This window comes from Carcharodon carcharias, chromosome 31 (genome assembly GCF_017639515.1).
Source record: "Carcharodon carcharias isolate sCarCar2 chromosome 31, sCarCar2.pri, whole genome shotgun sequence".
Taxonomy (NCBI): Eukaryota; Metazoa; Chordata; class Chondrichthyes; order Lamniformes; family Lamnidae; genus Carcharodon; species Carcharodon carcharias.
This window is the reverse complement of record NC_054497.1, coordinates 332,274-444,428: the sequence shown is the minus strand read 5'-3', so window position 1 is coordinate 444,428 and position 112,155 is coordinate 332,274. Positions and strand designations below refer to the sequence as shown.

The following is a 112,155-nucleotide window of genomic DNA, read 5'->3' as shown; positions in this document are numbered from 1 at the left end:
TGAAAGGTTATGGGGAGAGGGCAGGAAATTGGAGTTGAGGCTGAAATGAGATCAGCCATGATTGTATTGAATGGCGGGGCGGGCTTGAGGAGCTGAATTGCCTACTCCTGCTCATAGTTCTTATGTTCAATCCCACCCTCCAGCTCTTGGTCCATAGTCCTGTATAGCATATCCCAAGTATTTTCATAATGGGATGAGGGCTACCGGCTGTACTACTGAAGTGAGTTCCAGACCCCACCCTAGCAATATAAAATTACTCCTGTACTCCCCACTAATCCTTTGGCCAATTACTTTAAATGTATGCCTCTGGTTATTGATGTCTCAGCTGAGGGAAATGGATCCTTCCCATCCCCTCTGTCTAGACTGCTCATAAAATTATACACCTCAATTAAATCTCCCTCAGCCTCCTCTGTTCCAAAGAAAACAACCCCAGCTTATCCAATCTGTCCTCAGGACTAAAATTCCCCATTTCTGGCAAAATCCTCACATATCCCCTTGGTACCCTCTCTAGTGTGGTCACATCCTCCCTATAATCCATCAGGCTTATGGATTCAAGGCTTTACAGCAACTCAACCTTAATGTTCTCATTGGTATTCCTAAATACTTTCATGGAATTGCTCATCTGTATCTCTATAGCCACCTACAATCCCACACGCCCCAACTTCATTTTTCCTACTCTTGCCTTTCTCCAATGTTTGCCCCACTATTGATGACCCCCAACTCAATCCTAGAGCTACCTCATAGCCTTTAAGGCCCTGTTTAAGGCCCATCTCATTGACCACTTTTCCAGTCATCCCTCCTAATGTTTCCTTCTCAATGCCCAGTTGCTTTGCTAACATTCCAGAAAAAGTGTTCAGACAATCTTCTTATGATAAAGTTGCTATAGTAACACAAATTGCTGTTGTGCAACCAACCTAGTTAGGTTGCCAAATACTATCACTGCAATACATAATTAGGCACAGGCGGTCAAAGCCTAGGCTAAACATTAGCATCTGCTGTATAGTTTTTTTTAATTCATTCATGGGAAGTGGGTATCTGGCTAGGCCAGAATTTATTGTCCATCCCTAATGGCTCTTTAAGGAATTTAAGTGAACCAGATGGGTTTTTACAACAACCGACAATGGTCTCAGTCATATTTTCATTCCAGATTTTTTATCAAATACAAATTTCACCATCTGCTGTGGTGGGATTTGAACTCGGGTCACCAAAGCATTACCCTGGGTGGCTGGAATACTAGACAGTAATAATAACACCATGCCGCCGCCAGCCCAGGCGTTACACTAACATTCAACAACAACAACTTGCATTTATATGGAGCTTTAACTTCATTAAACATCTAAAGTCACCTTGCAGGAGTGTAATGAAACAAAATGTTGACATTGAGGGCATAAGGAGGTGTTAAGATGTGCAATCAAAAGCTTGGTCAAAGAGATAAGTTTTAAGGAGGGTCTTAAAAGGAGAGGAAAGAGGTGGAGAGATAGGGGGAAGAGGGAAGAGAGGTTTAGGACCGGAATTTCAGACTTACTGACTAGGGAGCTGCAGGCACAGATGTCAGGGCTCAGAGTTTAGCAGGAGGCTAGCCGTAACCAGAATAGATGAAGTCACAAGCGCTTATCCTAGAGTTGGCATCGGTCTCCCGAGTTCACTGCGTGGCTTTTGAATGGAACCAGCTTGGGCCAGAAGTAGCCAAATACATTCTGAAATATCAATGAGGTCCGAAAGAGAGGCTGCAGGCTGGGAACTCTGCCAGAGTCCATTGGCCGATGATGCAAACCCTTCTGCAACTTGAAACCATTGTGAACAAGAACACCTCCCCTGCTCTGCTTGCGGAGATTTGGCAGCCGCTCCTTCCTGAAGACTCGGGCAAGCTGAGAAACTTGACTCTGAAGCCCTGGTTACAGGAAGTGCGCTTGGTGGGGGGAAGAAAAATCAAATCGGCCGCTGCTTTTTGAAGGGAAATTCACGTTGCAGAGTTGGTAACCAGTCACCTGGCGAAGCCCGAGCGCAGCAGCGCCAGGTGCTGGACACCTCTGGCAGGTCGAAGATGAAGACCGTGGAATTATTGCTGGAGGTGTCACCTCTTCAGTGGCTCCGACACTTCACTCCGCAAACCTTCCTGCTTTTCTTGGCGGTGTTTTTAACGGTGTGGTTTGCGATGAGAGCGAGGAGACCGAGGGGACTGCCCCCAGGGCCATCCAGCTGGTCATTTCTTCAGAACATTGTTGTCAGGACCCGGGCGCCCCAAGTTTCGCTAACTCAGGTAATGGCTGCGTCGGCCCCAAACTTTTTCCGCCGTTAATGGAACAAAACCTGAGGATTGGAAATTCGTCTGGGAGGGCGGCACAGAACGGCCGATATGGAACTTACCGCCCGTTATTCGCAACGCCAGATATTTAGCTCAGCTGACTGCAATGGAACCGAATAAGCAACTGATCCTGTATCGCCTGTTCTGTGCTGTCGTCCCAGGCAAATTTTTAGCTCAAGCCTTGATTTGTGATTGTTTTGTTTGACTTCTATTTTTAAGTATTGAGCAGAAACTGAACGGGACCAGCCATATGAATACTGTGGCAATGAGAGCAGGTCAGAGGCTAGGAGCTCTGAGCTGAATCTCCCACTTCACGCCCACCGTCTACAAGGCACAAGTGTGATGGAATACTCCCCAATTGTCTGGCTGAGTACCGCTCCAACAAACCCCAAGAAGCTCCACACCATCCAGGACAAAGCAGCCCACTTGATTGGCAGCCCATCCACAAACATTCATCCCCACCCCCTACACACAGGGGTAGCAGGGTGCACCATCTACAAGATGCACTGCAGAAACTCCCCAAGGCTCATTCAACCATCCAAACCTGCAACTTCTATCATCTAGAAGGACAAGTACAGCAGATGCATGGGAACATCACAGCCTGCGAGTTCCCTTCTGTAGCAATTATGGTTTTATTTAGTGTGTAACATACCTTCAGGAATAATACATGGTAAGGAAGCTTACATGATCTGTAGTAACTAATAGGAGAGTAGGGCAGACTATCTCCCCGGTGAGTGTAGAGATGGAGTTGAAAGCACACGTATAGTTGCTGCTGAGTATATTGTACATAAACTTAACGTTTTCACCCAAGAAGTGTCTGCAGATCAACTCTCATTAATAGAACAACTCAGCCACCCTACACCACCCTCCAAGCCACTCACCATCCAGACTTGGAAATATATCACTGTTCCTTCACTGTCACTGGGTCAAAATCCTGGAACTCCCTCCCTAACAGCACAGTGGATGTACCTACACCGTATGGACTGCAGCAGTTCAAGAAGGCAGCTCACCACCACTTTCTCAAGGGCAATAGAGAATGGGTGATAAATTCTGGCTTAGCCAGTTTCTTTTAAATTCATTTGTGAGATTGGGTGTCGCTTATGGTAAATTATGGACAGTCAGACAGAAGTGTACATCATCTCTTTGTTTTTCTTTCCTCCCTTCCCAAAAAAAAGCTTTCTAAGAAGTACGGGAATATTTTTACTAGCTACTACTTTGGGGTGAACATGATTGTCATCAATGGGCTTCAAGTCATTCAAGAGGCCCTTGTCCAACAGAGTCGAGAATTTGCTGGAAGGCCACAGATCCCTCTAATTGATGACATGACGAAAGGTCAAGGTATTAAGGCTTTTAATCAGTTTATTTCATTAATAATGACACTCAAAATGAAAGCGGAAGCTTTACTCAAACGTGGCTTCCTTCGGACTCGAGTGACGCTGGGGCAGGGTTTTGTTCCTCTGTTGAGTGGGTGCCCGTGAGAGTTGGCAGTGCGCCTGCCATAAATTAAGGCCCTTAATCAATCAATTGAAATGAATTTTTCGCAGCCCATCCAACCTTACAGGTTGGCAGGCGGGTAAATGGACCGAGTGGCCTCTGCATTTGTTTAGCGAAACCTCATCCATGGGCGGGACGAGGTTTCAACCATTGTTTAAAAAATAGTTAAAACTTTTAAAACTCATTTTTAACATGTCCCTGCTTGTGGTCTCCTTAATTTTAGCATGCTTATTCATAAAGTTTAAAAATCTTCAGCTTCCTGAGGCAGCTCTGTGCCTTCAGGGAACTTTTAGTGAGCGCACGTGCTGACTTCCATGCTTGTCCTCCACCACCCCCCCCCCACCCCCCAACCACCCCCCCACCCCACACACACCCCCCCACCCCACACACACCCCCCCCACCCCAGGCCCAGGCAGCACCGAGCGTTCCAGCACCGATTCACACAGGCTGTCCGTTAATTGGTCAGCCAGCTGGAAACCGCGGTCAGGGTCCAATCACGGGTGGCGGGTGGTTTCACGGCCACTGCCAGGCCCACCCAACGAGGTAAAAATCCTGCCCTAGGATCCTGTCGGTGCCGAGGAGGCCAGATTGGGTTAGGCTCTCATTGGCTATCGGAGCCTCCGTGCCCTGGAGTGAATGCTGTCCCAGAATGAAACCTGAACTCCAAGGATAAAGCTGCCAGGAGATATTAAACAAATGAGGGCGCTTATTCCTTGAACAGAGGCCCAAATAATCCTCATCCACCACCTTTCTCATCTGCTGAACTTGTTCCCTCACCGAACAGTTTCTCCTTTGACTTGTCTCACTTCCCCCAAGTAAAAGGTGCGGCTATGGGTACCTGCATGGGTCCCAGTTATGCCAGGCTTTTTTGGGCGTATGTGGAACATTCCTTGCTCCAGTCCTACCCAGGCCCTCTCCCACAACTCTTCTTCCAGTGTATCGATGACTGTATCAGTGCCACTTCACGTTCTTACCTGAATCTAGAAAAATTTATCAGCCTTGCTTCCAGTTTCCACCCCTCTCTCACCACATGGTCCGTCTCCAACATTTCCCTCCCTTGACTTCTCTCTTTCCATTTCTGGGACTAGACTGTCTACCAATAGTTATTACTAGCCTGCCAACTCCTACACCTACCGCAACTACAGCTCTTCACACCCTGCTTCCCATAGGGACTCCATCCCATTCTCCAAGTTTTTCCATCTCCATCACATCTGTTTCAAAGATGCCACTTTCCAAAATGGTGATTCTGACATGTCTTCCTGTTTCCTGAATTGAAATGACAAGCAACAGGATCAACATCTTGAAAAGTTCAATCAAGTTCTGAACCAAGAATCACCCCCCACTCCCCCACTGTGATTGACAAGGCCCTCAACTGTATCCAACCCATCTCCCACACTTCCACCCTCACCCCTTCCAGAACCATGACAGAGTTCCCCTTGTCTTCGCTTTTCACCCCGCCAGTCTCCGCATTCAAAGGATCATCCACCACCATTTCTGCCAACTCCAGCATGATGTCACCATCAAACACATTTTGCCCTCACCTCCTCGGTCAGTATTCCATAGGGACTGTTTCCTCTGGGACACCGTGGTCCACTCCTCTACCACCCCAACACCTCACCCCCTCCCCACGGCACCTTCCCATGGCAATCCCAGGAAATGCAACACCTGCCCCTTTACCTTCTCCCTCCTCACCATCCAAGGCCCCAAACACTCCTTCCAGGTGAAGCAGCGATTCACTTGCACCTCCTTCAATTTAGTCCACTGCATTCGCTGCGCACAATGTGGTCTTCTCTTCACTGGGGAGACTAAATGCAGGCTCAGTGACTGCTTTATGGAACACCACCACTTAGTCTGCGAGCATGACCCCCAACCTCCTGTTGCTTTTTCAGTTCACCATCTCTTCTCATGCCCACATCTCTGTCCTTGGCCTGCTGCAATGTCCCAATGAAGCCCAATGCAAGTTGGAGGAACAGCACCTCACCTTCCAATTAGGCAATTTACAACCTCCTGGGCTTAACATTGAGTTCAACAACTTCAGACAATGAATGCTGTCTTCCATTTTGATATTTTCTTTTCCAAACCCCCTCCCCCGACAGGGCTGTCTGCCACTTGTTCTTATGTTTTGCTTTCAGAGAGCACTGACCCTTGTTCTGCTATTAACATGTCCTGCTAGCCGACCTTTATGCTACTATTAACACCTGCCTTAGTCTTTAACACTACCATTACCACTCCCTTTGTCTTGTGTCCATGACACCTATGTCAAATCTCCCCGGAGCTTACACCTGTCCCTGACCTTCTGTTTTGCTCCACCTGCTCCAGACCCTGTTGAACAGTATAAAATCCATCACATTTCTACTTCACTTCAACTCTGGAGAAGAATCATACAGACTCGAAACGTTAACTCTGTTCTCTCTCCACAGATATGCTGCCAGACCTGCTGAGTTTTTCCAGCATTTTCTATTCCTATTTCAGATTTCCAGCATCCACAGTGTTTTGCCTTGGTTTAAACAAATTAGGGTCGTATTTCCTGGAATTTAAATGGGTTACAGGTTGGTTTGATCGAAGATGTTGATGGAATACATCAGGTAGATTGGGAGAAACAATCTCGCTGGTTGGGGAGTCAAGGTAAACGGAGTAAAATCTAAATATTGGAGCCGGACCTTTCAAGAGTGAAATTAAAAACATTTTTACACATGAAGGATTTTAGAAGTTTGGAACTCTCTTCCGCAAATGGCAGTCAGTGCTGAATCAATTGATAATTTTAAATCTGAGATTGATAGACAGTTTTTAACCCAAGGATATTAAGTGACATAGGGCAAAGGCAGGTATATGGAGTTAAATCAGGCAAAGAAGTGTATACGGAGTTAAATCAGGCAAAGATGTGTATATGAAGTTAGATCAGGCAAAGGCAGGTATATGGAGTTAGATCAGGCAAAGATGTGTATATGGAGTTAGATCAGGCAAAGATGTGTATATGGAGTTAGATCAGGCAAAGACGTGTATATGGAGTTAGATCAGGCAAAGATGTGTATATGAAGTTAGATCAGGCAAAGGCAGGTATATGGAGTTAGATCAGGCAAAGATGTGTATATGGAGTTAGATCAGGCAAAGATGTGTATATGGAGTTAGATCAGGCAAAGACGTGTATATGGAGTTAGATCAGGCAAAGACGTGTATATGGAGTTAGATCAGGCAAAGACGTGTATATGGAGTTAGATTGGGCAAAGAAGTGTATATGGAGTTAAATCAGGCAAAGACGTGTATATGGAGTTAAATCAGGCAAAGACGTGTATATGGAGTTAAATCAGGCAAAGACGTGTATATGGAGTTAAATCAGTCAAAGGCAGGGAAATGGAGTTAAATCAGGCACAGATGTGTATATGGAGTTAGATCAGGCAAAGACGTGTAAATGGAGTTAGATCAGGCAAAGACGTGTAAATGGAGTTAGATCAGGCAAAGATGTGTATATGGAGTTAGATCAGGCAAAGACGTGTATATGGAGCTAGATCAGGCAAAGACTTGTATATGGAGTTAGATTAGGGAAAGATGTGTATATGCAATTAGATCAGGCAAAGAAGTGTGTATGGAGTTGGATCAGGCAAAGACATGTAGATGGAGTTAGATCAGGCAAAAGCGGGTATATGAAGTTAGATCACGGATCAGACATTGTACCCCTTACTGTGTATTGCCTCTCCATATTGTTCCTACCAAAATGCATCACCTCACACCTCTCCGGCAGATGAAGTTCACTGCGGAGAAATGTGAGGTGATGTATGAGGTGAGGTGGTAGGAACAACATGGAGAGGCATCATAAAGTAAGGAGTACAATTCTTAGCATGTTAGGAGCAGTGGGACCTGGGTATGTATGTGCATAGATCATTGAGGGTGGCAGAACAGGTGGAGAGAGCAGTTAATAAAACATATGGTATCCTGGGCTTTATTAATAGGGCATAGAGTACAAGAACAGGGCTGTTATGATGAGCTTATGGAAGACACTAGGTAGACCTCAGCTAGACTATTGGATATAGTTCTGGGCGCCACACTATAGGAAGGATGTGAGCACATTGGGGAGAGTGCAGAAGAGGTTTACAAGAATGGTTTTAGGAATGAGAAACTTGAGTTACGAAGATAGATTGGAGAGGTTGGATCTGTGCTCCTTAGAGAGGAGCAGGCTAACAAGAGATTTGATAGAGATGTTCAAAATCATGAGGGGGCTGGATGGAGTAGATAGGGAGAAACTGTTCCCGTTCGTAAAAGGATTGAGAATGAGAAGCACTGACTTAAAGTGATTTGCAACTGAAGCAAATGTGATGTGAGAAAAAACTTTTCACACAGTGAGTAACTCGGGTCTGGAATGCACTGCCTGGAAGTGTGGTGGAGTTCAATCAAGGCATTCAAGAGGGCATTAGATGATTATTTAAATGGAAACAATGTGTAAGGACACAGGGAAAAAGGCAGGGGAATGGCACTAAGTCATAATGCTCGTTTGGAGAGCTGGTGCAGACATGATGGGCTGAATGGCCTCCTCCCCTGTGTCATAACAATTCTGTCATCTGTGATTCTGCCATGATTGCCTGTGGGGGGCAGGCTCGAGGGGGCCTTCTCCTGTTCCTTGTTCATTGACCAACTTCATTATTGGGTCAAAAAAGTGCTTTGAATTTTCTCAGAGATAAAAGCAAAAAACTGCGGATGCTGGAAATCCAAAACAGAAACAGAAATACCTGGAAAAACTCAGCAGGTCTGGCAGCATCGGCGGAGAGGAACACAGTTAACGTTTCGAGTCCTCATGACCCTTCAACAGAACTAAGGAAAAATAGGAAAGGGGTGAAATATAAGTTGGTTTAAGGGGGTGGGGGTTTGTTGGGACAAGAAGCCAGTAATAGGTGGCGATAACCAAAAGATGTCACAGACAAAAGGACAAAGAGATGTTGAAGGTGGTGATATTATCTAAGGAATGTGCTAATTAAAGGTACAAAGCAGGACAAACAAGTTACAGATTGCTCTCGTGGGGTTGGGGGGAAGGAATACTAAAAAGGCTAAAAGGTAGAGATAAAACAATGGATGGAAATACATCTAAAAATAATGGAAATAGGTGAGAAAAGAAAAATCTATATAAATTATTGGAAAAAACAAAAAGGAGGGGGAAGAAATGGAAAGGGGGTGGGGATGGAGGGGAGAGTTCATGATCTAAAATTGTTGAACTCAATATTCAGTCCGGAAAGCTGTAAAGTGCCTAGTCGGAAGATGAGGTGCTGTTCCTCCAGTTTGCGTTGAGCTTCACTGGAACAATGCAGCAGGCCAAGGACAGATATGTGGGCAAGAGAGCAGGGTGGAGTGTTAAAATGGCAAGTGACAGGGAGGTCTGGGTAATGCTTGCGGACAGACCGAAGGTGTTCCGCAAAGCGGTCACCCAGTCTGCGTTTGGTCTCTCCAATGTAGAGGAGACCACATTTGGGAGCAACGAATGCAGTAGACTAAGTTGGGGGAAATGCAAGTGAAATGCTGCTTCACCTGAAAGGAGTGTTTAGGCCCTTGGACGGTGAGGAGAGAGGAAGTAAAGGGGCAGGTGTTGCATCTTCTGCGGTTGCATGGGGAGGTGCCGTAGGTGGGGGTTGAGGAGTAGGGGGTGATGGAGGAGTGGACCAGGGTGTCCCGGAGGGAATGATCCCTACGGAATGCCGCCGGGGGTGTGAAGGGAAGATGTGTTTGGTGGTGGCATCATGCTGGAGTTGGCGGAAATGGCGGAGGATGATCCTTTGAATGCGGAGGCTGGTGGGGTGATAAGTGAGGACAAGGGGGACCCTATCATGTTTCTGGGAGGGAGAGGAAGGTGTGAAGGCGGATGCGCGGGAGATGGGTCGGACACGGTTGAGGGCCCTGTCAACCACCGTGGGTGGAAAACCTCGATTAAGGAAGAAGGAGGACATGTCAGAGGAACTGTTTTTGAAGGTAGCATCATCGGAACAGATGCGACGGAGGCGAAGGAACTGAGAGAATGGGATGGAGTCCTTACAGGAAGCGGGGTGTGAGGAGCTGTAGTCGAGGTAGCTGTGGGAGTCGGTAGGTTTGTAATAGATATTGGTGGACAGTCTATCACCAGAGATTGAGACAGAGAGGTCAAGGAAGGGAAGGGAAGTATCAGAGATGGACCAAGTGAAAATGATGGAGGGGTGGAGATTGGAAGCAAAATTAACAAATTTTTCCAGGTCCTAACGAGAGCATGAAGCAGCACCGAAGTAATCATCGATGTACCGGAGAAAGAGTTGTGGGAGGGGGCCGGAGTAGGACTGGAACAAGGAATGTTCCACGTACCCCATAAAGAGGCAGGCATAGCTGGGGCCCATGCGGGTACCCATAGCCACACCTTTTATTTGGAGGAAGTGAGAGGAGTTAAAGGAGAAATTGTTCAGTGTGAGAACAAGTTCAGCCAGACGGAGGAGAGTAGTGGTGGATGGGGATTGTTCGGGCCTATGTTCGAGGAAGAAGCTAAGGGCCATCAGACCATCCTGGTGGGGGATGGAGGTGTAGAGGGATTGGACATCCATGGTGAAGAGGAAGTGGTTGGGGCCAAGGAACTGGAAATTGTTGATGTGAGATAAGGTGTCAGAGGAATCACGGATGTAGGTGGGAAGGGATTGGACAATGAGAGAGAGAAGGGAGTCAAGATATCGAGAAATGAGTTCCATGGGGCAGGAACAGGCTGACCCGATCGGTCTGCAGGTACAGTCCTGTTTGTGGATTTTGGGTAGGAGGTAGAAGTGGGCCGTCTGAGGTTGGGCGACTATCAGGTTGGAAACTGGAAGGAAGATCCCCAGAGGAGATGAGGTCAGTGACAGTCCTGGAAACAATGGCTTGATGTTCAGTGGTGGGGTCATGGTCCAGGGAGAGGTAGGAGGAAGTGTCTGCGAGTTGACGCTCAGCCTCCGCGAGGTAGAGGTCAGTGCGCCAGACAACAACAGCACCACCCTTGTCAGCGGGTTTGATGACAATGTTAGGGTTGGACCTGAGAGAACGGAGTGCAGTAAGTTCAGAGAGAGACAGGTTAGAATGGGTGAGAGGAGCAGAGAAATTAGACGACTAATGTCACACCGACAGTTCTCAATGTAAAGATCAAGAGAAGGTAAGAATCCAGAGGGAGGGGTCCAGGTGGAGGGAGAACATTGGAGATGGGTAAAAGGATCCGTTGAACGGGGAGAAGACTCCTGCCCAAAGAAGTGAGCCCGGAGACGAAGACGGCGGAAGAAGATTTCAGTATCGTGCCGAGCCCGAAATTCATTGAGATGAGGGCGTAAGGGTATGAAACTAAGTCCTTTGCTGAGCACTGAACGTTCAGCATCGGAGAGGGGAAGGTCAGGGGGTATAGTGAATACACGGCTGGGGTTGGGATTGGAAGATGGGGTGGGGACGGAGGGACAGGCAGGGGTGGAGGGTCCTAGATGGGTGTTGGTGTCGATGAGTTGTTGGAGCTTGCGTTCCTTAGCACTTGAGAGAAAGAGAAAAAGTTTCTTGTTGAGGCGTCGGATGAGACGAAGAAGAAAATGAAACTGGGGGCACGCGCAGCTTTGAAAAAGGGTGCAGCGGTGCTGCTGGAGGGAGAGGTTGAGTGTGTTCATATGGCAGCGCATGGCACTGAGTGTGGATTTCAGAATGTGACGGGAACAGCAGTCCGAGAAACGTTTTATGTCCGGGAGATACCTGTAATCCTGGGTGGGTTCGAAACACGAGGGATGGAATTTCAGTTGAAATCCACGTGGGGTAAGTCAAAGACGGAGACAGTCACTGAGAAAGGAGATATGGCTGTGAAAGCGGGTTTTAGTAAACACCTTGTCAAACACTAGGAGGGAAATGGAAAGCAATGAAGGTGAACAAGGCAAAAAAGCCTTTTCTATACCTGGTTTGTCCTGCTTTCTACTCTTAATTATCACATTCCTTTAGATAATATCACCACCTTCAACACCTCTTTGTCCTTTTGCCTGTGACATCTTTTGGTTATTTCCACCTATCGCTGGCTTCTTGTCCCAACAACTACCCCCTTAAACCAGCTTATATTTCACCCTTTTCCTATTTTTCCTTAGTTCTGTTGAAGGGTCATGAGGACTGGAAACGTCAACTTTGTTCTTCTCTGCCGTTGCTGCCAGACCTGCTGAGTTTTTCCAGGTATTGCTGTTTCTGTTTTTGCTTTGAATTTTTTCATTGTCCTCAAAATAAGAATTTGTTATTGTTACTTGTGCACTTGTTATTATTGTTATAACTTGAGGTTAGTATTATGTTTCCCCTTTTCTGATAGGCATTATCATGGCACCCTATGGAAAGTCTTGGAAGCAGCAACGGAGATTTACACTGACTGTTCTCAGGAACTTCGGTTTAGGCAAAATTGCATTTGAGGAGAAAATTCTGGAAGAAGCCCAGTGTTTGACTGAAATCTTTAAAGCATCAATTGGTAAGTTCTGTGTTTTTTTTAAGACAGAGATTTGTGATAGGGCTAAACTTCAAAGTTTACCCTCGAGTCTCCAGGATTTAAAGATTAATAACGAAGACACTGTCGCAAGAAACTCATGAAGCAAAGAAGTTATATTTGTAGTTAAAAAAAAATTGTGTTTCTTCTTCCATTTCCTTCAAACTCTTGTCATTTCGTAATTACTAATGTTTCACTAACAGTCAAGATTAATCCAATTGGGCAACAAAGGTTGGAATTTCGTCAGAGTGGTGGGAGCCTTGATGACAGGCCTGAACGCCAGGGGCAACGCCACCTCAGCCAATCACGGGTCCCTTGGCCGCATTTTCCCTTTGTTCAGTAACAGATTAGTTGCCATCGGGTCTCCTGTTGCCATTAAAAGACACGGGTCCACCCGAAGTGCCTATGGAAAATTGGAGGGCCAATATCAGTATCAGCAGCACCACTGGGATCAGCAACTGAACTGGACCAGCCATATAAATGCTGTGGCTACAAGAGTAGATTAGAGGCTGGGAATCCTGCGATGTGTAACTCACCTCCTGACTCCCCAAAGCCTGTCCACCATCTACAAGTCACAAGTCAGGAGTGTGATGGAATACTCCCCAACTGCTTGGATGGGTGCAGCTCCCACAAGTTTCAAGAAGCTTGACACTGTCCAGGACAAAGCAGCCACTTGATTGGCATCACATCCACAAACATTCACTCCCTCCACCACCGACGCACAGTGGCAGCATGTGTAACATCTACAAGATGCACTGCTGGAACTCACCAAGGCTCCTTAGTCAGCATCTTCCAAACCCACGACCACTACCATCTAAAAGGACAAGGCCAGCAGATGGAAACACCACCACCTGGAAGCTCTCCTCCAAGTCACTCACTATCCTGACTTGGAAATATATCGCCGTTCCTTCGCTGTCACTTGGTTAAAATCCTGGACCTCCCTCCCTAACAGCACTCTGGGTGTACCTACACCACATGGACTGCAGCGGTTCAAGAAGAAAGCTCACCCCCACCTTCTCAAGGGCAATTAGGGATGGGCAACAAATGCTGGCCCAGCCAGTGAAGCCCACATCCTGTGAATGAATTTTTTAAAAAGCTGTGTGGGAAGGTAAGCTGTGAAGAGGAAACAAAGAGGCTGCAAAGAGATGTAGACGCGTTGGGCAGAATTTTGCTGTCGGCGAGCGGGGGGACGGGGCCTGCTCGCCAATGCGTAAAATGACACGGGATGACATCAGGCGGAACCCCCGACTTCACCCCGCCCCATTTACATTTTCAGGAAGGCGGGGTCGCAGCAAAATCAGCTGTCCGCCCGCCAACCTGTCAATGGCCCAATTGAGGCAATGACAGGATCATTAACTAATTAAAGGACCTGCCCATCCAACCTTAAGGCTGGCAGGTTGTTCAGGAGCTCCAGCGGCAACTAGAGAAAACATGAAACCTCATCCACGGGCAGGATGAGGTTTCATGTAGGGTTTTAAAAATTGTAATAAAGTTATTCTGTAACTTAAGAACTTGTCCCAACTCACTTAGCCCCAGGGAGATGTGCGTTCCATCATGCACATGCGCAGAAGAGCGCACTCTTGCTTTTAAGGAATCCCCCACCCACATAGGGAGAGCTTGGCGCTTCCCGCCGGACATCACGCCAATTAAGGTCCGCCCACATAAAATGGCGGTGGGACCCGCTTCTCCGTCGGGGATCATCTCCCCATCCGCCCGCCAGGCAGAACATTCTGCCCATTGAGTGAGTGGTCAACAAGATGGCAGTTGGAGTATAACGTGGGGAAGTGTGTGGTTGTTCACTTTGGTCATACGAATAGAAGGGCAGATTAGTTTTTCGAGGCATGAAACTTGTAAATGTTGATGTTCAGAGAGCCTTGCGCGTACTCGTACAAGGAACCTGAAAATTAGCATGCGGGTACAGCAAGCAAACAGAAAAGCAAATGGCATGTTGGTCTTCATTGCAAGAGATTGGAGTACATGAATAAAGAAGTCTTGCTACGATTTCACACGGATTTGGTGAGACCACACCTGGGTTGGATTTAATGGTGGCAATGGGGGGGCGGGGTGGGGTGGGGGGGTGAGTCTCGCTTGCCGGCTAAAAATACAGCGTCACCCCTGCATCGCCTCTTTACAGGAAGGCCTGCTACACCATGTGCCACTCAGGCACTTAACTGGGGAGTGACAGGCCTTCTCTGGGACCACACCAGGGCATAAGTCCCGCCGTTCGAGAGCTATTGACCAATCAGAGGCCAGCAGGTCTACTTAACAGCAATACCCCCGGGCAGGCAGTGGACGGTGCCAGTACGACACCCATCTGAGGTCACAGGTGAGTGATGGCAGGATGGGGGGCTGGGGTCGCAGGGTGGGAATCAAGCGGATGGAAGGGGGTTCCACCAGAAGGGCTGTGGGGATGGCTCTCACTGGGCCTCACTACCAACCCTTAACTCCTGATGTCGGGTCCCTTGATCGAGCACTTGGGAGCCCCCTGGAAGCCAGCAAGCGAGCCTGTACAAGTTTGCTTGCTGTGTTCCCCACACGGCAACTGCCCTGGGTGCAGAACACTAGCAGTGGCAGGATGTGGCCCTTAAGTAGGCATTGGTTGCCCAGTAATGGACCTCAATTTATGGCTGATGGGGTGAAAAGTCATCCGAAAGCCTTGCCACCATGGACTTAATCGGGATGGAGGTGGGAAGATAGCAGGGTCCAATTAAATCCCCCATCAACAAACTCACCACAGAGGAGGACATTAGATTTTCCCCAGAAACCTGTGTGAAATCTTGGTCTCAATATTTAAACAAGGATAAACTGGATGAGGGGATTGTCCTTTGCTGAGTCAATTGGATCTGGATTCTCTGGAGTTTAGAAGGATGAGAGATGATCTCATTGAAACATTCAAGACTTTGACATGATAGATACTGAGAGCTTGTTCCCCCTGGCGAGGGAATCCAGAACAAGAGAGCACACTTGCAGGATAAGGAGCCGACCATTGAAGGACTGAGACAAGGAATAATCCCTTCACTCAAAGGGTTGTGAATCTTTGGAATTCTGGACCCTGGAGGTTGTGTCGAATATTTTTAACGCTGGGATTGACAGATTTTTGGTGTCTCAGGAACTTGAGGGATATGGAGAGTGGGCAGGAGGGTGGAGTTGAAGCCCAAGATGATATCATATTGAATGACGGAGCAGGCTCGACAGCTGAGCTGTATGGTCTTCTCCTGCTCTTATTTCTTACATTCTTAAGTGGATGCTTTGCTGCAGTCACAGTCTTCAGAGGCAAGCTCTTCAGGACAGGACTGAATGCCATTTTGACTGCCATTTTCTCAGCAATAAGCAAGGAGGTGAAGATCAATGACCATGTCCAAAGAGAACAAAGTTTCCTCCAACAGCATCCTATACCTGGGTTCAATCCCAATGAATTGTTCCATTAGCACAATGTGATGTTACTCACTCACTTATTATTTAAGGCTACATTCCCCACTAATGATTTGCTTAAGGACCACACTGGGGATTACTGCAGCATGTTCCAGCATAAATCACGAGGCAGAGAATCTGGGATAGCCTCCCTGTGATGAAGTTTGGATATTTCCTCAATGCACTAAATACCAAGAGTAGCCTCTCAAAGGAGGAGAAAAATCAATGAGATCAATCTTGTTGGGAACCTCACACTTCCTGTGTGAAAAATGGGATAACTTATGTTCCTAATAGCTCTTCCTCGCCTCTCCGTTTTTTACTGGGATGAAGAGTTAGGGGAGGAGGCAGCAATTAGCCCTAATTCAATTAACATCAAAGAGCTAAACAAGCTGTAGCTGAGGAAGGAGAGGAAAAACATTTATATAGTGCCTTTTGCAATCTCAAGCAGCTTTACAACCAATTAAGTATTTTTGGAGTGTCACTGTTGTAATGTGGGAAAAACGGCAATCAATTTGTTCACAGTGAGCTCCCAGAAACAGCAGTGACAAGATCATCTCTTTTGGTGATGTTAGTTAAAGACCAACTCCCTGCTCCCGAACCATTGAACTCTTTTTCAAAGTGTGTGCCACTCCGAACATCACCTGGTTATCGTGAGTTGGAAAGTGCTCTTGAGTGATTATGTGAGGGAGGTGACAAGTGTCACTGTCCTAATTCACTTGGGACACCTCTTCAGAATAATGGGGCCTGATTTTCAAAGTGGGGTCAGGAACCCAACACCGGGATGAGCCCTGGGTCCTGACCTCGTGCCTCAACTATGCCGTTCACGCGACACTGTTTTCAAATCAATATGCCCTTGTTGGGCAGGAGGCAGGAGGTGGGAGTTGGGAGTTGGGAGGTGGGTGTTGTCTGCCTGGCACCAGCAGCAAAGACAGGCCACAGCCATGATGGAATCTGCTGCTGGTTTGCCAAGTGAAGCGGCCGACTCCTCCGAGGGCCGGAAGCATTAGCGCGGAGGACACTGGCCATGAAGACAAAATAATGGCATTGCGCTGGACCCGGTGCAAGATGCTCCATGTGACGACAGTTTTCAATCACCAAAAAGAAGCTTTCAGGTGTCTCCACAAAGAACGCAATAGCCGGGCACTACCGTGTGTCAGACTGTTTGGGTTCGCCAATTTGCCCTTTGAAAATTCTGTCATCACGCTCCCCGCCTGGTGCCCAAGCTCCAACAGGAGCTCAAAGGGCCAACAGTTTGTGGCAAGCGGATCCCCATTGCCTCTCCCACCAGCAGAACTTTGAAAAGTGTACGCAGTGCCGGGGGCGACGGTATCCAGGGACACCAGGTGCAGACTCGCCGCCATTAAAAATCCAGCCCACGGGCTACTGTGTTGCTCCTTCACATTCACAAGACTCCTTTTCCTTTTGTACAGGTCAACCCTTTAATCCCAATTCTAGAATCACCAGCGCCGTGTCCAATGTGATTTGCTCAGTTGTCCTTGGGAAGCGTTTCCATTATGAAGACACGATATTCACACGACTGGTAGGACTCATTGACGAGAACATGAAAATTCAGGCAACAATATGGCCGCTGGTAAATTTAAAAAAAAAATCTTCCTTCCCTTGGGGACAAGAGAACATCCTTATTAAAATAGAGAAACTGATATCAAAAATTTGTTTCATAGGTTCTGGAACACAGAAAGACAATTAGACCATTCAGCCCCTCTGCCCCCTGGGCCTGTTCAGCCAATCAAATAGAATCATAAAATCAGAGGAAGGCTGCAACACAGAAAGGGGCCATTCAGCCCATCGTGTCCGTTCTGGCCCTCTGCAAGAGCAACTCAGCTGGTCCCACTCACCTGCCTTTTCCCTGCAGCCCTTTCTGTTCAGATAATTATCCAATTCCCTTTTGAAAGCCACGACTGAATCTGCGTCTACCACACTCTCAGGCAGTGCATCCCAGATCACAAGCACTCACTGTGTAAAAACAAAAAGTGTTGCTTCATGTCGCCTTTAGTTTTTTTGCCAATCGCCTTAAATCAATATCCTCTGGTCCCTGACCCTTATGCCAATGGGAACAATTTCTCGCTGTCCACTCCATCTGGACCCTCATGATTTTGGATGATCCATCAAATCTCCGCTCATATCTTCTCTTTAAGGAAAACAGCCCCAGCTTCTCCAATCTATCCTCATAACTGAAGTCAATCGTCCCTGTAACCATTCTCTCAAATCATTTCTATAGCCTCTCCAAAGCCTTCATACCCATCCTAAGTGTGAATGGTATGTTAATTATATTGTTAAGATACTCAGGTGAAGGGCATTGTTTAATTAAATACTTTGAGCACATATAGATAGGGGATACCAGTGGGCACCATGGGGGCTGGAGTGCATCACTGACCCCAAAACAACATTCTAGTTTAGGTTGCTAAGTTTCCTTTAAATCCTTATCCCTTTGTTACAGTACCCCCTTTACCGCTCTAATTGGATTTATTAATTTGTTAATTTGCCCACCTGTTTATAGTTTAAGCTCAAAAGAGTAACTAGGGGATAACTGGGACACTGGACGTTGGGAGGAGAGCTGTGAGACTGAACAAAGTCAATAAACTCTCTCAATAAAGAAAGACTCTGTGTCTTCCCCAACCGGCTTATATTAACACTAAAGTCTGGTGCGCAGGATTGGAAATAAAACTTCAGTTGAGGCCAAACTAATGTTTTGTAAAAGGTTTATCATCACTTCCTTCCTTTTGCACTCCATGTCTATATTTATAAAGCTCAGGATCCCATATGACTTATTAACTTTGGATTATGGCTGATCTGGATCTTAACTCCATCAGGCTACCTTTCTGCTACCCGTAGTGTTCTTTGCCAATAACGAAATCCATCAACTTAACTTTTGAAATTTTTCAATTGAGCTAGCCGGGCACAGTGCTCAGGTGCCTTTGGCAGAATGTTATGGGTGAAGGGATTTTCTGCCCTGCCACCCAAAGAGTCAACAGGCAGTGAATTCCCACTGATGTTGGCTGTAGCACAGCCATTTAACACTCCGTTGGAATTCTTATCCTTACTTGGGAATAAGTCCCGCCTCAGAGAGTTGCTGGCAGGTCTGACTGTGCAGCTGCTCTGTAGCCACTAGAAGTGGTGACCCCTGCCGGGAGTGACTAGATTTAGAGTGACTAGGGTGGAGGTAAGCGTGGGGGTCTCGTGGCGAGAATTGGGGGGGTGGGAGGTTCTGGGCAGGGCGGAGAGAAGTTGGTGAGGCTTGTGATGGCAAGGTCAGACGAGGTGGCAACAGCAAGAGATGGCAGACCATGGGGGAGGGCCCACAATCTGGAAAGGGGGCTAGTGAGGGAGGTGCCCCCCCTCCCACCCCCCCCACTTCCCCCACCTTTTGGGGCCAGGGTGCCCTAGGCAACGTCCATCCCTGGAAAAGGTTGAGGACAAGTCGGGAATGGGAGGGCAGCAGGAAGGCTATCTGGGGAATTTTATTGGCCCCTGCAACCTGCATCCAGCCAGTGCAGTACCAAAAAATCCTGCCCCCTATTAGCTGCCTGCAATTGGAAAGGGGAGGAGGCAAGAGTATGAAGTAAAAGGTTTTTAAAGACCTGAGGGCAATTCTTTTCCTGCTGTCAGCGTCCAGGAAATCAATGACCTAAACATTCCCATGTGCCTGTACATTTGAAATATACAGATCTTTTTTTGAAAGTCAGTTATGAGTGAACTTAAAAAAAAATAATTTACTAAAGCTCCCAACAGTCCAATTTCTGAGCTAAACATGTTTGCCAATGTGCAGTGTTATTTGCAAACACACAGGAGTTCAAGGACATGATGTTCCTTATCAAGAAGGGTAATGGAGCCTCCACTGGCAAGGACAGACTCATTAACCTGACCAAAGTAACAAGAAATAAAGACTATGGGTAGAGGAAGAACTTAACGAATGTCATGGTCCCAGCAAGGATGAATCTTAACTGGCCAAATGCAGCTTTTCCTTGGTGTGAAAGAAAGATTTGCATTGGTAAACCATCTTTACCCTTTTCAGGGATGTCCCAAAGCTTTTATAGACAATTGGGGTTCTGAAGATGAGATATACGGACCCGAAATGTTAACTCTGTCTTTCTTTCCTCAGAGGCTGTCAGACCTGCTGAGTTTTTGCAGCAATTTTTGTCTTTGTTTCAGATTTCCAGCATCTGCAGTATTTTGCTTTTATTTTATTACAGACAATTAAGTGTTTTTAGAATGTAGTCACTGTTGTGGAGGTCTTGTGCAGCAATGGGTAGCATCCCTACCTCTAGGCTAGAAGCTATGGGGTCAAATCCTACTTCAGCACTTGATGGCCATGGAAGGTGTGTTCATAAAGTGGCCAGACAGGTTGATTAACAGCCTATAAATCCTTCCAATATAACTGATGACAGGTGATAAGAGTGGGGGAGTTTCCTGGCCAGCCATACTGCAGAAGGCAATGGCAAACCACTGCAGTACAGGGCCAAGCATCATCATGGACTGATTGAATGGTAGTCCATGGTCACCTACGCCCTCTTAGGACATTGTATCTGGAAGACAGGGGTCACTGTTGCAAAGTAGGAATCACAGCAGTAAATTTTCACGCAGCAAATAGCAACGGTATAATGACCAAGTAATCTGTTTTAGTAATAGATATTGATCTGGGCACCAGGAACAAGTCCCTTAATCTTCTTCAAATCACACCACAGAATGTTTTACATTAACCTGATAAATGGGCCCTCAGTTCAACAGCTCATCTGTAAGGAGGTGCCTCTGACAATGCAGCAGTCTCTCAATGTTGCACTGAAATGTCAACTGAGATCATATGCTCAAGTTCCTGCAGTGGAACCTGAACACACAATGTTCTGACTTAGATACCAAGGGAGAGTGCCATCAACTGAACAATAGCTGACACCGAGCAAGCAATCATATACTTAGACTTTGGTAATGTACCACATGAGAGACCACTTTAGAAAGCAAGGTTAGTGGCCATCAAGGAAAAATCAAGATCAGTGATTGATTAAAGCAGAGGACAGTAATTTTTGTCATTGTGATATGGTGTTGAGTGGAACTCCCCAAGGCTGTGCTGGAACCAATCTGAATGTAAATTTGAGCATCTCAGGGAAACTGTGGGGCTAAAGATGACAGCCAATATTTTACAAAGAGAGCTTGCCCAGGGGACTTGTACTTGTGCTGATCAATGCTGAATAAAGATGGATACAGAAATTAGAAAGAACTGTATGTTGTCACAACCAGGTGAGGATGAGTAACCAGTCCTGAGTTGATCATAACAGGTTTTGAAATGTAAACAATGAATGTGCCAACTCAGTGTATGTACTGAGATGTTCATGTGCTGATTGTAAAGAACTCAGTCAGACAGGTTTCCTGTGTTTAAATAATTGAGGGGTTAGCTTTTCTTGTGCTAAAAAATCACCCAGGTAAAGATATTTTAAAAGTATATTAAAAAGGTAAATACATGTTGCAACACACGCGCACACACAAAGAATGCAAAAATATGAATTATTAAGTGGAGGAGGTTAACTTTTGGCCAAATTAAAGTTCAATCGCTAAAGACAAAGGTTGGGATTTGGCCCCACCCACCACCGGGATAGTCCAGTCCTGCCGAAAGGCAATGGACTTTTGGCTGGGCCACCAAATCTCCTCCGGCGGATCCCGTCAAGTCGGCGCCAGAAAATCATGGCCAAAGATATAAAGAGTTCACTGGTTTTAAGTTCACTGACTGGCTGGTCTGGCAGTATCGATCCAAAAGCTTTGGTTCTCAGCGGAGGCAAAGTTTAAAGATGTGTCTGTTATTTCTTCCTTCCTGGAATGCTGCTGTGAAGATTGAAGTCTGCTTTAGAATTTCTCTGTCTGCTGCTCACAGTCTGATATAAGCAAACAGGGTCCACACTTAGTTGAAAGACAGAGAGAGAGAGAGAGAGAAAGGGGAAAGTAGCTTTCTGCCCTGCTGCCAGTGTCTTCTGCTAGAAAACAAACAGCGTCCTTGTATTAAGAAGGATTTTCAAAAGATGGTGAACAGTTTTGGTCAAATGATGAGGGTCCATTGATACAACATAGAAGACTATTAACAGTGTGCTCATGGTAACAATGTAGATTCAGATAACCAAACCGATTGAAAGGCAATAGAGGATAATAGTTGTTTTTAGCACTTTGCTGTGCATTACCAGTTTTGGTAGCTCACTTTGGTTACTGGACCAGGCTCAGAGTCAAGAAAACCAGGCTTCTTGCTCTTGGCATAATTCTTGGTGTGAAATTCCACAGGAGGGGATTTGTCTAGGTCTGTCTATTTGTAATCCCCTTTGGAAGCTTCCAGAAGCTTGACCAACTCGCAGCTGCAGAGATGCCATGTGACCTCTGGCAGCCATATTAAATTCAGTGGTTTGGTTTTGACAGTTGAAACTGACTTTGGAAAATGTCCTATAAGTGTGAGCCCAGCCAACAAAATTAAACTTAAATATTTGGACACCAGCGCACCTCCATGACGGCACTGGAAGTAAAATTGGAAGGTGTGTGAAACCTAAATGGGTGGGAAAGGACCAGCCAAGAAAGAAGTCGAAAGAAACCTGGTTTTGTTGTGTTTTATTGGGCCTTTGTTTGTTACATGAAGAAAAAATTGAGAAAACAATAAACACAACATTGGACTGTCATGAGCTCAAATCTGTTCAAGTCATGTTGAAGCTATTGGGGCTGCATGTAAAGTATTGCTTTGAACTCTTTAGAATAGACTAGAGGAGAACAAAGCTGGCTCTAGTATCAGCGAGAGAGCTATAAGGGACCACTTCTTAATATGTGTTTCAGCCTCAAGAAAGGGATCAGCAAAGAGATCTACAAGGTATTTAAAGTCTAGAGTAAGTGCATCTAAGATAATACAAAAAGGCACACCACAATAACAGTGACTACACTTCATAAGTACTTCATTCCAATACCAAAAGTATATGGAGTTAGGTCACAGATCAGCCATGTTTTCATTGAATGGCAAAACAGACTCAAGGGGCTAAATGGCATATTCCTGTTCCTATGTTCTGACTGGTTGTCATTTACTTTGGGAAATCATTAGTGGCACTGTATAAATGCAGGGTCTTTCCTCCATTCAATCGGTATCTTAAGATGATATTTCAATGCCTTGTGAATGACTGTGTATTGGAGAATCAAAATCACGTGCTAATTCCATTGTGTTTTCTGCTAGGTGTGTTTCATAGTTCCCTTCATTCGTTACTTACCAGGGCCTCTTCAGAGGATGTTTAAAAACCAGGCCCAAGTCGAAGCCATACTTCAGGATTTCATCAACCAGCACAAAGACACACTGAATGGTGAAGAGATCCGGGATTTTATTGATGCCTATTTACTGGAAATGGAAAGGGTGAGCACAATTGCAGCTGTTTGTGACTACTCCAGCCAGGAGATCTGCTGTCATGCTATGTCACACTCGTCGGTCTTGCACCACCCTCACGTCCAAAGTATCTCAAATGTAACTGCTCTATGATGTCGATCATCCAAGTACACCTAGGTGAATCCCTCTTCCTTCTTCCCTCCACTTTACCCTTATTATGGCAGATAGATAGTAAATGCCAAGCTGTCCAAATCCCAGAGGGAAACTTGAAGCAGCTGCCACAATTATTTGCAATTTATACTTATTTCAAGATGTGGGCTTTGAATTCAGTAAAAGAAGGCCACCAAGTCTTTTACATTCCTTACAAAACTAAAGTAAATCTTTATTAATAGAATAAATGATTTTTAGCACTTACATAGATCTACAAATTAATATCATGATAACTTCTAAATCCCTTAATTAGTTCTAAACCCCAGTTACACCTCCATTAAGGCAACTGTGAGACACAGAGGGAACAATTGGCCCCCGTCAAGGGGAAGTGTGGGAGTGGGTGCACCTCTGATCAGTGCCCCCGATTAAGGCCCGCCCAGTGTGACGCTCGCCCAGAAGCTCTGAGCGCTGGCTCTGCAGGCGGGTGGAGGGGATTCCCCGAGAGGTTCCCTGCGTAAGCGTGCTAAAGAGCGCAGCGATCTCCCAGAGACACAGAGGTGCCTCAGGGAGATTCGTTTCTGTGCTGAAGTTTTAAATAAAGGTTTTTAACACTTTTAAAACATGAACTGCGACATGTCAATGAATAAATGTATAAATTTTTATTAGATTTTAAAACACTTCATGGAACCTGGTCCTGCCCATGGATGAGGTTTTCATGAAAAACACACAGGCCGCCTGGGCTCTTCACCTGGCCCCCACCAACCCTTAAGGCTGGACGGGCAGCTCATTAAATTGAATTAATTCGGTTTTAAATGGCCTTAATGGGCCTTTGACAGTTCGGCGGGTGCGCAGCCAAGTCGAACTGAAAATCTAAATGACGCGCGGTGACATCGGAACGTCCGCCTGAAGTCACCGCGCGTCATTTTACGTGTTGGCGGGCAGGCCCCGCCTCCACCCGTCAACGGGAAAATTCTTCCCATGGATTTTAAACAACCCAGGCAAAGTAACACCCAATACCCTGAACAGTCAAACTCAAAGACCCAGGCGAAGTAACACCCCAATACCCTGAACAGTCAAACTCAAAGACCCAGGCGAAGTAACACCCCAATACCCTGAACAGTCAAACTCAAAGACCCAGGCAAAGTAACACCCAATACTCTGAACAGTCAAACTCAAAGACCCAGGCAAAGTAACACCCAATACTCTGAACAGTCAAGCTCAAAGTGAGTTTTTCTCAGCTTCAGTTCCTTGTGGATAGCAGCTTGAAGCTTAGATGCTGAAGGTTTTTCACACTTGTATTAGATCTTAGAATGCCTGCCCTTCACTCCTTTATACATATTTTCCCCTTTGAATACAAATTCCGATTGTTTCACAATGTCTTTGGACTTTTACCTCTCTAATAATAAAATCTATCAAAGCACCAATTTTACCAGTAATCTTTGGGAAAAATAAATACTCTGGGCAGAATCTTCTGCCTGTCGGGCAGGCAGGCCCGACCCAATCTCCAGCAGGCGCAGAGCCAATCACCGCCAGATAAGCAGGCCCCGCCGCCATTTTACGTGGGCGGGCCAACTAAGCATGATGTCCAGTGGGAAGCGCTATGCTCTCCCTGTGCAGGCCGGGGGCAATCCCTAAAAGCAAGAGTGTGCCCTTTCGCGCATGCACACAAAAGAGCGTACATCTCCCTGAAGCTGCACTTAGCCTCAGGGAAATCGCCTGGAGTTTGAAAAATGTTAAAAATAGAAAAAAAATTCCTTCCATGTCCCCTCATGTGACAATGCCATATGAGTTGGGACATGTTAATAATTCACAGAACAAGTTTATTACAATTTTTAAACCCTGCATGAAACCTTATCCCGCGGTGGATGAGGTTTTATGTTTTCTCTATTTGCCACCGGTGCTCCTGAATGACCTGCCAACCTTTAATTGGTTAAATGATTCTGTCAATGGCCTCCTTGGCTAGAGCTTGGATAGATTTTAACTACAAATGCCAGAAAATGATTCAAACTGACACTCTTCCTTCTACCTCAGCAACAGCCTTACAGACACAATACCCCCAGTGAAGATTTACCAAGGCTTGGGCTGAATCAATTCTTCTGGCGGAATTCTGAACATTCACTAGATGTTCTTCCTCAGCTGTTATCTCTCCCCAGTGCATACAAAAACCACACCCTAGCCACACTATTACTTTAACTTCAAAGCAAACACATGAGTTCCCTAAACTTAGGCCCCCAGCAATCTGCAAGATTTCTTTCTAGATTGTTTTAGACTTTCTGCCTGACCACTGTAGTATCCACACACTAACCAACTGCCCTTCTGTGTTTTCCTATCTCTGTCTCTCTGGCCACCTGTTGCTAAGCAACAGCACAGTTTCTTTCCTACTTCATGTTTTTTTTTCCTTTACTAAATTACTAACCCCTTGTTAACCCATCTTTTTATCTCAAGGGTTGTAAAACCTCATTAAAAATGCACCTAAACAAACAGGGCCCCATTCTTGCCGACACCCATCTTCCAAAAAAAACACTCTAAATGAAAATAGACCAAGAATTCACCTTTCTTAACATACAAATGCAAAGTATAACTTAAACTTAAAGCTACACATTGTCCCCAATACAATTTCAAACACCTCTTCATTTGTCTAATGGTCTGTATATGGAATTTTTAGCATACATCTTAGAATCCATGTTTCAAAGGCCTCTATTTTCTTCCACTGATCTTTACTACTGTCCAGTTTCTTTGACATATAGAAAAGTGGATAGAACGTAACTTCTTATGTTACTTTCTTGTTACAAGCTTGAGTTTTCTTGTGGTTAACACATCCTTCATTTTGGAAAAATTATTTCTGGCTATCTCTATCCTTCTAACTTCTGCATCACATTTTCCATCTTCTATTATTGTTAAATACATAAATTTATGTACGTTGACACCATCCACCTCAATCTTCACTCTATTTTCTAACTGCCATTGTATTTCTAGTGTTCATACCCAATCCACATTCTAAACTTCTAGACTTCACTTGATCCTCTGTTTCTGCGAGTAGCAATGTCTCATCAGTGTACCATAAGTTTTTTGTGTTCTTCCCTCCAATTTTTACCCCTGGAGGTACATCTAGTTCCCTGAATGTATGCTCTATGCATGGACTGAATAGTTTTGTGACAGTACACAGCCTAACCATACTCCTCTCTTCACTTGAAGCATATCTGATCATCCATCTTTTAGCCTAATGTGGTGCTGGATAAATCTCACATCTTTACTGTCAATGTCACATTTCAGCAACACAACTTTAACTTTTGATGATAAACACAGCCGAGCACTTTTTCATAATCTATGAAGCATATGTAAATGTTCTTTTTGCTTCTGGATATTTATCGAAGCTTGTTCTTGGGTTAAATATTCCCTCTCTTGTTCCTGTTCCAGGTCTAAACCCAGGCTGCATTTCTGCTTCAAATTTGTTATTACTTATTTCTATTATGATTATCAAGGTCACTTGAATGAGAGGACTCGTTAAGTTTGTCATTCTAAAATGATTGCTCTCCATAGCTTTAGGTTTCTTAAGTAAGTTTATTCATTAAGAAGCACAGTGCTGAATAAAAAAAATACTCCATTCTGTCACTCGGTCTATAGGTTGCAATAGGCTGGAAGCACTGTTATTTGACCTTTCACCTTTGAAATCTGGCTTGAGCTCTGATCAGACCAGTAGCTGAAACTGCTTATCTTCTTTCAGTAAGGCAGTCTTAGCTGATTTACAAGCAGGTGAGAAACAAAGTATGAAATGCCTGCGCTGAAGCAGGATAGCAGTGGGCAATGAGGGAAATGCTTCGCCCTGGAACCATGTTTAGCTCCCTCGCCATCTGCTGCTGAGATGGCTGAAGTTAACGGTGCTGGGGGAAGGGCACCATTTTTAATTTTTTTTTTAATTTGTTCGGTGGATGTGGGTGTTGCTGGCTGGGCCAGCATTTATTGCCCATCCCTAATTGCCCTTGAGAAGGTGGTGGTGAGCTGCCTTCTTGAACCGCTGCAGATTGTGGTTAAGTATAATTCTGCTGCTGCCGATGGCCCACAGTCTAGAGTTGCTAGATCTGTTCGAAATCTATCCAACTTAGCACGATGGTAGTGACACACAACACAATGGAGGGCATCCTCAATGTGAAGACTGGACTTTGTCTCCACAAGGACTGTGCGGTGGTCACTCCTTCCAATACTGTCATGGGCAGATGCATCGTTGGCAAGCAGTTTGGTGAGGATGAGGTCAAGAATGTTTTTCCCTTCTTGTTGGTTCCCTCACCACCTGCCACAGATCCAGTCTAGCAGCTATGTTATTTTTGACTCAACCAGCTTGGTCAGTAGTGGTACTACAGAGCCACTCTTGGTGATGGACAGTGAAGTCCCCCACCCAAAGTACATTCTGCACCCTTGCCACTCTCAAGTGGTGTTCAACATGCAGGAGCACTGATTCACCAGCTGAGGGAGGGCAGTATGTGGTAATCAGCAGGAGGTTTCCTTGCCCACGTTTGACCTGATGCCATGAAACTTCATGGGGCCCTGAGTCAATGTTGAGGACTCCCAGGGAAATTCCCTCCCAATTGTATACCACTGTGCCACCACCTTTGCCGGTGGGACAGGACATACCCAGAGATGATGATGGCAATGTCTGAGACATATTACCTGTAAGGTGTGATTCCATGAGGATGTCTATGTCAGGCTGTTGCTTGACTAGTCTGTGGGACAACTCTCCCAATTTTGGCACTAGCCCCCAGATGTTAGTAAGGAGGAATTTGCAGGGTCGACAGGGCTGAGTTTTTTGTCGTCGTTTCGGGTGCCTAAGTCAATGCTGAGTGGTCCATCCGATTCCATTCCTTATAGACATTCCAACAGATTTCCAACCGTCTGCCTGGGCTTCTCATGGGGAAGGCGGTGATACGCCCCAGAATGAAAGCAAGATCCCTGAGACGCATCCATGTGGTGGGAGATGGCTTTGCAGTGGTATTCATTCTCCTCCTTAACATTACCTGTTTTGAGGGCTTTAGTAGGAGGGGTCACCTCTGACCTTCAGGACGCTCATCCCCCTTTATGATCTTCTGCCAACTTTTCTGGTAGCTGTAGTACGTCGATATTTTGCTCTTCACGTTGGTCTCTACCTTCCGGCACTGTGAACACAATTGGGAGCCCACCCATGAGTTTCTGACGAGCTTCACTTCAGTGGATTTCCCTTAGAAAGACTTTCAGTCCCCCTCTCCTCCACCCATAGTGGACATGAAGGGTTCAGCAGGATTATTTCCACTGCACAAGTTGGATGCAGCGATCAAGAAATTTGAAGAGACTCTTGTGATGTAGCCTATGTGAAAAGTATCAGGGCAAGGATTGAATCATAGAAAATTTACAGCACAGAAACATGCCATTCAGCCTATCATGTCTGCGCTGACCAAAGGGCCACCCATTTTAATCCCACCTTCCAGCACCCGGTCTGTAGCCTTGCGGGTTACAGCACTTTAGATGCAGATCCAGGTGCCTTTTAAATGAGTTGAGGGGTTTCTGCCTCCACCACCAAACCAGGCAGTGAATTCCAGATGTCCACCACCCTCTGGGTGAAGACGTTTTCCTCATGTCCCCTCTAATCCTTCCACCAATCACCTTAAATCTGTGCCCCCTGGTAATTGACCTCTCTGCTAGGGGAAACAGGGTATCCCTGTCTATGTTATCTAGGCCTCACTAGGATTCATGTCATATTTAGGCAAACTGGTGTGACACCCAGCTCTGGGCAAGAGATAACCTCAAACCATTTCAAGTTCACACCAGCTACAATGGGACAGCAACTATTATAAAACCAATTCTATTAGGGAAACATACTTCAAGGCCTTGGACAATGAATCTAGTGGGCAATACAGAACGGGGGAAACAAGAGGTTGGCATTCATCCTCAACATCACCCAACCCCGCTCCCTCTACAACACTTAAGGGGATAAACAGGCAAACAAGTTGCTCTGACAAGAGTTCTATTGGAGCCAGGGATAGAGCGATGGGGGAGGGGGTTGGGGAGGGGGTGGGGGTGGTGACAGCAGTGGGCTTGCTGCATACAGGGTGTTCCTATTACTGAGCGTGACTTACATTTTTTTAATTCATTCATAAGATGTGGGTGTCGCTGGCTAGGCCAGCATGTATTGCCCATCCCTAATTGCCCTTGTTCAAGGACCATTTAAGAGTCAATCACATTGCTGTGGGGTCTGGAGTCACGTGTAGGCCAGACTAGGTAAGGAAGGCAGATTTCCTTCCCTAAAGGACATCAGTGAACCAGATGGTTTTTTGTAAAAATCGACAATGGTTTCATGGTCATCATCAGACTTTTAATTCCAGATTTTTTTTTTAATTAATCGAAATTCCATCATATGCCAGGGTGGGATTCAAACCTGGGTCCCCAGAGCATTACCCTGGGTCTCTGGAATGCTAGTTCAGCAACAATACCACTATGCCTGTCATGAATCTATAAATATATATAATATTATTGGAAAATATTTTTCTTTTAAAATAGAGGTTTAGTCTGTGGGTGTTTAATTGGATTAAAGCCAGCTAGGCTGGGTGCCTCGATATGTGCTAGTTTTGATATGGAAGAGAGAGTGCATTTGCATTTTTTGAATAGAGCATTCAAGAAGTGGGGTGAAATTTGGCACCTAGCTAGCAGAGACCAAGCAATATGTTTATATTATTAATAAAATTGGTACTATGAAAAGAGCTTTATTGTTAAAGGGTGGAGTTCAAAGAAGCTGGTGATACAATGAGAATTAACTTGAAGATGCTTTGCTTGGTGTCTGGTCAAGTCTATGAGTTGCTGTTGCCCTAATGGAGATTAGTTTGGGAATTTGTTAAAAGTTGTCATAGTAGTAATTTGTAGCTATGTGTATATATATTTTAACCTGTGTAAATTAATAAAATGTTTCATTTAGTTTAATGAACTGGTGTTCTGATTCCTGAATTTAGAGTCATGGCTCAAACATAACGCTTACAATTATAGGTAATGACAGTTGTTTAAAGTTTCCCTCTGGGATTTTTAAGTAACTCTGCTTTACCAACTGCATTGGTCAAACCATACCATCGCCTCGCCCCAAAATAGACCCCAGAATTTACCCATAATTTTGTACATAAACCAGATAATTTACCAGTAGATAAGACAGTGGAGTCAAAGATATTAGTGGCAGAATGGTCTGCATTAAAGTTGGATTTTAAATCATTGGCAAAGGTATCTAAGGCAACCGGAGGAAGAGAGATTTACACAGCAAGTTGTTATGAGCTAGAATGCACTGACTAAAAGGGTGGCAGAGGAAGATTGAGTAATACCTTTCAAAAGGGAAAGTTAAAAAGGAAATATTTGTGGGGTGATGTTGGAAAAGTAGCGGCGAGAGGGACTAACTGGATAGATTTTTCAGGGAGTGGGTACAGATGAGCTGCGTGGCTTCCTTCTGGGCTGTCCCAGGCTATGGTTAAGGGGGATTTTAACTCCCCATGCTGGGTGGGCACTCTTCAATGGGCTGAATTGTCCTGGATATAGTCTTATGTTCTAAGCAACTGCATCGCCATCTGCCTTTCATGTGCAGTCACTTCACCTGGATACGAGGAATGGTGAGGTTAAATATTTGACAGAAGAATGATCTTTATTTTGCAGGAACAGAACTCTCCTGACTCTTGCTTGACTGAGGGAAACCTGCTGCAAAACATTAACGACCTGTTCATCGCTGGCACTGAAACTACAGCAACTACTTTGCAATGGGCCATTCTATACATGATGGCTTATCCAAATATACAAGGTAAAACCAGGCCCCTGGCTTCCAAGTGGGTGGCCGTACTACTAAATTTCCCATGGTAAAAGTGTAATAATTGAAGGTATTTCTGAATTCTCAGTGGTTTTATGCTGTTCTGTTAAATTCTCTACATCTTTCAAAGAGCCAGCCTGAGCATAATGGACCTAGTGGCCTCTTTCTGTGTTTGCATGATTACAACTCTTGAAAAATTAAGATCCAAAATCTGCTTCCTATGCATTTTTAAAATTCTTTTGTGGGATGTGGGTGTCATTGGCCAGGCCAGCATTCATTGCCCATCCCTAATTGCCTTTGAACTGAGTGGCTTGCCAGAGCGTTGCAGAGGGCAGTCAGGAGACAATCACATTGCTGTGGGTCTGGAGTCATGTGTAGGCCACACCAGGGTAAGGACGGCAGATTCCCTCCCCCTAAAGGGCATCAGTGAACCAGATGGGTTTTTATGACAATTGGTGATAGATGATGGCCACCATTCCTGAGACTGGCTTTCAATTGCCGATTTTGTGAATTGAATTTAAAATTCCTCTGGCTGATGTGGATTTGAACCCATGTCCCTAGAGCATTAACCTGGGCCTCCAGGCCACCATCTCTGGCTGTAGAAATCTTAAAGCGAAATAAGCATTCCAACAGTCTCAATCACATTTCAAGGAATATGAATTACAGCATTAGAACTACCTTAATTCAACACAGGTCACCATCAAATAGGTAATCTTAATGAGAAATATCCAGCTTCCCCACTTTGGAATATGGAAATTTACGGCACTGTATATTCTCAACTAGTTTGATGTCATCTAAATGGATAAGAACCTTATAGGCAATATGCTTCTTATTAAAAAAAATGAACATTTAAACAAGCCCAGAAGCATTAGGCTTGATTTTAACTTGGAACAGTAACCTTAATTTTCAAATTCTCACTCTTATTTTCAAATCCCTCCCCGGCCTCCCAATTCCCACTTTGTGTTATCTTCTCCAACCCTACGAGTCTTCAAGATCTCTGCACCTCTCAACTCTGGCCTCTTGTGCAGTCCCGATTTTGATCGATCCACCATTGGTGCCTTCAGCTGTTTAGATCCTCGGCTTGGTTGGAAGGCTTTGTCTGGTGTCTCACTGAGAGGTCTGGAAGCTTGTGTGGTTGAACATTAAGGCTTGAATCTTAACAAAAACAGAATTACCTGGAAAAACTCAGCAGGTCTGGCAGCATCGGCGGAGAAGAAAAGAGTTGACGTTTCGAGTCCTCATGACCCTTCGACAGAATCTTAACGTTGGTCGGGCGGGCCCAGAAGCGGATGCGCAATGCCATCGACCCCCCCCCCACCCCCTCACCAACCACGATTTCACGCTGACTGGCCAATTAACAGGCAGCCGGCAAGAAACGCACCAGGAGAAAGGCTCAGCATTGCCAGCAGGGGGCGGGAGAGGGGCAGGCGCAACATCACTGTGGGTGCCGGTGAGCTCCCCGAAGGCGGACGGCTTCCAAATAATAAAAGAGAGCACAAAAATGCTGCCGACAATGCTCATGCAGCACAATAAATCACCTGAACAGCATACCTCCTTAAAGAAACAGTCCCCAGGTATCTCTTTTCATTTTACATCCTAATGGACATTTCATCCCACCCTTGGATGAGACTTCATCCAGAATGTGAAGCCCACCTGGCCGATTGGTCCATCTGCCAACCGTAAGGTTGGATGGGCCACGAGAAATCACTGACAATTGGGCCGTTAATGAGCTTAATTTCCCACGTCATTGTCGGCCGGCACCCCCCCGCCGAGCGAAATATTGTGTGATGATGCCGGGACTCTCACCCAACATTACCTCCTGCAATTTCATGCCCATTCGGGTCAGGTGCACACCCACTATGTGGGACATGTAATTCTGGCCTAAGTGTTTATTGATAACACATAACAATATACATCTTCAAGATACTAACTCCGTGCTGGCTTCTGTTAGACAACCACTGTACTGAGTCCACGAGTGACTGTCTATCCTACTGTTGGTGGTACTGCTCTCCAGTCCCACATTAAACCTTGCTATGCCAAACACCCTTATACTACAGGCTCTGGAATTCCCTCGCTAAACGGCTCAGCCTCTCTTTTATCTTTTAAGACTCACCTTAAAACCTCCCTCTATGACCAAGCTTTTGGACATCTGCCCTAATATCTCCTTATGTGTTAGATTTTTATCTGATGATTGCTGCTGTGAAGGCTTGTTAGATGGGCAGAATGCATGCAAGTTCTCAATGATGTTACCTGGTCAGTGGCTTTACCGCTAAGATATGCTGAATGAGGAAAGTCATCTTTCTCTTGCTGGCTGTTAAGGGTCCTCATCAGTTTGGGTGCCATCCGTCAAATTGCTGGTAAACCTGAGTTCACAATCCATACGAGCAGTAAACTGGTAAACCCGCTTGGGTGTTGGGGGCAGGGGGTGGGTCCAAAAACGCCTGGCTTTGGGACTGAGAATGCCGAGGTTGCCGTTTTGGAAAATGACCGTTGTGACTTTGTTGGGTCAGGATAAAGGGAGTACCTGCCTCTGAACAAACTATTACCAGGGAATCTATAAAGTTGATTCTTGAGGAATATAGTAATAGGAGGAGACCATTTAGCCCCTCGCCTCTGTTTTTCCATTCATACACTCAAAAAGCCATTACAGCATAGAACAAGGCCATTCGGCCTGAGTCCATGATGGATGCTTCATTGAGGTCATGGCTGACCTGTGACCTAACTCGCCCCATCTCCCTTAATACCCTGGGTGAACAAAAATCTATTAATCTCACATTTGCCATAGTTTTGGCCATTCACCGAATTTATCAAGATCTCTTTATAATTTGGCGTTTCCTTTTGCACTGTTTGTGTCGCCTATCTTTGTGTCACCGGCAAATTTCGATATGTGGCTTTCTATCCCATGTCATGAAAATGTAATAATTTTTATATTATTGTGATTTATTATAAAAGCAGGTTAATAGTGGGATTTGGATTAGTTTCTCTGTGTGTAGGTTTTAATTGAATTGCAGATGGCTAGTGTGGAGCTTTTGGGTTATAAAAAGAGAAGCTAAATTTGAAATACTAAATACGTAAACATGGTTGAAGTATTAGAATGTGAGGTGTAAAGAAAATTTGCATTTTCTGATAAATTAGGTTAGTGAATTTCAAAGAGATAATGAAATGTGACACCTAGCCATATGAAGCTAAGCCAAACAGTGTGTTTATTTTTCCCAATGGTTACTGATAATATGAGTGCCATGAAAGATTTATATTATGGAAAAAGTAAAGTTGCAAAGACATATTGGAACAATGGAATTTACATTAAAAAGGGAGAAACCTGTATAGCACAGATGAAGTTATGTGTAAGGGGAAGGCATTCTAAGATCTAACAAGTGTGAAAAGCCTCCAGCCTCAAGGTATCAAATTGCTGTCTACAGGAACCGAAGCTATGAAAACTCACTCTGAATATCACTGTCCAGGGTATTGTGTGCTTTGCCTGGGTCTGTCAAAATCCATCTTGTTTCACTGTTGCCTAAATGGAGGTGAAATGGGAGTCAGATTAAATAGGGGACTTAGAAGTTATTATAGTAGTAATTTGTAAACTTATGTATGTGCTTAAAATCATTTCTTTTATTAATAAATGTTTAACTTAATTTTGTGAAAAAAACCTCTAAGACTTGGTGGGCTTATTACTACTGAATTCAAGACATACAATTCAAAATAAAAACACAAATTATAAAACAGTTGTGGCAGTTGTTTCAAGTTGCCCCCTGGGATTTGAGCAGCTCAGCTTTTACCATCAGCTGTGTCATAACACCCATCACCTCGGTCATTCACAAATATCATCAGCTGTGTCATAACACCCATCACCTCGGTCATTCACAAATATCATCAGCTGTGTCATAACACCCATCACCTCGGTCATTCACAAATATATTGAACAGTTAAGACCTCAACACAGATGCTCATGTCTCCCGTAACCTTCTCTGCTCTAGCAATCCCAACTTTCCTGAGGATCTGGCCTTAACAAAACCATGAAGGTATTCCTGGAGAATTTCAATTTTGTTAAATAACTTGCCAGAACACGTAATGATCAATTTTAAAAGCAGGTTGTGGACCAGACTTCAGCTGTCTTTCATTTATATTTTTCTCCTTTGCTTTACAGAAAGGTGTCAGAAGGAGATCGACAAGGTGATTGGCTGGTCTCGTGCCCCATCCATGGGAGATGCACCCAACATGCCATATGTCAACGCTGTTATTCATGAGACTCAAAGATACGCAAATGTAGTACCGCTTGCAGCAGGCCATGCAACAACACAGGACACAAGCTTCAGGGGATACACAATTAAAAAGGTAACTCAATTTTTGGCTCAATTTTTCACTCAATTTGGGATTGCACAGTACTGACCATACTCAACCAGTCTGTTATTACAAAACATAGAACATAATTTCAAATGTTAAATGTGATTCCGTGATTAGACAGCACTTGCTGAGCAATCCAGAGTGTTACCAAGAATTACACCAGCAACCAATTTAAGATTATCAGCCAAGCTCTCAATATAGCTCACTTACGCTTGCTGGAAGCTACATATATTCATACATAGGACCTGTCCTCTGCAGGCAAAAGGAACATGTCCAGGCAATGTGCCTTTTTTTAATTAAACCATAGCGCAGAAAACAGTAGGTCCCTGGTGCATCCTCCATGACACCGCCTCGACCAATCAGAGTCAACTTGCCAACGAATCAGCACCCTTTTCTCATGCATTCTTTTTCCCTTTGAAATTTGGCATTCTTGCACCTGTCCTGATGAATGCAAGGTGAAAGGCTTTGACAGCATGTCGCTTTCTTTTTTTCAGCGATACTAAAGTTCTATACTACCAAAAACCTAGGATTTCTTGACTCCATTCCTACTAAACTGCTGACCACCTAACCTCCCTCCCTGGTCCTATACAATCAATATTGTAAATATTCCCTTTTCTCAGGTACAGTATCCCACCTTGTCATTCAAAGAGATTATGAGCATAACCCTTAATTCAGATATTTTGTTCTGTTTTCTCTAGGGAACCTTTATCTTAATAAACATGCAATCCATTTTGTCTGAGGAGACGCAGTGGAAGGACCCAGAACAATTTAATCCAGAGAACTTCCTGAATGAAAATGGGGAATTCTTTAAGCCAGATGCATTTATTCCATTTTCAGTGGGTGAGTAGATTATTTAGGTTGCCAGCATCCTTATTTGCAATCAACTAATTTAATGTTACCCCTATCAAGAAACAGGAACAGAATCCTTTTACATTGTATTCTTTCTTACGATAGAGGTGGAGTGTGTGGACCTCTGCTAACCATGAGTCCCTGAGTTTCCTTCTCCTTTCTTTGTGGAAATCTCAGAAATTATCCAAAACTCTACTGCCATTTCCTGACTTGCACCAAGCCCCACTCACCCATCACCCTCTCTGATAAGCGATTGACTTTGGCTCCCAGTCCAACAATTTTAACATTCTCATCCTTGTTTTCAAATCCCTCCATTGGCTCACCCTTGCCTATCCCTGTGACCTCCACCAAACCTACATCCCTCTGAGATCTCCTTGTTCTCCCAATCTGATCTCTCACGCATTTCCACTTCCTTCACCCCATTGCTGGAAGCTGGGCATCCAGATGCCTAGACCCGTAAACTCTGGAATTCTCTCCCTGACCACCTCCACCTCTCCACATCTTTCTCCTCCTTTTAGAGGATCCTGAAAACCGACATCTTTGAACACACTTTTGGTCAGTCGCCCAACTATCATCTTATGTAATTCCCATCAAATTCTGTCTGACAACAATCCTGTGAAGTAATTTGGGGCATTTTAACCTTTTTAAAGACATGATACAAATACAAGTTTTTGTTGTTGCTGGAGGCCAACCACTGTAATATGCCTTTAAGGGGTTGCAGCATGACATCACTAGAAAGGAAGTGTGTCATGCGATTCATATCTAGCTTCACCCTTCTTTCAGCAGAGCGTGCACACACCACTCTGCAGCCCTAATGTCTTTAAGCTTTGTATCCATGTATATCTGTGCACAAATGCCTAGACTTAATAAATGAACTCACAACATGTTTACAAAATCCCTTATGAGCGATTGGTGCCTTTTTATTATTATCACCACATGACATGGCTTGCAGCAGTGGTTCCTTCTAAACAACAAGGTGCTCAGCCTGGCAGCAAGATTCAAAACGTCCACAAGATTCCCCCGGTTCAAATTGGGATTTAAAAGACCGACTAACCAAATTCAAAATTTTTAAACAACATATAGAGCCGTGGTTTCTTGAATCTGGTGTGTCTGAACCAGACAAGCAAGCCATAAAAATTTACCTAGCAATTGGGAATGAAGGTCTACATAGGCTGAACATGTGAGGATTAACAGAAGAGGAGCTAAAGGGTCCCCAAAAGATACAGACTACACTGGAAGACCGGTTCAGAATCAGGTTAAACTTCCGTATTCATTGACTAGAGTCATCAACAGTCTACAGAATCCATTACTACTTCATCAGCAGACACAGTGAAAAGGGTACGTGCTGTGATTTTTCAGATACAGAACTAGCAGACAGAATTGTTGAGTTGGTGATCGCATCCAGAAAGATCTGCTGGACAAGCCCAAAATGTATAGCACCAAAGAGCTACTCAAGGATGGAAATAAGTATGAAGCAGCCCTCGCAGGTCAATGAAGCTTGTATGTCCTAAGTACAGCCCCCATTGTTAATGTACTAACTAAAACACCAAACCTGGCAAGACCTGTGGAAGGTGTGGCCTTCTGCATGCACCCTGGAAATGCCCAGCTTTCCAGCAATTCTGCCAGGCATGTGGCAGAAAGAATCATTGGCAGCGGCAGGGCACTAGAACAAAGGTTGATGCAGCTACAAAGAGCAGTGCACTGATCCAAACAGACCATACACAATGACTACCTTCAAATAATGAGAATGACCATCCGGTGTCCCCTCAGAAGCATTTATACGAGGTGACTGATAAACCAGAAAATGACGATGATGTGAACGATGAGACAAAAAGCAGTGATGCAGGTTTCACATCACATCAATCTTGTGCAAAATATAAACACTGTCTCACCATCCAAAGTGTTTTCTAAGATTCAAATTATCTACCCTTAGAAAATTAGGAACTATACATTATTGGCCAAGATTTGACACAGGGGCAAGTGCCAACATCCTACCTCTGCAGATTCTAAAAGACATGGAAGTCCATGGTGAAACCTACTGCTGCGGAACTCTCAGCATACAACAGTTCACTAATTCTGTGCACAGGATCCATAGTACTGGAGCACGAGTACAATCAATCAATCCTCTTGGGTTTCACAGGTATTCTACATCCGTGAAGACTAAAAGCCCAGCGATCGCAGGTCTATGGCATTGCCTTGACCTCACAGTAGTGACAATCAATGGAATTAATCAAGCTTCATGGCAGATCAACCCCAGAAACTTTTCCTATCACCTCAGTTCATGACTTAACATCAAAATATCCAGAATGTTTCGAGAAAATTGGCAGTTTCAAGGGAGCTGCAGGAGAAAACAGCTCCGTCCATTGACCAGCGCACAACCAAAATTAGAACATCTCTTGATAAAGATTCAAATTATGACTGTGAGGTTGGGTACAAGCCAGGTAACTTGATAATCACATCGGATACACTTAGCAGATTGCCTGACCCAGTGAAAAGAGAAGATGGTTAAATCCTCAGATCTGCAAGTTAACTTCATTGACATTGAACTGGAAGATCTTCTCCAAATTAATCTGACTTATTTTGCACAACACGAATGCCAGCAGCTACAAGAAGAAATGGCGAAAGATTCTACACCACAGAAACTGTGGAAAACTATCATTGGAGGAAGGTCTGATTCAATTCAGCGTGCCCACAAAACATTAAGGCCTTACTGGGATTAGCTAGGCATCTCCCGGGGAGTCATGTTTAAAGGTGGGCTGGTCATCATAAGGCTTGATATTCTTTGACAACTTCATCACTCACATTTGGGCATAGATTGAATGTGAAGACTTGCAAGAGAGACAAGTCTATTGGCTGGGTATGAACAATGGCATTGAAATCGTCATCAAAAAGTGCAAGGCATCTCAAGAGCATATGCCAAGTTAACACAAAGAACCATTGATTCCACATGAAGTTCCCACCCAACCTTGGTTCAAAATCGCATCCAACCTCTTCCATGTCCATGGCACTGACTTCATTGTCATTGTCGACTACTTTAACAAGAACCCCATTATTCAGCGTAACTCTCGCACACACACTAAATGCTATTTTCAGTTTATTTGGTGTGCCTAGAAAGATCGTTACAGATAATGGTCCGCAATTTACTGGTAAGACATTTCAGGATATGTGTGAGAAGTAGAATATTGATCATACTACTTCTTCTCATTACCCTAGATCTAATAGCCTAGCTAAACAGATAATTGAAATACCTAATTCTCAAACGTAGACAGTCCAAGCAAGATCTACACATTGCAATGTTACACTGAGAGCGACACCTTTAAGTGCAACTATTCCACCACCAGCAGAGTTCATGTTTGGCAGATCAGTGTGTACCAATTTACCTACTCTTACCCATCTACTCTCTGAAACTAGAGAGCATCTTTTAAAACTGCAAGAGAAGATGACCAATCTGCATGATAAAAAAGCGGGTGAAGAATTGCCAGGCTTATAGTTGGGACAAGTCTGCATCCAGGATCCCACAGAAGGTACATGGCAACTGAAGTAGCAAGGATTTGTTCAGAACCAAGTCATTACACAAAGGTGCAATTGTGAGGCGTAACCAAGGACAGATCAGATGTCCTCAGCCACTGTACAATTCTATTGCATCGAGGACAAGAACCAAAATGCAATCAGAAACAATATCCTAAAATGACAATCCCACAGATCACTGAGAGCAATTAAAGACACCCCCGGACAAGGTTACCATTACAAGATCTGAGTGTACCAGCAGATTACATCTACGCTTTAGAGACTCATAGATTCATCTGTTCTGTGCACTTAATTAATGAACTAAACATGAACTTGTATTGTAAATAGTTATCCTTCTTTGGAAGGGGGGAAATATCTTTAAAAAGAAAGAGGGATGCTGTAATATGCCTTTAAGGGATTGCAGCATGGTATCACTAGAAAGGAAGTGTGTCATGCCATCCAGTTTTAGCTTCGCTTTTGCTTTCAGCAGAACACACACACACACAGCTCTGCAGCTCTGATGTCTTCAAGCTTTATATTCATATATATCTGTGTATTTGTGCCTAGGCTTAATAAATGAATCCAAAGCATGTTTATCCAATCCCTTTTGAGTGATTGGTGCCTTTATATCATTATCACAACATGACAGCGATCATGAGAGCATTGGGATAGTCAAGGGGTAGCAAAGGCATGAATGAGGTTTCAGTTGTGGGTGAGCTGAGACAGGGCTGGAGACGGCTGTCGCTACAAAGGTGGAGGTAGGTGGGTTTAGTGATGTAGAGGATATAGGGTATGAAGCTTAACTCCAAATCAAACAGGATGCCGAGGTTGTGACTATGAATGGATTAATGCCTAAGGTATATACTGCATTGTGTTTTATTATCTGCTGACAACCTGATTGGCCATGTAGTCTTAACACTTAAACCATTCCAAATTGATTCAAGCTAGACTTATTTTTCATCATAAATCATTAATGTGTGACATTGAATTTTCTAGGTCTGCGAGCATGCCCGGGAGAAAAACTGGCCAGAATGGAGCTCTTTCTGTTTTTCACTTCTCTCCTTCAGAATTTTGAGTTTTACTGGCCCGACAAAAAGTCTTCTCCAAACCTGCAAGGTGAATACAAATTGACACTCGCACCACATCCATACAAGATGGGAATAAGATATAGAAGGGCGACAGATGGTGAATTGTGATTCCAGAGGCCAACCACTTGATGGTGTCGGATGGTGGAGTTAGCATTAGATTAATATAGTTGTGCATTGTGAATTGTGGGGTATTAGAGTGCCGTTGTTATCCATGTGCCTGTGATGGTGATTACTCAGGCACAGCAAGGAGTGTTTGAATTCCTGGTGGTTCTTGGAAACTTGACGATTTTGCCCTAGAAATTGAAACAGGCTGAAATCCTGGCATGTGCCAGGATCCTAACCAACGTGCCCACTGACCCCACCGGAGGGTCAGGAAAAGGGTATCTAATTAACATGATGTCAGGGGTTTCCCTCACATCTCTAGAGCCTGTCAGCCATAAACCGCCAAGAAACCTAATCTTGGTTCCACCTCTAGTGCGAATCAGGATCCCCTCTCAAGAATTATCATGATTATGATCCCTTTGTAAACAGTTTCACAAGTAAAAAACAAAATTCCATCTTTGGGGTCCACACCATGATCTCAGTCCAACATCTCCCTCCCTTCACCATTACCACCACCACAGTGGGATCCACCTCCACCTCCACCTCCACCTTTCTGTTAGGGTCATCAACCCTCCAGAATTGGCTTGGGAGTCTCAAGGAATTGAAGATCAATCTCCAGGACACCGCTGTGTGCAACCCTGGAGAAAAATCAACAGGACATTAAAAAACAGTTTTGTTTTTGTCATTTTCTTTGAACATTTCTCTTTACCAAGTATAAAAATGTTGAAAATCATGGGGGGAGACTGTTTAGCTGACAGTCAAGCATCATCCAATTGAGTACTGAGTCTTTTTGCTTTCCAATTGGCATAGGAAGGCAGTGCGTCACAAGGGTGGATGTGTTGGCTGATTAATGCTGGAACGCGGGGGCAAGTCATGTGATGAAACTTCCAGGAATATACTTAACACAGTTGGCAACCCTACCTTCTGTAATCTAATGCTGGCCTTCAATCTTACACATGATCTTTATGCTGCCATGGTTGTAGGGCAGGGGTCAAAATAATTATTTTCTCAATGGCTCTTCTTGAGGTTTATTCGAGGGCTACTTTTGGTTTTTAGCGACTCCTTCATTCTCACTAACTCCTTTATTAGGTAATACCATCACATCACATAGCAACATTACCTTCTGTATTTGTGTTGGCATATGGGGTCTTTGGATTCAAACAGAAGCAGAATTAGAAGAATTCATCAATATCCTCACTAATCAATACCCCCCATTAAACCTAAAGCCACATCACACAAGGAAAATGTTAATTTCCTAGAAACCACAGTATTTAAATCGGCACGAGAAAACAACAGGCATAAGCTAGCAACAAAAGTTGTTTTTCCCCTCCCTAAATAACTGACGTGCATTCTACACACTAAAAACCATCGCTCTAAATGAGCTGTCTGTGGTCTGGCGAGGTTACAGCTAATGTGTTTTCATTACATATGCACAAAGCTAAAAGATTTTAACCAGGCAGTTACAACCCATATTTTGGCCTCTCAGATTGAATTTTAACAATTGACCTAGCATTGATATTAATCGAGCATCAATTTCTGTTTGTGCAGCAAGTTTCCAAATTTCTACCATCTTTTCTGATAATTTTTTTTTTCAGTCCTGAAAGATCTGGTCTTAATTTTTAGATTATGCTCCCTAGTCCTAGACTCCCCTAAATTAACTGATCATTTCCCTCATTGCATTTTCTCATTACAACAGTGAATACATTTCCAAAATATTTCATTGACTATAAAGCACTTTGGGGTGCCCTAGGGTCATAAAAAAGCACTATAAAAATGCAAGTCATTCATTACTATTTGGGATCTCAGTATATGCAACATTTGTCTCTTACACAGTCACTGCACCTGAAGCAATTCACAGTATGTGAAACATTTTGAGATGTGGTAACACATAAACACAAATCTTTCTGGTTAAATGCTCAGTATGAAAATACCCAATTAACACTGATTCCATTAGATAGCATCCACTACATTTTTTTCCCACACACTAACTCCTGAACGTATGCAGCCTTAAGCTAAAGACTCCACACATTCATTTGTAAGGAATCCATTACCTCAGAGGCTTCAAATTTTCCTGGTTCCCAGGTAACTGAATAATCCTTTGTTTAAAACTATTATTTTGAGATTAGTTTATATGGAAAAGTTATTGGTTACAACCAAGTTTCTTATTAACCAACAATTACTTGCTTTTTCCAAATATTTGTGTTTTTTCAAAGCAATAAATGGAAGCCTCCAGTTCTGTGGTATGGCTCTTCTTTTGTTGAATTAGAAAATAAAGTTATTATAACTGGAAATAAAGCCTAGAAATCCACGCCATTATTCTACTTAAAGTTGTGCAGTGTTATCAATGGATAAAAGAGCAAATACTACATGTACCGAGCAAGTTCATAGAGAAAAGGGCACATGGAACAGTTTAGGATAGATTACATCCCATTATGGATGAGGGTCACTCTTTTTAAGATACCTGACACGTGCTGAAGATAACTCGTTTCTATCAAAAGAAGCAGAAGGAAGAATTTCGGATGAACACATTAGCCATTTTGTATTAAAATGAAAAGTAGAAAGTGCTGGAAAAACTCAGCAGGTCCGTCAGCATCTGTGGAGAGAGAAACAGAGTTAAGGTTTCGAGTCCAATCGAGTAAAATGATGTTTTACCCGCTGACGGCGATGGTGGGTTTTCACACCGTATCATCCCGAACCCACTGCATTACTTACGCATTCCCAGGAATCACACCATTTCCCGGGGCAGGCAGGTGCTCATTCGTCCACCATCACCTCGCCACTTCATCACGCCGGGCGCCATGTTTAATGTCCACCCGCGTGCACACATCCCTCAGCGCTTCCAGCCCATGACTGCTGCACTGAAGACATGTCCCTGAAAGGCAAAAAGACTGCAGGCCCCAGGTTCAATGATGCTCTTTGGGCACATTGGAGATCCACCATGATGTCCTCTACCCCTGCTCTGGCCGTAGGATGGGCAGAAACATCATCAACTCAGCTTAGGAGGCAGTGGCAGCACCAACGCCCTCCAGAAGAGGACAGCCACCTAGTGCCGGAAGAGGATGAATGATCTCTGTTCCGCCAGGGTAACTCACTCTTCCCCTCACTCTCAACTCACACACTCACAAACCCACAGGGCCCTCGCTCACTGCCAGTTCAAGGGATGTCACCATTCACTCTCCCACACACACCTTCATTGTCCTCATCTCGTCCATGGGACCACTCACCACCCACACAGGCCAGGCACATCTATCGTCCAGCCCAGCAGGCATCCATCTTTCTCCAGCTTTCTCCATCTCTATCCACGCAGGACAAACTGGCTCACAACAAGCGAGAGAGGTCATAGACCAGTGGTGGAATACCCGAAATCATGGTCCTCACGGACTTTGAAAACAGAGCCATCCAGCTGGCCGGCGATGACCGGGATCATTCCTGTGCTGACAGTGAGGCCGGCGCTGGTCTACCAAGTGAGGATCCAGCAGTGCAACATCCATCTGACAACCATACAGTGAGTGATGTGTTCTGTTTCACAGGCCACTGCCCTGCACTAATTATCTCCCTTTGCTTCCGCAGGCACATCCACAACCCAGGGCCTCCAATCAAGTCCCGAAGAAACCTCTGAAGAGAAATCTGGAGGCACCCTCCCTGAAATCCCATCACAGCCTCACCCACACCCTCCACCAGCACAGAGGCATGCTTCAGTGGAACCTAGCTTTACAGTAGCCTCAGGATCACAATCTGGTGAGCACATCGCACTGTCTGATCCACAGCAGGTGGCAGCAGTGACTCCCCAGATGTCTGGCACTCGGGGGACTGCTGGAAGCCAGACATTTGCTGAGTCCAAGTTAGGTGATGAGCCTCTGGACTCGGTCATACCTCAGTTGCTGGGGCTGCAAAGGCCAAACTTGGGAACATCAGGAAGGGATGTCCACTGCACTCCTCAGATTGCACGGCACGATGGGGGAGTCACCGCTTGTCATTCTGATCTTCCATTCAGTGGGCGAGCACCAGAGTCGGCTGCGCACCCTCCGAACTGTTAAAGGCCTATTAAGGCCATTAATGAAGTAATTAAAGTAATTGTTAGGGCTGCCCTTCGAACCTTAAGATTGGTGGAGGGACAGGTGAAGAGCTCAGGCCTTCGCATTTATCATGGAACCTCATCCCCGGGCAGGATGAGATTTCATGACGGTTTTGTTAATTAAATAAAACTTTTTATGAAAATTCATAAATATGTCTCAGCTATGCCACATGAGGGGACATGTCTGAATAATTTTATTTTTTTATTTTTCCCATCTTTGTGACTGAACTCAGTCTCCCTGAGGGAGCTTCGTTCCTCGGGGAAATTTCTGTGCTCTTTCACAGGCCTGCGCTAAAGCCCCAATTCTCCCTCCTCCTTCTCATTGCTCTCGTGCTGGCCGTCGACAATGTTCCCAGAATCGAGGATCCCAGTTCCAGTGCTCACAGATCCTTTCAAAATACTGCTAGACTATAAGGCCCATAACATATGGCTTAGAGAACCAATACTTGCTTATTTAAAACAAAAACAGAATTACCTGGAAAAACTCAGCAGGTCTGGCAGCATCTGCGGAGAAGAAAAGAGTTGACGTTTCGAGTCTTCATGACCCTTCAACAGAACTAGGTGAATCCAAGGAGAGGGTTGAAATATAAGCTGGTTTAAGGTGGAGGGAGGGGGGTGGGGGGCGGTCGGGGGTGGGGGGGGGGTTGGCCTACAGGTGGTTCCAGCTTCACAGCAATGTGGTTGACTCTTAAATGGCAACTAGGGATGGGCAATAAACGCTGGCCTAGCCAGCGACACCCACACCCTGCGAATCAGGTTTTAAAAAAGGACAGACGAGTGGGTTGTAAATTAAAGGGTAATTAGATCTAACCAGCAATCAATCTCCCACTCCAGCAGGGTTGAAAAAAATGCAAATGAGATAAGGCAGAATATCAGACAATACAAGAAATTCCCCATTAAGAAGGCTGAGAAAAAAGAGAGTCCCGACAACGATATTCCTCCCTGTGAAACCTGGCATTAGCATTGTGTCTGCTGTATTAATCACTGCGATTTGTGTCTTGCTAGGGGGTTAGCTCATCAACTCTGTGATTGACTCTATTGCTTCATTCTCCAATGGAACCTTCAACAAACCCTATTCCATTATTGCCTGACTCAAGTACACCCCACAATGTGCACCAATCAATCTTCCTTATCATATTACTTGGTATAAGATCACTGTTCTTATAGTTATATCAAACTCAATGAGCAAGGTCATGGGGAAATTTGTTAGTGTTGATCAGGTGAGTGCCCCTTCACACAGCAAACTGCCTTTTTTGTGTGAATTGGTGCTCTGAAACAGATTCTGCTGTTAGTTTCCATCCTTCTTAAATTGAAACTGTCCAAGCTGGAGCTGATGGCCCAAACCCCAGTTTACTGAGCTCCTCAACTCTTGAAGTACTCTGGGTTCAAGGCTGTCTGATGAAGGCTGTCTGCAGCCCATTTGGAGTCCAGCCACAAGAATGAATTTGCTTCCCTTCAGATGAAAACAACACTCAGTTTGCATGTAGATTCCCGAGTACCCTAACTGAATATTAAAAACAGCATTCATTATCGTAAATATATTTACAGGAACAAGGGTCTGTTCTATCCAACACACATCCACTTTACCAGATAATATGCATGTAAGATCATAAGGAATGATGGCTCCCTATTGGACTGATTCCTGGTCCTGAGCTGGACCACTGAGACCTCATGGAGCTAGATCAACGATAGCTCATCCATTACACGTCTCTATCACAACAACTGCACTCAGGTAGCACTCCCCACAGAAAAATATCTCTGAGCATTTTACAGGGATGCTTATGAAGGATCAATGGTGGAACAGAAGACATGAATGAAAATCTAAATTTTTATAGGGCTTTTGAGGAGGCTGAGCAGTGCTCAGCTGTCTGAGGAGCAGAGGATTAGACCAGGAGAAGACAGTTCACAGACAGCACAATAACCAGAATTAAATGCCAAATGCTTTATGGCTAGACTTTGCCAAATGTTAAGAGTTTCTAATTCTACAGTGTATTCGTACCACTGGAGTAGCCAAACACGGGCCAAGAGCCAACGTTTTATTTTTTTAACTTTGATACACATCAAACATCACACATGCGGTAATCATACTGGAATCAACTTTAACTGCAGACGTCACTCATTTATAAGCACTTTCTTGTTCTTTTCACACATCCTATGCTGTTGGCTTTTCTCTGTCCTGTGTGCTGTTATTCAAGCCTGGGTGTGATTGCAGTGAGAAAGAGAAGCTAAATTGAAAGCAACAAGCAGCAACCTGGAAGCATGCAAGATCAGGCATTTTAAAAAGCATGAATAAAGCTCCTGTTCAGACAGGTAAATGGTGTCATCTCTGCACCAGAGACATAAAACAATAATTGGCAATGAGGATGGAAAATAGTTTAAATTTACAGGTTCCACACCTCTCCTTTCTTCACTGTTGGACCTACCCATGCCATGGGATTGATGGATTTCAAGGTTCAAGACCTATTTGCTCACTTTGGTGACGAACAGTTCAGATGTAGCAAGGTGACAATATTCATAGAATGTCTCAGAGCAGAAGGCCGGTGAATATTCAAGCAGCTCACAGAAGACAAGTCAATGTTTGATATGGTGGTAAATGCTCTCAAAAAATACCTCAGGCCAAAGAAAGGTGTGATGATCAAAAGAGGGATGCACTCCGCCAGAGATGCCAGAATGGTCAGACACCTTCAAAACTGTGCCCAAATTGTGCAGGTACTCACCAATTCCCATCACCATGTCCAGTTCAAGGGAAAAAGTGTAACTCATGCTTAAGATGGAATCACTTTGCAAAACATGTTCAGCTTGTTGAAGAGGACTTCATTGGTTTAACACATGGAGCAAGTCTCTCCCTGGGAGTGAGGTATGGCATATCATCACTGGCAGTAAAGTGAGGTATGGCATATCATCACTGGCAGTAAAGCACCGGGTCATCTTAAGAATTGCTCAAATTGCAGGCATTTCATTGTCATTTCAGTTCTTGCTTATCGATATTGGAGCAAAAGCATCTATACTGTGCGACAAACTCTGCCATTGTTATTTTCTGTAACACCCACTCACTCCTGCCTCAGGCATTCTTCAAGCTTACCATGACTTTATTATTCCAGTTTCGGGAACAATCAGAGTTCCAGTGAGCTACAAAAACAGCATCGTAGACAGGTTCATGTTCTACAAAGCTAAAGGCTGAAAGTCTTTATGATAAGCTTGACTTCAAACTTGCAGACTCCACCGGAGCACACATTTTCGTGACTGTTGACATTGACTATGTTCAATGCTAGCATTCATTATTTACGGGGTTTAGGGAGATTAAGGGACATTGTCATATTCCTTGTGTCAATGTGTCAATTTTACCAGTTTTGCAAAATTTGAGATAGTTGCCATTTGTAGTCAATGCTGAAGTATCACAGAGCTGAAATGACTTCAGATAGATGATCCAATTGAGTGAATTGTCTTTTCGCCATGGATATCAAACCTAGTCAGTGCGTGACACAAAAATGGTGAATTATGTGCCGACCTTAAGGTAGTGAACAAAGCAATCATTCCAGACAAGTATTCACTTCCTATAATCTAAAAATTATTGGCATCATTCCTTGACCCCACAGCCTTCATAAAGCTCAATATGCAACAGAGCTATCTTCAGGTACCACTAACAGGACAAAGCTGATTTCTTACAGAGTTTGTTACACATAAAGGTATGTTTCAGTACCGCAGAATGTCCTGTGGACTAAAGTCCAGCACCTGGAGCATTCCAGAAAATAGTTTCTTCAATCTTGTCAGATGTTGAGGGAACACTCAACCTACTTGATGACATTGTTGTCCTTGGAAGGGATCAGGTGAAGATGGTTATCAATGGCGCTCACTTGACTTGAACTTGCTGCTCAACAAGGACAAATGCACACTTTAACAAGATTGACAGGCGACAGCAGTTAGAGTAAAGCCCCTACACACAATGTCAAAGATATTTATACGCCTCCAACCCCCTTCTAATGTGAAAGAGTTGGCATCATTCCTCAGCACTACCAACTTTGATCACAAATGCATTCCTAAATGTGCAGAGATTGCAGACTCTCTTTGCAAGCTACTTCATAAGGATGTGCAACAGGAATGGACAAACACACAGCAAACAGAGTTTGACATGTTAAAGGTAAAGATAACACCTTGGCCAGTCCTTCTGCATTTTAACCCACATGTGGAAACATATGTCGCATCATATGTGTCAGTAAATGTGATTGGAGCTGTACTCTCACAGTCCACTGGAGGAAGCAAACAACCAATCACACACATGTCACACTGGCTGTCCGGAGCTGAATGTAAATACTCTACTGGAGAGCGGAAAGCGCTAGACTACATCAACGCCTGTGAACATTGGCATATGTATCCCCCTGATAGAAAGTTCACTCTCCGCACTGCTCACCAAGCTCTGACTATATTGTTAGCTGTGTCAGGATCTGACCATTGATTTCAACACAACTACAGTTGGTCAGACTGTCTCCATCAATACAGTTTCGAGATCGAGTATATGGCAGGTTCATGCAATTGTTAACTGGCATGCATCGTTGCACTACTATCGCAGACTCCCTCTGCATAACTATTCCTGAGGCACTTCACATCCTCTATACGTCGTTTTATCATCATAAACCTCCTTGAAGTGACAGCGGAACTTTTGTGACAGTGATGGTGCTCCCTCTGCATAAGACCCTTCCTGATGACTCTCCTTCCTTTGGTCTCTTTAATCCTTGTCAGAGAAGAATTTTATTTATAATTGGCTGTTCTATCAATCATAATCAATAAGGTTCTTGAAACATTAGAGTCAGATGTACACTGAATTATTCAGCATTATGTAGAGTTACACAGAATGTGTGGCACAGAGTCAGGCACAACTGCCCCCCACTCCACACAAGCCCTCTCCTCCTCTACTTCATTTTACCTAATGATCATATTGTAGGAGATTTTATTCTTTCATTCTGATTCAGCCACGAGAATTTCAGGAATAATGGAATACACGCAAAGCAATAAGTTAAATGTCAAATTTCATTGAATTAATCCAGATATTCAAAAATCATACAATCAAATCCTCTACTCTGCCATGAGCGGACAAATGAGTGGGTGGTCGAGAAAGCTGGGTTAAGGGGAGCTTGTTTAAGGTAGTGATATCTAGGAAGATCACATATTTTGGACACGTGATGTGAATAGGATGGGTGTGCTTAGAAAAAAGAGGAAGTGCAAGGCAAACACCTTGGGAAAATATGCACAAGGAAGACCTAAGATGACATGAATGGATAATATCAGAACGTGGGCTGGCCTCTCAATGGGAAAGGAAGCGAGGGCAGCTGAGAATACAGATCAGTGGAGAAAGATTGTATATAGTGTGGCCAACCCTCAGAACAGAATGGATGAAAGGCAAGACTCTGTTCTGAACTACTTACAATTATTTTTCCTGAAATATGATCAAGCAAAATACATACAGTCACCCGAGGGTGGTCAACTGCACATTGATTGTAGTTTCTTTCTGACAGTCCCTCTCTTCAGTACGTCACACATGTTTGTCTGGGTTCACATACACAAAGGCACAAATATAGCTGCTAGAGTAAAAGGATAGGCTTATAGGCTTTTACTTAAAGTTCATGAAAGATAAAACAAAGAGGTATATGGTTAGCTGTCCCTTGACTGGTCTCGATGCAGTGATTCAGTGTTGTGGCCATTTTGTTCAGCTGTCTTCCTCGGTGTAGTTGTATGGAGAAGATTTCCACCTTTTTGGTTTTCCTTCTCAGGATAGTCACTTTGCAAACCAGGCACAATACTTCCGAGAGAGAAAGCGAGAGAGAGCACACAGCTTCAATCAACCTGAGCTCAGTACAACATTTGCCTTTTTTCCTCCCCCTCCTGTTTGCGATGGGGCCTTTGAAGTGCCTCACTGGTTGTATTTTCCAGCGAAATTCTATTAGGTCATGTGCGCTGCAGTTATTGTTTCAGAACAGGCAATCACATTTTGTTGTCTCACAACAGAAACATTTAAAAAGTGTTGGGGTGGTGCACATCAACAGGGGGTGGGTTCTTTCATGTTTCCCAGGGGGTTGAGTGCCTGTCTTCATCCCACTTGGTGGATTGTGAAATTGTCTGTTTTGCGGCAGCCGGGGAAGTTTTCCCAGTTTTTAAAATGCAGCCAGAGAAAGAAAATGTGGAAATGATACCTTTGAAAGCACATCCTCATAACTATATATGTATTGCTGAAAAAAGAGACATGTTGAAGCATTTTGTCTTGCAATCATCAGGACGCTTTGCAAGATTACCAACATAAGGAAAAAAACAACAATTTATACTATATGAAAAGAGACTGGTGATTGATTCACAAGTGGATTCTGACTGGCAGAGAATTTGCCATGCATAATGCACCAGTGATGGTGACTGACAGTTAACTTCTAAACATTGTTTGAGATTTAAACCAGGCAGTTTGCCAACCAATCAGCACTCTTTTCTCATTCAGTACAAATTGTTGCTCTCTTTACTACTGGTATTCTTGCAAAGTGTCCTGATGAGTACAAGATGAAAAGTTTCGACTTGCCTCTTTTTTCAGCCATACTACCTAACAACTACATGTACAAAAGAGCATTGGTCCAAATTGCACACATATAGGGAATGTCACTGTATACTTCCCTTGAGTCTAAAAAAGCAGCTGTTTCCCTATGACTCTCTCTTTCTGTCTGTTAGCCACTCCAAGAAGAGAGTTCTATATAAATGTGCTGTCTCCATTTGTGACACTATAAAGGGATGAGAGCCAGCAGCAAGTTCATGATTATATCTGTTTTAAATCAATTAGCATCAAAGCTGCCCTTTTCTTACTGAATTACTCCTTATTTTATGAAGCCATGGTATGTTTAATTACATTACACTTTCAAGAAGATCACATTCACGCACTGAAGTATTTTGGCATCAATTATTCCTGCGTTGCGAGCAAAGTAAGTTTATGACTGAAGATATTTATCCTTGATGTCTGGTTTAATTTGAATCATTGGCTGGTTGAAGTACCACTGCGATCCTGATAGTGGTGATGTTGAGCTGTAAAAACTCAATTGTTTCAACAGCCCCGGGAACATTATGGATCCTGCATCTGGCTTCACTGAAAGATCGTTATCGACCTAAAACACCCAAATATTGCAGAAAGATAACTGGATACTTGGAATTGATGCTCCTTTGTATGGAATTTCTTTGCTGGAGAATTGCAAGCTCATTATTTTCAGTTCAACAACTTGCATTTATATAGCACCTTTAAAGTAGTAAAGATATCCTGAGGCCCTTCCCAGGAGCACTGACAAACAACATTTGACAAAGAGCCACACAAAGAGAGGTTGGGGAAGCGATGGCGTAGTGATAATGTCACTGCTAATCTAGATGTCTAGGTTAATGCTCTGGGGGCACAGGTTCAAATGGCACCACGGCAGCTGGTGGAATTTAAATTCAATTAATTAATAAATCTGGAATTAAGAAGAAAGCTAGTCCTAGTAATGGTGACTTTGACAATGAGTCATCCTTTTCTTACTGAATTCCTCCTTATTTTAAGAAACCATGGTACATTTATTTACATTACAGTTACAGGAAGATCACATTCATGCACTGAAGTGTTTTGGCTTCAGTTTATTCCTGTGTTGGGAAAATTAAACAGTCTGCCCACAGTCAACACAGACGCTCTTGCCATTGTCTATCTTCTTCTGAGTAAAACAAACTGGATCCCTTTAATCTTTAAGAACAAAGTTACCCAGGCTTGTCATCAAACAGAATTCACAACAGCCACATGACCCCTTCAGTCCTCCATATTACTGTCTCTAACCTAAAGCGACAGTACCAAAACACAACAATCCTTCAAACGTCATATTTGTAACAGCTCCCTCCAAAGATGAAAAATAATCACTGAGGTGAGTTTTCTACAAACTATACAAAATTCAACAACTTATAGCTTCCTACACATTTTAATAGCTAACCTACAACACACAGCACGAGTGATATTCTCTCCCTTTTTGTCACATTTCACCATTACACAATCCACATCCATACTCTAACAGCCATAACGGCAGCTTCTCTTATTTAGAAACTTTACAGTCTTTCAGGTAGGACCTTACTCCTAGGAACATAAACATAACAACTTAAGAAATAGGAGCAGGAGTAGGCCATTCAGTTCCTCAAGCCTGCCCTGCCATTCAATAAGATCATGTCCCAGGCCTCAACTCCTCTTTCATGCCAGCTCCTCATAGCCCCCAAATCCCCGATATTTCAAAAATCTATCTACCTCCTCTTTAAATAATTTCAGTGATCTAGCTTCCACAACTCTCTGGGGTAGAGAATTCCAGACATTCACTACCCTCGCATTCTTCACCTCTCAGTTTTAAATGAGTGTCCCCTTATTCTGTAACAATGAGATTCCCCCATTAGTGGAAACATCTTCTCAACATCTACCCTGTCAAGCCCCCTCAGAACCTTGTGCGTTTCAATAAGATCACCCCTCATTCTTCTAAACTCTAATGAATAAAGGCCTAATCTGTTTAGCCGCTCTTGATAAGTCAACCCCTTCACCCCAGGAATCAGCCTAATGAATCTCTTTGGAAATGCCTCCAATGCCAGTATATTCTTTCTTAAATACAGGGACCAAAACTGTACACAGTTCTCCAGGTGCAGCCTCACCAACACCCTGTACAGTTGTAACAAGATTTCTCTATTTTTAAACTCCAACCCCCTAGCAATACAGGCCAAAATTCCATTTGTCTTCTGAATTACTTGCTGCACCTGCACACTAACTTTTTTTTGTGTTTCATGCACAAGAACACCCAGATCCCTCTGTGCTGCAATTTTTTTGGAGTCTCTCTCCATTTAAATAATAGTCTGCCTTTTGATTCTTCCTACCAAAGTGCATGACCTCACACTTTCCTATATTAAACTCCAAGGGCGGGATTATCTGGTCCCGCCGTGAGTCAATGGGCTTCTGGCTGGGACTCTGCCTCGCCCGCAGTGAGTCCCACTCCCTATGGGGCAGGAAAATCCTGGCCCAGCTACAAAGCTTTTGCCCACTCACTCAACCTATCTATATCCCTTTGCAGATTCCTTATGTCCCCAACACAACATGCCCTCCCACCTATTTTTGTATCATCAGTAAATCTGGATACATTACACTCTGCCCCTCCTCCCCCACCCCCCCCCCCAAAAGTCATTAATATAGATAGTAAATAATTGAGGCCCTGGGACTGATCCCTGTGGCACTCCACTGGTTAGGTCTTTCCAGCTTGAAAAAGACCCATTAATCCTAAATCTCTGTCTTCTGTATGTTAACCAATCCTCAATCCATGCTAATACATTACCCCCAATACCATGATCTCATTTCTTGTGCAGTAACCTTTTATATGGCACTTTATCGAATTCCTTCTGGAAATCCAAATATGCTACATCTACCGGTTCCCCTTTATCAACTCTGCTTGTTATATCCTCAAAGAACTCTAGCAAATTTCCCTTTCACAAAACAATGTTGACTGTTTGATTGTGTTAAGCTTTTCTAAATGTCCTGCTATTTCTTCCTCAATAATGGACTCTAGCGTTTTCCCAATGACAGATGTTAGGCTGACTGGCTTTTTTGTCTCCCTCCCTTCTTGAACAGGGGCATCACAATAGTAGTTTTCCAATCTGCTGGGACCCTCCTGGAATCCAGTGAGTTCTGGAATATTTCGACCAATGCCTCCACTATCTCTGCAGCCACTTCCTTTAAAACCCTTGGGCATAGGCCATCAGGTCCTGGTGACTTGTCTGCCTTTAGTCCCATTAGTTTGTCAAATACTTCGTCCCCCGTATAACAAGACCATTCCTCCCATTAGGTCCTTGCTTATCTGATATCTTTGGAATGCTTATAGTGTCCTCCACCATGAAGACCAATGCAAAATATTGGTTTAAATTATCTGCCATTTCCTGTTCCCCATTATTAATTCTCCAGTCGCATCCTCCAAAGGTCCCACACTTGCTTTAGTCCATAGAAGCTCTTGCTATTTGTTTTTATATTTCTTGCCAATTTACTTTCATAATCAATTTTCTCCCTCTTCATTAGCTTTTTAGTCATTCGCTGTGGTTCCTAAAAAATTCCCAATCTCCTGGCCTACTTCTACATTTTGCTGCTTTGTGTGCCTTAGTTTTTGATTGGATACTCTCCTTGACCACCTTTGTAAACCACGGGTGGTTCATCCTTCTCATTGAATCCTTTTTTTTTGACCGGGATGAAGTTTTGCTGAGGGTTATGAAATATTTGCTTAAATGTCTGCCACTGCTCATCCACTGACCTTCCCCTTAGTCTGTTTTCCCAGCCAGCTTTAGACAACTCTTTCTTCATACCTCTGTAATTGTCCTTATTTAAGTTGAGGACACTGGTTTGAGACCTGAGTTGCTCGCCCTCAAACTGAATTTGAAATCCTACCATGTTGTGATCGCTAACCCCTAGAGGATCCTTAACTACGATATCTCTTATTAATCCAACCTCATTACACATGACTAAAATAGCCTGTTCCCAGGTAGATTCTGCAAAGTATTGCTCAAAGAAACAATCCCTGATGCACTCTACAAATTCATCTTCCGTGTTACCCCTGCCAATCTGATTTGTCCAGTCAATATGCAGATTAATATCACCCATGACAATTGTAGTGCCCTTCTTACATGCCACCATTATTTCCCGATTTATATTTTATCTTATGGTGAGACAACTCCTCGGGGGATTATAGATGAATTCCACCCATGTCTTCTTCTCCTTGCTATTCCTTATTTCTACCCAAACAGATTCCACATCAGGATCTATTGCATCTATATCAATACTCATCACTGTGCTGATACCTTTCTTTGTTAACAAAGCTACCCCACCTTCTTTTCCTTTTTGCCTATTTTTCCGGAACATTGAATGCCCTTGAATATTGAGTTCCCAGTCTTGGTCACCCTGCAACCACATCTCTGTAATACCTACCAAGTCACGTTCATTTATTTCTATTTGTGCCGTCAACTGATCTATCTTGTTACAAATGCTGCGTGCATTCAGATAAAGAGCCTTTAGCTTTGACTTTTGACCATTATTACTCATTCTAGTTCTGATTTCTGCTGCACTCGTCTGCTTATATCTTCTGCCCTTTTCTGTCACACTTTGATTTTCATTCGCCTCTTCACTAACCTGCACCTCTGCTCCTTCATTTCTTTTTGATCTTTTAAACTTCCCATCAATTGAACCTCCCCTCCATGTTGAACACCACTTGGAAGGAGCACTGAGGGTATCAAGGACACAGAATGTACTTTGGGTCAATGTCCATCACCAGGGGGGTAGCTCGGTAGCACTGGTACTGACCGAGCTGGCCGAGTCCTAAAGGACAAAGCTGCCACAATGAGCCTGAGGGCAGGTAGTGATAGAACCAACAAGAGGGAAGAAACTAATCTATAGGATAGGAGTGACCACCACACAATCCCTGTGGGGATGGAAACCTATCTTCATATTGAGGATACCCTCGATCGTGCTGTGTGGCACTACCACAGTGCTGAATGGGGTAGATTCATCACAGATTTTTAAAATGGTCATGTGTAAGGCACTGTGGACAGCAGAAGAGTCACTTATCACTGCAATCTGTAATCTCATGACTTGGCACATTCCTCGCCATGACCCTCAAGCCAGGGGGCTAACACTGGGTCAATGAGGGGTGTAGAAGATCCTGCCAGGAGCAGCACCAGGCTAAAATTGTGATGCCAATCTTTAGAAGCTACAGCATAGGATATGGTGCAAGCTAAACAGCAGAAGCCGCATGTTATTAGCATAAATAAGCAATCCCACAGCTAATTGATCAGATCTAAGCTCTGCAGTCCTGCCACATCCAGTCGTGAATGGTAGTGGACAATTAAACAACTCACTGGAGGAGGAGATGCCAAATATATCCCCATCCTCAAGGATCAGTGCAAAAGACCAGGCTGAAGCAGCTTTAGCCAGAGGTGCCAAGTGGACAATCCATCTCAGCCTCCTTTCGAGTCGTCCAGCATCACGGATGCCAGTCTTCAGCCAATTCGATTTGCTCCATGTGATATCAAGAAACAGCTGAAGGCACTGAATATCGGCTGTAGCGCTGAAGACTTGCGTTCCAGAAATAATCGCAGCCCTAGCCAAGCTGCTCCAGTGCCGCTGCGATGCTGGCATTCTCCAGACAATGTGAAAAAGTATCCAGGTATGTCCTGTCCACAAAAAAGAGGACAAGTCCAATCTGGCTAATTAAGGCCCCATCGGTCTTCAATCACCAGCAAAGTGATGGAAGGTGTCATCGACAATGCTACTAAGGCACTTGCTCAACAATAACCTGTTCACTGACGCTCAGTTTCGCCAAAGTCATTTGACTCCTGACCTCACAATGGCCTTGGCCCAAACATCAGGTGAAAATCTCCCCCTGGTTTGAGTCATACCAAGCATATAATGATGATGGTCTTGGTTGTCCAAGCTCAATCAGCTCAGCCCCAGGACATTGCTGCCAGAGTTCCTCCCCCAGCATCCACAGCTACTTCAACAATGACCTTCCCTCCATCATAAGATTAGAAGTGAGGATGCTCCTCTGATGATTGCACAATGTCCAGTTAAATTCACAGCTCCTCAGTTGCTGAAGCAATCCATAGCCACATGCAGCAAGCGCTGGACAACATTCAGGCATGGGCTGATAAGTGGCAAGTAGCATTTGTGCCAAATAAGTGCCAGGTAATGACCATTCCAACAGGTGAGACCTAAACATCTCCCTTTGATGCTCAAAGTCATTACCATCATTGAATCCCACACCATCAAGATTCCTGAGGGTTACAATTGACCAGAAATTTAACTGGACCAGCCATATAAATAGTGTGACTAAAAGAAAAGGTCAAAGGCTTGGAACTCTCCGGCGAATAACTTGCCTCCCCAAAGCCTATCCATCATCTACAAAGCACAATGGAGTGTGACCTCTACTTGGCTGGTTAAGTGCAACTCCAACAACGCTCAAGAAACTCGACACTATCCAGGACAAAGTAGCCCCCTTGACTGATGCCCCATCCACTACTTTAAGCAGTGACTCTTTCCACTGCCAACGCACAGTGGCAGCAGCGTGTGCCACCTATAAGATGCACAGCAGCAAATTGCCAAGCCTCCTTCAACAGCACCTTCCAAAGCTACAACCTCGACCACTTAGAACAGCAAGCGCAGCAGACACATGGGATTAGTAACGGGTTGAAAGGTTATGGGGAGAGGGCGGGAAATTGGAATTGAGGCCAAAATGAGATCAGCAATGATCGTAATGAATGGCAGGGCAGGCTCGAGGGGCTGAATTGCCCACTCCTGCTCCTAGTTCTTATGTTCTTAACAACACCACCTGCAGGTTCCCCTCCAAAACCACACACCATTCTGACTTTGAAGTGTATCGCTATGACTGCCATTATATCCTGTCTCTAATACATCTGCTAGCATCAGGATGATGTGGAGATCAGAAGGACCAGAATAAAGAATTTCTTCCACTGTTTTTACTAGAAAAGGTATGTTCTTTTGAAATATAACTCGTGTCTAAATGATTACTGGGTCACAATTTGTTACTATGTGGGACACGGACTGAGAAAAGGGCTTGCATTTATATAGCACTTCTCATGACACACCAAAGTATTTTACAGTCAATGAAAGTACTTTTTTGTATTGTAAAGTTGGAGAACAAGACAGTCATTTTCTGCTCCATAAGCTTCCACATCCAGCGGTGTGATTAATGGCCAGATCATTTGTTTTTTAGTCATGTTAGTTGAGGGATAACTTTTTGCCTGGATACCAGAGAGAACTCACCTGTTCCCCTTCAAAATAACACAATGGGATCTTTTCTATCCCCCCAAGGGGGCAAATGGGCCCTTGGTTTTACAATCTCATCTGAAAGATGGCACCTTCAACAGTGCAGCACTCCCTCAGAACCGCACTGGAAGTGTCAGCCTGGATTCTATGCTCAAGCCTCAGTAAGTGAGACTTGAACCCACAATCTTCTGACTCAGAGCTGAGAAGTGCTACCTGCAACCGCCACCTATTGATGGTGTAGAAGTGTTATTCGAGAAAGGCAATGGACATGATGTGCCAAATTGCTCCTTTATGTGCATCTCATTATGATGTCCTGTGGTTCAAGTGTGCATAATGTCTATAAAATCTTAGACAGATATGTATGAAGTTTTGCCTCAATTACCTTTGGTGATTCTTTTCTAATATTTTATATAATAACATTTTATAGAGGGTTTCCTCAGAAGATGATGAAAGAGGGACACAGACGACTGTACATGGAAGGAGTGGAGTGGATGAGGCAATTTTTAAAAAATATTCATTCACAGGATGTGGGCTTCGCTGGCGGTGCCAGCATGTATTACCCATCCCTAATGGCCTTTGAGAAGGTGGTGGTGAGGCGACTTCTTGAACCACTGCAGACCATGTGGTGTAGGTACACCACAGTGCAGTTAGGAAGGGGGTTCCAGGGTTTTGACCCAGCGACAGTGAAGGAACGGCGATATATTCCCAAGTCAGGATGGTGAGTGACTTGGAGAGGAATATCCAGGTGGTGGTGTTCCCATCTATCTGCTGCCCTTGTCCTTCTAGATGGTAGTGATCATGGGTTTAGAAGGTGCTGTCGAATGAGCCTTGGTGAATTCCTGCAGTGCATCTTGTAGATGGTACACACTGCTGCCACTGTGCGCTTGGTGGTGGAGGGAGTGAATGTTTGTGGATGTGGTGCCAATCAAGTGGGCTGCTTTGTCCTGGATGGTGTTGAGCTTCTTGAGTGTTGTGGGAGCCGCACTCATCCAGGCAAGTGGGGAGTATCCATCACACTCCTGAATAATTAACTTCTCATCCCACACATCCTTATTATATCAAATGAGATGAGGCAATTAAAGGAGATTTATCTCATTGCAAATTATGAATGACGTGTCATTGAAGTTCTACTTGGGGAAAAAAAAACTATGCTTAGAAGAATGAGTGATGATCTCCTTGAAACCTACAAGATTCTGAGGGGGTTTGATAGGGTAGACACTGAGAGATTGTTTCTGCTGGTCTGGGAATCTAGAACATGGGGACACAGTCTCTGGATAAGGGGCTGATCATTTAGGACTGAGATGAGGTGAAATTACTTCACTCAAAGGGTTGCAAAGATTTTAAATTCTCTACCCCAGAGGGTTGTGGATGCTCCAGCATTGAACACATTTAAGGCTGGGATTGACAGATTTTTACTCTTACAGCAAATTAAAGGATGGAGAACTGGCAGGAAATTGGAGTTGATCCCCAAGATCATCCATGGTCATACTGACTGGCAGAGCAGACTGATGGCCCATGTGGCCTACTCCTGCTCCTATTTCTTATGTTCTTTTAGTTTTGTTGATCTGGTTCCTCCAGGCTCTGAAAATTAAACTACCCTGACAGAGACTACACGAAGGCCCCAAAAATGAAGGTTAAGGAGGGCGCACATGTTCAGCTGGAAATGTGCCAAATATCATATGGGATAAAAACAAACAAAAGGCGTTTTATACCTACACCTGAAGTAGTAATTGGGCTCTTTTTAGCTGCAGATAATATAGCCCAATGACTTCTTCATGACTCCTTCTCCAGCCATTCCTTTCATGGACTAAACTTAGTCCATTTTTATTTTATTCCTTCATGGGATGTGGGCATCGCTGGCTGGGCCAACATTTGTTACCCATCCCTAATTGCCCTTGAGAAGGTGGTAGTGAGCTGCCCCCTTGAACCGCTGCAGTCCATGTGGTGTAGGTACACCCACAGTGCTGTTAGGGAGGGAGTTCCAGGATTTTGACCCAGTGACCGTGAAGGAACGGCGATATATTCCCAAGACAGGATGGGGGGTGCCTTGGAGGGGAACTTCCAGGTGGTGGTGTTCCCATGTTTCTGCTGCTCTTGTCCTTCCAGACGGTCGTGGTTGTGAGTTTGGAAGGTGCTGTCTAAGGAGTCTTGGTGAATACCTGCAGTGCATCATGTAGATGGTGCACATGCTGCTACTGTGCATCGGTGGAGGAGGGAGTGAATGTTTGTGGATGGGGTGCCAATCAAGCGGGCTGCTTTGTCCTGGATGGTGTTAAGCTTCATTTTCTGATGGATTCAGGATATACCCAACATCAGGACAGATGGGAGTGTCTGCCTATTGCCACTTCCCTGATAGGACAGTGTCACCTTAAAAAAAAAGCTTTTCTGCTGCTGAAACTCAGGCACTTTGATCTACCTTAATTTCCATTTCCTTTTTGACCAACCGCCTCAGAACGTATCATTATCAGAAACAAAAGCCGCAGAGCTACCGACCTCAACTCAGAACCCATATGATGAGATCCTGTGCAGCACATATCACCCTATCGGCCCATTAGATCAGGCTTTGTCATGTCAGTCTCGAATGCCAGTGACTCATACCAGACGTCCTCTGTTTTACGCTCCTCAGAGAAGCTCTTTTGGATCCAGCTGCCAGATATCAAAAGGTGACTATACATTTGCTGTTTCTCTCTTTCTCTATTTCACTCTTATCGTTGAAACCCAGTCACAATATTTTAAAAATGAAGACTGCTTTTCACTCTTACAGAGGTAAATGTACACTGTCTGCACTTAAACTGATTGTTTGGTCAGTGGTCTGCACTAGTATAACTCAAGCTGCAATAATGCAAGGTAATTGATTCAAGAGCAGTACTATTAATATTCATAACAATAATATATGTTACAACTAGATCTCCAGAATCTTGCAAACAGTTTGATATTGGCATTAATTATTGCACACATGCACACATACACACATGCACAAATATGCACAAATATGCACACAAATAGTACGGTATTTATCTGCTTAGTGTATTTACTTAGAGTCATGTAGTTCCCTCTCTTTTACACACTCATACCAACACACACACTCAAACACAAATGTGTTCACACGGGTCGATTTCCACTTTGAGACCGACAGCACCATGGGCCAGGAAAGAAACCCCCCCCCCAAACACCACTGCCCCTTCGTGTCTGAGGGGGATTGGGGGGCAACTCTGTGAGATTTGAGGCCATTTTTAACTCCCAGTTTTATTGAATGAAGCAGCCCAGAAGGAAAAATCAGTAAAAACTGGGAAATAAGAATAGTGGTGTGAACTGGTCTTGTATACCTTAAAATGGAACACCAGTAAAAATTGGAAAATAAGAGCACTGGTCCAAACTGTTTTCTCCTTCTGGGTGGATAGTGTCCCACCCAAAAACAGCACGGATATGTCAGGACAGAAAGATGGGAGCAAAAATCAGGTGCAGAGCAAGCTCCTGCTGATGTGTCGACCAAACTCAACCCAACCCCTCTCGAAATGAATGAGCCTTGTAGATAATAAGTCTGCCACTTTGCACCAGTTTATTAATTTCATTTCAAGGAGATTCATTTACCCTCAGCTTCTAACCATTAAAGCTTGTTGAGAGTGACACAGGGTTCACAATATTCCGATCCTTTAGATCTTGGATGATCTGATACTCACAACCAACCATGCTGACAAGACTATTGGTTTTCAGTGCTGTGGGCACAGATGTCTCTTGTGGAGGTGTTTTCTTTGCACTTGAACAGTGTGCAAGCCAGCCCAGTACTGCAGGCCTACAGAGAGCATCATATTGCAAATATACTGGGGTTGGGCCCTCTGTCAACATTGACTAGTGGTGGAATAGTCTGTGCCTTGTAGAATCATTTCATTTAAAGCGTGGTTATTTCTTTCATTTCATGTGTTTTTTTTTCAACCAATGATGACCTTTAGAATTTCATCCACCATAAAATAATTGTCCAAAATGATCTAAAGGAGAAATGAGAAAAAATGCTTTTCTCTCAGAGAGTGGTTGGGATCTGGAACATTCTGCCTGAAATGATAGCGGAATCTGCTTCCATCAATAATTATAAAAGGAACTTGGGTAGTTAACTTGGGTTTGAGGAACTTAGAGTTGCGGGCAAAAATCAGAGGTGTGGGGCTCATCACAACTGCTCTTTCAAAGAGCTAGCACAGACAAAACAGGCCAAATGGCCTCCTTCTATGCTGTAAGATGCTATGATATATGCTTGTCCATCACTTGCCATTAGCAGGCGCTTCAGTTTGAGTATGTCAGAAGCCAGTACAAGATGGGACTCAGCAGGCGATGGGAGCAAAGTCCAGTTAGGGTCAGTTGAGCTCTTGTTGCTAGGGCAGTTACACTCAAGAGCTGTAACCCCAACATTTCCACCCATCCCCCTCCACCTCCACCCCTCCCCTGTTGGCCCAAACTTCAGCACTTTTCGCTGCTGCTACCCGTGTCCACCTCCTGCCCCAGGCAATGTCCAGTGCACATTATCAACCAACATCTCGATATATATCCTGGTCTATGAAGCAGGATTCTTGGAATTCTCACAGATTCTCGAAGAAGCTTTGAGTATTCCTCAGCGGACAAAGGAAAAATATTCTCTGCTTTGCACTGGGCTTGTGATCACTTCAGGTGCTGCAGCAGGACTTAAGGAAGCATCGAGTGCAGGTGGGAGCCTATGGACTGCTTCCACTTTCATTAACACACTAAGTTTTAAACTGAGCAGAAACCTCGACAGTACATGGGATCAATTCCCGATCAGGTAAACACGGATAGTGGGTGGAGTGATCACACCTTCCCGTCAGATGTTAGCTGCTGTAAACCAGAGAATTTTGGGAAAGGTTCACTGGCAGATGGCGAGGAGGTGTGGAATCTGATAGCTCCTCTCTAGAGCCAATGGTCAGGGGCACAAGGTGCCCCTCTACTGCCCATATACCACTAAGAACCTTGTTATAATTGCCTAAACCCATTCCAGCCAACACAGACAGAGGAAACCTTCAATTATAGGGACAGAAGTAGGCCATTCAGCCCCTCAAACTTGCTCTGTCATTCAATTGTATCATGGCTGATCTATGGAGAGAACTATCCCCCCCCCCCACATATCAGGGGTGAGGGGGGGGGGGAGTTAGTGCGGGGGTGGGGGTAGGGGTGGGCAGGCACGGACCTGATTGGCGCCCCCGATGGGCAGGCACCCAGAAGCACTGAGCGCTCCCTGTGTGAGTGTGGAGGGGTTCTCTGAGTCGGAAAGAGTGCAGAAATCTCCCTGAGGCACAGAGGTGCCTAAGGGAGATAAGTTTTAACTTTTAAAAATTTTAATAAAAAGAAAACAAAATTAAGACATGACCCCTCATGTGACAGCGTCACATGAGCTGGGACATGTCAATGAACTTTAATGAAAACATTTATTTAATTTATAAACCCTTCATGAAGCCTCATCCCGCCCGTGGATGAGATTCCATGAAAAATGCAAAGGCCACCTGGTCTCCTACCCCCGCCAACATTAATGTTGCACAGGCAGCTTTCTCAATTTGCTTAATTATTTAATTAACGGCCTTAACAGGCCTTTGACAAGCTGTGCGCCCGGTAAACTGAAAATCTAAATGATACAGGGTGACATCAGGACGCACGTCCAACCTCACCCCGCATTATTTTACGCCTTGGCGAGCTAGCCCTGTCCCTGCTCACTGAGCCAAAGATCCAGCCCTATATCTTCTACCTGCTTCGGTTCAAAACCTACCAATATCCTTTGCCTAATAAAATCTACCAAGTATTGCTAAAAAGAAGAGACGTGCTGTCAAAGCTTTTCACCTTGCGCTCATCAGGACAGTATCACAACAATACCAAATCTCAAAGGGAACAACAATTCATACTGCATGAGAAGACAGTGCTGATTGGTTGGCTGTGATTGGTAAAGGCATTGCCATGGAGAAAAGTCAGAGAACTTCAAAGCAGGCAAGTAAACTCTGATTGGTTAAGACATTGCCATGGGGAATAAACCACGAATGGCTGTCCCTCAACTTTTGTTTAGTTAAAAGAGGCACAATGCATGGACATCTTTTGTTTTCAAAGGATAGAGCCCTGTGTGTGAATACATGTAGCTTCTGGCATGTATAAGTGAGCGACACTGTGAGCCCAACTGATAATCCTACATTGGTTGGTAATGTAATTCTTAGCACAATCTGGCTTGTTTATTAAGTGCTGTCCAATCACCGAATCGCATCTACTGTTGGAGGCTATGTTCCAAGTTTTGCAAGTGCAGGCCAGCCAGTTGAGCATGGTCAATACTTTGCTTGTTGTGAACAGACAAAGGGATGTGCTATTTGATCAATCTCAGAATCCATCAACCTCAGTTTAGACATTTTCCATCGGCTTCCTCGGCTTCAAGAGCTTTTTGGTGGAGGTGGGGTTCCAGGTATCCCATACCCTTTGGATGAGAAAGTGTGTCCTGCCTTCACTCCTGAGCAGCCTGGCTCTCATTTTCAGGGCAAGCAACAAACTGAAGGATCATTGCCCCTGGCTCCAGAATGGAGAGATCTTGGTGTTTGCTACAATCCTAGCCACTGCTTTATTTTAACCTTCACTGGAATGAAACTAAGAATGCAGCAAAATAAGGTCTCTCAGCAGTCTCACAGGAGTTAAGTCACTGGTATGATGTCAGTATTGTAACAATATAGTTGGTTAATGGTAGCGGATGTTGGGGGGCAGCGGGGAGATGGGAGGGGGTGAAATCCCATCTTTTATGGACAAACACGAAAATGCCAGGTTTCGTTGCCATAGGTAACAAAATTTGGACATCGCCAGGAATGATATGTCTCCGAGTTGAGCATTCCCACTATTTCAATAGTGGTATTGCCCAATCTTGTTTGTTAAAAGCAGAATTTCACGATGTCAGCCCACCAAGAATGGTCTGGAGACTCCAGGAGTTGAAGATTAATCTCCTGGATACTGGTTGCGAACAGAACCCAAGGGAAAAATCACGTTGGACACTTAAAGGATGAACATTCTGCCTTAATTTTCTTTGGGCTGACTGGTTTACAATATTAAAAATATTGGAGATGGGTACGTTGACAACGGGGATGCTGCTTGGTCCAGGATGGAGAATCATCCAATCCTACCAAGTCTGTTCACACTCTGATTGGTGGGGAAAATGCCCAGAATGGACATTTTGGACAACTAATGGCAAGGGTGTGCAGGGTGGCCCGGGGTGGTTGGAGGTGGGAGGTGATGGGACAATATCTCTATGAATATATCAAAGCAGGGTGAGCAACTCTATATAATGAGACTAATGGATCATCTTTAGTTCTTATCGATGCCTTTAAAACTCTGCCCTTCCTCCACCTTTCCTAAAGTACAGGAGAGAGACCACATCCCCAGTTAGCAGCTTTCAAAGGGAAGTGGGTTTCATCATTACTGACAGGTAATACGTCACTGATGTGCGCACTAAGTCAGTAAGACAGGTTCACAAGTCATGATTACCAGAAGTTCAACCATAAAAAGTTAGGAGCAAGCAGTAGGTTTATAGACCTGAGGAGATGGAAGTTTTGATGGATGCTTCACCAGTTTGAATCCCTTTCATGCAGCTGCCACAGTTTCTGGTTCCATTTCCAATTATCAGAATCCACAGTGATCCCTTTAGCCCTTTCTGTTGATTCATAAGCATTATCCCTTCCGTTTCATTGACGTTCTTTGCCCTAGAGTCAGGAGGCTATGGGTTTAAAATGGTTGCCTCGCACAGCTGGCGCACAGGGCCAGAATGAAAGCCCTCACCCCAACACCCCATCCTCAACAACCGCCATACCACCTCCCATCGTACCACACCTCCCCACACCCTAACCACTCCCCACCACCCCCAACCCCATCACCCCTCACACCCCCCACCCCCAGATAACTACCTCCCTACCAAGCATAAAAGCGGACTGTAAAAGTTTCTATAAGTCTGCAAAAAGAAAGAGATTAGTGAAGATAAATGCAAGTCTCTTACAGTCCGAAACAGGAGAATTTATAATAGGGAACAAGGAAATGGCTGAGCAATTAAACAACTTCATGGACGAAGACACAAATAACTGCCCAGGAATATTAGGGAACTAAGGGTTTAGTGAGAAGGGGGAATTGAAGGAAATCACTATTACTAAAACAATAGTGCTGGAGAAATTAATGGGACTGAAAGCCGGTAAATTCCCAGGGCCCAATAATCTACATCCCAGGTTGCTAAAGGAGGTGGCCATGGAAATAGTGGATCCATTGGTTGCCATCATCCAAAATTGTGTAGATTCTGGAACAGTCCCGACAGATTGCAGGGTGGCAAACATAACCCCACTATTTAAAAAAGAAGGGAGAGAGAAAACAAAGAATTACAGATCGGTTAGCCTAACATCAGTAGTAGGGAAAATGCTTGAGTGTATTATGAAGGCTGTGATAACAGGACACTTAGAAAATATCAACGGGATTAGACAGAGTCAACATGGATTTATGAAAGGGAAATCATGTTTGCCAAACCTACTGGAGTTTTTTGAGGATGTAATCAGCAGAATAGATAAGGGAGAACCAGTGGATGTGGTGTATTTGGATTTTCAGAAAGGTTATGATAAAGTCCCACATAAGAGGTTAGTGTGAAAATTTAAAGCACATGGAATTGGGGGTGATATATAAGCATGGATTGAGAATTGGTTGGCAGACAGGAAACAGAGAGTAGGAATAAATGGGTCTTTTTCAGAGTGACAGGTGGTGACTAGTGGGGTACCGCAGGGATCAGTGCTTGGGCCCCAGCTATTCACAATATAATATCAATGATTTGGATGAGGGAACCAAATGTAACATTTCCAAGTTTGCTAATGACATGAAACTTGGTGGGAATGTGAGTGATGAGGAGGGTGTTAAGAGGCTTCAAGGCGATTTAGACAAGTTGAGTGAGTGGGCAAATACATGGCAGATGCAGTAGAACATCGATAAGTGTGACGTTATCTATTTTGGTAGGAAAAACAGAATGGCAGAGTATTATTTAAATGGTGATAGACTAGGAAATGTTGATTTTCAAAGGAACCTGGGTATCCTTGAACACCAATTACTGAAAGCAAGCATGCAGGTGCAGCAAGCAGTTAGGAAGCCTTCATTCTGAGAGGACTTGAGTACAGGAGCAAGGATGTCTTACTGTAGCTGTACAGGGCCTTGGTGAAACAACACCTGGAGTATTGTGTGCAGTTTTGGTCTCCTTACCTAAGAAAAGATATATTTGCCATGGAGGGAGCACAGTGAAGGTTCACCAGGCTGATTCTTGGGATGGCAGGATTGTCGTATGAGGAGAGATTGGGCCTAGTTGGCCCATAGTCACTGGAGTTCAGAAGAATGTTTTATTGAAACATATAACATTCTGACAGGGATGGACAGATGAAGCAAGGATGATGTTTCCACTGGTTGGGGTGTCTAGAATAAGGTGCCACAGTCTCAAGATATGGGATAAACCATTTAGGACTGAGATGAGGACAAACTTCTTCACTCAGAGGGTGGCGAATCTATGGAATTCTCTACTACAGGAGCCTGTGGAGGCCAAGTCACTGAATATATTAAGAAGGAAATAGATAGATTTATGGACTCTAAAGGTGTCAAGGGGTTTGGGCAGAATGTGGGAGTTTGGCGTTGAGATAGAGGATTAGCCAATCTCAAATTGAATAGCGGAGCAGGCTTGATGGGCCGAATGACCTACTCCTGTTCCTATTTTCTATGTTTCTAAACTCCATCTCACCTAAACAACAACTTGTGCATATATATCACAACCTTAGCACAATAAAATCTCCCAAGATGCTTCACAGGTGCAGTATAGGACAAACTTTGGCACGAAGCTACATAAACAGGTATTAAGGCTGGTGACCAAACATTTGGTCAAAGATGTCAGTTTTAAAGAATGTCTTCCAGGAAGAAAGAGAGGTGATGATTTAGGGAGAAAATTCCAGAGCCTGGGGCCTTGGCAGCAGAGGACATAGCCACCAATGGTAGAGTGATTAAAATTGGGGGTCCTCTAAAGGCCAGTTTTAGAGGTGTGTTGAGATCTCAGGGAGTTTCAGGGCTGGAGGAGATTAAAGAGATGGGCAGGGGGTGGTGAGGCCATCAAGGGATTGGAAAACAAGGATGAGGCATTTAAAATTGATGTGTTGCTCAGCCAGGAGCCAACGTACCTCAACCACAAACCCCCACCAAGCCTTGCATCCCCCGGTCACTGCTAATCTGTTTTTATTCTTTCATGGGACATGGGCATTACTGGCTAGGACAGCATTTTTATTGCCCATCCCTAGTTGCCCTTAAGAAGGTGGCTGTGAGCTGCCTTCTTGAACGGCTGCAGTCTACATGGTGCAGATACACCCACAGTGCTGTTAGGGAGGGAGTTCCAGGATTTTGACCCAGCGACAGTGACGCAACGGTGATATATTTCCAAGTCAGGATGGTGAGTGACTTGGTGGGGAACATGCAGGTGGTGGTGTTCCCATGTGCCTGCTGCCTTTGTCCTTGTAGATGGTAGAAATCCTGGTTTTGGAAGAAAGAGTTGAAAGAGTTTTGGTGAGTTGTTGCAGATGGCACACACCGCTGCCACTGCGTCGGTGGTGGGGGGAGTGGATGTTGAAGGTGGTAGATGGGATGCCAATCAAGCGGGTTTCTTGTTGGGCTTTTGGAACTCTCTTCCATAACCAGCAACTGATGCTAGAGCAATAATTAATCTTAAATCTAAGATTGATAGGTTTTTGTTAACCAAAGTTGTTTCAGGATTCAGGGCAAATACGGAGTCACGTTGCAGATTAGCTATGATCACATTGAATGGTGAACAGGCTCGAGGGACTAACTGGCCTCCTCCTGTTCCTATGGGAGGAAGGGAAGAGGTGGTTGTGGGTGGGGTGGGGGTAAAGGGGTAGCTGGGACCAACCAACTCAACTCAGGCTTTTGAGCGAATCGGTTATGATTCTTAAAACCTCTGCATTGGGTTTCCTGCAAATTAGGGCATAACTGATAACCTGAACTCTAATCTTTAAAGCTGGGCAATTTTGATGATGGCTCGAGTGCCTTATATTCAGGTACCACGTCATGAGTCAGTGCTGTCAAGGTGGGAAGGGAGCAAAGCTGAGCTAATCCACCACCCTGCCCATTTCCCATTGCTTCTCAATGAAAACCTCTATCCCCATAGGACATGTTGAAGTATATCCAAGTACCTCTTTACCACTGTGAAATCAGAGTACGTATGGAAAATGGCCAGGCCTTATCTAAATAAGTAGCAATGGTTAAATAAGGCGATTCTGGGCGTTAGGGTAGTGGAAGTTGCCTGTTCCCTCAGTTGGCCAGCATGTGGTTCAGAATGATGCCAACAACATGGAGGAGGGGGGTGTTTGGGGGTGGGGGTTCAATCCCCATTTTGGCTGAAGTATACCTGGGGTCTCTTTGCCCTGCACTGTAGCAAAATCACACCATAAGCTATGGTTTAGCCACCCTCAACTCGGGGGTGCTACTCGGAAGCAAAAGAAGGTGGTGCCAATTGTGGGTTTTAAAAGCCTGTTGACTGAGGGCAGAAGGAAAGGGAGATAAGGGGCTGGATTTAATAGGTGCTGGGTGGAGGGAGGTGACCTGCTCGCTTCCCCAGAAGAACAGTCCGTTGGGAAGCCACCTGACCTTAAAACAGGCGACACCGCAGTGATACAGCTCAGCTGGCAGCCTAAGCAAGCAGTGAGTGGGATCTGTGGCCCTCAGTGAAAGGAAGTCCCACCCGTGAGTTCAGCCAGCAGCTCTTGAGGTCCCAGCAGCACCACAACTCGGTAATGGGGACTGGAAGAAGGCCCACAAAGATCGAAGATGGACACATGGGACCCAGATAAGCCCGGGGCTGTTTGGATGGAGAGAGATCAGGCCCCCTGGGGGTTGGGGGTGGGAGGGAGGGGACCAATGGGGAGGTGGTTTCGGGTGTACCAGGTGGGGAGGCACAAAGAGGTGGTTACAGTCTCGACAGGGAGCGGGGGGATGTGGTTGCCCCAGTGCACACAGGGCACCCCCAAGGGATGAAGCCCCCTCTTCCTTCCAGCCTTTTCACCAACGTGGGTGTAAAAATGTTCTTCTCGCCCTCGCCCACCTGTCACTGCCCAGTATATGACGGCAGTTGAGGTGGATTGAGGGCCTTAAGTGGGTGATAATTAGCCACAAAAGGGCCTGAATGGGCCTGAGGGTGGGCAGGCTGAAGGGCACCTGACCCAGCCACCCACACCCACACCCCCCTTTCCCCCCCACTCCACTATTATGGGGGGGCGGTGGGGCTAGCCACCTGACATATTTATGTGGCACCAGCCCCCACTGAAAACACACCCAGTGGGGGAGGGGGGAGGAAGGGGGCGTGACATAAAATGCAGCCCAAGGAGTTGGACAGTTTTGGCAAACAGATAAAGTGTTGAGTTTTGATCCAAACACTGATAGTGCAAGGTGGTCCAATTGGAGTTTATGATGAAGATTGTAAAATCGTTGCATGTGTCTAGAGCTGTTGCACGCAGTGTAGAGCGGCAACTTGTTTCTCATATTTTGGATAAATTCTAATGCAGAAGTCAGAAAGATTTGTGTTGATGAAGCACCTTTCACAACCTCAGGACATCCCAAAGTGTTTTACAACCAATGAGATGCTTTTCCAGTGTAGTCAAAGTAACAATGTTGGAAATGCAACAATCTATGCACAGCAGGATCCCACCAATAGCAAGTTGATAACAACTAAATACAATGAAAGCTAATTGCCCTGACAACATCCCGGCTGTAGCACTGAAAACGTGTGCTCCCCAACTCGCTGTTCCAGTGCGACTACACCACTGGCATCACTGGGGAGGCAGTGGTATCGTGATAATGTAATCCAGAGGCCCAGGTTAATGCTCTGGGAACAGGAGCTCGAATCCCACCATAGTAGCTGATGGAATTTAAATTCAGTTAATAAATCTGAAGTTAACAGCTATGAAACCAATGTTGTAAAAACCCCCATCATGATCACTAATCACCTGGGCAAGGAAATCTGCCATCCCTACCTGGTCTGGCCTAAATCACTGCAGAAAAGTTGACCTACCCAACATTCTGCATGTGTATCCTGTCCGCAAAAAGGACAGATTCAACCCAGATAATTACTGCCCCTACTCACAATCATCAACTAACTAATGGAAGATGTTGTCAATGGTGCTATCCAATGGCACTTACTCAGAAGCAGGAGTAGACCATTCAGCCCCTCAAGCCAGCTCTGCCTTTTGATAAGATCATGGCTGATCTGATTGTGGCCTCAATTTTACTTTTCCATCTGCTCCCCTTAGCCCTTTAACTCCCTCGCAGATCAAAACTCTAATTCACAGACACTCCACTGCTGTCTGAGGTAGAGAATTCCAAAGGTTAACAGCCCTCCTGAGAGAAGAAATTCCTCCTTATGTCTCCCCTTAAGACCCCATATTCTAAAACTGTCTCCCCAGAAGTTGAAACATCCTCTCAGGATCTACCCTGTCAAGCCTCTCAGAGTCTGATATATTTCAGCAGTTGTATAGGGACTGGGCAACCATGAGTTCATCTCTCACACTATACAATCATTATACACAAGCCAGTCAAACACAGCAAACCCAATCTTTCCATTTCCTGCAGCCCAGGGCTGAAACCCTGGCAAGGTTGTTGCTTCTAACCCTTCCCTAACCTAACCCACCACCTCCCCCAAATCCCCCTCAGCTGGGGATCAGCAACCTGAAGGTGGGACATTGATTACACCTGTGGCACCAAACCAATGTGGCAGCACCTTCAGGAGAGAAGGGGGTGGCAAGGCAGGGAAGGGGAGTTGATGCAGAAGGTCAAATCAGCCACGACCTTACTGAATGGTGGGGGGTGGGGCTGAATGGCCTACTCCTGCTCACATTTCCTATGCTACTATTGAGTGGGTGGAAAATGTTGGGCTGAATCTTGCTTGAGAAATACTAGCATGTCAATGATGCATACTGTTATGACTGCACAACCCGCTCAGCAAATCCACAGGACTGAGAGAGAGATGCCATGTGTTATACATCTCTAGAACTAGTCGATTTAAAGTGGCTCTGTTGTTTTCCTGGCACAAGCAGCATCTCACCTCCTCATTACTTTTAAGAACTTACTGGAGTTTGGCAATAGTCGGTCATTAAACTGACCACAAACTTTAAATCTGGTCGTGAACAGCTCAAATAACTTTTTAATGATGTGGTCATTTTAATGCATTCCCAACCTCCTTGGCTGAGAAATGAATCAATTTCCTCTGTGAAATCTAATTCCTTTAAATGGTGTATTGCGCTAAAAGATTGTTAAGGTTTCAAAGTTTTCAAATCCTCCTCTTACATTTCCCTTCCATCCATTTCTCTCTTAATCTAATCTTTCTTTCTCATTATTTCCAGTTTTTTTATTCGTTCATGGGATGGGGGTGTCCCTGGCAAGGCCAGCATTTATTGCCCATCCCTAATTGTCCTTGTTCAGAGGGGCAGTTAAGAGTCAACCACATTTTGGGGGTCTGGAGTCACATGTAGGCCAGACCAGGTTAAGGACGGCAGATTTCCCTCCCTAAAGGGCATCAGTGAACCAGATGGGGTTTTTTTTATAACAATGGCAATGGTTTCGTGGTCATCATCAGACCTTTAATTTCGTTTTTTTTATTGGATTCAAATTTCACCGTCTGCCATGGTGGGATTCGAATCCGGGTCGCAATGTGACTCAAATTTCCTCCTTGTCCATCATTCTTCGGTTTCTTTTTCAGTCTTTAAAACCTGTTGCGTAATAAAAGAAAGATTTGCATTTATATGGTGCCTTTCATGATCACTGGATGTCCCAAAGCGCTTTGCAACCAATGAGGTACTTTTGAAGTATTGTAGGAAACCTAGCAGTAATTTGCAGATGACAAGCTCCCACAGGCAACAATATGATAATGATCAGTTTTTGTGATGTCGGATGAAGGATAAATATTGCTCAGGGAAGCTCTCCCCTGCTCTTCTTTGAATAAGCACCTTGGGATCTTTAACATCCACCTGAAAGGGCAGACAGGGCCTCAGTTTAATGTCGCTTTCAAAATACAATGCTTGCACAGAAAGGAAAAAAAAATCAAGGCTCGTGTGGAGCATAAACATTAGCATGAAGCAGTTGGGTCAAATGGCCTTTTTCCCTGCTGGGCATTTTCTACATAATAAGCATAGTGGGAAGATTTCTTAAGTGATTACCAACAGCCACGTTCTCAAGAAATATCTCAGAGACTCAGAGACCAATTCAGCCATGGCCAACACACAGCAGTAGATTGTTGGCCCTGTCATTCACCAATGGATGCCCTGTTGCTTTTGCTGCATCATTATCAGCTCATGACTCCGGCAAGTTAGGAAGCAATGTAATTTCAAACTGAAAGGTAATTTAAGTCTATGTAAGAGGCCATCCATTTCAGCAAAAGTTAGCTCAGTAATTTCAGATTATTCTGAGAGTAACACGCTCTTGGTCTGTTCAAGCTAATTGCCGACTTTTTTATTGGCTGACAAAGCAAACTGAAACTGACACAGGAATCTACAGTCTTGCAAAATATTAAAAGGATGGTAGAGTTGAAAAAGCCCCAATGAGATTAACTGAAACCACAACATATGATCTTTATTAACTGCACAGTCTGCACTAGCAAATCCGGTAAAATGTTCTTTTTCTTCCGAATTAAATGAAACCGGTTTGTATTTTTTTTACAGTTTGTTGCCTGAATGTCACTCTGACCCACTTCTAGGTCCTTTTTCTGTGTCATTGCACAGGACAGCTCACAAACTGGCACCTGCCAATAAACAGATGCAACAACATCACTGAGCATAGGCGCTATTAAAATGCTTATTCCGTTATGGAACACAGAAGTGTTCCTCTGTTCTTGAGAATGTGACTAAGTTTGTGTTGGAAATCACTTAAGAAATCTTCCCACTATGCTTATTATGTAGAAAATGCCCAGCAGAGAAACAGGCCATTTGACCCAACTGCTGAATGCTAATGTTTATGCTCCACACGAGCCTCCTCCCATTTCTCTTTGCCTAACCCTATCAGCTTTTCCCTGTATTCCCTTCTCATTCATGCACCTAATTAGCTTCCCCTTAAATGAATCCGTGCTTGGTAGCACGGAGATTGAATATTGCTGGAAAAAGAAACAAGTTGCCAAAGCTTTTCGTCTTGCACTCATCAGGACAAATGCAAGAATGTCAAATTTCAAATGATCACAACATGTTTCTTCTGTCATTCATAATAGGAAGAGTGCAGGTTGTAAGCAACCAGCCCCCGCTTGCAAAATCTAAAACAAAATGTCTACTGTTAGGTGTCATTCTCCTAATGGGCAGCACTTGCTGAACAATCCTGAGTGTGCTAATGGCTACACTAACAACCAACTTATGATAATCAGTTCAGCTCGTGACATAGCTCATTTATGCTTGCTAGAAGGGACTCACATTCATACACAGGGACCTGTTCTCTGCCAACAAAAGGAATATGTTCAAGCCTCATGTCTTTTTTGAATTACCGGGGAGCTTGGAGAGTCTATAGTCCCCCATTGCCTGCACCATGGCAATGTCCCAGCCATTCAGAATCAACACCCTTTTCTTCTTTAGCATAAATTGTTGTGATGGTTTGAAATTTGGCATTCTTGCATTTGTCCCATTGAGTGCAAGATGAAAAGCTTCAACAATATGCCTCCCTTTTCAGCAATATTGAATCTGTTATTTGCCTCAGCTCTCTCCTGTGGTAATAAGCTCCACATCCTAACCAGTCTCTAGATGAGCAAGTTTCTCCTGCATTACACATTGTGTATATTAGTGACCCATCTTATATTTATGGAGAGAGAAACAGAGTTGGCATCTCGAGTCCATATGACTCTTCCTCAGAGCTCTGAAGATGAGCGATACAAGCTTGAAACGTTAACTCTGTTTCTCTCTCCACAGATGCTGCCAGACCTGCTGAATTTGTCTGGCATTTTCTATTTTTATTTCAGAATCCCAGAATCTGCAGTATTTTGCTTTTATTACATTTAAAGACCCTAGTTTTGGACACCCGCTCCCCACCACCACCCCCCCCACCCCCCTCTTACAAGTGGAAACATCTCTATGTCTAATCTTTTTAAACTTTGAAGGCGTCTATCAGATAAACCGCCAGCCCCCTTCTTTAAGGAGAATAATGTTTCAGCCTGTTTAATCTTTCCTGATAGGTATAACTTCTCAGTTTTGAAATCACCCTTTTTCTGCACTTTCTCTGGTGCACAGTGCCCTAAGTGTGATCTAATTTGATTGCTAACACATAGAAATCAGACTTTTCTTGAGGATATTTCTGGATATCATTACATCTGGTAAAGAGGCACATGTTAATTTTAGAAAGCACGAGAGTTAGCATCACACTAAAGACCTTGGGGTAGATTTTTGGCTTTGGAGGCACGCGGTGATAAGGATGCAAATCGCTTGCAAAATTGACGTACTTTACGATTTTATTTCCGTCTGGTTCCTGTTCATACTCATTTGCATATTGCTAAGCACATATCTGCTAAGAACCAGCACAATAGGGGCAGCGCTTCGAAAAGTAACGATTTTTATAAATGTTTCCTTTAAAAAATATTCCGAGATATTTAAGAATGGTAATTTGGTGCAGTTTGATTAATAAGCCTGAAATGGGGTTATCCCAAAAATAGCAGCAGTTTCCTTTTTTTAATTCTGTCACAGGACATGGACGTTACTGGCTGGACCAGCATTTATTGCCCATCCCCAATTGCCCCTTGAGAAGGTGGTGGTGAGCTGCCTTCTTGAGCCGCTGCAGTCCCATGTGGTGTAGGTACACCCACAGTGCTGTTAGGGAGGGAGTTCCAGCACGTTGACCCAGTGAAGGAATGCCGATATATTTCCAAGTCAGGATGGTGTGTGGCTTAGAGGGGGATTTCCAGATGGTGGTGTTCCCATCTATCTGCTGCCCTTGTCCTTTTAGCTGGTAGAGGGCATGGGGTCTGGTAGGTGCTGCCAACCTGTGAATAACCTGATTTTTAAAAGTACATGCTGCACCACGTTGCAATTATATCACTGTACAGTGGTTGACCTCTTAGCAAATTCAAACAAAATTATACTCGAAAACTTTTAAAATTTGGTGATTCATTCATTCTTGGAGCATGGCCAGCTTCATGCACTGAGCAATATTTTTCAAACTTGCACAAGAAATCAGAAACCCAATTTGTGCTGAAATTTGTGTTAAAAATCCCACCATTAGAAATTTCAGGTTCTTATCCCTTATTTATACTATCCAATATTCCTGTTCTGAGACAACAATTTGACACATTCTCACATCACTTATTTCCTCGTTCCCACATTCAACAACAATAAAGACTTGCATTCATGCAGCACCTTCAATGTAGCAAAATGTCCCTCGACGCTTCAGGGTACTTTAATCAGACAAGATTTCACATCAAGCCAAGCGGGGGTTATTAGGACCAGTGACCAAAAAGTTGGTCGAAGAGGTGCACTTAAAGGAGGGGGGAGAGGCCGAGAGGTTTAGGGAGGGAGTTTCAGAGCTTAGGCTGTGGGCAGCCGACATCAAAGCCACCAATGACAGAGCAATGGAAATCGAAGATGCACAAGAGATCAGGCTTGGTGGAGGGCAGAGGGGGTGGGGGGAGTGAACACAACTTGGTGCGAGTTAAGCTATGAGCTGCAGAGCTTTGGAGGAGCTCAGATTCACAGCATTGAGGAGGAGCAGGATATTTCTCCCTCAATCATAATCACAACAATAAGCAGATTCATCAACCACTTATCTTTAACAGCTTGGGAATCATGGATGTATATGTCAACCGCTCCCGATTTGTGCCTTGTAGATGGTGAACAGGCTTTGGGGAGTCAGGAGATGAGTTACTCGTCACAGGGTTCCTAGTCTCTCACCTTAGAACCAGGTCACAGCTATTAGGATTCCCGTAATGGTTCATGGGTACCAGAGTGCTGCTATAGTGGTATAGAGTTCCCGGCAAATTGGGTGCAACCCCTGGCAACGATGTCCTAGTTGCAGATTGCTGTGTTAGTTGTGCTAGATGAGCTGGCATTTCTCGTTATTCTGTCTTCTGTGGAGAGGTTAGCTTCACTCTTTCTCATTGAGGCCTGGGAATTGGCCCATAATGATTATCCCTATGAGTTATGGTTCTGCATTTGAGAAAGGACTGACATGTGAAAGGGTACCCATAGAGAGACATAGCTTTTCTTCAAACCAACCTCGGGACATCCCAAAACTCTTAACAGCTGTCATTGTGTTCACCGACATAGTGTCTGAATAATTAATCGGTGCGATTTCTTAAGAAGCTAACTAAATGAGGATTCTCCTTCTTGGCTGCATGTTTTTTCTATTCATTTATGGGATGTGGGTGTCCTTGGCTGGGATGATGCGACCTGAAAAGCCACCATTGTGGCCGACAGGTAAAAATGTTATTTTACCTGCCATTCTGTTTAATTTCATTCACGAGATGTGGGGCTTCGCTGGCTGGGCCAGCAGTTATTGCCCGTCCCTAATTGCCCCTTGAGAAGGTGGTGGTGAGCTGCCTTCTTGAGCCGCTGCAGTCCATGTGGTGTAGGTACACCCACAGTGCTGTTAGGTAGAGAGTTCCAGGATTTTGACCCAGCGACAGTGATTTTTCCAAGTCAGAATGGCGAGTGGTTTGGAAAGGTGGTGGTGTTCCCATGTGTCTGCTGCCCTTGTCCTTCTAGATGGTAGCAGTTGTGAGTTTGGAAGGTGCTGTCTAAGGAGCTTTGGTGAGTTCATGCAGTGCATCTTGTAGATGGTACACACTGCTGCCACTGTTCATCGGTAACAGAGGGAGTGAATGTTTATGGAAGGGGTGCCAATTAAGCGGACTGCTTTGTCCTGGATGGTGTCAAGCTTCTTGAGTGTTGTTAGAGCTGCACTGATAGTAGCTGAAAGATGGCACGTCCAAACATGCAGCCTCATCTTCCATTCTGCACCTGAGTGTCAGCCTAGATGACCTGCTGGAGCCTCTGAGTTTTGCATCCACAATCTGCTCACTCCAAGACAGGAGTGTGAATGAACCAGCCCAGGCTGGCATTCGGAATATTGTTTGAGTGGAAGGAAAGTGTCCAAAATTCTAATTATCACCAGAAATACAGTTGTTGAATTTCATTTCAGCAAATGACAGAAGTTTGTTTTTCTCTCTGTTTCACAGGTTTTATCCGAGCAGTTGCTGAGCGAGATGGTGAGTGTGCTTTCTCCATTTGTGTTGCAGTTCACTCGGGGAGTCAGATATGTGTTGTCATGGCGACATGCACTTTTACACGCGTGTTCTCGCCTGGAGCTATGGAGAGGGATGGTAGAGGCTCCAACTTCCTTTCCATCGCTGGATGGAGAGTGTGGGGCTGGAGGAGGATTCAGAGAAAGGGATGTGGTGGGGCCATGGGAGGGATTTGGGAATGAGGCTGAGAATTGTAGAAATCGAAGGGTTTGTTAAAGAGACAACAGATGCGACAGCCTTGCCTCTAAGGCCATATTTTCACTACCGGGGCGGGTAGCTTGAGTTGGGAAATTTCCTGGCTTGCCGGACTCGCCTCAGGATAAAAGTCCCTGAACGTCATGATCTTCACTCCAGGATGGTGGGGGCTGAGAGTGGTGGGCGGTGGGAGTGTGGGGGTGGGAGTGGTGGAAGGTGGTAGTGGAGGGTTAGGAGTTTGGGTGGGGTGGGGTGGGGTTGGAGTGGCTGGGGGTGGGAGTGGGGGGTTGGGAGTGGGGGGGTTGTGAGTGGGGGTGGGGTTGGAGTGGGGGGGTGGGAGTGGGGGGGTGGGGAGTGGGGGGGTTGTGAGTGGGGGTGGGGTTGGAGTGGGGGGGTGGGAGTGGGGGGGTGGGGAGTGGGGGGGTTGTGAGTGGGGGTGGGGTTGGAGTGGGGGGGTGGGAGTGGGGGGTGGGGGGTTGGGAGTGGGGCTGGTTGGGAGTGGTGGGGGGGTTGGGATGGGGGAGGGGTGGGAGTGGAGGGGTTGGGAGTGGGGGGGTTGTGAGTGGGGGTGGGGTTGGAGTGGGGGGGTGGGAGTGGGGGTTTGGGAGTGGCGGGGGGATGGGAGTGGGGTGTTAGGAGTGGGGCTGGTTGGGAGTGGTGGGGTTGGAAGAGGGGGGTGGAGTGGGAGTTGGGGGGTTGGAGTGGGGCTGGTTGGGGTTGGAGTGGGGGGTTGGGAGTGGTGAGGTTGGGCGTGGTGGGGGTTGGGAGTTGGGGGGTTGGGATGGGGGAGGGGTGGGAGTGGGGGGTTGGGAGTGGGGGGGTTGTGAGTGGGGGTGGGGTTGGAGTGGGGGGGTGGGAGTGGGGGGTGGGGGGTTGGGAGTGGGGCTGGTTGGGAGTGGTGGGGGGGTTGGGATGGGGGAGGGGTGGGAGTGGAGGGGTTGGGAGTGGGGGGGTTGTGAGTAGGGGTGGGGTTGGAGTGGGGGGTGGGAGTGGGGGTTTGGGAGTGGCGGGGGGATGGGAGTGGGGTGTTAGGAGTGGGGCTGGTTGGGAGTGGTGGGGTTGGAAGAGGGGGTGGAGTGGGAGTTGGGGGGTTGGAGTGGGGCTGGTTGGGGTTGGAGTGGGGGGTTGGGAGTGGTGAGGTTGGGCGTGGTGGGGGTTGGGAGTTGGGGGGTTTTGAGTGGGGCTGATTGGGAGAGGCAGAGGGTGGCGGTGCTGGTTGAGGGATGGAGTCAGGCCTGCTAACCCCGGGAAGAGGCAGACGTGGGGACAGCCACAAGGGCAGGTTAGAAGGCTTGCCTCATTTCCCTGGCACCTCATCCCTGTTGTGTTATACAATTTTAGGCCCTTATCCTGAAACCCTATGAGATTATTGCTCCAAGGCCTCATGTCCAAAATAAGGACTGGATTTCCACCTGAAACCAGAGCACAGACAGGGGAGCGGCAGGGGAGGGTGGTGTTGTGGTTGTGGAGGTTCTGCACGGTTCATGCCCACAGCCTTCCAGTTCTGACTGTCTCTGTTATTCACTGGATAAATACAATGATCTACCAGAGGAGCTATCTCAAACAACCCAATCTCTGAAGGTGGCAATAGTCACGTGTGGCCTGGAGTTGGTGATTTAACAACAGCTCAGAGCTAAACTGAAAGGGCTCCCAACGCACCACGTCCATGAACCATGTCAAAAATTCAGATTTTGCAAATGACCTTTCTTTCTTGGAAATTATTCTGTGCAATAATTCAAACATTTGCCACTTCCTTCCCAAGTTGCGCAAGTTTTGACGCAACAATTTCTGCTCCTTTTCACTCACCTGGAGGTCAATATCAAGTGTGAAATATTCAGCATTTGCGGTGAGCAGATGCCAATACGATGGAATCATGCCTATGCCTTGGGCAGATCAGGTGTTTGCATGGGAAATAGGCTTAAATTGTTTGTACGTCAGCATGAAGAAATCAGATCACAAACAAAAAAAGCCAAAGGTGCCTCAAAGCCAGGAGCAATGTCCTGTCACTTTCAACAACAAGTTACTTGTATATAGCATGATTAACATCGCAAAATGTCCCAACGCACTGCACAGGGTGATTATAAAGCTGGAGGAAGGTTTGTAGTGGAGTTCCCCAGGGGTAGGTATTGGCACCCTTGCTTTTCCTGATATATATTAATGATCTAGATCTTGATGTGCAGGGGACAATTTCAAAGTTTGCAGATAATATGAAGCTTAGGAGTGTTGTAAACTGTGAGGAGGACAATGTAGAACTTCAAAAGGACATAGATAAGTAGGTGGAGTGGGCAGATAGGTGGCAGATGAAGTGCGGAGAAGTGTGAGATGATTCAGGTTGGTAGGAAGAACATGGACAGACGATATAAGATAAGGGGTGAAATTCTGAAGGGAGTGCAGGAGCAGAAAGACCTGGGTGTATATGTGCATAGATCATTGAAAGTGGCAGGACAAGTGGAGCGAGCAGTTAAAAAAGCATATAGTATCCTGGGCTTTATTAATAGGGACATAGACTACAAGAGCACGGAGGTTATGCTGAATTTATATCAGACATTTGTTAAACCTCAGCTGGAGTATTGTTTACAGTTCTGGGCACCACTCTTTAGGAGGAATGTGAGCACTTTGGAGAGAGTGCAGCAAGAGCATCCACAACTCTATTTCACTGTCCAGGGGTATCCCACTCAAGGAGCAAGGGCAGCTGACTGCCACACTTCGATGTAATGGCAGAGAACTTATCGACTCTCTGCATGTTATTCACAATCTGGATTGCTCTTTAGTAAACAGAGAAGCTTGTATAGCTTTGCAATGTCTTTATTCACCAGTAGCAATGGAAACCCAAGACAACCCAGAACGGTTTGAACTAGCCTCCACACCTGCAGCCACGGGAGAACATTCTGGAAATTGCATTTCTCTTTGAGAAGAGGGTGGATGAAGAAGGGCACCAGACCACCAATGGCACAGTGACCAGTCAGAAGAGGAAATTCTGGGCCTCACAGTACTTTTTGAAGTGTGAGTGGATGCCAAGGTACCACTAATGAGTGAAACCAGGCCATGACTGTGACCAGGATGCCAACTGACCATTCTGGTAAGGACACACGGGACAATATGAAGCAAATTGGTTTTCACCAAGAGAAACCAGGAACAGAAATTCTGACAATGACCAACTGGGGACAATTGCAGAACAAAAACTGACTCCTCAAACCCTAAGGACAAGGCTGAAGAAGAAATAAAAGCAAAGAGATAAAAGCAAAGAACTGTGGCTGCTGGAAATCCAAAACAAAAACAGAAACAGAATTACCTGGAAAAACTCAGCAGGTCTGGCAGCCTCGGCGGAGAAGAGCAAAGTTGACGTTTCGAGTCCTCATGACCCTTCAGACTTAGTTCTTTTGAAGGGTCATGAGGACTCAAAACGTCAGCTTGCTGAAAAAAAGTGACTGAAACCGCTGATATACTGCTAAACTATATCTCACACTCACAGAAGTGAAGCTTCTCTGAATCTAGTTAAGGCAGCAGCACAGCAGCCTGACCCAGTAAAACCCAACGTAGTCACAGAACCTGAGGAGACATTCAGCTCCATTCCAGATGTTACCTTGACTGCTGACGATTACAAGATGTCAATACCTAGTGAACGGCAAACTCGCACTGATGTTAAAGCGGTTATGTGCACAGGCTGAACAGCCACAAGCAGAAAGACAAAACCATATAGCATTGACAGAAGCATCATTAACTCCACTTGAGGATAATCTTCATTCTTTTGTTTGTCCACCAGATTCACCCTTGAACACTGGGGTGACACAGCACTTCATTCAGGGTACGGGAATCACTGAACGTACCAAAGCAACAGCTACTTCTGCCGAGCATCGGAACTGTTGCATAAGAAATTTGCAATTAGAGATGGCCAACAAATGCTGGCCTTGCCAGTGACACCCGCATCCCACAAGAGAAGTTGCCTATGAAGGAGCCTCGAGCTTATCTCTCCCTGTAAGTAGTTAATACATTTTTGGAAGTTTCTGGATCCTCCCAGCAGTCTCTGTCAAACTCTCTGGTGGTTGGAGTCATGCCTAGCACAAAGGAAGATGGTTGTGATTGTTGGAGGTCAGTCATCTCAGTTCCAGGACATCACTGCAGGAGTTCCTCAGCCCAACCATCTTCAACTGCTTCATCAATCACCTTCCTTCCATCATAAAGTCAGAAGTGGGGATGTTCACTGAGCATTGCACAATGTTCAGCACCTTTCATGACTCCTCAGATACTGAAGCTGTTCATGTCCAAATGCAGCAAGACCTGGGTAATATCCAGGTTTGAGCTGACAACATTCAAGTGCCAGGCAATAGCCATCTTCAACAAGAGAGAATCTAAACATCACCTCTTGGCTTTCAATGCATTACCATGCTGAATCCCCACTATCAGCATCCTGACCAGAAACCAATCTGGACTAGCCATATAAATACTGTGGCTACAAGAGCAGGTCAGAGGCTAGGAATCATGCAACGAGTAATTCGTCTCCTGACTCCCCAAAGCCTGTCCACCATCTCCAAGGCACAGTTCAGGACAGTAATTGAATACTCCCCACTTGCCTGGACAAATGCAGCTCCAACAACACTCAAGAAACTTGACACCATCGAGGACAAAGCAACCCATTTCATTCTCATCTCTTCCACAAACATTCACTCCCTCCACCACCGACGCAGTGGCAGCAGTGTGTACCATCTACAAAATGCAATGCAGAAACTCACCAAGGCTCTTTAGGCAGCACCTTCCAAAACCACGACTGTGACCATCTAGAAGCACAAGGGCAGCAGACACATGGGGAACACCACCACCTGGAAGTTCCCCTCCAAGCCACTCACCATCCTGACTTGGAAATATATCGCCGTTCCTTCATTGTCGCTGGGTCAAAATCCTGGAACTCCCTCCCTAACAGCACTGTGGGTGTACCTACACCACATGGACTGCAGTGGCTCAAGAAGGCAGCTGAGCACCACCACCTCAAGGACAATTAGGGAAGGGCAATAAATGCTGGTCCAGCCAGCGACACCCACATCCTGTAAATAAACAAGAAGAAAACAGCCCAGGTCCATTTCTGATGTTACTTCAAAGGGAAGGTCATTGATGGTGCAGCTGAAGATGATTGGGCCTAGGACACAGCCCTGAGGAACTCCTGCAGTGATGTCCTGGGGCTGAGATGTTGAGCCTCCACAGCCATCTTCCTTTGTGCTAGTTATGGCTCCAACCAGTGGAGCATTTTCCTCCTGATCCTTATTGACTTCAATTTTGCTGGGGCTCCTTGATGCCACACTCGGTCAAATGCTGCCTTGATGTCAAGGGCAGTCACTCTCCCCTCACCTCTTGCTCCCATCTGTACTGGAGAACATAATCTCCACAGACTGTGATCTCTCCAAAACCTCCTGTCAGTTTAAGAAAGTGGGATAACCATAATATTCTGTTCAGATTTCTGGGCGGGTCTCTGGTCTCTTGTGAGTTTTGACAATTCTTTGAGTAGCTGAACATCCCTCAGTCGTTCATGAACACAAATATGTACTTGACTTCTATCTGACCTCAGTTTTTCTTGATCAAATAATCTGATAATTGGTTAGTTGGTATGACTTGATTGAATATTAGGTTAGTTTCGGTCACCTCCACCAGGCTAAGCCTCACAACAATTTTCACCACATCACAAAAAAGGAGTCTTTCCTTCAGTTTCAGAAAACTGCCATCTTGCTCTACATTCCTTGAGTGAGATGTCCGTGTCCCCGTCACACACACCAGACGAAACTGATGCTATTTGTTTACCCAACACGACACAAATTATCTATTTTCCCTCAATTTATCTTTTATGGCACCTTAATACTGATTAAAAAGAAGTTTCAGTGTTCACAGACAGTTTCGTACCTTCTCACACGTTTACGCCCTTCATAGGATCGTCCAGCATCAACACAAAGGGCCGAATGGCCTCCTTCTGCACTATATAGTTTTCTGGCTGAGATCCTGGAAGAGCTAATCAAATGATCTTGCAGCATTGAAGAACACCAATCAACCCATCCGCCGGGGTTTTCTGGCCCTGTCACGGGTGGGACCCACCACAGGTGAGGGTGTGCTCCAGCCAGGAGTCCATTGACGGGGAGAAGGCGGGAGTACGGGGTTGAAAAAATTATCAGCCATGATTGAATGGCAGAGCAGACTCGATGGGCCGAATGGCCTAATTTCTGCTCCTATGTCTTATGGGCTTGCGGCAGGACCAGCAGATTGCAACAGTGGGTGAGGTGTGGAAAAGTTCAAAAACTGAGATTGATAGGGTTTTTGTTACAGAAAGAGATTAAGGGTTAGAGAACCAAGGCAAGTCAATGAAATCAAGATACACATCAGTCATAATCGCATTGAACGGCAGAACAGGCTTGAGGGGCTGAATGGCCTCCCCTCTGTTCCTACATTCCTCAGTTGCTGAGTCCAATTGCATTATCCCAAATACCATTCTTGTAGCCCAATACAAACTGAAGAGGCAACCGATGATCTTTCTAACCGAACGGATCATTATTGTATCAAATGAGGCATTTATCAGGTAATCTACTGAACTTTGGTTAAGCTACAAACAGTCCCAATTGCTTGGCCTCTTTAACTTGGGCAAGTTACAAATGTGAATAAGCTTAGCTATCAGAAAGGTTGCCTCCATAAGAGACTCCAACAGTCTCCCATTGAACTTTAATACGATGACGCCACATGAAGAAACTACTGACTCCCTGATCTCAGGGAGGGGCATCGCTGCTGATAATATCCCTGAAATGGGGAAGGATTGGGAAGAATCTGAAAAGAGTTCCACCTTCAATTCCTCCTGGAAAATGTTGGTTGCTGGGTGAGGACAATTTTGAGCTCGCCTGTCATGCACTCGACGCAGCCCATTGCCTCTCAGTGTCATACATTAAAAAAAAGGATTTGCATTTATATAGCGCCTTTCACAACCTCAGGATGTCCCAACACACTTTACAACCAATGAAGTACTCCTGGGGTTCATTCGCTACTGCAATGAAGGAAAAGCAGCAGCCAGTTTGTGCACAGCAAGCTCTCACAAGCAGAAAGTGTGCTACTGACCAGATAAATGATTTTTATTGATGTTAGCTGAGGAGTAAATATTGTCCGGCGAAAATGCCCTACTCTTTTTTCAAAATAGCCATGAGGTTTGTTTGCGTTGACCTGAGAGGACCTCGATTTAAGGTCTCTTCTGAAAGACGGCACCTCTGATAGTGCAGCAAGTGCACTGTACGGCCAGCCTAGATTTTGTGTACAAGCCTCTGGAGCACGTCTCTGAACACACGACCTCGACAGCAGAGGGGACAGTGCAACCCTCTATGCAGAGTGGCCACTGAGAGGTCAGGGGAGAGTTAACGCTTGTGAAGCCATGCCCCAGGTTCGACCCTTGTCCATTGAGTAAATCAAAAAAACTTGCTAGCTTTTGACTAAGAAATTCCGTATTGTGTCGTGGAACATTTACTGCACAGAAATTAACTTCATCAAATGTGTACATTGGTGAAGGTGCGCTTGTGTTGTACATTGGTGAAGGTGCGCTTGTATTGTACATTGGTGAAGGTGCGCTCGTGTTGTACGTTGGTGAAGGTGCGCTTGTGTTGTACATTGGTGATGGTGCGCTCGTATTGTACGTTGGTGAAGGTGCGCTTGTGTTGTACATTGGTGAAGGTGCGCTCGTATTGTACGTTGGTGAAGGTGCGCTTGTGTTGTACATTGGTGAAGGTGCGCTCGTATTGTACGTTGGTGAAGGTGCACTCATGTTGTACATTGGTGAAGGTGCACTCGTATTGTACATTGGTGAAGGTGCGCTCGTATTGTACGTTGGTGAAGGTGCGCTCGTGTTGTACACTGGTGGAGGTGCGCTCATATTGTACGTTGGTGAAGGTGCGCTCGTATCGTACGTTGGTGAAGGTGCGCTCGTGTTGTACGTTGGTGAAGGTGCACTCGTATTGTACGTTGGTGAAGGTGCACTCGTATTGTACGTTGGTGAAGGTGCGCTCGTATTGTACACTGGGGGAGGTGCGCTCATATTGTACATTTCCATCCTGTTGTGGGTAGGTGACCTTTTATTATTTTTTAATGTACTTGCACAATGCCCATGGCCACATTTTCTATTTTTACAGCTTAACCACAGGCCTGCAACCTAGTGCAAGCTGAAGTGGTCATCCTTCACATACAGGACTAGGCATCCGGTGTTGACAGGCTATTCAACAAGGGGGGCAGCAGAATTGGGCCCTGACCAAGGGGTTACTGGATAGCAGGCAAGAGAGGGGCCCTAGGCTAATTCTTCCCCTCCCTAGCCCAGCTGGCTGAGGCTACTCATTTCATTATTTGTGAGATCCTGCTTCATGCACAAACTTGGCTGCCAAGTTCACCCTCAAGACAATGGTCACTACACCTCGTTGACCTTGCAGGACTCTGTGAAGGCCTGAGGGTGCGAAAGGCATGAAATACAGGCAATTTCCCTCTTCTCCTTCATCTATTAATACTCCTAGTATTAGAGCTAATATTGACTGGAGGCTCTGGCAATGTAAAGTGAGGTCCAGCCTAGTTGTCCTCCTCCCTGGCCCAGAGCCGCTGAGGCAAGTTGAAGCTCTCCAATGGCATTACTCAAGAGCTGGTCAGCTAATTGAGTACAGGGACATATTCCAAGTCTGGGATCTTCCTGCTCCCAGTAGTACAATGCAACACTGGGAAAGTCATCAAAACCTCGCTGAGCCCTGTTCGGCATCGTTCCAAGCATCACAGGAAAGCGTTCTGCTTACAAATATAATTGAGAGCATCTCTCTGTCTGGGAATAATAACCTTTTGGAGAGTAAAGCAATCGCCTCAGAGCTCAAACTATACATGGGTTCAAATCTCAGCATGGCAGCCAGTAGAATTTAAATACGATTAATAAGAAAAACAAATTAATTCAATTTATTTTAAAAATCTGGAATTGAAAGCTAGTCTCAGTAATTGTGACCATGAAACTATCACCGATTGTTGTAAAAATCCATCTGGTTCACTAATGTCCTTTAGGGAAGGAAATCTGCTGTCCTTACCCTGGTCTGGCCTACACGTGACTCCAGACCCACAGCAATGCGGTTGACTCTTAGCTGCTCACTGAAGTGGCCAAACAAGCCATAAGGATGGGCAACAAGTATTGGCCTTGCCAGTGACACCCACATCCTGTGAAAGAGTGAATTAAGAAGAGATCAGCCGTCTGGGATGACATTTCTTAAATGGATTATATTTGAGATGCAAGTTCAAGTGCTCTTAAAATTAGAAGTATTTAAGGGTGGCCCAATCCTTTAAATAAAACTCTTTGAGCTGGCATGTTGACAGGTCGAGTGGCAAAACCTCTTCATGTCCATTCATGGCCCTGGATTTCCTTGTAGTCAATTGCACTGTTGCTGCACCCAAAAGTTAAGGAAGTTGAACTATTTTTTGGCCGGCTGCCTGCTCTAGAGGCAACAAAACCCTCTCCACCCCCCACCACCCCACAACCGATGCCCCCCACCCAGTCATTTTGAGGCCCAATTCATCCTCCATTTTGGCAGGCAAGCTGGGGATGCCGAACAGGGGTCGTGGTGCAGCTTGTCAACCTATGGCCTCAGGGTTGGCAGTCTGCAAGAATGTGGGCAGAGGCCCACAGGTGGGTGCTCAGAGTGGGAAGAGTGGGACGCGGGTTGGTTGCGGGGGGCGGGGGGGGTGTGGTTCATGAAACTGAGTCTGGGCAAGGTTAGGCCTGTGACAGGCCCTGTATTTTGATGGTAGCACTTTCTTGCTCCTGAACAGATTAATTTTTCCGACCTGTTTCCTACTCATAACGCCAGTAAAACACAAGTAGGGCGGTTTGAATGGCAGCTCCATCCATGTGGATGGATCAAGAACCAGAGGGCACTGACTTAAAGTGATTAGCAAAAGAAGTTGTTGTATACTCTATATATCTCAGCGCAATGCAGAGATGACACTAGTTTCTAAGTGCGCAACATGTTTTGAGTTTTTAACTATACCTGCAATCACAAAATGTTTCCACTCAGACTTACTGCTCAGATTCTAGTAGCTTCTGTGATGTGTGTTTACTTTGCTCTTAGTCCACACCCAGGCTTAACCAATCAAGGACAGTGAGCATAGATCAGTCAGCAGACTCACACAGCCAACCACAAAACAATTGAACACAACAGAAGCAACAGCGACATGAGGAAAAATCTTTTCACGCAGCAAGCGGTTAGGATCTGGAATGTACTGCCTGAGGGGGTGGTGGAGGCAGATTGAAACAAAGCTTTCAAGAGAGAATTGGATAGTTTCCTGAAGGGAAAAAAGAAGGTGCAGGGCTATGGGAAAGAGCTGGGAAGCGGGAGCAGGAGCAGTTGAGTTGGCCTTGCCAAGAACTGGCATGGACACAATGGGCCAAATGGCCTCATTCTGTACTGTAATCATTCTATGAAACTATGTGTCCCTTAAAATCACAATCGGAGCCCTAAGCTTGTGATTACGAAGTATTAGGAGGTATGTGGTATAAGGAAGCCAGCCACTTGTTTCAGGTTTGGGTCTCTATCTAACGCTGTAAACCCCTGTGAAAGGTGCAGCAGGCTGAGTGGGTTCACAGGACTGTGTTGCTAACAGCCCCATTGCCAAACCCTGATCACCCCATGATGGTCGCATGGGCTGGGATTCTCCGGCCCTGTCGCTGGCAAGGTGGCACCCCAGACAGAAGTCCCCTCACTTCTGCTAAATTGACTCCTGCTAAATTGGAGGACCGGAAGAACCCGGTGGCAGGCAAGCATGGAAAATCTCGCCCAAGGTGCCTGAGTCTGGCTGTGACCATGGGAACAATTGTGCACCACCTTCAGAAGAGGAGGTGGTGAGGGAGTGGTGGTGATTTGGACCAGGATTGTGGGTTCTGGTATACAGGGAGAAGGAATAGTGTTATTGCCTTCGTAAAGACACATGCCCTCTCTATACTTTGTGTCATGACAGCTTGGTGCCATAACTAAATAAAACCAATGCAAGTCATTCTTCAGGTCTGTAAAGAAACTTGCATTCACATCAAAATTGATAAAGAACAACCACTTCCATTCTGTTTAGTGTGACCATATTTGGGGCTATCACTCTTTCCTATCAGCTTCTACCAGAACCAACATCTCTATACGGAGGAATCAGATAAGATTTAGTATTTATATCAGCTCACCCTATACTACAGATGTGGTCTTTCATCTCTTGTCCTCTATTCTAGGTCTATACATAGCACAGACAAGCACCAGAAGCAACCAACGTCTAAACATTTGTACCCACTCACTTCAAAAACGGCATTGCTGAATGTTTTTAAGTTAGCTCCACGCACTACAAGCCAGAGGTAGGTACAACATGGGCATGGGTTCAATGATACAGGATGTTGTTGTATTAATCAAACAATGAAAAGCAAAAGAATGATGAGTTGTGTGCAAATGCTCTCAGCTTCAGAATAGCCGGCAGGTTACAACCAAGTGGCATTGCATGAGAAGCAGTCTTTATTCTCAGTTCGAAAGGCTGACATCTGACTCTACATATACACATTGCTCAGTGGTAAAGACCCAAAGACAATTGATTGTTGCTTAAAAAGAGACATGTGTAATGCACAAACATTGCATCTGTTTCAGGTAAACAAAATAAGTGACAGCCATTCGCTGACTCATTCCTCAGGGCAATGCCTTGACCAATCAGGGTCAAGCTGCCTGGATCAAAGTTCAAACAGTGCTTGGCAGTTAGCTGTCAGAGAATACTGGTGTATTCTCCATGGCAATGCCCCTACCAATCAGAGTCCACTTGCCAACCAATCAGCAGTCATATACAGTATGTATTGTTGTTTTCCCCTTATACTGGTATTCTTGCAAAGTGTCCTGATGAGGGTAAGACGAAAAGCTTCGACATGTCTCATTTTTAGCAATACTCAAGAATTGATTGTGTTCGAATTACGTAGAAGATACGGCACTGAAACAGGCCACTCAGCCCAACCATGCTCCCCTTTCCTGTTTTACATCTTTTAGTAAAGTTTGATCTCACTGACGTTTGTAGCGTTTCAATTCTGTGAGTAAATGCAAGTGTGACTAATACCACAAACTGCTTGTGGTAACATCAATATCCGAGGCTTGAAATCATACTGGTTACTCTTCCACGATTATACAAACAGGTGTCTCTGTTTCTCTCTCCTCAGATGCTGCCTGACCTGCTAGGCATTTCCAGCCTTTTCCATTTTTATTTCAGATTTCCAGCACCTACAGTATTCTGTTCCACTAACTCCATTCCACTAATTCAGCAGCAGTGTGTAACTTCTATAAGATGCACTGCAGAAACTCATCGAGGCTCCATCGACAGCACCTCCCAAACCCATGACCACTGCCATCCAGAAGGATAAGGGCAGTAAATAAATGGGAACACCACCGCTTGGAAGTTCCCTTCCAAGTCACTCACCATCCTGACTTGGAAATATATCACTGTCCCTTCACTGTCGCTGGGTCAAAATCCTGGAATTCCCTTCCTAACAGCACTGTGGGTGTACCTACACCACATGGACTGCAGTGGTTCAAGAAGGCAGCTCACCACCACCTCCTCAAAGGCAATTAGGGATGAGCAATAAATGCTGGCCCAGCCAGCGATGCCCACATCCCATGAATGAATTTTTAAAAAAATCTAATCATGTGTTTGTTTATCGACCTGTCGACTAAGTGCGCTGAGCGCTGCAGGAGAGCCTGTCTGTGCTCTCTGCATGCAGCAAGCTTATGTGTTTAGTGACTCTCTGAGGTGTGGTGACGAGATCCCATCTGTTTGCTGCAGTAACGCAAGGGGGGTGCAGTGGGGTTGATTTTGTGCCCTTGATGCATCTTTTCATGAAAGTCTGCTGCGATCAACCTGCGTCAGCAGGCTGCAAGGTTGCAAGACAGTTTCTTGTGCAACAGGAAAAGGTGAAGCCTGCCTCTCTCGTTTACTAACGGAGACCCACATCCCATAATCATCGAACCGCCCAACGACCCCTTTAACAGATCCATCAGCTTCCTATCGGCAAAAGTCACCACGCCCCTCCCACCCCAGTGGAAGTCCCCAATTTTATTCAAGCTTTGTAAATTGAAGGGCTTTGTCCCGTGGTGGGGAATGTAGAAGTCAGGCAAGTAGGATCTCACTGAGTTATTGCTTTAAGCTCCAATATACATTGACAGGACAGAATTGTAAAGCAAGGAACTGGGAATACTAGTTACCTCCACCACTGAAAACGGCCCAAGGTAGTATTGTTACCCCTGTTGGTTAGTCTGTTTGCCTATAAAAATATATATCTCAAAATCTAATGGGCAGATTTCAATGAAACGTGCCACACAGAGAAGGCATGGCCCAAGGAAGAACTGATTCGTTTTTGGCGATGATGCGGATCCGGATCCTGGAACTTTTTTTTAAAGAATCTGTTAACATCGGGCATTAGGGCAAGTTGACATTTCCTTTTTGGGTGTTGTGGGTTGTTCGATTTAGAATGCTGTTGATTGTTTTAGAACATTGTTGATCGTCTCAGCTGCTGAGGTAGAACTTGTCAGGGCTGTCAAATGGGAGCAGAATTTTCAGAGCAGGTTGTTGAATGTGGAGTGGCCTGAAACTTCTGCAGCGGGATGGATGCTCTTAAGAAAAAGGATTTCTTCCTTCAGCTTTGTACTTACAGAGCATCAAAGGGCAGGCAAAAGGGGAATCCATGTAATTGTAATAGCGCTGAGCCAACAGAAAGCAGGGGGGATACATGCTCTACGGAGTGCCCTCCTCAATTCTCCAGTTTCCATCGCTCCATTGGTGGCCATGCATTTGATTGCCTAGGCCCATAGTACTGGAATTCCTTACCTTAACTTCTCCACCTCTCCCTCTTCCTGAGTCCCCCATTAAAACCTACCTCTCTGATGGATCAAAACAAAAACAGAAAATGCCGGAAAAACTCAGCAGGTCTGACAGCGTCCGTGGAGGGCCAAACAGAGTTAACATTTCGAGTCCGTATGACCCACCTGTCCCTAATATCTGCTTATGGGTCAAATTTTGTCAGATAATGCTCCAGTGAAGCACACTGGGGCATTTTACTATGTCAAAAGCACTATATATATGCAAGTTATTGTTGTTGTTCATATCATCTACAGAATTAATTGAGAGGCGAGGAATAGTGCGTACTGTGATGAATAATCAAGCACAAACACTCAGATCCTTTGGCACTGAAAGGATTATATTGAGACTACAGGTTATTAGTCAGTTACTGAACACTTTTCAGTTTATCAGAAATGATTGTACACTCTGCGGTTACACACACTCCAAACAACAAAAAGATAAGTTCAACTTATTTCACACAATGCAGTTGGGAAAACAAATTTACATACTGCAAATCTGAAGTTGAAGCTAGATGCTGGTGGTTTGCCAAAGCCAACTAAAGTAAGTTTGTTAACACCTAGATATTTTTTCCTCAGCTTGCTGCTGCAATATCCTGTCCATTTGTCCATCCTCCACTGTGTAGGCGGACGTGTGGGGCTATCTCAATATACCATCAGATGGGCTGCTGCCCTATTTTTGGCTTTCAGCTGCAGTGTTGAAACCTTTCAGCTGATAGATTCACTCACGCACCCAGCACAATAGGCTTGTCAGCCCTCCAGAATTACCCTGGGGCCTCCAGGGCATTACTCTGTGACATCGTCGTCGCTGGCGGGGCAGGAAGGTTTGGAGAGCGGCCAAAAATCGGTCGCTCCCTAAATGCTCCTGTCCCACCCGCAGCGATGCTCACTCCCAGGAAATTCCCGGCCAATGTTTTGAGTCCTTCTTCAGCTCTGAAGAGTACATACAGGGTCAAAGCATTAACTCTGTTTCTCCCCCAACAAATGCTGCCAGACTGGCTGAATTTGTACCCTGTGTTCTGGCCAATACCGATTGCTCAACCAGGATATTGCCAAAACCTATTCCCTGGTCATTATCACACATTGCTGCTTGTGGGAGCTTGCTGTGCGCAAATTAGCCACTGCTTTTCAGAAGTGCCCCATTGACTGCAAAGCTCTTTGGGATCCCCTGAGGTCAAGAAAGTCGCTAGGTAAGGGCAATTCTTTCTTTGATCTCAGTTGAGTCAACAACAGAAATTTTCAACCAGTGTTCAATTCTGATTGTTAGACAGTAACCTGGAATGGAAAGTGTGGATGTTGGTAACGCAAGGGTTAACCTTTCTAATAGAATTCCAGAGCTAAGGGGTCAACTGATCAGAGGGGTCAATTTTAAACTTACCTGTCCATTGGGAAGCTGATGGGATTAGGTGCAAACCTGGTTTGGCACATAACCTGATTAACCCTCTATTGAAGGTAATATCAGTCAATGTAAAACCAGCAATCCACCTAATTGCATGGGTCCCTCACCCAGCCAGTTAGGTCAACATTAGCCCTTTGACTCATCAGAGAGTGCCACTTACTTGAGCTGCTGGAGGCCTACACAGATTGTGATCATAAGTATCTTCAGGTAGCAAGAAAAGTATTTGAAAATGTAAGGCTGAATGTATAATTTAAATAACTTAATATGTGTTTGCAAGTATGTGAGTGAGAGTAAAATTTCTTCACACCCACAGAGTGTAGACAGTAAACAGAGGAACAGTATGTGTTCTGATATCACCCATGTTGTCCCAGATGGGTCCATTTCTTTCCGCCTTCTTTGGCCTTACTCTCTTGAATTCCTTCCCTAAATCCCCTACCCGACCCCCATTGCTTTCTCCGCTAGTCATGGCGTCTGCCTGAGTGCGGAGGCGCATTTCAACGCACCAAGGACTAGGCTTTTCTTTCTTTTGGAGGAAATCCAATTTCCCTCCGTATTCCTGACCCCGCATTATTTCCTCTGGACTTTTGGCAGGTCAGGAATGCCTAGTATGAAATTTGCATACCTGCCCCCATGATGTTGGGTTCCCTGTTTTAAACAGGGGACGAAAAGCTAATTTCCTCCCATGCATCATTTTAACCTGGTAGGGCAGGGTTTTGGAAGCCCATGAAAAGCATACCAGGTTTGAGAGTTTGCGAAGAAAATGGAACATTCTGGAAGGTAAATGTAAGCTATTTGCACACCTTCAAATATCACTGTTAGGTGCTGTATTGTAATGTGGGTGCATTTTTAAAGAAGTGATTCATCATCGAGATCTGTCCTTTAAAGGTAAGTTGACTCTTACATTGTCCAGCCTTGTATAATTGTTCACATGCATTACAGTACTTTCCCAATGGAGAAAGAACCATAATGCAATGAAAAACTTTTAAAATATGATGAAAAAACCAGCAGGAGATGTGGCACAATGGGGATATAAGGAGCAGAGGGAGTGAATGAGAGAGGCACTGAAAGACCAATGGGAGAGGCAAGGGTACAACAGGGATAAAAGGAGATGCAGGAAAGAGCGAGAGAGACACAGTGGGACAAGCAGCAGTCTCCAAACAAAATCAAAGTGTGATGTCACAGGAAATGGTGGGGGGTGATTGGCTGGTGAATATTTTTCTCTTTTCTATTGAAACTCAGGTTATTATTTCAAATTATAAGTTTCGTTTTATCCATTCATAGGATGTGGGCGTCGCTGGCTGGCTGGGCCAGCATGTATTGCCCATCCAAAATTGCCCTTGAGAAGGTGATGGTGAGCTGCCTCCTTGAACTGCTGCAGTCCCTGTGGTGGTAGCTAGAAGGGATGAGGCCAGGGAGGGATTTGAAAACAAGGATGAGAATTTGAAAATCGAGGCATTGCCAGACCGGGAAAATTTGACAACACCAAACGGGAGCTGATCTCACATTTCACGATAAAGTATCTCTACTGCCCTCGAGCTTTGGAAGGGTTAAACATTTCTTTGCTTAGGTGCAGGCAGAATGCTCAGTGAAAATTCTTTAATGGGGTAAATTGAATATTTTGTGGCCTTGTGGTAACTTGATGGGAAGAAAACAGGAAATAATAAGTGTTGATTGGAAGCAACATGTCTGTAAATTAACTGCCCTGTTTACCTCAGCAGCAGTTCTTGTGTACCTCTCTCTCTCTCTCTTGTTTTAGTTCACTTTCTTTTACCAGAGAAAGTCAGCAAAGGCACTGAATAATTAAGAATATTTGATCACACACAACTGGGGTTTTTTTCATTCTTTCCCCCCACCTCCACCACCGCCCCCCCCCCACCCCAATCCCACCACCATGTGCCCTACTCTTGCTTAATGTCTGACCGAGGCACATAAACCGTGGGTGGACTTTACCCAAAATCGGAGGTTAGGTTCTGCAAGTGGACACCTCCCAGAAAGTAGAGCTACAAATTCAAACCCGGAGCAGGACATCCCCCACCGCGGACTTCTGAACCTCGCTGCCAGGCTCAAATGGGGGTCAGAAGCCCCCTGGGAAGCAGTCGCTCTTATGGGAATTTTCCTCGCATTGCCCAGTAGTGACTGGAGGGCAGGCTTGACCTGTCCAAATTGGGGCGGTGTGTGGGGCTCTCGAAGCTGGAAGGCCAAGAGGAGGCCGTCCAACTTGACAACAGCGGGTAAGGGCGAGGGCACCTCAGAACGGAGGTAGCCTCTCTTCCAACTTCCTCAAATTTGTACCTGCCAAGACTGTAGCAGAGCCCTTTCACAGGGAGGCCTGCTGCTCTTGCTGCTGCTGCTGAGCCTTGGCAGGTGAGGGGGTTGGTGGTGGTGGGCCCTGTGCCTGCCTGGAACACTGACCTCCCAGTCTGCTGCCTTTAGGCCTCAGTAGGCCTTAAATTGCATCAGTTGGCTGTGCGCTACGTGCTGGCATGTAGATGCCCCCACCACCCTCAACACCCCCACCCTGAATCCGTCCTCCAGGAAAATGACCCTGGGGCACGATGGAGTCAGGGAACTGGCGCAACAGCCAGTGAAGCTACTTTTTAGCACCCACACCCACCCCCCCCGTCTCCATTCTCGGCCAGAGCAGGGCCTAAAAATCCTGCTCCCGGCCTTGCCTGATGTATGTAGCTCTTTGTGTGACTTCACTGGAGAGGCCTCAGATGCAATGGGCATGATGCCATGACTGAAGGATGGGAATAAAAGAATAGAGAGACCCCGGCTGTACAGTAACTGGAGAAGATGCCAGGGGATGAGACCTTACTAAATTAACATGGTAATGGTGTCAGTCAGGAGGAGACCTCAGTCCAAATAGCCCATCGACACGTCATATTCCTTTGTCACATTTCTGATGAATCCCCAGTTGTTGACAGAGCCTGTCTAGTTCCTCGTTAGGGAAATAACAACAGGAACAATCCATTCGGCCCCTTGATTAGCTGTGCTAACCCATTTAGGTGTGGTTTCACATATGTAGCACCTTCAAATAATAAAAAAATTCCTCTAACCATTTCCTATCTTCTTTTGCTGCCCTCATTTTGTATATTCTCAGCCCCCTTTGTGCTTAAATTCTGTACACAGTAGAAACAGTTACTCAAATCCAGTTTGTCCAAACATTTCATAACTTTAAAAGTTTCTATTACACCCTCGTTCAATCTTCCCTTTCCAAGGGAGAAAAGGCCCAAGGGAATTAATCTTTCCTCGCATTCACTTAGAAAAGATCCCCCTGCCTACAGTCTGAAGAGCCCTACAGCAGTAACACCAGTAATTATATTCAGCATGTCTCCTTCTTCAGGGGAGGTGGTGGTGTAATGGTATAGTCACGGGCATGGTAATCCTCTGGAGACCTGGGTTCAAATCCTGCCGTGCTAGATGTTGGAATTTGAGTTCAATAAATATCTGGAATTGAAAGGCTAATGGTAACCATGTCAATTACCATAAAAGCCCATATGGTTCACTAATGTCCTTCAGCAAAGGAAATCTACCATCCTAATCTGACCTATATGTGATTCCAGGACCATAGTCAAGAGGTTGATTCTTAAAAATGCCCCCTGAACAAGGGCTATAACCACTGACTTAACCAGTGACACCCACATCACATGAAGGGGAAAAAAAAGTAAGCAGTGATCTTTTTTTGAAATCAGGAGACCAGAACTGCACACGGTATTCCAGATGTGGCCTCACCAGGGTCAGGTACAACTTTAAAATGGCCTCCGTGGATTACACCGCTTGTTATGCACTGCAATACCCCGTCACTTTATCTATAGCCTGGGAGTGCTGCGATGCTGATTTTACTGGCCTGCCTAGTGAAACCACAAGCTCTCCTGGCCTACTCCTGTGTAAATACGGCACACAGAACGTGCCAACAAGTGCAGAACCAGGCGATCAATTTCAGTTTGTGGAAAGCAAATTTAAAATAGATTTTAGGTTGAACTTCTTCATTCAAAGATCTTAAATGTTTGAACTATCCTGATAGGTAAGGAGCACAACAGGCAGATATTCACTGGGATTGGAATCCCTGGAATTTAGGTCAAAGGATGATTTGATCAAAGCTTTCCAGATATTAAAGGAGACGGAGAGGGTAGATAAAGATAAACCATTTCTGCTGGTTGGGTGATCTGGGATTAATGGACATAGTCTAGAATTAGAGGCAGGAGTGAAATTAGGAAACTCTTCTACATGGAAAAAGTGGTAGAAGTTTGGAACTCAGTTCTGCCAACAGCAATTGATGCTTTATCAATTGTTAACTTGTAATCTGCAATTGATAGATTTTTGTTAACCAAAGGTAATAAAGGACATGGGGAAAAAGGCAAATATATGGAGTTAGGTCACAGATCAGCCATAACCTCATTGAATCACAAAACTGGCTCAAGGGCTAAATGGCCTCTTTTTCCTATGCTCCTAATGTTAAAGTAGGACCTCCCAAGACACTTGGTAGAACCAGGGGCCTAGAAATTAGACTATGGGATACCCAAGTCCAAATGCTTCATGTCTCCTTCCTCTATTGTGTCATTGAACATATTAAGTAAGTGCAGTTAGATCTGGTTTAAGAGAGTTAGGGCACTGGCAGAATACACTTTGAAGGGCTGAATGGCCTTTCCTCATCATTTTCTGTCAACTCTTCTCCAATCTATTAGTTCAGGTCAAAGTAGCCTATTCCACACAAGCAAAAGCGGGTAGGACCAGTCCCATTTCTATAGTAGTGAGGATCTGGGATGGAGCATAGATATCAACTATAATCACTCAATCACTCTCTGCTCCCATCACCCAACATTAAGAGAACCCAAAAGGGAGTAAACAGCTTTAGAAAATATATAGGAGTGAAATACTGTGGAAGCTGAAAACCTTGGACAAAAAACAGAAAATGCTGGAAAAGCTCAGCAGGTCTGGGCTGCATCTGTGTAGAGAGAAACAGCATTAATGTTTTGAGTGCGTATGACTCTTCTTCCGAAGAAGACTCTTCAGTTCCCAAGAAGAGTCCTACTGGACTCAAAGTGTTGACTCTGTTTCTCGCTCCAAGATGCTGCCAGAACTGCTGAGTTGTTTTCCAGCATTTCCTGTTTGTTTACACAAGAAAAGATATATTCCACTCCTCTCCCTTTTTGTGGAAGCTTAAGTTTCACAGTCTTTCAGCCTCTCCACTCCATGTCTAGCTCTCTACGCCATGTGTCTTTTTCTCATCAACAGCGCTGGTCTGCCAATTCACCTCATGCCTCTGCTAATGCCCCAAGTCAACCAGCCATGCTGTGTAAAGATGCCCTTTCAATCTTAGAATCCTGTTTTGATCCAGCAAAAGCTCCCTCTTGCATTGCAAAGTATTTACAAGGAACTTGCAGCCCAGAACAGACCATGCAGCCCACCTGGATCATGTCCCTGTTTCCTCCTCCCACCCTTTTCTACCTAACCCCTTCAACATATCCTTCTATTCCTTCCTCACTCACATGCTTCTCAGTGGTGCAGTGGTAATGTCACTGGGATAGTAATTCAGAGGCCTAGGCTAATGCTCAAGGGTTCAAGTCTCACTGCAACAGTTGCTGGAATTTGTAATTCAATTGATAAAACCTGGAATTGAAACCCCCTCTCAGTAATGGTGACCATGGAGCTATCATTGATTGTTATAAAACCCCATCCCCTTCACTTTAGGGAAGGAAATTTGCTGTCCTTGCCTGGTCTGGTCTAAAGTGACTCCAAGCTCACCTGCAGGTTGACTCTTAACTGCCCTCTTGGAATGGTGTGGTAAGCCACTCAGTTCAAGGGTAATTAGGGATGGGCAACAAATGCTGGCCTTGCCAGTGACACCCACATCCCATGAAAAAGATGCATCAGTGCTATTCATCTCAACTGCTCCTTGTTCCAAATTTTAACCATTCCTGAGATGGTTTCACCTAGATTCCCTATTGGATTTATGGCCTTAGATTTATGAGTTTTGGTCTTGTCCAATTAGTATTGATTTTATTGAATCAGTAATTGATTTTGAGCGGGGTCAGGGGTCATGGGGATTGCTGACCTCTCCTCTGTCATCCTGTGTGTTTTTTTTCCCTGTGTATTCCTCAGTCCCTCTCTTGTCTTGAGGACACTATAACTCGCATTGGGATACAGAAACACTCCAGTACTTCATCCAAATGGCCACAATTTGTGTGTGAGCCTAACTGACTAGTCATCAACACCCTGCTGGGCTTGGACATCAAAGCAACTGCTTTGAACAGAACTGTGGGATCTTTTATGTCCACTAATGCAAATTTTATCCACATCTCAGGTCACGAGGTAAACAGTTAAAATCAGGAACCAGGCTGAGCATTCCCTATTAATCCAGGCCTAGGTTGACATCAGTTAACCCAACATGGCTCGGGGGGTCTGAAATGGGGCATCCTTTACATCTTTATGCCTGTCTCAGCCTCTGATGGGTTAATCCCCCAACAGCACAGAAACAGCCAAACAAGAGAGATCTATAAAATAATTAAGAACAAGATGAGCACCACTGGACAGAGGCGTGGCTATCCACACCACTTACTCTCCAACTAATGAGCTCATTCCCATACCCCATTCCTTGGATCAGATGTTAAAGTGATGCCCAACCTGCTCTCTCAGGTAGACATAAAAGATCCCATGGTTCTGCTTAAAGCAGCTCTCCCTGAAATCCATGATAATATTTATCTGTCCATCAATATCACTAAAAGCCCATTATCTGGTCATTGCTGTCTGTGGGTATTTCCTTTGTGCAAATTAGCTTCTGTGTTTCCCACATTAAAACAGTGACCACACTTCAAAAGCACCTAATTAATTCTGAAATGCTTTGGGACATCCCGAGGCCATGAAAGGTGCTATGTAAATGCAAGCCTTTCTTTCTTTTAGCATCATGATTTACACACCAAGAATAACACCGGTTGTTTCTCTTCTCACTTTGATCTCACATACTTTCTATATAAGTCATTGTTCTATCTTTGCATTTGTGAGCACGTTTACAGCAGTCAGCTCCAGCTAAATTCAGACACATGGCTTACCTCATCTGCTAACTTCGAGCTATAAACAATCCAAATGTGCATCAAGCAGGAGGCTTTGTAAATTGTAGGTTAAAACCTCACACTGCAGCACGTGGAAAATCTGGAATTAAAAATTAGTCTGTGTAATGGTGACCATGAAACTATTGTTGACTGTCATAAAAACCCACCTGGGTCACTAATGTCCTTTAGGGAAGGAAACCTGCTGTCCTTACCTGGTCTGGCCTACATGTGACTCCAGACCCACAGCAATGTGGTAGATCTTTAACTGCCCCTCTGAAATGGCCTGAGCAAGCCCCTCAGTTCAAGGGCAATTAGGGGTGGGCAACAAATGCTGGCCTTGCCAGTGACACCCATGAAAGCAAGAAGGAAAAGAACATGGGATGTTACACAGAATCACTTGTTACGTGGAGTCAATAGCACAGGAAACAGACCTTTCAGCTGATCATGGCCCTGCCAACATTTATGTTCCAAATGAGCCGACTCCCGTCTCAATTCAGCTCGCCCCCTTCTCCCTCGTGATTATCTAGATTTCTCTTAAATGCATCTATGCTATTTGCCTTAGTTATTCCATGTAGTAGCAAATTCCACATTCTCACCTGGGTAAAGATATTGCTCCTGAATTCCCCATTGGATTTTTTGATGACTACCTTACATTTATTGGGAGTGACGAGGTATTGGAGGCATTAGCAGGCTTAAAGGTGGACAAATCTCCAGGTCCAGATGATTTGTGTCCCAGACTGCTGAGGGAGGCAAGGCAGGAGATCGCAGGGGCTCTGACCCAAATTTCTAATTCCTCTCTGGCCACGGGGGAGGTGCCAGAGGACTGGAGAACAGCTAATGTGGTTCCGCTATTTAAGAAGAGTTGTAGAGATAAGCCAGGGAACTACAGGCCAGTGAGTCTCACATCAGTGGTAGGGAAACTATTGGAGAAATTTCTGACGGAGAGAATCTATCTCCACTTGGAGAGGCAAGGTTTGATCATGGATAGCATGGTCAGAGGGAGGCCATGCCTAACAAATTTGATTGAATGTTTTGAGGTGACCAGGTGTGTAGATGAGGGTAGTGTAGTTGATGTAGTTTATATGGATTTCAGCAAAGCCTTTGACAAGGTCCCACATGAGACTTATAAAGAAGGCAAATGCACATGGGATACAGGGTAATTTGATAAGGTGGATTCAAAATTGCCTTAGCTGTAGGAGGCAGAGGGTGATGACAGAAGGATGCTTTAGTGACTGGAAGCCAGTGTCCAGTGGCATACCACAGGGATCTGTGCTGGGTCCCCTATTATTTGTCATTTATATAAATGACATAGATGACTATCTGGGGGTTAGGATTAGTAAGTTTGCGGAAGACACAAAGATTGGCCGGGTGGTTAACAGTGAAGTTGAGTGTCTTGGGCTACAGGAAGATATAGACGGGATTGTCAAATGGGCAGATAAGTGGCAGATGGAATTAAACCCTGAAAAGTGTGAGGTGATACACTTTGGAAGGAGTAATTTGACAAGGAAGTATTCAATGAATGGCATGACATTAGGAAGTTCTGAGGAACAAAGGGACCTTGGCATGTGTGTCCATAGATCTCCGAAAGCAGAGGGGCATGTTAGTGGGGTGGTGAAAAAGGCATATGGGACACTTGCCTTTATCAATCGAGGCATAGATTACAAAAGTAGGGAGGTCATGTTGGAGTTGTATAGAACCTTGGTGAGGCCACAGCTGGAGTATTGTGTATAGTTATGGTTGCCACATTATAGGAAAGATGTGATTGCACTGGAGGGAGTGCAGAGGAGATTCACCAGGATGTTGCCTGGGATGAAACATTTAAGTTATGAAGAGAGGTTGGATAGACTTGGGTTGTTTTCGTTGGAGCAGAGAAGACTGAGGGGCGACCTGATCGAGGTGTACAAGATTATGAGGGGCATGGACAGGGTGGATAGGGAGCAGCTGTTCCCCTTAGTTGAAGGGTCAGTCACAAGGGGACATAAGTTCAAGGTGAGGGGCAGGAGGTATAGGGGGGATGTGAGGAAAAACTTTTTTTCCCAGAGGGTGGTGAGGGTCTGGAATGCGCTGCCTGGGAGGGTGGTGGAGGCGGGTTGCCTCACATCCTTTAAAAAGTACCTGGATGAGCACTTGGCACATCATAACATTCAAGGCTATGGGCCAAGTGCTGGTAAATGGGATTAGGTAGGTAGGTCAGGTGTTTCTCACGTGTCAGTGCAGACTCAATGGGCCGAAGGGCCTCTTCTGCACTGTGATTCTGCGATTTATAGTCCCTAGCTTTGGTTCCCCCACAAGTTAAAACATCTTCTTTACACCTGCCTCATCAAACTTCAGCGGTTCAAGAAGGCAGCTCACCACCACCTTTTCAAGGGCAACTAGGGATGGACAATAAATGCTGGCCCAGCCAATGAAGCCCACATCCTGTGAATGAATTTTTAAAAAAACTCTTCATTAATCCTAACCACCTCTATTGGGTCACATCCAGCCTTCTCTTTTCTAGAGGAAAAAGACCTAGTCTTATCAGCCTTTTCTGATATGGATATCCTATTCAATCTGGTGTAGACCTTGAGAATTTCTTTTGCAGCCTTTCCAAGTGGCTTTACCTTCTTTACAAAATGGAGACCAGAACTGCACATGGAGCTGCAAGTGTGGTAGAATGAGATTCTGTTTAAATTTAGCAGAACCTCTCTACTTTTCAGTCTTGGACATGTAGAAATGAAGCCCAGCACTTTGTCACTTTTTTAAAGCCTTATTGATCTATGTTGTTACATTTAATGATTGTGTATCTGTACCTCCAGTCCAGAGGTCAGTCATTGGAAAACAGTGATTGTACCCTGGACGACAGAGTTACTAATGGAGGCAGCCCTCGCTGTAATATAAACACACCACATAGCATCTCTGATAACCTTCAGAAAACAGAACACGTGAGCTAACACAGGAGGCTTCCGCTCAGCAACATGACTTGTGCAAGATGTGTGGCCTGAAACTCAGGGCAGGATTTTGACGGGACCTGAAATTCCCACCCAAAGTCAATGGATTTTTGGCTGCTCTTCGAGTTTTCCAATCCTGCCCACAATGCTTCCCACCACTGCCAGGGCTGGACAATCCCGGCCTCAGATATGAACAAGACTTCATACATATCACATATCCCAACTTGCACAATGGTCATATCCCAACTAGCACAATGGTCCTAATCACACATTACTCCTGTTCTCCTTGACCAACATTAACTGCCAGTCCAGCATCTCTTCACGTTCAAAACTCTCGTCCTTGGTATTGAAATCCCTTCATGTCCTCATCCCTCCCTATCTCTGAGACATCCTCCAAACTCACAGCCCTCAGAAGCGTCTTCATTCCCCCAATTCCGGCCTCTTGCACATCCCCAATTTCCCTCTCTTCACCATTGTTGGCCTGCCTTCAGCTGCCTAGGCCCTAAGCTCTAGAATTCTCTTGCTAAACCTCTCCACCTCTCTCCCACTCTCTCCTCCTTTAACACACTCCTTAAAACCTATCGCAGGGAAAAACCTGCCCTAATATCTTTGTTCGTACGGCGCAGGGTCAAATTTTATTTGATAACCTTCTCGTGAAACACCTCGGGCAGGATTCTCGGGTCATTGGGGGGGGTGGCAGGGGCGAGGAGGGTGGGCCTGGGAGTGGCCGGGAAACAGCCCACTGCCCACAATCGGCCCCCGACCATGATTTCACGTTGGCTGTCCAATTAACGGCCAGCCAGCGTGCAAGGCTCTCCGCTGCTGGGATGGGGGCAGGAGGAGTGCAGACGCTGAAGTATGCGCGTGTGTGGAGAGAGGAGCGAGCGCACACTGAAACCTTCCTGAGGCACAGAGTTCAGGGAGCTGAGCAATTTTAAAATCAAAAAATACAAATTTTTAAAATCCGAATCCCGACATGGGACTAACTCACAACAACACCAACAGAATAAAAATCCTGCCCAAAAGCTTACATTTATTTTTTATTTAATTGAAACCTCATCCCGCCCGTGGATGCCCACCCACAGGAGGTAAAATCCTGCCCCTTGTGTAGCTTTTAACTATGAAAATGGCACTCTATAAATGCAAGTTGTTGTTGACTTGAGAAACAGTGAGCGCTCAGCACAACACAGTAAGGGAATGCCACACCAAAACAGCGCTAACTATGCTAAAGGGAGCTAACATGTATGTTCATGTTGCTGGTGAGCCACTGCACATGTATGTTCATGTTGCTGGTGAGCCACTGCACATGTATGTTCATGTTGCTGGTGAGCCACTGCACATGTATGTTCATGTTGCTGGTGAGCCACTGCACATGTATGTTCATGTTGCTGGTGAGCCACTGCACATGTATGTTCATGTTGCTGGTGAGCCACTGCACATGTATGTTCATGTTGCTGGTGAGCCACTGCACATGTATGTTCATGTTGCTGGTGAGCCACTGCACATGTATGTTCATGTTGCTGGTGAGCCACTGCACATGTATGTTCATGTTGCTGGTGAGCCACTGCACATGTATGTTCATGATCCCATGCGAAGAGCTGGCTTCAAGTCGCAACCAAAGTTTTCGTGTGGCCAGGCTTACAGAGTTCTATTTGAATGCAGCTGAAGATGTAGTCAGAAAGAGAATAGAAATTCAACCACACTCTCAAAATTGAGGGCACCATGCTTTCGGAACAACAGGAAGGCATTAGACAGGGTGTGGAAAAGATTATTGGGAATGGTCCCGGGGTTGAGGGACTTCGGTAGTGTTGATAGATTGGAGAAGCTGTGGCCGTTCTCCTTAGAGAAGAGGAGGTTGAAAGGGGGTTTGATACAGGCGTTCAAAATCACGAGGCATTTGAGCAGAGTAGATAGGGAGAAACTGTTTCTGTTGACAGGAGGGTCAAGAACCAGAGGCACCAATGTAAATGATTAGCAAGAGAACGCAAACAAGGTGGAAAATCTGTTTTACACTGCGAGCGGTTAGGGTTTGGAATGGTCTGCCAGAGAGTAGGTGGAGGAGATTCAAACCTGACTTTCGTAAAGCAATACGAACATTAAGGGGAAAGAATTGTGAGGTTACAGGGAAAGGTCCAGGGAGCTGGACTAGGTGAGTCACTCTCGCAGAGAGCAGGTGAGACACCACAGGCTGAATGACCTGCTGCTGTGTTGTAACCGTTCTAGGATTCTCTGGTTCGATTAAGTGTTGCTAATTTTTCACTCTGCAACCCACAGCAGTGAAGATGTCGTGTATGCAAGATGTACATGTCAGACAATGTGATAACTGGCAAATGTCAACATTAGCAGTTGCTGAGAGTCACTTGCGATGATTGGCTCGATATAATTAATTTGTCAATCATACTGAATGACTTTCAGTACAGTTACATAACAGGAAATGACAGAATTAACCTGTCAAGTGCTGAGTATGCTTTGCAGTGCTTACAGTACAAACACATGGTAAATCCTTCAGTAGCCTAGCAGAGAGAAGGTTAAAGAGGAAGGGATAAAACGAAATGTATCCAAATACCTCCATGAAACTTCAGCCATAACACTAAGCTAAACTGGAGTGTGCCGCTACTCCTCACATTTTGCTGTTGGGCTCATGAGGTTGAATTTATCGGACGGTGCTAATCTTCTGGAACATATGAATTAGGAGCAGGAGTAGGCCACTCAGCCCTTCAGCCCTGCTCCGCCATTCAATAAGATCATGGCTGATCTGATTTTAACCTCAGCTTCACATTCCGGCCTACCCCTGATAACCTTTCACCACCCCCCCACCCCACCCTTGCTTATCAAGAATCTATATACTTCTGCCTTAAAGATATTCAAGAACTCTGCCTCAACCATTTTTGAAGAAGAGTATTCCAAAGTTGCACAACCCTCTGAGAGAAAAAATCTTTCCTCATCTCTGTCTTAAATGGGTGACCCGTTATTTTTAAACCGCGACCCTCATTCTAGATTCTCCCATAAGAAGAAACACCCTTTCCACACCCACCCTGTCAAGTCCCCTCAGGATCTTATATGTTTCAATCAAGTCACCTCCTACTCTTCTAAACTCCAGCAGATACAAGCCTTACCTGTCCAGCCTTTCCTCATAGGGAACCCGCCCATTCGTGGTATTAATGGAAGATAGAGGTCAGTCTATAACTGCTACCAAAAAGAACAGTTTGCATTTGTATAGCACCTTTCACGGCTTCAGGCTGACCCAAAGCACGTTACAGCTAATGAAGTTCTTTTATAATGTAGTCACTGTGGTCATGTAGGGAGCATGGCTGCCAATTTGTGCACTGTTATGACACAGCCGATGGTAGGGGCTGAGTTGTTTAAATCCCAGAGGGAAACTTGAACAACTGTCATAACCTATATTTTCAATTGGTATGCTTGAGATGCAGCACTGAATTCAGGAATAAGACCCCTGAGCCGCGAAAGGTTTTTTTATATAAAACTAAGTTAAACATTTATTAATTTAACAACATACACATGTCTACAAATTGCTACCATAATAACTTTTAAACAAATCCCCAAATTAATCACTCCCAGGTAAATCTTCACCAAGGCCACAGTAATCCATAGACTTCAAACAGAAACCAGGCAAGGCACATTTGACCTTACGAATTCAAACTGAAGTTCCTTTCAATTTGGTTCCTTTGCAGACACAGTTGTCAGCTTACAGCCTGGTTAGATCTTAAATGCCTTTAGCTTAAATACACAAACACCTCTCTGTTTATACCTAGCTTCCCCTTTGAATGCAAATTTTCCATCGTATTACTAGGTTTTTAATTTTACCTCTCCTAACAATAATATCCCTTCATTCTACCAATTTTTCTACTAATATAAACACGTTGCTTGGCATCTCCCAGCTAGGTGCAAGATTTTACCCATTCTTCTGAATAGTTTATTCAACAAATGCAAATTTACTTTACCTTCTCCTCCTTACGTTTATCTAATTAACATCTCAAACTACTATACATCAAAGCACCCAGACTAGCTGGCTTCAGTCCAATTAAACCACACACACGTACACACATAGACACAAGCCCTACTACAATTTCAATTTAAAAATAATTTCCAACAACATTATAGACATTAATATCTCTCCATGACATGCACAGCAAGCTCCCATGTACAAGCAACATGATCATGGCCAGCTAATGTACTTTTAGTGATGTTGGTTGAGGGATGACTATTGTGCAGGACACAGGAGAGAACTTCTCTGCTCTTCTTCAATGGGATCCCTCACTTCAAATTGAGGCAGCTGATGTCTACAGCTTCGGTTTAATGTCTCATCCAAAAGACATCACCTCCGATGTTGAAATAAAAACAGAAAATGCTGAAAATACTCAACAGGTCAGGCAGCATTTGTGGAGAGAAGCGGAGTTAAATAGAGTTTCAGGTCAAAATGAGTTCATTGTCAGAACCTCAGATGCTGCGTCCCTCTCCCAGTACTGGCACAGGTAGTCTCCCACAATAGTGTTAGGTGGGGAATGCCATTGAAGATCTTTGTGCAATAGACCACACCACTACACTGGTAACCATGAAATCTGGTCCTTGCAAGGAATGCATTTCAGGAAGAAGCAGACATTGCGTCTCTGATTTTCTGTTTGTGGCAGCATACCATTTTGTTTTGCTTTATAAATGGAGGAGGAATGGAGTTTTGTTAAATGTTTTCCAATGGGCAACATAATAAACTAGAAAAATATGTCACCAAGCTGGGCCTGCTATTTAACACATGATCAAATAGAGGGATAATTCATCTCCATTCGACCGCAGCTGCAAGCGCACACACTGCCTGCTCATCAGGAACCTGTCCAGCTCTTTAACTGAGCCTACATATACTGCCTGCTACATCTGAGGGAGTTATCCTTTGGAAACACTACTCCCCGCAGGCAATATAGGGCCAGGAGGCCATTCATCCCCTCAAGCCTGTTCCACCATTCAGTTAGCTCGTACCTGATCTGTATCTGAACTCCATCTACCCGCCGATTCCCTAACCCCTTACCTAATAAAAAATCTATCAATCTCAGTTCTGAAATTTTCAATTAACCCACCCGCTCCCACCCACCCCCACCCGCTCTCCCCAGCCTCAACAGTACTATGGAGGGAGGGGGTTCCAGATCTCCGGTATCCTTTGTGTGAAGAAGGGCTTCCAGATATCACCTTTAAATATAGAAATCATCCTGGAGCAGCCAAGCTCTAATATTAAGGTCATGCCCCCGCTACCCCACATTCTGGATCCCACCAGAGGAAATGTTTTGTGGCTTAGGCCAGCGTTTATTGCCCATCCCTAATTGCCCTTGAGAAGATGGCAGTGAGCTGCCTTCTTGAGCCACTGCAGTTGGTGTGGTGCAGATACACCCACAGTGCTGTTAGGGGTGGGTGGCGTATTCAGGGTTTACTGTTACAAATCCATCTAGTTCCTTCCTTTCTGTGGGTTTCGTAGCAGTTTGATACAACTGAGTGGCTTGCTGGGCCATTTCAGAGGGCATTACTGTGGGCCTGGAGTCACAGGTAGGCCAGACAACTAAGGACAGCAGATTTCCTTGCCTGAAGGGCATTAGTAAACCAAATGGGTTTTTATGAGAACTTATTATTTTGTATTTTATTAATTGAATTTAAATTCCACCAGTTGCCATTTGAACTCACATCCCCAGAGCATTACCCAGAGCCTTCTGGATGACTAGTCCAGTGACATTATCATCACGCCCTTCCTGACGACATTAGTATAAAGCAATTACTTCTTATGTTATATTTGGGCCAACGGTTTCCTTCGATGTTTATAATCATGTGCCCTCACTAAATTTGCTATAATCGTAAAACAAACTATGCATAACATGTCAAGATGCAGAAATTTCCCTTTAGGTTTCTGTTTCTTTTAATCAAGTTGAGCTGAAGAGTTTGAGCCTGTTGTCAGGCATTGCACACTTCGATACGGTGTAAAATTATCTCTAATTGCACCAAAAATAAATTTTAACTTCAAACTCCGAGAAGTGTCTTGCCCTCCCACACCACTGCAGCATTTCTGCTAACCATGCAGCCGGATGCTAATTGAAACCTCCATTTTGCTGTTAAATTTCAGCTTCATGCTCACGCCCACTAGACGCTATCAAGTTACCAAGTTTTACTCAGCTGTGCCTTTGCAAGAGGAGTGTGGCACTGTAGGTGGGAGAAAGCATTGATAAATAGATAAAGGGGCCACGGGCTGGCTTTCACTTTCTTTATTTCGTAAACAAAGAATGTGACCTCTGGTTTTTCGTTAAGTGACAAATAATAACAATATCTAATCTAAGTCAAAATAAACGTAATTTGGTTCAGGTACTGCAGTGGACAGCACCAGAAAGTGATAAGTCCACACGGCCACCCCCTTATCTCAGCCATAATCTGGGAATGGGATCATTTCACAGAGCGAAGATCAGGAATTTGGTGGGAGATTCGTTCAGCTATTGTATAACTAATAGCCATCCCCAGGCAATGTAGGCAGAAGAATGGGACTAGGCTCTATGTGTGCTCACCACCATGAATGGTTGGCTTGAGGGGAATTACATGGACTGCAAGGAAAGCACATTTTGTACTTTTCCACCACTCACTGGGCTCTTTTCTCCTGAATTTAGCATTTGTTTGAACTTGATCTTAGTCTCCTAATCGACCACGACAGCACAGGAAATCTCCCACTGCCACACCACTTCCCATTCCCCACACCAATCTTCACCAGAACAGATGCAAACTCAGCAACAAGGGAAACCCATTCAGTGACCATCTTTCAGTGCCCTAACCCATTCACAATGGCAGCCTCATTGAATTTACAGAACAGCCTATTCAGCCACGCACAGGATGCCGGCATCGCTGGCTGGGCCAGAATTCATTGCTCGTCCCTAACTGCCCTGGAGGAGGTGACGGTGAGCCACTTCCTGGGACAGCTGACATCCTTCAGGTGAAGGTAACGGTGGGAGTGCCAAAATTTGACCCTGCCATAGTGAAAGGAAGGCTATGTATTTCCCAGTCTGGATGGTGTGTGACTTGGAGGTGGTGCTGTTCCCAAGCCTCTGCTACTCTTGCCCTTCTGAGTGGTAGAAGTCATGGATTTGGGAAGTGGTCCACGCGAACCTCCTCCCACCCTATTTATACCATTTCCCCCTATCAACGTATCCTTCTATTCCTTTCTCCCTCAAGTGTTTAACTAGCTTCCTCTTCAATAGAACGCTGCTATTCACCTCAACCACTCCTTATCGGTGCAAGTTTCACTTTTCTTTGGACATTCAACTAAGATAGCAATTTAATACCATCTCGTATGAAATTGAAGGCAGGATTGTTCTCTGGAGTGCTCCACAATGTCTTATTTGCTGCAAAGGCTGAACAGTTGACAATGTCTTGCTGATACCCTGGAGTTGTGTTTCTTGCCACAGGGAAGAAAATACTAGAAAAGAAAACGAGAGGGACCATCGTAAAAACCAGACTCTTTGCTGGTGAGTGAGAGGTGTGGTAGCGTGGCAGTATTGTCACTCGGCCAGTAACCCAGAGACCCAGGGTAATGTTCTGGGGACTGGGTTCAAATCCCAACATGGCAGCTGGTGGGATTTGAATTCAATAAACATCTGGAATTAAATGTCTGATGATGACCATGAAACCATTGCTGATTA

At 44.9% G+C, this 112,155-nt stretch overlaps 1 protein-coding gene across 1 annotated transcript; it reads left to right on the top strand.

The window, feature by feature from the left end:
* The first annotated feature begins 1,628 nt into the window (after positions 1-1,628).
* On the top strand, positions 1,629-65,773 carry LOC121271481 (cytochrome P450 2J2-like). The gene is made up of 13 exons (XM_041177461.1): positions 1,629-2,260; positions 3,481-3,643; positions 12,087-12,239; positions 17,096-17,256; positions 22,867-23,040; positions 30,814-30,955; positions 35,109-35,296; positions 36,004-36,145; positions 40,658-40,777; positions 44,422-44,453; positions 57,000-57,132; positions 63,246-63,443; positions 65,652-65,773. Exons 1-13 carry the CDS (start codon positions 2,045-2,047, stop codon positions 65,771-65,773), a joined length of 1,944 nt encoding a protein of 647 aa, XP_041033395.1. The 5' UTR covers positions 1,629-2,044.
* The last annotated feature ends 46,382 nt before the right edge of the window (positions 65,774-112,155 follow it).

Coding starts and splice junctions, on each gene's coding strand:
- LOC121271481 (XM_041177461.1), top strand. CDS start 2,045: ATGAAGACCGTGGAATTATTGCTGGAGGTGTCACCTCTTCAGTGGCTC. Junction 23,041..30,813: donor ATTTACTGGAAATGGAAAGG/GTGAGCACAATT, acceptor TTTATTTTGCAG/GAACAGAACTCTCCTGACTC. Junction 36,146..40,657: donor ATTTATTCCATTTTCAGTGG/GTGAGTAGATTA, acceptor TGAATTTTCTAG/GTCTGCGAGCATGCCCGGGA.